Raw genomic sequence first — 144179 nt, 5'->3', positions numbered from 1 at the left:
CAAAATTCCACACTTCTGTTGAGCATTCAAAGCTGCAAAGTGGGAAGAAAAACGGATTGTCTCTGAGGGCACACATTTTCGTCTATTGCCGAATGGATGTTTCTAGCCTCCTCCTAGTCTGATTTAAAATTAATGCAGCTCTGTGCTGGTGCAGGAGGGAACCCAACCGTCTGCAGCTCACTGCAGGATGAAAAAATATTTCAGCCCATTAACTTTGGATGATGTTTCTGTTGAAAAAGATATTGGTGCTGTGTTATTGCCTGGGCTCAGGGAGAGAGGCTCTGAAAGTGTTGATATCATGCACTGAAAAAAGAATTATGCTCTTGGTTTTTAAAAGACGAATGCCATTCTTTTGGGCGCCATCTGACAACTGGCACTATCCTAGATCCCACGAGCAGATGTTCTTTTAATTCTTTTTTGCTATCTGTCTTTGAAAGCTTTATAGAACCTCATCAAAAGATCCACAGGGAGGCAAGGAAGGAGAGCAAACAACAATAGGCATGTTTTTCAGGTTTAGAAGAGAAACCCTTTCATACAAACACATCAGGTAAGTTGTAGTTGTTTGTAGAGGTGCAGGGTTCATTATTTATATTGTTTTAGAGGAATTTATTGATTTGAAATAGATTAGACCTTAAATACTACTGCAGTAAATGTTCCACATTGTCCAAAAAGATAAACACTGAGGATGCAGAATGACTCCTGATTACTTGGATTTCATGGTGAGAAGAACGGAAGAGATCATTTGAAGGGTGCAGTCACTTTATGGCAGGAAGGAAAAACCAACACCAAGTGGTAAATTCTCCTTATTGTTCTTGCACAGTGGGATTTTCTTGCATATGAACCCTCACAATTTTGACTAAGAATAACACTGATTTTCAGGTGATGAATAAATTTAAATTTCCCTGTGGGAGGGAGGCAATTTATAAGAAAACTTAACAATGGAAGATAACTCTTTATTTATTAGAGTTGTGGGCAGAATTCGTTTTTCCCATTTCTTTCGTTTCCATCGGTTCTTTGGGAGCACAAGACAGGTACGAAAATCAGCTCAAAAGGAAGCAGGAGTGGATCCTGGCTCCTGGCCTGTTTTTTAGCATCACAGAGTAAGAGGCGTTCAGTTGTAGTCACTGGCAGGTGTGGGTGCTCCTGCACGCCACACACACACTCTCTCCTTGGAAAGAGAGTGCATGTATGGCATGAAGGCCCAGAGCACCCGCGCCTGCCAGTGCCTGCAGTCAAGCACCTCTTACTTTAGAAGAAATGTTCTTCACCCAACTGAACTGCATCTTTTGATTTTCACGAGAAACGCATATAGTTGTTGCACTCCAGGATAGGAAAAGCCCTCTGACTTTAAACACCACACATTGAATAAAAAGACAATCCTTTTATTGGAAATAATTAAAAAACAGCAAAGTAAAAAGTGCTTTAAAGAAATAGGTAAATCCAATTAGGTAAGAAGATAAGCAGAAACAAAATAGTCCAGGGTAAAGCTCAGCAAAGTCCATGAAAACAAAGTCCACACTTCTCTAATATAATCCAGAAAACCAGGAAACATTAATCCAAGGCAAGAGTATGCAGTCATAAAATCCAAGAATCAAAACCATGAATCAAGAAATACTTAAGCATGAACCTTCCAAGCTAGGCTTCCATGAAACAACGATAGTATGATTCCGAATGATGCTTCATCTAGCTACATTTGCCGTACTTGAGACTTTTATCCCCTCATTAAACTATCCCAAGCACTCAGAAATTGGTTTCACTTTAGTTGAGATTCCCTTATCTTTTTTCTCTTGGAGCCTGGAAGAATGCCGAAGCCACTGTTCAGCTTGTCTGTTTTGACTAATCTATCTATTTGCTCATTAACCTTTTTCCAGCTGGCCCAGGTGCCGAGTTGTTTTCAAGCCCCAAATCCTGGGAACTCTCTGGTAGCAATTCAGGGAGTACACCATCATCCCCACACCCTCAGGGACATTTTCATGGGAAACTACACTTTGAACCGGGATCTCCTGGTCATTCTCTGCATCAATATCATTGACCAAACCATTGCCATCTTGAAACTCATTGACATCACTCCCCACATCCAAAGCACCCTGATCCTGAAACACAATCACAGGCTGAGCTCCAATACTAGTATTATGAAGAACCATTGTTATTTAAACTGAAAAAGTGATGGTGATGTGGCTTGTCAGAGCAAGAGAAAGAAGTATCCAGCCTACATTTTATTATGTTGTGCATTTATTGACTTCCTCTGTGCTAGTCTATCACAGACAGCAGTAAAATTAGAAAACCTTGTTTTCAGCTCATTTACATCAACGAATGTACTTCTATATATGATGTCCGCTTCCCTTCTTTGAAAAACATTCTAATGCTGTACTCCCTAGTGTCCCTCCCATATATTACAGTATATGATAAATGAAAGAAAAAAACCAAAAGTCATTATCCTTAACAGGGATGCAGGATAATATATGAATGCAGTATGTGTTTCCTTCCTTAGTCTTAAGAGTCTATCACACAGAGCAAGCAAATCACAATTACTGCAGGACAATTGTGTCTTTGGCTGGGACCTGTCACTGCTTTCTTTCCATTCTCTCGGTGACAGACAGCTGGAAAAGTGTTTTTTTCATTAATAAAATGATTTGTTTAATTGCTATCTTTTCCAAAAGAAATGCCTTCCAACAGCCTTTCTTACCTCTAGAATTACAAGATGATGGCATGTGATGTCTCACTGTTGTCCTGCTGCAATTGCAATTTGCTTTCTTCATGTGATAAACTCCTTACAGATGTTTTATTTTACTCCATAATTAATACTGAGTGTATTTCTGAGTAGATTAACTATTGTCTATTATTGCTAAGACAAATATAAAAAGAACATACTGTTATGTCCTCCCTCTAACGTGGTTTTTAGCAGAGAAACAAAACTTAAAGTAATTTTACTGATTATGATGATCTATTCATACTTTATTTTCTTTATGGAGGACATATTGGAACTCATACTTTATTAGGCAGTAACACCAGTGATGAATTTACCATTCCAGTCTCCTTATTAATTGGGATGAATTATTTATAGACTTTCTGAAGAAAGTCTTTTTGTTACTAAAATCACAACAACAAAAGTCTCATGTGCTTTGTGAAAAGAGATTGCCTAATCAGGCATGTTCAAAAGGTATGTAATTTGGCCATAGGAAAAGGCGGAAAAAAAGAAGATAAGAAACAGAAGGAGTGGGTGGAAGAGATGTTGAAAACAAAGCACCTGCAGAAGAGAAAATGTGGCCCTCCAGGTACTGCTGAATAACCAAGTTTCATCACCCTTTAACCCTAGCTATGTTGTCTAGTGACTAATAGCTGTTTCAGTCCAACTTAAGAACAGACAAGCATCCCGAGCTCTGAGGATTACCTGGGAAGGAATCCCACTGGAGCATTGCAAAACACCCAAATACCTGGGAGTCACTTTGGACCGTGCTCTGACCTACAAGAAGCACTGCCTGAACATCAAGCAAAAAGTAGGCGCTAGAAACAATATCATATGAAAGCTGACTGGCACAACCTGGGGATCACAACCAGACACAGTGAAGACATCTGCCCTTGCGCTATGCTACTCTGCTGCTGAGTATGCATGCCCAGTGTGGAACACATCTCACCACACTAAAACAGTAGATGTGGCTCTTAATGAGACATGCCACATTATCACAGGGTGTCTGCGTCCTACACCACTGGAGAAATTACACTGTTTAGCCGGTATTGCACCACCTGACATCCGCCGGGAAGTAGCAGCCAATAGTGAAAAGAGCAAGGCAGAGACATCTCCAGCTCATCCCCTGTTTGGGTATCAACCAGCACGTCAACGACTTAAATCAAGACATAGTTTTCTTAGATCTACAGAGACACTCGCTGGAACACCCCAGCAAGTGAGAGTCCAAAAGTGGCAGGCCCAAACCCAGCACCTCAATCCATGGGTGATACCAAATGAGAGACTCCCCCCTGGGCACACAGAAGACTGGGCGACTTGGAAGGCGCTGAACAGACTGCGCTCTGGCACCACGAGATGCAGAGCCAATCTTAAGAAATGGGGCTACAGGGTGGAATCCACGACATGCGAGTGTGGAGAAGAACAAACCACTGACCACCTGCTGCACATGCACCATGGAGGACCTTCTTGCGGCAACACCAGAGGCATTCCAAGTGGCCAGATACTGGTCAAAGGACATTTAACCAACTACCAAATTTGCAAAATCTGTGTTTTTTTCTTTTTCTTTTTAAACTATGTTTTTGCTTTGCTCTGTTAGAATTGTAATATAATGGTATGGTTGCTGATGACATGATAAATAAATAGTCCAACTTCATGTTGTGGTAGCAAATGTTTGCCTATCTTATATCATGCAATATAAAGTAAAGCAAAAATAATTATTCATAAATACTCATTTGAAATCCAGACTATCCTTGGGCATAATCAAATCATCATCAACAACAAAACTTTATTTATATACCGCTCCACCTCCCCAATTTCCAAGTAACATCATCAATATATACTCCTATGAAGCAGCTAGGACATTAAGACCATCTGGGGAGACCCTGCTCTCGGTTCCAGCGGCATCACAAGCACGCCTGGCGGGGACGAGAGACAGGGCCTTCTCAGTAGTGGCCCCTCGGCTGTGGAACGCCCTTCCTACAGATATCAGATCGGCCCCCTCCTTATTGGCATTTCAGAGGAAAGTGAAGACCTGGCTGTTCGAACAGGCATTCGATTAGGCAGTGTAACTGATTATAGGAACACGGAATAACGGATGATGAGACTGGATTCTGATTCTATGGATGAGACGTGAAGGATTTGTCATATTGATGTTTAATTGTTGTTATGCTATTGATTTTAAATGTTCTAATGATTTTGTAATGTGTGTATTGTAACTGTTGTTAACTGCTTTGAGTCGCCTAAGGGCTGAGAAAAGCGGTATATAAATGAAGTAAATAAATAAATAATAAATAAATACTAAGTAAACAATATAAAATAAAAGTAACAAGACAATATAAGCATAAAAAATCTCAATAGCACATATATATTTACAATAATCCTGCCTGTCCAAGGCAATTTAAAAGGCTGGGCCAAGGCTAGTGCAATTTGTAGAAGGTCCGGGAAATTAGGTGCAATGCTATAACAGGAAACAACAATAATAGGTAACGTCTATGGCTGTTCATTTCCGGGACCTAATAGGAGCAAGTAGCCTGGGTAATTGGTAGAAAAAGATATGGCCATATTCAACAGTATCGGGCTGAGCTAGAACTAGTCGTTCTCAAAGGCTTGTTTAATAGACTGAAACAAGTGACTGTTTCGGTCCATGGCAGTCAGTCTACACAGCTCTCCAGCCACATCAGCTGGTGGTAGAAAACCTGAGACTCCCCTTAGACATTGTGTTGAGGGGAAAACATTTTAAGAGTCACGTTTATCTCGTGCACCACAAAGGTGCATCTTCCTATTTCCCTGATCAGCTGTAATATATGTTCCCAGTTAGTAATATATTTTAATGAATGTTTACTCACTGTCCTATTAAAATATATGAAGGATATGATGCCAAGCTGTCAGACTGTTTCCATTAAACTTATTGGAAATGGTGGGACACAATAGCATTGGATAAAATTTTCATTCTTAGTACATGGCCAGACATCAAATAACATTTTGGCTTGTTATTCTCAGTGTTGATATAGGCTGAGTGAGTAAACTTTGCTCCTGATGAAGAACCAAATTACACTCATATTGCAGGGAAAATCTTCCATTAAATCATATTCTTAAAAACTAGATATTCCTCTCTCAGACCTCAGTTCATTTGATATTACAAAGAATGTTTGTTTCCTTTTTAAAAAATCTGCTGCCTTTCAATTATATCTGCTAGTATGGAAATGGTGATAATTTGGTTTGGTTTTCTTAGAACTTTCTCACAGTTTGCAAATTTCTAAGTGTATAGATACAAAAGGTCTCAGAAATCTTTCATCTTTTGTTATATAGTTTGAATAAAATGTATATATTATTTATTATTGGAAAAGAACATATTCTACACAGTTTACAATTTTTCTGGAAAGAAAATGGCTCCCCCCCCCCCCCCCCAGCAAACTGTGGTGCAACTGGCTGGGAGTCAGCTGCATTAAGATCACTACTGACCGAAAGATCATGAGTTCGAAGCCAGCCCAAATCAGAGTGAGCTTCCAACCAATTTGTGAGGCTTTTTGTTGACCTTGGCAACCTGAAAAACAGTTGCATCTGTCAAGTAGGAAATTTAGGTACCGCTTACGTGGGAAGGCTAATTTAACTAAATTTGCAACGCCATAAAAATCTCCAGAAAGCATGTAAAGAATGAGGAAGTACTCCATCAGTGTCTCAAATGGACGGTGAAGCGACAGCTCCCCTGGTGGCCAGAATGTCCTCATGAAAAGCTGGAATGTTAAATAGCCTCTGCGTGTTTGTCTATATATGTTGCGTGTCTATGGCATTGAATGTTTGCCATGTATATGTAGATTGTAATCTGCCCTGAGTCCCCTACGGGGTGAGAAGGGCGGAATATAAATATTGTAAATAAGTAAATAAATAAATAGCCGCTCCGAGTCCCCATCGGGGAGATGGAAGCGGGGTATAAATAAAGCTTATTATTATACCTGAACTAGAGTCTCGAGCAAATTCACCACCAGCCCTGGCATGGAAGTCACAAACCACTACCATTCAAATCAGATGTTATCTTGATATGTAGCCTAAAATGACATGGTTTGCAAGTAAAATGCTTAGAAGTTCACTTTCAAGTCAAAAGTTCACATTACGTGGAGCACATGTGTTTCTCAACCTCATATTAACCCGTGCCCTTAAGGTAGTGGTGGAAGATGTTCTTAGGGAGTCAAAGGCTTCCTGTTCCTACAACATGTTCCCTCCGAATGCTTTCTGTGGCATCAATATACATACTGTATATTCTGGGGTACAAAACGACTGGGGCTATAAGACGACCCCCCAATTTTAGCCACCAAAATAGAGAGTTGTGGATATACTCTCCGTTTAAGATGATGCCCCAAACCAGGCACTTCTCAGGCCACTCTCCTTCCTGCCCAGGCCTCGCGCTAAGTGCCTCTTCTCCTGTGAGACAACATTGTCTCGCAGGAGAAGAGGCACTTCTCACGCGGCCTGGACAGGAAGAAGGAGAGCGTTCTGATCAGAAGGGTCTCTGGCGCTGCTCAGGCTGCTCTCCTTTTTCCTGTCCAGGCCTCGCAAGAAGTGCCTCTTCTCCCGAGAGACAACATTGTTTCACAAGAGAAGAGGTACTTCTCGCGAGGCATGCACAGGAAGAAGGAGAGCGGCCTGAGCAGTGCGGGAGGCAACCCAGGGGCCCGGCCGCCAACAAAGAAGAGGTCTAGGCCTGTGCAAGGAAGGCAGCCAGGAAGGGAGGAAGAATGGGGAACCTGCCCGGGAGGCTGCCATGAGCCAAGGCGGCGGAGGAGGAGGAGAGGAGTCCGAGGCCAAGGCAGCCATATTAAGTAATTTTATTATTATTTTAATTTTATACCCGGCATACTAGACGACCCCCAAAATTTTATAAGGTTTTACATTCCTTAAAAGTCGTCTAGTACCCCGGAATATACGGTATTTATTCCTGGACTGCAAGCACTTTGTTTCAGGAAAAAATTATTCATGGGGAGCATTGCTGAAAAGTATTAACAGGTGCAGGAAGAGTGGTGGAATTTATTTATTTGTCTACCTAGTAAATTATAGCAACAAGATACGCATTTGCAATGCAGTTTACTGTTAGAATGTGTTGTTGTCAGAATATATCTACAGTCAGCCTTGTAGATGGTAGGCTCCGACTGCCAGAACCCACACAGCGGTCTTTACAATGTGTTTATTAATATCCCAGCGTGCATACCCTCATGTGGCAGCATGAAAGTACTACATCTATAACAAAAGTTGGTTGTTTTAAAGTGTGCACTATTTTGGAGAAGTTTTGGAGAAGTGAGGAGCCTCAACACTTATCTGGATTTGCAATTTGTGCTGATTTATACCAGATCATTTCACCCATCTTCTTGTCCCTTCGTCCTGCTTTGTACTTCTGCATCCAAAACCTCCTTTGGAGCAGTGGTGGCAGGACAGACTTTGGAATAGGAAGGAAATAAAAATTTGATGGCAGCAATGAATTCTTTCTTATACCATTCTATTCCAACATCACCACTCCTCTCAAATTCAATTTTAATTAATATACTCTCTCTAACCTTACCGCTAACCTGGTGGACTCTAATAAAGCTATTGCTGTGATTGGAAAGATCAAAGCTTTCTCCTCCACTGCTTGGTTTCCATATGTGATTATGACATCTTCCTCTCTGTAATATCATCAAGCCCAAGTCCATGAAGAGATCAAAACCACCTTCACCGCTAAATTCTCTATCTGAGTAGTTCTTAAAAATTCATTGTAGCTTGCACTCTTATAGAAGTGCAAACAGATAGAGCTGGAAATACACAGTGCATAAAACCTGAAATATAAATAAACAATTAAAGGTATTAAAAGCATGCTCTTTAAAAAGACAAAAGAACATATATACACTTATTATTAGAAGTCCTTTCCCCTTAGTAATCAGACCTGAAAGGCTCAATGAAGTTAAAAAAAAAGCCTATGGGGACATTTATATTGTAGACTAGCCATCCCCTGCCATGCGTTGTTGTGGCCCAGTCTGGTGATCGGAAAATAAAGTAATGAGAAAGTTGGTTTCTAATATATGTAATTTCTTTATGCTTGTGGTTAAACAGTATTTCTTGCTGTTTCTTTGTCAGTGTTGATGTGGAGATTGTCTGGTTTGCTTACTCTGGAACATGCAACATAGAATTGTCCTTCTTTAGGGGTCCCTTTCAAATCTATGGCACTATCTCTCTCTGTGTGTGAATCATATATATCTAATCTATATCTGTGACTGGATGGCTCTTTGTCAGGAGGGCTTGGATTACATTTTCTTGCCCTGGTGAAGGGAGTTGGACTGGATGGCCTTAAATATTTTCTGTTGGTCATGGGGGTTCTGTGTGGGAAGTTTGCCCCAATTCTGTCATTGGTGGGGTTCAGAATGCTCTTTGATTGTAGGTGAACTATAAATCCCAGTAACCACAACTCCTAAATATCAAGGTCTATTTCCCCCAAATTCCATCTGTGTTCATATTTGGGCATATGGAATTTTTGTGCCAAGTTTGGTCATTGTTTGAATCCACAGTGCTCTCTGGTTATAGGTGAACTACAACTCCCAAACTCAAGGTCAATGCCCACTAAACCCTTCTAGTGTTTTCTGTTGGTCATGGGAGTCCTGTGTGCTGTGTTTGGTTGATTCCATCATTGGTGGAGTTCAGAATGCTCTTTGATTGTAGGTGAACTATTAATCTCAGCAACTACAACTCCCAAATGACAAAATCAATTTTTTGAGTGATGGTCACTCCTTGGGTTAGTAGGTGTCTTGTGCCCAATTTGGCGGCAATTCGTCCAGTGGTTTTTCAGTTATGTTAATCCCACAAACCAACATTACATTTTTAGGTTGTTGTAGGTTTTTTCGGACTATATGACCATGTTCTAGAGGCATTCTCTCCTGAAAAAACCTACAACAACCCAGTGCTTCCGGCCATGAAAGCCTTCGACAATACATTACATTTTTATTTATATAGATTTAATGGAGCGACATACAGCTCCATGCTATGCAATCATAGGAGTTGTAGTTTTACAAAGTCTGCAGCTTTCTCTGCTCATCTTGCACCAAATTATAGCTCCCACTACTACACAGCACTGAGTCAAGTCAGTTAAAGTTGTGTCAAACTGCATTAATTCTACAGTGTGGACTGACCCTTTACTTGCCTATAGAAGGATAATAAGGCGAACACCCAGTCTATCTTCTCTGTGAGAGGAACTGCACCATCTGGGAGTGGCCACAGAGAAGGCCCTTTCATGTGTAGATAATGGACAACGGGGAAGGCTCTCCAGAAAATCTCAAAGCACAGACAAACTAATATGTGAAATACAGTGAGTCAGATAGCCTGGATCAAAGTCACACAGGCTTTGATCCAGGCCATAACAAGAACTTTGAATTATACCAGCAGCCATTCTGTATTCCTCTTTCATCTGAGGTTAAGTGCCTTCCACCTCATCAAACATTTGTGTCTTTTCCTATGAATCATGTCATATCATGTCCAAAATGCAATAACCTTAGTTTAGCCATGTTGGCTTTCAGGGAGACTTGCTCTTAGGCCCCTTCTACACAGCTTTGATGTCCACTGAAGCATCTTCCAGCACCACATTTCACCTAGTAGTAAAACTAATTGCAGTCAGTAGGGCTTCTTTTTGAGTAGGAATATACAGGATTGTGCAAGAAGAATAAGTTTTGCCTGTTCAACTCACACCTCCATGCATGTCTTGAAGAGGAAGGAGCCAAGTTCAGGGCAGAGGCCAGTCATAATATATTTGCATACATGCAAAAGGTAACTTCCTTTAGGAGCTAGTCATTTTGCTATGATTCTATTTTGGGAGAAGTTGAGTATGTCCCCAAACCTGATTTCAGAAAAAGAACATAAGAGTTGGATTGTGTAATTTGTCCACACAAAAGTTTGATGTCTGCCAGTTTATGTTACATATTATAAAATTTCCAAGCAAATATTTGCATGGCTTTCTGTGCCAGACGCATCTCAGTTTTCATCTGAGGCTTGCAAAGCAGCTGATGATTTAATAATTGTCTCGTGCATGCAATTTCAAAAGCACAAAAGTTTATTTCTCATTCTATTACTATGTGGAGCACTTGGATTGTTGATGATGAGGTTCATAGGGATACCACAATAGGTAATAGACAGGTTAGTCAATACCTCAAAGAATCACACAGGCTGTTTAATCTCTGAGTAAACATCATGAATTGCCCTTGCCACACCTGTGTTTACATAGCACAGCAAACAAAGATAACATTGTGCATAGGCAAATACTTTTTGGGCTGCTATCAGTTTGCCTTTTTTTCAGATATATTTATGTTTTGGACTATGCACTGACAAGTCTTCAGAGTGTGCTCCATCCACCAGAGATTTTTTTTTGTCGTGTCAGGAGTGACTTGAGAAACTGCAAGTCGCTTCTGGTGTGAGAGAATTGGTCGTCTGCAAGGACGTTCCCCAGGGATGCCCGGATGTTTTGATGTTTTATCACCCTTGTAGAAGGCTTCTCTCATGTCTCCCCATGAGGAGCTGGAGCTGATAGAGGGAGCTCATCCGCGCTCTCCCCAGAGATGTGGAGAGTAGTTGTACTCAGCAGCAGCTATACAAAGATATTGCTGGAATGCAAAGGAACATTTCACCCATCTCTGTAGCCATTTGCACTGCAGAGCTGACCAATGACATCTGTGTGCACTGTGGATGTACAAAGGAACCATGGCCATTGTGCTGGTACGACTGTACCAGGAGCTCCAACTTCCTTTTCTTTCTTTGAGTGTTTGCATGTATTCCAAAGTTCTATGCATTTTGCAATTATATGGCCAATGACCCATCAATCATTGTTAAGTTTTTGGTTCCGCCCCATTCCCCAGGGCTCTGGGAGGGAAAAGAAAGACTTCAGGCAGTCTTACAGTTTTGGAAGCCCAATTGGAATCTCCTTTTCTGTATTTTGAACCCACTAGAAACTAACCCCCTTATTACACTAGGACTTAAACGCGGGCAGCCCCGTTTTTCTGGTATATGCAAAATTCTGGAAAATGTAGTTTGGGAAGGCGAGGACTTCTGTAGCAAAGTATTCAAAAGGCCCTGCCCTAAACTACATTTCCCAGAATTCTGCACATGCCAGAAGAACGAGGCAGCCCGCATTAAAGCCCCAGTGTGATGATGATGATGATGATGATGATGATGATGATAATAATAATAATAATAATAACTTTATTTATATTCCATTCTATCTTCTCAAAGGGACTCAGGGCAGATTCCAAACATAAAAGGCAAACATCCAATGCCTGAATAGAACAACAATACATCCATACTAACAAAATTTATACAACCCAACATATAAATACGAATTATAATATATACTTAGTATACTTTGTAATTGCATATATGCTGTAAACCGATCTGAGTCCCTCGGTTGAGGTGAGAAGGCCGGTATAGAAATCTTCCAAATAAATAAATAAATAAAATATAACTTAACAAACTAAAATTAAATACACAGCCTGTTATAACAGACATAAGACAAAACATCTAACATCAAATGGAAATGATAATTTACCATTTCTTTGGAGCAAATCGATTAATCATTGCTCAAGATATCTATTGAGCTAGTGGGGTGAGCAGGACATGGATACGGATGGTAACTATTAATCAAAAGTATAATGGTAGTATTACCAAATACTATTCCTCCTCCTCATAAGCCAGTGAGTAAAGGTATGTTTTCAGTTATTTTTGAAAGCGGGGAGGGAGGGGGTCATCTTTAACTCCTTAGGAAGGGAGTTCCAGAGGTGGAGGTAGCCACGGAGAAGGCCATTTCTCTCGTTCCCACCAGCCGTGCTTGGGATGGGGGTGGAACTGAGAGGGGGACCTCCTCTGATGACCGCAGTGTCCGTGTTGGTCTGTAGAGGAGGATGCGATTTGTCAAATAGTCTGGACCTAAGGTCCTACTTTCTGAATCCAGATTATCTGCTTTAAATTGGATTATATAGCAGTGTTGACTCAGACCCAATTTGGGGTGTGTGTGTGTGTGTGTTCCAGATTGGAACCTTGGGATGTGGGTGACCATAGCCATGCCCACCTATCATTCCAAACCATAGAAGGCAAGCAGGCTGGACGAGTTGGTTTCCATACCCAGCAGGTGGGCTGAAGGATGCTTAGATCTGGATGCATGCGGGACCCTGGCCTCCACAGCCACAACCAATACAAATACGATTAGTGTCATTATTGTTAAGCAAAGCTTCTTCTACCACACAACTTACAATAGGGATTGTGCTCTTAACAGATTGCAAGAGCTATGAAAATTACTCTAGGCTGCAGAGTGTATACCTCCACCCCATTATTGACTAGAGTCAGCATCTATAATATCAGGCCTTCCTATTGTCTGTATTTTGGAGTGTGTATTATTGCTTGGAATCAGCCTATTAAGGAGCCCCCGGTGGCACAGTGGGTTAAAGCACTGTGCCAGCAGGACAGGTCGCAGGTTCGAATCCGGGGAGAGGCGGATGAGTTCCCTCTATTAGCTCCAGCTCCTCATGCGGGGAAATGAGAGAAGCCTCCCACAAGGATGATAAAACATCAAAAATCATCCAGGCGTCCCCTGGGCAATGTCCTTGCAGACGGACAGTTCTCTCACAACAGGAGCGGTTGCTCATGACACGACCAAAAATCAGCCTATTTCGAGCCATCTTATTAACATAACAAATAATTCTTTGGTGGCATGGAAAGGGGTATCTGGGCTAGTTTAAAATATTTTTCTTTGTTGTACCAATCAGAAAAACTGAGAAGCCAGCTAAAATTGTAGCTCGTAGTAACTCTCACAAAGTTTGCTCACATAAAAGGAGCACAGATGATTGAGAATTATGTAACCTGAAGTCCCTCGGCAAGACATTAAAATGCAGATTGGATGGCAACCTCTGTCCACAGCAATTCATTACCTGGTCAGGATTTCAGATCCCTGTGGTGAGAGCAGTTATCCTGCTACTAAATGTGCTCATTAGATTCCTGGCCCTCATATATCTTTTCCTTTGGAAATGTTGCACTGCCAGCTATCAAATAGTTCAGTTCTCAGCCTGGATGAAACTGTCCGCAGGGACTGGTGAAAGACACAGAGTTTGCCGCTTCAAAGAACAGGAAAGCTAAAAAAAGGACACCATTATGGAAGAATTATAAAGCCTGAGTCAGAAATCTAATTTGAATATGCATTTGCATAGGAATAAACTTAACATTGATAGTGACAGGTTGATGCCTGTCAAAATTTGGCAGGCATATTTCCAGTTCCACACTCAGCTCATGTTGGAAGTGGGTTGACAGATGGTCCCACTGCTAAAAGACATGGCAAAATCCTACCTCAAATTCCCACAGAGTATTTTGTTAGAGCTGCTAACAAGATCACTACTGGATTCACTGTCACTAGGAACTTTATTGCTTGAACCTGCTATTCCACTACAGTTATGCACATTCAGTTATATCACACCTATCTTCATTTGTGCAATTGTGGTGATTCAGAAATTTGTGGTTCTATGACCATTCTTCTGCATACTCTTGTAATTCCCACCTGTCCATACTACTATGGTTCCATAATTATTTAATTTTAATTTCAGAATAATTTTGAAGTTCCAATTTTGAAAAATGAAAAAATGCAAATATAACTACAAAATCTATACACATAATAAAAGTGAAAAATGTGTATGTGGCGGAGGTGGCCACTTACACAGACACCCTCCGACTTCTACAAACAGACTATAGTTCCAAGTGCTAAGAAGCCTCCAAAGGCACTCCCTCCACTGACATTGCAGGTTAGAGTGAGCACCATGAACATGTAGCCCAAACGCTGCCAGTGTCCTCCCCAAACACAAACCACCCAAGGCAGGCCCGTAGCCAGGATTTCGTTTCAGGGGTGGGGGCTGAATTTTTTTCAGGGGGACTTTCGGGGGGGGGGCTGAGTTTGGTTCGGGGGGGCTGAGTCTGAGTGAAAGAGGGTCTAGCCTAGCAAACCTTTTGTATTATTACCCCAATACCCCCATGCATATGGGATATATTGAGTATGGTGATCAGATCATGATATGAATAAACATGACAGTTTAAATAATGCACCAGTAAGGCCTTTTTGTGAACCACCATGAGAATTTGGGGGGGGGGGGGTGAAGCCCCTCAAGCCCCCCCCCCCCGGCTACATGCCTGACCCAAGGAATGCTTTCATTCGGGGAGAATTTCATCCTAGATTTGACATATTTTCTCCATCACAGGCAGGCATCCCAGGGTTCCTTGTGTGGAATTTGCATGATCCCACCCACTGCCTTTCCCTTAAACCTTTCCTACCCTTTCCTATGGCACACAGAAAACACTGAGAAATTAATCAGCAACTAAACAGACAGGAGAGTTTTGGGGGACTGACTTAACAGGATGGAAATTGAAGTTCACCCTGCATCAAGACAGAGCACTGTGACCTGGACCACATTTGGCACGCAGAACCCCCATAACCAAGCCAACAACGTATCTGGACCAAACTTGGCACACAAACCCAACATGGACAGCTGTGCATACTGTCAGGGTTTGTGGGTGATTGCCTTGGGAATCTGTGAGTTGTAATTCACTCTTAAGATGTACATCTGCCTTTTCATTCCTTCCTCTCCAGCAAAGACCTTTCCATTTTTCTTTTAATAAACAATGCTCTGAAAATATAACACAGTTTTATCTCCTCAAGGAATTCAGCTCCCCTGTCCTCTTCAGAATCATAATTCTATGTTGTTCACATGTTTTGTTCAAGAAAGATGTAACCTGTATATAGCAGGTTCTTCATCCTGGATGCAGTTATTCATTCATAATGGAGCACACATGCTTATGCAAAAGCTTTTAGGTTTATGTCAATGTGTTTAAAAAAAATATTTTTATTCAATTTTTTAGGGGGGAAAGAAAAAAGTGTGGGAAGGCTTGGGTTGCGGGAAGAATAAAGGGATTTGGGGGTGAGAAAGATAAATCACTAGTGGGGAGGGGTAAAGAGGTTTCCCTACGGGTAGAATGGTATAGGGATGGGAGGGAAGGGGGGGGGGGAAGGAGGGAGGAGAAATAAAAATATTTTTTAAAAAAATTGGGTGTAAAAATGGAAACTGGAAAAAAATGTAGAGTAAGAAATAAAAATAAAAATAAAATTTTGTTGTGGATTGACGTCCGAATCTTTTCCTGTCCAGGGTATTAGTTTCTTAGATATTAATTATAGTTAATCTCTCCGTCATCTCGTACTTGCATCATTTCCTTCTGTTTTCAAAAAAGCATTTAATAAAGTCCAATCTGTTAGGCATTTGGGTTTGCCTTGATGTCCTTTCAAAAAGTAAGTTAATCCATCCATGTTCCTTATATCCATTATTTTTAATTTCCACTCTTCTTTGGATGGATATACATCAAGTCCCACGAATATATTTGTATTCATGTTACCCGGTTTAGACGTGTATTCATGGATTCTGTTTCCATAGATTACACCATTTAAAATCCAACCCCCTCCACCCAGAAACAAAAAAACCCCTTGACTTTGCAATTTTATATAAGAGACACCATTTTACTATGCCATGCCTTATAATTGGACTTGAGAATTTCATGGAAGGTCCTGGAAGCAAACCCCAGCAGATTTCTTCTCTGGCTGCCTGGTAGTGGAAAGGTCAGCCAAGTGAACCATTCGAAGGACCATGGTGGCTACTCTCTAACCTGGAATATTTTGGTATACACATGTTCAGAGGGAGAACATTCACTGGCAGGAGAGAGAAAGTTTCTCAATACTTTTATGCACATGATTAACAAAAAAAGAAACAAAATATTATAGCAAAATTTTCTGGCTTCCACCTTTTTCAGCTGCTTCAGTACGTTGTAACCAAGATCTCATTTTTAGACACTCACATTATCCATCTTACTCAATTTATGATTCAATAAGCCAAACTCAGTGTCAGTTTTGATGCAAAAAGGACAGTGCTGACTTTATAATTAAAGCAGCAGCAACAACAGAATTCCTAATCTGGACCTACTTTTTTTAGCAAGATATCCTATTCTTTGAGTTCTTATTCAGATCATTTCCTTCTCTGCAGCCATCTGCACCTAGCAGATCTAACTGAGTGAATACAGAACATTCATATTGTTAGACCTTTTTGGTTGTTATTTGGGGCGTGGAACTCTTCCAGGCTCATGAATCTTTATCTGCATATCTCTTAAGAAGGAAAGAAATATTTTCCCTTTATTATAAATTAATCATTAAGCAGGTATCCTACAAAAATGTTTTACAAGTTTCAACAAAATACAAAACCAGGCAAATCAGTGCAAAAGGTATTGGTTCTCAAAACCGAGGTTTCATTTAGAAATGCTGTCAGCTTTGTGAGACCATCAGAAAAAGTGGTTTTATAGTAGGATAGGCAAGTAGAAAAGATGTCTCCAGCTTTGGGTTCCAAACTCTCTCTCTCTCTCTCCCTCTCCCCAATTCTTTTTAAAGGAATGGCACAATGACCTTAAATTGACTTAGCAGTAAAGGTAGAAAGAAGACTTGCCATTATTCATTTATTGACAGAAAATTGTTTTTCCCAACAAACCTAGTACCCAGTTAGGAAGAATAATACATTGGCAAAATGTTTGTGAGGTTTTCACCCAATCTTTCAAGATCCCCAAATATGCAAACTTCCCCCAGCAATTTTTCACAAACAAACTATATATTTAGAAATAATATTTTTGTTTTCTAACATATGTCTCTTACACAAACTGCATGATTTTAATGCAAAACCTATTTCTGCACAGAATAATTTCACTATATATGAATTTCACAGAAGACCGGCAGAGAAATATTCGTTTTTCAGAGTGGAAGGAAAATTACGGAAATTACTTACTTTCACTTGTGAAACAGTTGAATATTTACATTTGTACTTACCAGTGATGCAGTGTCAGTTCCAGCTGCCATTTTGATTCCTTTTCAGCCATTCTTTCTGTGCCGTCACACTCAGACGCCTTAAAAATAAGACTGCGATGTGCTACTCTCTTTGTCTGGGTGGACCGCTGGGATCTTTCTTTAAAAGCTCAAACTTTCTGAGTAACTGAGTCCACTTCAAGTATGGAACAACAAATGGAACATTTATTTCCAAAGTCTTTGTAGACTTGGCACAGCTTATCAAAGTTACAAACAGTCAGTTGGTAAAGCATAGAGATGAGCTTTCTTTCATTCAGTTATTGAGGTACCCTTTTCCAAAAGGTAGAAGGAATTCTGGAATCCCTTTACCCTAACCTTGAGCTCCTATGGTCAGAAAAAAAGCAGGTTTTTCCCCTATCTATTGCTCAAAGTTAGCTTTGGAGGCAAATGCTCAATACTATCTATATTAACTCAATAGCTCAATAGTTCTTTCTATATCTCAATAACTATCTTTATCTTTCTATCTATTTCTCAATATCTCAATAGTACTTGCAATGGTTTCTCATAGCTATCCTGATCTGGCCACCAGCACATCTGAATTCTTCCTTTAGACTGAAAAGGCAGGGGAGATTCTAAAATGGAGATCCCTTCCCTGGGAGAAAGGGCAGGCTCTAAACCCAAAGAGCTGCTCACTAGGCCAATAGTTGCAAAGAGGCGTGCAGGCTGGCTTTGCAGACTCTGATACTGCTAACCTTTTAGGGCTTTGCAAAGCTGCAGCAGCCTTGAGAGAAATGCAAGGGGAAGACACTTTAAGCAACTAAAAAGGTGATGTAAAACAGACTCCTGGGAGACGGAACACTTTCTTTTTTTTGTTTGGGGAGGTTGGTGAAGCTTGGTGGAGAATTAGAAAAGCAAACTACTGCGTCTTCAAATGGTTTTGGCAGATTTGAAGCAAGAAAATTACCTCCAAATCACCCAAATAATATTTTGTGGACTCTGTGGGATTTGCGAGTTTCTTTGGGGATTCGAAAGCTGTACTTATGGAATCTCAAGGGCTGCACATGTCTTATAGCACATGCTTTACAACATTGGGATTAGGTCTGGCAAATGTCCAGTAGGGAATCAGCCAAGATTGTGGGGCTGCACACAAAGTACCCATTTCAGAGCAACAACAACAACAACAACAACAACAACAACAAAACAATACACTTCAGTATTGTGAGACTTTTTGATCACCCCCAATGTGACCTCTAACCAATGTGACCTCTAACCACATGTCAAAAAAAAAACTCATCAGAAATTTTGGATCATGCCAAAAATGTGCTGAAATCTATTGCTGTATAAAAAGTGCAGTGTGCTGCAAAGTGGAAGATATATTTAGAGAGCTTGTTAGGACAGGATTAAAGCTGCAGGAGTCACAGACGGAAACCAGATAAGCAACAGAGAAAAGGTAAACCAAGATTTTTTATGGAAAAACTAAATTGCCCTTTATTATCTGGCTCTCTTGCACACAAACGCTATTGTTGAACAACACTTTTGTCCGAGGAGTTAAAAAATACTCCTGGGTTTGGATAGATTCAGATCATTGGAGGTTTTCAGACTTGCCGCTAGTTCATATGGTGTCTGTGTAAGCACTCTGGAGTAAACCGGCCCTTTTTGAGGTACATTCTGAATTGGTGTAAGTGCCTGTGTGAAAGGGCCCTCAGTGATATTGGCTGAGTCAAGCTTCCTTTTTGTAAGAAGGGGCTCTACATGTGTACATCAGTGTTTATGGAGACTGCTTTCCAAACATACAAATGTCAAAGAGGATTTTCACTTTGGCTGTTGTCAGCAGATCTCATAGTCATGGCACATGACGGGTGCAGAGACATAGTTAGCTCTTGCGGCCTTACAACACCTCCCCTCCTTTTTGTGTGGATTACACTTTCATATTTCATCCTGTCTTTTTCAATTGCAGGTGCAGTTATGATGCGGCAGTGACAGCATTAGATTATAAGGCAGGGATTGCAGAGCTGACACTGATGATTTCTGTGAAGACACATAGATTTATTGAGCTCAGTGATCTGTTTAATGGCCCTCTAAATTGAATTAGCTGGACCTGAATGTTCACAATCCAAGGTAGATGTGAGGGGGGAAATAATCAGAAAATACACCAGGGGAACAAAATAAAAAGACAGAGGTAATGACTGAACTGTGGCTTATGCTTTGTTCTATTTGTTTATTATATTTGTGTACCATCTTTCTTCCAAGGAGTCAATATGTACATTTAATTTTCATAACAACCATATGAGTCAGGATAGAATGAGAGAGTAGCCCACTGTTTCATAGCCAAGTGGGAATTTAAATTGGGCTCAATTGGACACCATGTCCATTATGATACACAGATTCCTCATTTAATACTGAAGCAAAAATATAAAAGAAAAGAAAAATGCTACATTGTAAACCTTGTAGAAACTGATTTGGTTCTCTTGATTGTGAATGCTCCCTTTTTAGTATCGATAATGTGCCATTTTACTTGTAATTAATGAAGCCATTCATATTTTTACTTGAAAAAAATTCCTAATTCCTACAAGTATTTTGATTATTTTGCTTCACTCAAAGTGGGAGTTGTTAGTGGTAAGAATTATCTTGTGTACTGATTTTGAGGGTGTGACATTGCCAGGTCCGTAGCCAGGATTTTGTTTCGGGGGCACTGAGTTTGGTTCGGGGGGGGGGCTGAGTCTGAGTGAAAGAGGGTCTACCCTAGCAAACCTTTTGTATCATTACCTCAATACACCCATGCACATGGGATATATTGAGTATAGTGATCAGATCATGATATGAATAAACATAGCAGTTTAAATAATGCACCAGTAAGGCCTTCTCGCGGACCACCATCAGATTTTTTTTGGGGGGGGGGCTGAAGCCCCCCAAGCCCCCCCTGGCTACATGCCTGGACATTGCTAATGCTGCCCACCCTTCCTCCTAAATCATCACAATGTCTGATTTGTATGATGGCCTACTAGCATGATGGAACTTTGCTCTGTTTCACTTTTAAGTGCATTTTCCTCAATAACTCCATCAATTTGTCTAAACAGGGCTTCTTAAATATTTCCCCCTCATGACCCTTTTTGTCTGAAGAATTTTTATTTGACCCTGGATATATAGGCGGTATAACACAGGTATAAAAACCAAACATTTACTGATAATAAATCAGCATTTGCAGTGCTTGCTAAACAGGCTGGTTTTCTCTTTTGTGGAGTACAGCTGAAGCATTTTCTGCAGAGTCCACTGTAAGCACTGCACATTGTTGCTAACAGATTTTTGGAAATGGGTGGCATTAAGTAACCTTTTACTGTTGCTAATTTTTCCAGGACTCTAACATTGAGCTAAGAAGACCTAATTTGGGGTTGGGACCCACAGTTTAAGAAGTAGTGGCCTACACCAGCTGAACTCCGCCCCTCAAATGGACCAGAAGTTGCTCCTGGAAGGACACATTTGACCTCAACAGATGAGGGCGAAATTGGCATCCCGTGTTGCCTTAGATTAATAGGAAGAAGCCAGGCAGCGGAAACTTCCCCCTGTGGGATGGGGACCCGGGTGAGCCGGGCGATGTGGGGTGTTGGGTGACAGGTTCCCCACACCCCTAAATGGGCAGGAGAGTGGAAGGCAGGAAAAAGAAATTCTGTTGTCCTGAACCACCAAAAGAATTCTTGCTTTGGGACAGAAAATAAAGTTTTTTCTTTCCACCATTTCATTTCTGAATGTTTCTAGAGACATAATCTAATACATGCTTACTCAGAAGTTAATCCCATTGCCTACAAAAGAACTTACTCCTTATTTTACTTCAACAGTATCCCTTATGTCTTTCTCCTGGTTGGACAGTAAGAGAAAAACTGAGAAGGAACTTGTGCATATACACACTGATTTCAACACCAAACTTATATGTGGGATCATGGGCATACTATGAGACATAGTTACTTTATTTATTTATTTATTTATTTGACTTGTATACCACTACTCCCAATTTGGCTTGGAGCGGTTTACAGCAGTAGATTTAAACAATACAATTAACTTTAAAATATAGTAAAACAAGAACAGACATAGTCTCGAGTTATTCACCCATCGAAAGCTTGTCGGAAGAGAAAGGTTTTACAGGCTTTCCGAAAAGCAAGTAGGTCTCGGATAGTTCGGGTTTCAACTGGCAAGGCATTCCATAAATAAGGGGCTACAATTGAGAAGGCCCTCTGCCTAGTAGAGATGATAAGTCCGGATGGGGTTGGTAGGGGGATAAGCGGGCCCTCAGGTACACCGCCTCCAGACCATATAAGGCCTTAAAGGTTAGTACCGGCACCTTGAAAGTAATCTGTTACTCAATCAGCAGCCAGTGCAGCTGTTGTAGAATTGGTGTGAAAGGACACCTTGCCGGCACCCTGGCGAGAAGACAAGCCGCCGCATTTTGCACCAGCTTCAGTTTCCAGATCACTGACAAAGGAAGGCCAATGTAGAGAGCCTTACAGTAGTCAAGCCTCGAGATGACCGTCGCCTGGATCACCGTAGCCAGGTCGTTCCTAGATAGGTAGGGAGCCAGTCGCCTAGCCTGACTTTAACTTTAACTTGAATTCATTGATGCAATAAAAATGAATTTCAACATATTAGTTAGAATAGAGGGAGCTGACCAACTTGGGATTGAAATGCAAACTCATCAATTCCGAAAGCAGCATTCTATTATGAACCAAATCCAGATCCATCCAAATTGGAATCTGGCCTGTTAAAAAAAGAACCACAGGGTTTAGTCTGCAAAGAAGTCTTTACTGCTGAACATGAATGATAGTGTTGCTAATTTGGCCTATTTGCTTCATAATTAACAGATAAGGAGAAATATTACACAATGATTCTATAGAAACCATTCGCTGTCACTTTGTTTTAATTAATGTTCATGTCAGGCATGTTTTGTGGGAATTTTATAAATTTTTGCTCTGCCTTACATAGAACTTCCATTCCTGCATTTCTGGGAATGCCCTAACTATAACTGAGCACTATAGTATCCCAGTGATGATAATAGGATAGATACAAATGCATGTTTGGAGGCCAGAGGAGGAAATGTTGTTTCTAATTCCCATAGCATCATTATAATACCTGAGAAAAATCCTCTGTCCATGCAATCATACCTAAGGGAGCATTGTACATTAAACAGACATTTCAAATCCAACAAAGCATATAGGTTGAAATGAAAACACTGAATATTAGCAGCTGTGCTTTCTTTCTAATGGTTGCCAGCTGGTAGATAAAACCTAAAACAATTAATTAGATTCCTACTGAATGGTTAGATGTACCTTGGACAACATTCTAGACCATGTATTGCCATAATTTCCTATGGCTCAAACAAAAAACAGTGAAGTATGGTAGGTGGGGAGGCGATATAGCCATAGTACATTGTCAATTATGCAGTTAAAGAACAGCTGTTGACAATGTGTTCTACAGACACCATGGTGTGCATGTAAACTGCAGACTTAATGCAGTTTGACATCACTTTATCTGCCATGACTCCATGCTATGGAATCATGGGAGTTGCAGTTTTACAAGATTTTTAGCCTTCTTCGCTGATGAGTGCTGATGCCTCACCAAACTATAACTCCCAGGATTTCATAACATTAAACTATAGCAGCAAAAGTAGTGTCAAATTGTATTAATCCTTCATTATACATGTACCTGGGGATTGCTTAAAAGACAAATCAACGGGTCTTAATGTAAATCAAGCCTGAGCTGTACCTGGAAGCCAAGGTGACTAAACTGAGACTGTCATATTTTGGACATAGCATGAAATGCCAAGACTCCCTAGAAAGGACATATTATGTTTGGTAAAGTAGAAGGCATTAGTAGTCTGACTTAGCCACGGTAGTCCACACTCTGGTTACATCCCATGTAGACTACTGCAATACGCTCTACGTGGGGTTGTCTTTGAAGACTGTCCAGAAGCTTCAAATGGTCCAACGAATGGCAGCCAGATTGTTAACAGCAGCAACGCTCTGGGAGAACACAACTCTCCTGCTGCACCAGCTTCACTGGCCCCCAGTCTGCTACCGGGAACAATTCAAAATGCTGGCTTTAGCCTATAAAGCCCTAAACCAGTGGTTCTCAGAAGGCCAGATGTTTTTGGCCTTCAACTCCCAGAAATCCTAACAGCTGGTAAACTGGCTGGGATTTCTGGGAGTTGTAGGCCAAAAACATCTGGGGACCCCAGGTTGAGAACCACTGCCCTAAACGGTTCTGGCCCAACTTACCTGTCCGAATGCATCTCCTCTTATGAACCCACCAGGACTTTAAGATCGTCTGGGGAGACCCTGCTCTCAATCCTGTTTTCGCCACAAGTACGTTTGGCAGAGATGAGAGACAGGGCCTTCCCAGTGGTGGCCCCTCGGCTATGGAATGCCCTCCCTAGGGATATTAGATCGGCCCCTTCTCTTTTAACATTCTGAAAAAAAAGTCAAGACTTGGCTTTTTGAGAAAGCGTTTGCAGATCAGTCATAGAGGAAAAAAACGGAACGACTGGACTATGTTATTGGATAATGTTTTTAACAAGGAGACGCAAACTGATACATGTTTTTACTGATTGATTGTTTTATCTAGTTTTATATTTAATTAACTGTTTTTTAATCGTATTTTATGTTTTTGATGTTGACTCTACACCGCCCTGAGTTGTCTGTGGGCTGAGAGGGGCAATATATAAATATAGTAAGTAAATAAATAGATAGATAGATAGATAGATAGATAGATAGATAAATAGTAAAAGAGGATTCCCGATGGATAGACTCAATCAAATCACAAGACCTGACTAAGACAGTTGAGGATGGGTTGACTTGGAGGATTCTCATTCATAGAGTTGCCATAAGTTGAAATCAATTTGATAGCAGTTAACATAAATCGACAGTGCAAAATGTGAGAGTATATGGGAGCATCATATCATGAAAATTGGGTTTGTTAAATACATGAAGGAGAAAGCAATGACTGTAATGCAGAGAAGTACATTAAAGGAGGGAGTGCCAATTATGAATGCCTCTATAGAGATATCAATTTTTGAGAGCAGTGGAGAGCGATGTATGGCCCTCTAGATACTGCAACTCCTAGCAGCTTCAGAGATTATATTCAAAGATGAAGAATGGTTGAAGCCATTTTGCCTATTCTTCTAGCAATATGTGAACACAGGCGCACGCACACACATACCAACCACATGTTGCGGCCAAAGCCCTCTGCCACCTTGGAGAACCTTGTATAAGTTGGTGCTAAGCCTGAAAAGAGTTGAAGACAGCATTACGTGTTAACTGGAATGTGAAGGGGAATGGTTGCTCTATAATATTCAATAAAGATGGTTTGGAATTTTTTCATTGCTTGGTGCAGTTCATAATGCCTGCCAAATGCAAGAACGCAATGATATAAAAATATATGAACTTGTGAAGATTTCTTTTTCATCTTGCCCTCTTTTTTCTTTTAACACTGCATCTATTCCACAGTCTATATTTCCTTTCCCACCTCTATTCTAAAAGAAACTGTTTGGGCAGGTTTCTGCCACCTCTTAGCAATTAGGCTCTTGTAAAGTGCATTTTAATAACACTTTCAAAATAGTGGTTTGGATTTCTTCAGTAGAGACAGTAAACATTAAACGATATTCTCACTCCCATGTGTAGCCCTGGTCTAAACTTTGTTATTATTTGTGGGAGTTTTATAAGGCCATGTATCTTCAATTATTCTGAAATCCATGTCTCTCACACCAGAAATGTGTTCACATGGTCTAAGATCTGTTCCTGGTAAACCAAAATCCCTATGCTAACTTTAGGAGCAATTTAATTTTTTAAAAAATATAACAAATGTGTATATACTCAGATAATAGTATAATGGCCACCCCCGGTGGTGCAGTGGGTTAAAGCACTGAGCTGCTGAACTTGTTGACTGAAAAGTTGCAGGTTCGAATCCGGGGAGTGGTATGAGCTCCTGCTATCAGCCCCAGATTGTGCCAACCTAGCAGTTCGAAAACATGCAAATGTGAGTAGATCAATAGGTACTGCTGCAGGGAGAAGGTAATGGCACTCCATGCAGTCATGCCGGCCACATGACCTTGGAGGTGTCTACAGACAATGCCAGCTCTTCGGCTTAGAAATGGATATGAGCACCAACCCCCAGAGTCTGACATGACTGGACTTAATGTCAGGGGGAAACCTTTACCTTACTTATGCAACGTGCAGTCATTGAATTCTTGACAGCAGAAGGTGTCATCCCAAAGGAGATTCATCAGAGAATGCAAGCTGTTTATGGTGATTGTGTTGATGTGAGTACTGTGCGTCATTGGGCGACTAAGTTTAAAGATGTTGAGGTGACACCTTCTGCTGTCAAGAATTCAATGACTGCATGTTGCTTAAGTCCCATTGACCAACCATCTGCACAGGGTTCCATACTTCGCACTTTAACAACACAACCATTCAATGCTAAGGCTTCCCACCAAAATGGATCTGTAGAGGAGAGTCTACTGAACAAGCCAGTACCTGCCACATACTGGTACTGCCATCTGTTGAGGAGTTACAAAGGTGGAGGCATTGCTTTTTATTCAACCCTTGTACATAGTCAAGTCTTTTCATTACTGGTATATTCCAAATTAGATGAACTGGACATGACATGGGGATTTATGCCTAGTATCTTCTTTGGTCATCATCATAACCATCATCATCATCATCATCATCATCATCATCTCACAGCTTTAGTGTTCTGGTACGGCTGTACCAGGAGCTCCAATTTTATTTGCTTTGTATTAAATGTTTGCTTGCAGTCCAAGATGTCAGGGTTCTGCAGATAGGTGGCTTCCTTTGGTTGCAGTCATAGGGCAAGTCACCTGTCCATCATCGTTAAGTTTTGGTTCCGCCCCTTGCTCAGGGCAATTGGGAAGGGAAGGGAGCCATTTTTAGTTAGTCTCAGCAAGGAAAGCTAATGTACAGGACGTGTGCAAGCTTCCCCTGTACAAAAGCTTCAACCCTTAAGACTTTCCGGGGGAAAACAGTCTTAAGAGCATTCAAGACCTTCCGGGGGGAAACAGTCTTAAGAGTCTCCAAGGATTTCCAGGGAAACAGCCCTAAAGACCAAAGAACCCCAGCTGGAGAATATCTAAGCCTTTACTGGTAGGTCCACTCGGTGCTTCGAGATGCAGTTCGACCCGGTAGTGGAGCCCACTTCAGTAAGGGTTAGATTACAGTCAGCCTGGGAGAAGTTAAAAAGGGGATTTTCCTTTAAAGTAAAGAAGAAGTTATTGAAGACAGTTGCCTGTCCTTCGTGGGCAAGTTTAGGAAGCCACCAGCTGCATAAAGCCTGGAATCATTTGTTTAACTTTACTGAAGACGAGAGAAGTTTCTGTTTGATTGTTCATTAATAAAGAACTTTGTTATACTTCACAAGCCATCTAAAGATCATTTGTGGTGGAAAACCTCTGAGAACTTCTCTTTGGGCCCCCTGGCTTCCCGCTGGGCAAAGGTTGCATGTCCTGTTTCAAAGGAAATTCTTTACAGGCCCAGTGCGCAACAGAACATTTAGAGTTAATCAGATGGAGACTTTGGCATTGTGGTATTTCTTTCACAACATTTTTTCCAACTAAAATCACCCCTTCTAGTTGTTGGTTAGGACTCATTCCCATCTCATCTTTGCTGCTCTCTGCGGGACATGGAGCTCCCTGTTAGCACCTGGCTGCTTTGGCCATGCTATGACCAGTCTGGCCCACAAATGCTCCAGGCTGGCCCTTACATTAGTAACCAGTGTAGACTCACCTACATCTACTCTGGTACACTATTACACATCATAATAATATTATTCATAACATTAGGATGCCTTATTTGATCAACATCCAACCTGAAATATGCATCCTCTGCCCTCAATGCCTCTCTGCATTCTACATAGTTCAAATGGAACAGACCTTAAGTAAGGGAATAAATGGATGCAATCTTGCATTACAAATGGCAATACCTTAAAACCAATATCAGAATGTTACAGTCTTCCAAGGCATTCAGTGATTGATTTCAAAGTAGCTGTAGAACAAAGGAATTTAAAGTGAAGATTTATGATAGCTGAATTGGGATATATCAACAAATTTCAGTCTATTTGCAGAGGTCTGAATAGGGGTAATGGCTGCTCAGCAAACTACATTGATTAATATATTGGTTTTTGTTACAGTAGCATATATATCAAAATAATCTTCAGTATAGAATTGACTTCAAAGAACAAACTTCCCTGATAGTATAATGCCTTGTTTTCACACTTTAGACAATTGCTGGTTTCACAGCTAGCAAATCTCTGCATTAGCCTGAAGGTTTAGGGTAAGTTCTTTAAAGATTTATAGCCAACATGATAATTGTACTTTTCTGTATCCGATTTCATCCATAGCCATGTAACTGAATTTATACCTGAAGTCTGAATGTTGTGCTTCATCAGTGTATCTGAGCCGGCACATTATAAATCCATAGGGTTCATATTAAAAACAGTTTCTTGGCTTCAGGCTGTGCAAGAGAAGTCCCAGACATTTGCCTCCTGAACAAAATGTTGGTACTTCTTGTGCTCAGCCATTAATGTTATAAAATCATTATAGCATATATATAGCTTTCTTCGATTTCCATGAGTAAGGACTAATATCTATCAGTCAAATAAATATAATTGCTGATTTCTCATGCAACTTATTCAATACACTAAACTCTGTGTATTCTAATTTTAACATACACTGATGTATTGTCTTAGGTATTATAATTTTTTTTCCAAATTCAGCCATTAATCTGAAAGAGGAAGAAGCTTATACGCAGTTAAAAGAATAGTTAGAGATAAACACTGACCCCCCTTCAAATGATGAAATATCATGCGTTCTCACTGCTGTCATTTATTATTTTTAGCTCATTTCTTCTGTGTAAACAGCAGCTGATAAAGAAACAAATCATCTTTTTTTTCAGGAGAAAAACAAGTCTTGGAACAAGATACAAAAGTTCTTATTAATCATATCCCGAGCTCTTCGGATTACCTGGGAAGGAATCCCACTGGAGCATTGCAGCACACCCAAATACCTGGGAGTTACTCTGGACCGTGCTCTGACGTACAAGAAGCACTGCCTGAATATCAAGCAAAAAATGGGCACTAGAAACAATATAATATGAAAGCTGACTGGCACAACCTGGGGATCACAAACAGACACAGTGAAGACATCTGCCCTTGCGCTATGCTACTCTGCTGCTGAGTACGCATGCCCAGTGTGGAACATATCTCACCACGCTAATAAAAGTAGATGTGGCTCTTAATGAGACATGCCGCATTATCACGGGGTGTCTGTGCCCTACACCACTGAAGAAATTACACTGTTTAGCCAGTATTTCACCACCTGACATCCGCCAGGAAGTAGCAGCCAATAGTGAAAGGACCAGTGACATCTCCAGCTCATCCCCTGTTTGGGTATCAGCCAGCACGTCAACGCCTTAAATCAAGAAATAGTTTTCTAAGATCTACAGAGACACTCGCTGGAACACCTCAGCAAGCGAGAGTCCAAAAGTGGCAGGCTCAAACCCGGAACCTCAATCAATGGCTGATACCAAATGAGAGACTCCCCCCTGGGCACACAGAAAACTGGGCGACTTGGAAGGCGCTGAACAGACTGCGCTCTGGTACCACGAGATGCAGAGCCAACCTTAAGAAATGGGGCTACAAAGTGGAATCCAAGACATGCGAGGGTGGAGAAGAGCAAACTACAGACCACCTGCTGCAATGCAACCTGAGCCCTGCTACATGCAAAATGGAGGACCTTCTTATAGTAACACCAGAGGCACTCCAAGTGGCTAGCTACTGGTCAAAGGACATTTAATCAACTACCAAGCTTGCAAACTTTGTGTTTTGTTTGTTTGTTTGTTTGTTTAAAATGCAATACAACTGTTTGGTTTGCTCCTGACATGATAAATAAACAAATCTCCCCAATGGGGACTCAGAGTGGCTAACATGAGGCCGAGCCCTTCTAAAAATACAATACAGCACAGTAGATATGTCTACAAAGTGGGATTTTAGGACCACCTTGACAGTGAAACAGATACGTAATTATAGCTACAACTGAGCAGGTGGGAGATGTATAGATGTGCTTCAGATTATTCTGAAAAGCCCTGCCGGAGGAAGCAATAGCAACTTGCATATAGGTTCAAACAATGAAGTTGCCTCAACTGCAAGTCCAAGTTGTTATTTGAGAAATTTCAAAAGACTCGGCTTAGAAGGTGTAACAGGTGGCCCGGTCTAAGATTGCTCCAGCGTATGTCATCCGAGGACATCAACTTTCAGATAGATCTAATCAGCTCCTCGGGGATCTACCACTAGTTCTCTGGAAACTGGAGCTCAGGAGGATTTTGTGTGTGGTCTTTACTTCTGTGTCCTTGTTAGCCCTTGCAAACTGACACATATCTTAGACATAGTATCAGGTTTGTTTATTTGGTTTTTTAAATTGTAGAATCTTTCTTTTCCCCCACCCCTTCTGAAAAAGTGCACAATGGATCATTAATATTTCATTGCCGATCTCATTTTTCAGGTTTTAGTTTAAAGGTAACCATAGCACACATGGGCATTCATTATTAATGACTGAACAGCACAGTAGCTTCTTGGGACTCTCTTCTTTCCTTTAGATGTTAGCCTCATATGAGCGGTGCTGCTGTCAGTGGAAAACAACTTTGATATTGTTTTAAGTGTGAGAAACTGGCTAATGTGATGACAACCTAGACCAGGACGATGTAAGCAGCTCCTAATGACGGATGGGACCATGTTTAAGAGTGACACCAAGGGTGAGGGTGAGAGGCAGCCAAGGAAAGTCCGATTTCGAATTGCATCTTCTCACAGTGGGAGAGTGCTAAAGGAAGTGTATGCGGATGGAGAAATATATGATTCCCTGGACTCTGAGTGCACCAGCAGTTCAGAAACGGACCCAAACAGCCGGCTGAGCGAAACTGAGGGACAGCACAATGGAAACCTAGGTTCTGAATGTGATGAAAATGAGAATGAGAATAACATGCTCATTTTCATGAGAGCTGCCAAAGAGAAGGGATTTGGCATGAAAAGAGTCAACATCCTTAGCAAAAATGGTACAGTTAGAGGAGTCAAGCATAAAGTCAGTGCTGGTCAAGTCCTCTTTGACAATTTGACAAAAGTGTTCGAGGTAAGTGCAGTAGTTTTGCTCCTAGGCTACAACAATATTCCATCTCCTGTTTTGGATATCTTAAAATACATGTTTTGCTTTGTTTGCATGCTCAAAACAACATCTTTCTGAACTTATTTATTAATAATGCCCAGACATGAATTTTGAGACATTTTCTTTTCGCAATTTTTGATCCAGAACTCCTCACCAAACATTGATGTTTTGTATTTTGTATTTAAAGCAAACAAAATAAAGTAAATAATTGAGACCCCACTTAATGTATATTTGAGGCCAGTTATTTACATGAGCAATGCTCAACTAGTTGAAAACAGGCTTAATTTTACTCAAAAGGGAATATTTCAGTGGCCCCTAAAAAGACCATCAACATCGAATTGTTTTCAAGCAATTGAGCTTTTAAAAAATCTTTGTTGGATGTGGGTCTTATTTGATCATGACACATGTTTTAGGCTCGCCAATGAAGTCTGTGCTTCAACTATTATCCCCAGAAATATTGTCTCATTTGCCAACGTAAGGGCAACAGCATCACAGTCTAAGATGGAGTCAAAAACATTGAGGCAAGCTGGAAGGCAAGTTTATGCTATACAAATCCAAATGGTCCTGTGTATGGTAAAGACAGCAGTAACAGTCTTCAGAGTACAACTTGGTTATAAATGTTTACACTTTTTAGTAGATAATACATATATTTAACATTTGTGATCCTTAGGAATGTGGTAGAAATGATGGGGAAATCACAGGTAAATGGCATGTCCCTGTAAATCCTATGATCAGGATCAAAAAGTCCACCTTAGGGTCTGATAGCAGCCCAGTCAAAGCAATAGGGATTTTTGTTTTTCAGTGGTAGCTCACGCTGTGTTACAATACGTCTTTCAACCTTCCCCCCCCCCCCCCCCCCCCCCGGGCCATCTTTCAAAAGCGATATGCCAGGTGGCATTGGAGCTGGTCTCCAAGAACACAGACCGAGTGACTCCTTTGGTATAAGAAATTGGTATGATGTTTCATGGATCCTGGCCATTTTATGAATAGCGGGCAAAATACCCAGTCATTATCCACCATGCACATCATTTGTCAATGGAGCTGAGACCAAAGATATGCAAACCAGAGGATTACAATTGGCACATCTGTCATTGGAGGTGGGCTGTTTCACTCTATGTTAAACAGGGTCATATACAGATTTATTAAGGTCCATAGACACATCATATTGAAAATGTTTCCTTTTAATCTTAGACGCAGTGCTCAGAGAGTTTACTTTCAGGGGGTACAACGTCCAAAAACCTCTAGGTAATAGCCATGCTGAGATCTGTAGTCTAAAAACTAACATTTTCACACTCTGCCCAGATGTGTTGTAGTTACTTCCCAAGTGTCTTGTTGTTCCTCAGGACTTCCTCAGACAAGACCCATTTCCAAAAAATGAGGAAGCAAGTTATAGGTTGTGTCTCCCCAGAAGAATATTGTTGTTGCTGTTATTTATTCAGTTCATATCTAGTCTGTTTTCATAAGAGCTCAAGACAAAGAATGTTCCGTGTAAATGTCCTTGTTGTTGTTATTACAGACAGAAATAATTATCTGAATTTTTTTTACATACATTATCTTACGAATCCTTGTAATTTTTCCAAGAAAGATCATTATTGTTATCCTCAGCTGGAACTGATGGTTTGTTGCAAGGTTAGAATAGAAATACATTTTGGACTTCAGCCAGTGAATCAACTACTCCCTAAAGTTGGAAGCAGCTCTAGGGACACTTACATTGGACATATCCCACTGAAATAGGGTTTTGTGACCCTAGTGTGTTTTGTAGCACTGTGTGGCAGAAAGGCTAAAGAAACTGTAAAATTACAGCTCCTATGGGTTGTTGTAGGTTTTTTTGGGCTATATGGCCATGGTCTAGAGGCCTCTAGACCATGGCTATATAGCCCGAAAAAACCTACAACAACCCAGTGATTCCGGCCATGAAAGCCTTCGACAATACAGCTCCTATGACTTTATAGCATTGGTCATGGCAGTTAAAGTGGTGTCAAACTGTATTAACTCTACAATGTATATGCACTCTCAGGGAGTGGAGCATCTGAACTGATATGAAGGGTAATTTTCTGCAACTAAAATCCATGGGGCACAATCGTGCTAGCTGGATTGTGTCCATTTTTTACATGTAGAAGATAGTAATTTCTCTTAAGACATAACAAGCTTACACATTAAATCAATCTAAATTTAAAGTATACTTTCTTTCTTATCATGCTTTCCTTTCAGTAAACAATGAATGCTATGCGCACATCATGTCAAGCTCTAATATCACGGAATATATGAAATCCTGGTTTCAGTTTCTGAAAATGGATTAAGAATGGAAATATGCATATCACATTTCCAGTTTTTTATTACACATTTTCGCAAGGTTAATCAGATTATTTAATTTAAAAATATATGTGTATGCTTGCTGAGATGAAATGTTAACAGCACAATTCCGTGTCTCCCTTTTTACTTTATTGAATTGTTTTACTCCTAGGCAAGTGTGTATAATAGCAGTGGGGAACCTATGGTCCACTCAAAATTAATTGAGCTATTATTCCTATGATCCTTCATCCCTGAAAAGTCTGCCAATGGCTGTTGGGAAATGGAATCCAAGTACATTTGCCATGAGTGCCTGCCTCCCACTGTCAAAATCTGATTCAGAAAAATGCCAGTGGCTGTTTTGATAGAAAAGCATTATAATAAAGTTTCTCACCAGAGAACTACATCAATGATAAAAATCATACAGCGCGGAGAAGGAGATTTGGGAGTCAACAACAAACCCCACCCCCACCCCCTCCATCCCTAACCTTAGTTTCTCCAACTATACTCAAAGTTTTTCCTATGACCACACCTCCCCCAACTAAATCACTCACCCTCCCCAAGTTTTTATTTATGTAAACACAGAAATGCATTCAATAAAACGATTTTTTAAAAAAAGGTTCTCACCTGTTATAGAAAAGCATAATCGAATATCAGCTTATTCTGTATGCTTAGATTGCAATCTGAGAGTAAATTATATTTATTTATTTATTTATTTATTTATTTATATCCTGCTTTTATTAAATGCTAATGTTTAATAGAAAAATAAAACAGAAATCTTAAATCACTATCTGGACTATATGAGGAAAGGTTTAAGGAATCGAACATTTTTAGCATGGTAAGCAGAAGACTGAAGAATAAACTTTTTACAGAATGAAGAGTGAAAAATTGTTCTCTGCTGCTCTTACAGAATGAAGAGTGAAAAATTGTTCTCTGCTGCTCTAGAGCAGTGGTTCCTAACCCTTTTTTGACCAGGGACCACTCAACCAGGGACCACTTTGACCAGGGACCACTCTCCAACATTAGTACCAAAAGAGTTAGGAATCAGGTTTTGATCAACTTTGGATTCGGTTTGGTTATTTGGGGTGCTGATTCAGTAAATTGCATTGGGTAGACCATATCAGCTCTAGTTTCTGATACAGAATATATGTCAACCAGTAGTCGCCATCTACTCACCCACAGAAAACCATATTTAATAATGTAGAGCTGATGTGGTAGTAGTAAATTTTAGTGGGTAGTCAGCCTCTCCCCTCCCAACATCCCTGTTGTCTTGGCACTATAAGAGGGTTTCACAAGACCAGTTGCTCTCGTTACCACGTGGTTTCGTGGCAACGGTGTAGTAATAGTGAGGCCGTGGACCATATTTTTTGTTCTTGCAGACCATTGTTGGTCCACGGACCACAGGCTGGGAACCACTGCTCTAGAGGGAAGAACTTGGTCTAATGGTTTCAAGTTATAGGAAGATAGATTATGTTGGAACATCAGAAATAATTTCTTGACATTAAGAGGAACAAGTTACCTGGAAAGGTGGTGGGTTCTGCCTTTGGAGATCTTGGAGTCTGGGCAGCTACCTTTTTGAGATGGTGTAGCTGGAGAATCTGCATTGTCTAGGGCAGGGGTCTGCAAACTTTTTAAACAGAGGGCCAGGTCACAGTCCATCAAACTGTTGGAGGGCCGGATTATAATTTGAAAAAAATATATGAATGAATTCCTATGCCCACTGCACATGTCTTATTTGTAGTGCAAATAACACTTAAAAACAATACAATAATTAAAATGAAGAACCATTTTAACAAATATTATATATATATGTAATTATTATATATATAATTATATAATATATATAATTATTATATATTATTATATAATATTAGTATTAGTATTATATATAATATATATATAATACTTATTATAATAATAAGTATTATTATAATACTTATTAGTATTTCAATGGGAAGTGTAGACCTGCTTTTGGCTGATGAGATAGGATTGTTGTTGTTGTTGTTATTGTTGTTGTTGTGTGCTTTCAAGTCATTTCAGACTAAGGTTGACCCTAAGCGAGGGCTGGGTAAATGACCTTGAAAGGCCGTATCTGGCCCGCGGGCCTTAGTTTGAGGACCCCTGGTCTAGGGGTTGGACTATGGGACTCCTTCCAACTTCATGATTCTGTGATTAAATGTGTAGATGTGGATAAAGCTATACTAAAAATAAACAACATCCTCACCTATCCCTGAGGGTTGTATAGAATGAACTGGGGATGCACAAGCACAGAGTTGTTATAATGAGTGCAGCCAGCTCGTAAGAAGAACCGTTTCAGATCTCAGTGTAATTGATGTCCAACTACCATTATTTGTAAAGAATATTTATCTAGAGGATTTTTGTCTGCACAGTGTTCTGTAGAGTCCATCCACTCCTGAGTATTTTAAATATATCCCATCTGGTAGTTTAGGGCCATTGAGAAAAGCAAGGTGATCCTGCTGTCACATTGTATCCAGAGAGGTCTGTGATGCTGCAGGATGACAAAGCAAAGACCTGCTGTGTTATTCTATTGCTGCCTAAACCATAGGGACACTTGTGGTACTTTCAAAGGCCAGAGAGAAGGGTGAAACGAAAAGTGGAGCTAAATAGCAACAAGTACAGCTTGTACCAATGCAGTTAGGACTTAAATATATGCAAAATGATTCTTCACAGCAGCAGGAACTGGCGATAATACACTCATCTGAACATCACTGAGTAAATTATCACCTGGATTGGGACAGAACAGCATTGTTTCTGTTAAAACGACAATGAATTCCCAACTTTCTGGGCACAGTGGACTGCGGTGATGTAAAAAAATGAGCCTGACCTTTCTTGTCACATCAAAGGCAATACTTTTCGGTGAAGAAAGTTAACACATCATGCTGAGAGCTATGGCATGTGCAAATGAGGAATATACATGTAGAAATCAACCTGATTATGCTGTGTAATTCCTTCTAAACCCTACTGGCATCTGCCCCAATGAAAGCTTTCTGTTTGAAGATTTTTTTGCTTTTTAACAAGCTCCACAAATCTTATTAAATGCCAAGTGAGCCCATCTACATTTCACCCTTGGAGAATATTTATAGAAGGAAGCAGGCATCTGATTTCAGAACCCTACCAATAACAAGTACACTGAATATCTGAACCAGCCAGAGGTATATTGATTTCGGCCGTTCTTCCACAAGGGCTGCTAATGCCAATATCCTAGATTTTACTGTAAATGAGTTTCTGCAAGGACCCATATGCCTAATGCTGCCTTTTAATTCCCTCTAAATGACTTTGGGCACATATTTCTGTTTCCAAGAACAACAATCTCTCAGGAAATTATTGAAGGCAGGAAAAAATGCTGCAAATACAGTCTGCAGTGGCAGGAGCTAGCTGTTTTTCTGATTAGCTGATGTTATCTGGAAAGACAACAGAAGGAATGCAACAAAGAAAAGAACAATTGCTGTTTTACTTGGAAGAAAACATGTAACAGTTTCCCCTCTTTGGTGATTTTAGATATGAACATATTGGGGGATAAAGTGCATTTTTTAAAAGTCAGTGTACAGAAATTCATAGTTTTTAAAATGTTGTTTCTCATATGATTCAGTGTGAAGTTTTTTGAACTTCCTCCTTTAAAAGGGAGGGAAAGACATTGGATAGTGCAGATTAGATTGCCCTTATTGATGCAACCAAATTGAATACATTGGTCTTTGACCAATATATTATTATTATTATTATTATTATTATTATTATTAACACGATATGAGGATTTAAAAATCGAACTGCAAAGACTCTGGCACAAACCAGTAAAGGTGGTCCCAGTGATGATCAGCATACTGAGTACAGTGCCTAAAGACCTGGGCATGCACTTAAACACAATCGGAACTGACAAAATTACTATCTGCCTTATGACTGACCAGGAGTGCCTCTGTCTTGTCTGGATTTAGTTTCAGCTTGTTGGCTCTCATCCAGTCCATTACTGATGACAAGCACCAGTTCAGGACCAGAACGGCATCCTTGGCATTTGGTGGAAAGGAGTAATAGAGTTGGGTGTCATCTGCATAAATTTGGCCCCGAACTCTAAAACTTCAGATAATCTCTCTCAGAGGTTTCATGTAAATGTTAAACTGCATGGGGAACAGAATTGAACCCTGAGGGATCCCACAGGCCATCAGCCAGGGAGTCGGACAGGAGTCCCCCAGCTCCACCATTTCGGTCCACTCCTCCAGGAAGGACTGGAGCCATTGCAGAACAGTGCCCCCAAGCCCCATTCCAGAGAGACGGCCCAGAAAGATACCATGGTTGATGGTACTGAAAGCCGCTGAGAGGTCCAGGAGAACCAGCAGGGACAGACTCCCCCTGTCTAGCTCTCTTCATAGATCATCCACCCAGGTGACCAATGCCGTTTCAGTTCTGTAACTAGGCCTGAAATCAGTTTGAAATGGATCAAGAAAATCAGTGCCTTCCAAGAAACTCTGGAGTTGCGAGCCCACCATCTTCTCTAGAACTTTGCCCAGAAAGGGAAGATTTGATACTGGCCTGTAGTTGTTCAACTGAGTGGGATCCAATGCTAGTTTCTTTAAGAGAGGTCTCACTACGGCGTTCTTGAATCTAATTGGCATTATGCTTTGGGTCAAGGAGGTGTTCACCAGCACCTTCACCCACTCGGCCAGTCCCCCCCGGCTGATTTTGTGATGGCAGATCGGTTAGGATCTGGCACTAAACACACTTCTAAATAAAAATCAAAATATGGTACAGAAATTCAGGGTAAAGGAATTCAAAGTTTATGCTGTCGCACGCTGGGCCTGTGCATCAGACTGTAGACAGGACATAAATTCTGTGTGCCCAACGGGACACCGGGGCTGCCTCAGATTAAAGGCCTTTGGATTTCCTTAAAACAGAGTCTTTAAATTGCTCAAAGGTTCAACAAAGTTTTTATTAATGAAAACAAACAGGCACTTCAAGGCTTTCTTAACAGTCTATTGGCTCTCTCTCTCAATCTTGTCCACAGGGAACAGGCACTATCTTCATAAATGGTATTTTAACAAACGGGGAAATCCTTAATTTCTAATCTGGGCAGTCTGTCTAATCTGGGAGCCCCTACACCTGGTACCAACTGCTTCTGGCTTCCACGAGTGACCCTTACCAAGCAGAGCTTTGTAGACCTCCAGGGGAAAAGGAGTTCAGGTTTCAGTGATGGCTGACTGAAGTCCCTCCGCAAAGGAGCTGTAAGGCTGTATGATCCTCGGCCAAGCTGTGGGCTGTATAACCCCGGCCAAGCTGTAGGCTGTATATCTCCCTGGCCAAGCCATAGAAGACGAAGCTTTCTACAAGAGCTCTTGGTATTATGTCCTGCATGAAAGGCTTCTCTGTGTGGACTGAACCCAAACTGGCTCCTATTCCCTCCAAAACCCAAAAAGGGGGCGGGACCAGGGAACCTAACTATAATTGACAGGCGACTTGCCCTATGATTGCAGCCAAAAGAAGCCACCTATCTGCAGAGTCCCTGAAACTTAGGACTACAAACAAACATTCAATGCAAAGCAAACAAAATTGGAGCTCCTGGTACTGCTGTACCTGCACAAAGTTTTTTAAATGTTGATTCTCATATTATTCAGAGTAAAGCTTTTTGAGCTTCTTCCTTTAAAAAGGGAGGGGGGAGACATCAGGTAATGCAGATTTGATAGGAGCCCCTGGTGGCGCAATGGGTTAAACCTTTGTGCCGGCAGGCCTGCTGATCAAAAGGTCGGCAGTTCAAACCCGGGGAGTGGGGTGAGCTCCCATTTGTTAGCTCCAGTTTCTCATGTGGGGACATGAGAGAAGCCTCCCACAGGATGGTAAAACATCCGGGCATCCCGTCCTTGCAGATGGCCAATTCTTTCACACCAGAAGCGACTTGCAGTTTCTCAACCAAGTTGGCTCCATTGGTCTTTGATGCCATTGTATTCATCATGTGATGGTGGGTTGGTTGGAATCTGGTACTAAACACACCTCTAAATTTTAAAAAAAAATCAAAATATGGTATCACATCAGTGCACTGAAAGAATGTCTGATATGTATCATGACCAAAGAGAGGAAATTAGGTTTGGCTGCTCCCCCTAAGATTCTGTCAGATCCATTGAAGTGACTTGTTTTCCTTCAGAAATCAAATATCACAGAGATTTGGCATGCCAGTCCTTTTCACCTTCTTTTTCATAACGTCTGTGTCCCAAAACGGGAGTGTTCAATCTTTTGAGCAAGTCATTCTAGTGATGCACGGATGGGAGTGCAATTTCCCCCCTTCAGACTTCCCTTGTGATTACTGATGGTGTCTGGACTGGGAAAGGTTGCTATAGCAACCGTTCCCCCCTCATCCCCTTTTGCTTGCTTCAACAAGGAGGGGAATGCAGTTTCCATGACAACATCTTTCCACATCCTCTCGGTGTGAACTGAAGCACTACAAAGAAAAAGGTGATGTAACGGTCCCTAGGTAGTGCGCTTTTCGTTTGAGGGGCTTCAGAATGAGGTTCTGTCACTATTGCGCATCCTGCTTTCGCAGATCAACAGGATACTTGGCTCCTCTCAAAAAATGATTGCTTTTCCTTTCTAAAGTCAGGAGAAGCATTCTTCTTTAGTGGATGTGAATGTGATACTTGGAGCTCAGAAATGCCGTTTCAAACTCCAGTTTGTGTTGGAAAATCCACATTAGGCCTTTAGCAGACCAACCAAAAGGATGTTCAAGTGTGTGAGGTCCCTTCTACACTATTATCTGATTAGAACTGGATTATATGGCAGTGTAGACACATATAATCCAGTTCAAATCAGATAATATGAATTATCTGCTTTGATAATCTGGATTATATGGCAGTGTAGAAAGGATCTGACAGCTTCAGATCTCCTCATCATATAAGGCTTTATTATTTATTTATTTTTTTTTTACAAAAGTTGCATCTACTCTACCATATAATTCAGTGTGGTATCGCATTAGTTTGGTGTGTTCCCAAAATACACACAGGTTAATGCGATTTAACTGTTGCACTCCAGGACAGGATTAATCCTCTGACTTTAAACACCACATGTTGAATAGGAAAAAAAACATCCTTTTATGTAAAAGGATGGATAAGTAAAAAAAACCCAGTAAAGCAAAAAGCACTTTAAAGAAATGAATAAATCCAATTAGGTAAAAAGATAAGCAGGAGCAAATTAGTCCAAGGCAGAGTTCACCAAAGTCCATAAAAGCAAAGTCCATACAACTCTAACACAATCCAAGAAATCGGGAATACATTGATCCAAGGCTTGGGTAAGCAATCATGAAATCCAGGAATCAAAACCATGAACAAGAAATATCTTAGCACGAATCTTTAAAGCATGGCTTCCATGAACAAGGACAAGAACTTGGCGTGATACTAAATGATGCTCCATGTGACTGTACATCCCAAACTTGAGACTTTTATCCCCTCGGTTGTTTTTGAATTTTTTATTATTTTTTCCATGCAGATAACAAAACAATACAATACGAACCTTAGCCATCTAAAAGATAATATCGAAAACTGATTACAATTTTTATGGCTAGGATACTGGTTCCAATTGTGCTTCCCTTTACCGTATATCTTGATTAATTACCCCTTTAAACCACCCACACACCCACCCTTACCACCCACTCACCCACCCTTACCACCCACTCCCCACCTCCCTCTCACCCCCCATCTGGGTTGCTTGAATCAGTACATTGTTTTAATTGTCTGGAAGGCCTGATTTAAAGTCCTATCTTTTCCTTCCATTTTGTCGATTAAACAAGACAATTTCCTAAACCAATTTTGTCTTGACTGAATATTCAAATATTTATTTTTCTTTTCATAGATGAAATCATTAATTAAATATTCAGAGAGATAAGACTACCAGGTTTTCAGGTCCCACCTTGTTTTATCTTTCCAACCTCTGGCGATTATGGCATGTATAGCGGCTATCATAAATTTCTATATATCTGACCATTCGTTGTTTCCCTCCTTTACCTCTATGGTGAGGGACAGAAACTGAGCTTTATTTCAATGTAGTTTTTGCCCTATTATTTCCTCTATTACTTCTCTAACAGTATTATAATATTTTTGGATTTCAGAGCAGTCCCACCACATGTGTGAAAAAGTACCAGTCTCCCCGCATTTATGCCAGCATTTGTTAAAAGTGTTTTTCATAATGTGAGCCAATTTCTTTTGTGTTTCTTTGATTCTTAGATGTTTAATTTTTTGAGTTTTATTGATCCAGGAGTTTACTAAGTTTTCATTAAAGTTTATATCCTGTTTCCAGGCCTCTACTAAAGTTTGTTTTGTATTATAGGATAAGGCTATTAGTTCCTTATATATTTCCCCTATAATGCCTTTCTCTTTTTCTATTTTCCAGCCTATTATTCTATCCAATGCGGCATCTGATGTTTCTTTCTTTTTCTTGTGCTCTCTGCGACAAGCCTAACCAAGCTATCCAATACTTTGAGCCACATTTGTCCTTTATCTTATCCCATTTTTTAATATCTTCATTGGATTCCAAGAGGTCTCCTACCTTCTTTACTCCATTCTCTTTCAGGGACCTGATTAAATTCCTAAATGTTTTATCTTTATTTTCCAGGGTTTCTAGCAGAAAGGGATCTATTTTATTTATTTGTAATTTATTTTATCCCCTCGTTAGCTAGGTCACTTTAGGTCAGAAATTGGTTTCTCTTTAATTGAGGCTTTGTTATTGTTTTCTGTCAAAGCCTGGCAGAGCGCTGAAGCCATTGCTCGGCTCTCCTGTTTTGACTAATCTCTTCTCGTCTATCTCTGGGCTCGTTATCTACTTGCTCGTTAACTTTTGCAGCTGGTTCAGGTGTGGAGTTATTTTCATGTTCTCTCTCATGAGAATTTTCTGGTAACAATTCAGAAAGCACACCATCATCCCCACACCCCTCAGGGACAGTCTCACGGGAAACTACAGGGATCTCCTGGTCATTCTCTTCATCAACATCACTGAACAAACCATTGCCATCTTGAAACTCATCTTGAACCTCATTAACATCATTCCCCACATCCAAAGCACCCTGATCCTGAAAGACAATCACAGGCTGAACTCTAACATTAACTCAGGCTAAACTACTCAATGTAGTTGCATTTTGGATTTTTTAAAAGACATCAGGGAGAGTCAGGATTTTGACCTTCTTCCATGTTGGGGAAGTGGGAAAAGCTATCCCACATCGCACACTCTCTGGACTCAAGCAGCCTAGGGAGGTGAGATGGCAATCACTAACTGTCTTCTCCACTTATATTTTTCTCCAGGAGAAGATGGTAAAAGTAGAAACTTCCTCTTCCTGAGGAAAAGTAGAAACTTCCTCTTCCTGATTCTGAGCCATGAGGCTGGCAAAGGAATCTGGGAAGAGCAGGAGGGATGCTGCTGATCTTTCCAGGTTTCTTTGCCAGCAATATGGCATGGAACCAGAGAAGGAGGTAGGTGGTTTTTTCTTTATTCTCTGGGGGGGGGGGGGGAATCGCTGGTGTGGGGAGATAGAAATCAAGCCCACGTTTAACCGCCTTCAGCACGACTGGGCTTTCAGGCTGGTGTCCCACTGCCAGGCAGTTCAGGACATCCTTGTGTGGCCCCAGTGTGATTAAGAACCAGCATTTTTAATGCCTGTTGAGCAGCATTATGTACCTATATAGAGGGCCAAAAGGAGGGAAGGGACTGAAATACGAAAATCATAAAGTCTACATGGTGTCCTTCTGAGATGGATTATGGAGGAAGGGACTGCAGGCATTTCAAATGAGTTTCTCAGGTGATGTGATGGGTTTAGATTTCCTTTGTGGTAACCTGGAGGTATATAAAAAGGAAGGGGAGGGAGCTGAAAGGTCTGATTTATATTTTTGAAAACACAATTCAATTGTGAACCAAGCTTTCAGACATTAAATCATTTGGCCCACTCACATTACAAAATGATATCACATTATCCCACTTGAATTGCTATGCTTTAATTCCATGGAATCCTAGGGTTTGCATTTCATGGAGGGACATCCAGAATTTATTCCTAGAGCTCTCCTATGTCTATGACTAAACAACAACATCCAGGACTCCATGAGATAGAACCATGACCATTGAAGTAGGATAGTATTGCTTTAATTGTGGAGAGTGAATGACCTTTGGTCATGCAGAAAGGATTCACACAGTGTCAGATTATGATGGAAAGGCAACCAGCACAGCTTGAGAATACTAGTTGTTATGGTCATCTTTTGCATTTATACTATAAATGAAGGAAGTGAAAGCAATATTTTAATGCAGAGAAAGAGGGAATTGTGCAGCTAGCACATAGGCCCATATTTGTTGCTTATTATAACTATTGCTACTCTATAGAACCAGTGAAATGGCTGGGTGACAATCAATCTGTCATCTCTGGCCACTTACTGACACACAAACAGAGGGGAGAGAGAAAGCCCAGACAACTCCTTCTCAAAGTCCCCCATAAAGACCATCCTTGGTTCTTATAATTTGACGTAATAATGAGGACCAGAGGGGTTGCAGTGATGCAGTGGGTGAAATCACTGTGGCTGCAGAATTTGTTGACCGAAAGGTTGTCGGTTCGAATCCGCAGAGTATCTATTGTTAACCCCAGCTTCTGCCAACCTAGTAGTTCAAAACATGCAAATGTGAGTAGATCAATTGGTACTGGCAGGAAGGTAACAGTGCTCCATGTATTCATGCTGGCCACATAACCTAGCAGGCATCTACGGACAATGCCAGCTCTTCGGCTTACAACTAGAGATGAGCACCATCCCTCAGAATCGGACTAACTAGACTTAATGTCAAGGAGAAACTGTTACCTTTTACTGAGGACTAACAATTTTATGCAGAAAACTATGTTGTCATCCTAGGCATAGCCATACACACCCACTGAACTTGTTGTAATTGAGTAAGCAGATATACAGTTTGGCTGGAATTCTGTTTCTCCCTTGGATATGATACCAAAAGCTTTTTGTGGATCTTCCGGTGACCCTTGAAGGACCCTTGCTGGCATCCTCTCTCAGAGCTCATGACTCAGGCTTCCTGATATCAGATATTCTGTTAGCTTGGCATATCTAAGGTGAGATGACTTTTAGCAAGTGAAACTGAATCAATTGGCCTGTGCAACTTCTTCAGCTATCAGCCAAGGTGCAGGAATTTTACCCCAGATATAAATGCTCATAAAAATCTAAAGATCTAATGGCATGTGACAATTCTATGAAAAGACTGGTGAATTTTGTAACTTTGTGATGAAATAACAACATATTTGCTTATACATTGTCCCCTTGAGGATGTTGCTCTCCTTCCTTCCTGTCTTTTCATTTCCTTTACCTTTGCTAGCCATTTTTCCAGATAGTTAATCTTGCATGCTAGTCTATTAGATTTTGTTGTATATTTTACTGTGACATTGCCCTACATTTTGTAATCCTTTGTTGTTATTTTATTCATGTGTTTGTTTAGTACATTTTTGTACATGGAAGCCGCAATATTTTACATGGAGTTTCCACATTGGGAGATTATTCTAGTATAACTAGTACACTAGTATAACTAGAAGTTATCCAATATTGTGTAAGGAAGTATCAAATGCTTGTTTTAATCACCATGGAGGCTGGAATCCTATACCAACCATGAGATGATCAGTGTTTGACCTCAAAACTCATATTTGCTCCACTGCAGTTGTTGGGTGCCTTCAAGTTGTTTCTGATTTATGGCAAGCCTATTACAGGGCTTTTTCTTGGCAAAATTTATATTTTTGGGTATCATTGCCTTCCTCTGGAATTGAGAGATTGGCCCTATTCCAACTGAAAGATAGAAAAGCATGGTCCTTGAAATTACCCATCAACAATCCATTAATCACAATAGGGAAACTTGACCATATTTAATTTATTTCTTTGGTAGTGGACTGAACAAGCTCAAGGACCTGGTTTCAGTTTTCTTCACAATGGGGGTGGGGGTGCATTGACTTCCTGCTTACATTATAGTATTATAGATCCAAATGCAATTATAACAGGTGTAATTATGATACAATTTGTTGTTCTTTTTGGAGTGGGATGAGGGTAATGATTTTCTTGTTTTTAATAAATTCTGGAGAGTATGAACCATTCAGTTTTGCTGGAAGATGTAAAGATTCTTAGGGATGTGTTTTTTTTAATGTATTTTCCACTTTTGTGGGAGTCCTGTGTCCCTAGCTGCAGCAAATGTGGAAGGCTGACGGTATTACCCATCTTCCAGAATCTTTGTACAATCCCTTCTATTTGGTAATGGAGTCAGATACACCTATTACTCCTTGAAATGGATCTTTCCCAATGGGGGAAAAAGTGGGGAGGCAATAATGAACCACTTTAAAAATATGGAATAATTGAGGGGGAGAATATCACAGTTGCCATGAAGAATGCAAATTCCCCTCCATAAAGGAAGGCTATTCCCACCACACTTAACTGGTAAAAAACAGAAACCAGGGTGGGTGAAAGCTGCAGTAAGTGAAGGGCCAAATCACCAAGACCATAAAGCTGACACACCTATCTTCTTCTACAGAGGATCAGATAGGAAACTAGAGACCCTCCACTATAAAATCATAGCACTGACATTTGTTGTTGCTCATCCATAGCAATGCATCGGCTGCTAAAAATTTAGTACAGTGCTTAGCCATGGAAACCTACTGGGTGCCCTTGGCAAAGTCACAATCTCAAGTTTAAGAGGAAGACAGAAGCACATCTCCTTTGCAGAAATGTTACCATGAAAATCCCATGACAAAGTTACGGTATGGTGACAAGAACATGGGAGCTTATGTAAAGGAACAAAACACATTTTTGGATTAGAGTGAGGTATTCAGGATTCTTAGCCAGAGAATTCCAGTACTTCTGAGTAAATTGCAAATCCAGGATTCCATAAAATGTAGGAATGGCAGTTAAGTGACAACACAATATTATCATTATGTTGTGTGAAAGCATTCTAGGTTCCCATGGTCCTCTTAGGTGGGATGTCCTACCTTTTAGGGCAAACTGGGGCTTACAATTACTCAGGCTGGATCTACACTGTCATAAAATCCAGTTTCTGAATTCAGATTATCTGCTTAAGTTTAAATCAGATAATCTGGATTCAGAAACTGGATTATATGGCAATGTAGATGGGGGCTCAGACAAATGACTAAGGAAGTGCAAAGGGGGGGGGGGGGGACTGGATCAGGTGACACCATCAGAAGGAGTTACACCAAAATGGCTATCCAGAAAATGTTTATACTATGTTTCAGCAAAAAATATTGTTTTATAGAAATATCCTTGTAGTTAGATATAAACACAAAAAAAGATTTTTTATAAACCCATCTTAGACATACTGTATCAAATCACAGTGTTGTGCTGTTTTACTTTTTCAACCTTCTAATGTGCCTGCATGCCCGTCAGAAATGTCATTATTACAAGAAACGTCAGGAGAAAAATTGCCTCCAGAACATGGTCATATAGCCCGGAAAAACCTACAACAACCCAGTGATCCCGGCCATGAAAGCCTTCGACAGTACATTATTACAAGAGTTGTGCGCAGATCCATTTTCTATCGTTACATCTGTTTTTTCGTTACTTTCACTACATTCAGGAGCTGCCCTGAGTCCCCCTTTGGGCATTGAGAAGGACGGGGTAGAAATGCTGGAAATAAATAAATAAAATCAATGTAATGGAAAGCCACCTCCCAGTATGAAAATCAGCTTGACACGAAAGCAAGTGGGAGCCAATCCCGGCTCCTTGCCTGCTTTTTGTGAGCAGCCTCCTTGCCTTGGAAAGTGTGTGTGTGTGTGGTGTGCAGGCCCAGAAAGTGCATGTACCTGCTTGCAGCTGAGTGCCTCCTCTAGAGTAGGAATGAAACAAAACTTGCCTTCTTGTCTTGAAGAGTGCATGTGTGGTGTGCAGGCCCAGAAAGCATGTGCACTTGCCTGCAGCCGAGTGCCTCTCCTCTAGAGTAGGGAAACAGGTAAAAAGCCTGTCTAAAGTGTGAACCTGCCTACAACTGAGCACCTCTACTCTAGAGTAGAAACAGCTTAAATGCCTATGATGGGAAGGGGAGACTGAGAAGCCCCTCCTCATAATGGGCAACAGAAAACGAATCTTTCGGCACCCCAGAGCGAAAACAGTTATCTGCCGTTCCAGTTTTGAGAGGGTCCCAAAAATGGATGGGCCCCCCACCGAAAGCCGGAGCATAATACCCATATTGCTCAAGTCTAATTACTACTAATTAAAGTAATGCTTTGAATAATGTAGTTTTGATTGCATTTGCTACAAATATGTGTTGTTGTGTTTTTTTTTTTTTTGCTGCTTTTAAAAATAGTTAGTGATGTTATAAATGTTTCTGGTATTTTAGCTGCAGTATTGTGGTCTGGTCTGGTCTGGTCTGGAAGGGAGGTAGGGCCATGGGAGTAACACCATGCATTATCATATTGGGTCACACCAAATCTAGTGACACTGCTGCTTAGACAATTTATGATAGATAAATTGTGGCTTCACTCCAGGTAAGTTTCCCATCCTCTCAACCTCTTCTAGTATAAAGACATAAATAGGATTCTAGAATAATAAACACTAGAGTTTACACTATTAAAAATGCTATAAATTTAAAATATTTTTTTCTAAGCTGCCCAGAGTGTTAGAAAATGGCAGGACATCAATGATATAAAATAAGCTAAAATATAAAAAAGATGTACCATATGCTAGTATTATGATTAAGTTGTCATTAAACTAACCTGAGGTGAAAAAACCCATCTCAAGATAGTTTGTTCCTTTGTAATGTTTCTGAATGCATTTTTGAGGCTAGATGTGAATATTATGTTTTCTGCAGTATGTCTCTCAACATGACAAAAAGGCGAGAAAAAACATTATTCTCGTAATGAAAACCTATTTATTTGTGAGTCATAACCAGGAGAGTCAAGGGCAGGAGCCGCAAAACCCTTTGCAATTTCTTCTCTCCAAAATGAACCAAACAAGTGATTGCAAGTGTAGTGAGAGAGATACTCATTTCACACCTGACAGGAAAGCCGACAAAGCCATCTGGATAGCTAGCCTACACCATCAAAAGCATTTTAACATATTTTTTTCCTGGAAACAAAAGAGAAATAGCCACTCAGTATTCTCAAAAAATATGTCTACCAAACCACAAAAGTAAACAACAGATAAGCATGCAGACAATTCACTTTTGTCTGTTCAGATAGACAGCTCATAAACAAAATAGAGCTATGTTGTTTACTGGTACCTTATATAATAGGTCTACAAAGGAATCTTTAACAACCATCACTTCTTCATCCCTACCAAAGCTTTAAACCTTTTAAATTAAGGGGAAAAGTACACTCACAACTCCGAGCTTTCATGGAAATTGTGGGAAATGTGAAAGAACACATTAATGGCCATTTCACACCATACAGTTATAGCACTGTCATTCCTCTTCAACCACACAGCCCCACTTTGTTTTCTTGGTGTCTTGGGCCAGATCCAGACAGGACTTGATCCCGGAAGCATCCATGTTAAAATAATGTCGATGTTTCTGGGAGCCTGTCCATACCCACCCCAGAAAGCGTGCACTTTCTTGGGTGGGTTGTCCAGACGTTCTCTTAGGACTAGCCTGAGAGAATGTCCGGAGGCCCTACCGGCCCTTGCCCCAAGCCTACAGACCTCTTAGAAAAGTAAAAAAAACCCCAAAACTTACCAGGCCTGCAGTATACCCTCAGAGCTGCTCTTCTGGCGCGTACAAGTGACACATCAGGAGAACGGGAGGGGGAGGGGATTTTCCTCCTCCTCCCTCTCTCCTGGCGTGTCATTTGTATGCACCGAGAGAGCTGCACCGAGGGTATACTACAGGCCTGGTAAGTTTTCTTTACTTTTCTAAGAGGTCTGGGGGCTTGGGGCAAAGGGGGGTAGGCCCTCTGGACGTTCTCTCAGGTTAGTCCCAAGAGGACGTCTGGACAACCCACCCCCAAAAGTATCCCAGAAGCATCCACGTTAAAATAATGCGGATGTTTCTGGGGGTATACTGTAGGCCTGGTAAGTTTTTTTACTTTTCAAAAGAGTCTGGGGGCTTGGGGGGGGGGGAGGGTGGGTATTCCCACAGTTATATTTAGCCCAGTAAATTGTGAGAATGGTGTCAGGACTGTATTCCAGACACTGGAAATAATGGATTTATCCCGAGCCTTCCAAGAAGGTGCAGAATAAATCTACTATCAAATTAATTCACTACAAACCGAATTAATCCAGGACTGTCCAGAATGCTGTCTGGACAGCCCCTCCAAATAAAGTTCCAAATAAAGGTTTTGTCTGGACAGGCCCTTGGTTTCTAGACCTGTTTCTGGGGTTATTTGGAGTGCTGATTCAGACAATTGCATTAGATACGGTTATCATGATTTTCTATGGGTGAACAGATAGTGACTGGTAGATGGCATATGATCTCTATCTCAGAAACTAGGGTTGATAGGGGAATACTGGTGCCATTTTGGAATAAGCAGGTCAAATATACCCAGAAATAAGCCTGACACACCAAAATGTGTGTTGGTCAGTATTATCATGCCAATAGCCTATGTGAGATCCTGGGATTTGTATTTTGGCAAAGCACAAGAGAAATATAGCTAAGAGTTCTGAATAGCCCTTTCAAAACTAAACTATAGTTAACAGGATTTCATAGGATGTTATAATGGCTGCCTGCTGAAATTGAATTATAGCATTATGACTGATAGTGTGAAAGAGCCCTTAAGCAATGGCAAAAGAGAAATTGGCCCTTTTCACATTGCATGTTTTTCTTGGAATGCAGTGTATTGGGGAAGGAATGTATAATGCTCGACTGCAACTCGAATGCCTGTGGTAAGGAATACTGGAAATTGGAGCTCAAGAACACCTGGAGGTCCACATCACCAACAGTAATGGAATATCTGTCCTTAAAGGCAAGAAACATATACAGTCAGTGATGTCAATTAGTAGAAGTGGAGCAATAATAAGCAGAATTTAGAAAAATTATTTTACTGGGCCCCTTCCACACAGCTGAATAAAATCCCAAATTTTCTGTTTTGAACTGGAATATATGGCAGGGTAGATTCAGATAATTTATTATTTTATTTATTTCCAATAATTCTATCGCGTTCCTTCTCAAGCCCCGAAGGGGAATTCAGGATGGCTTATTTTTGGCAGCAATTTGATATTCAAAGCCAATATTGTGGGTTTTTCCGGCTTTGATATTGTGGGTTATGTGGCTGTGTGGAAGGACCCTGGATTACAGACCCCTGAGGTGACCATTCAGCCAGCATAATCAATGGCCATTTCAGATGGGGGATTTTGGGAGTTGTAGTCCAAAATTCAATTATTCCAAATTTTGTTTAACCATGTTAATCTCTCATCGTGTATGATTACTGAAATCAACATGTGTTTTAGGCTGCCATTACTTTGGTATTTAATGTGGAGTGTTAATTTTGGTGTCTAATAAAAGTGGGTGAAAACTGAATCCTTAAAATACGGTATTTTTTCATAATAATAATAATAATAATAACAACTTTATTTTGTACCCCACTTCTATCTCCCCGAAGGGACTCAGGCGGCTTACATGGGTACAAGCCCAACAACATAATTAAAATAGCACATTAAAATTCAATAACATATTGTTAAATAAAACTCTTGCAATAAAACTCTACCTCTTGCAATTTCTTGCAGGAGTTTCCAAACAGAACCCTTGGGAATATGAATAAGGCAACACTAGCCATTTGAATTTTAGGCTCGTATTTCAAGTGTCAGCCTCTCAGGGCCTGAACTTAATTCTTTTACTAAGGCTATTCTGTTAAACACTACCTAGAACGTGAAGCCACATAAATAAATCAGTGAATAAAATGCAGAACAATTTCTTCCCATTTGACACAACAAATAATTTAAAATCCTAGCACTACTATACAATTTATTTTAAAAAGTACTTTATTTTAAGTACTTTTTTTTTAAAAAAAGTACGTGCCTGTGTCAGAGGCATGAAGGGCACCTTCTGCCTCCAAAGGCCACCTAGAGCTACTTCTACTCATTCATTTCCTTGCTCCTACTGCCTATGAGTCACCTGCCCTCTTTGAGCAAATAAACAGTGACAAGAATTAGGAAAGTGTACAGTATTCTCATATTGTACTCTTTCCTTGTTGCATATATTGGACCCAGAGGATGGAGGGCAAAGGAATGGGTAGTGAGAGCAGAAGTGAGTAGAAGATAGATGGTGCCCGTTATGGGTAACTTGCCCAAACTTCAATATGAAAAATGATATTTGTTGTCATCTTTGCTCCAAACACTGTTGGTATAAGTAGGTTGTTTTGTAGTCAAGAGCATTTATTTTCAGAAGATTTTCAAGAACTCGCTATTTAACAATTGATCTAAAAGTACCAGATCCTAGAGGTTAAAAATGGTCAATGTATTGTCGAAGTTAAACACCATCTTAAACATGGTCACTTGTTCTGGTTAATAATTGGAAAGGAGATTGCTAGAAAATACCAGATGCTGTAGACTGCATTTGAGGCTGGATCAACACTGTTATGTAACACTGTTTCATAATATTGATTAACTGCATTGAACTGGATTATATGAGTCTACACTGCCATATAATCCAGTTCAATGCAGTTAATCTGCATTCTGAAATTGAATTATATGTCAGTGTAGATCCAGCCTCAGGTTGCGTTCAGACATCACCAAAATCTGTGTTTTAAATCTAAGACAAAAAATATCCCTGTGCCTGACAAGTTTACACACAGACCTATCAGTTTCAGGATATGGTCCTCTGCTGTTCTCACACCCTCTGTAGTAGATCAAGATGAAGGGCAGACAGGAAGCGTTTTTTGGGGAAAAAAATCCTCCATTATGCACTTGACTGTATAGGTGCACATGCAAATATCTTAATTTAAACACAAGTAGATTAGCATGTGCGCATATGAGGTCCAGCACATAACAGAGGAAATTTTTTAAAAAACCAAACTTCCATTGGATCTCTCTCTTCCCCCAATTCTTAATTCAACTTTTGTTTAATATTATAAAGTTTCAAAGAAAGAGTTTTGGAGAATTCTAATTACTCTTCATTTAAATTTCCTTGTGTGCCTGTTTGACAGTCCGATCAGCTGTTTCCGGCTTTTTAAAAGTTCATGTGTGCTGGAGCAGTCTATATGGAAGGAGGGAAGGAAAGCATGTGTTTTGCATGACTGCAGGGATATACAACTCATGGAGTTACACTCCCGCTGAGGACACAGGTCCACAGTTTGGGGGTCCTCTTGGACTGATGCTTGATGCCCAGGTGTCGGCGGTGGCTAGGAGGGGCTTCACACAGTTAAAACTTGTGCACCAGCTACAACCGTACCTCAAGAAACCTGACTTGGTCATGGTGGTCCGCATCTTAGTTACATCTAGACTAGATTACTGCTACACACTCTACATGGGGCTGGCTTTGAAGACGACCTGGAAACTACAACTGGTGCAAAGGTCGGTAGCCAGGTTGCTAACTGGAGCTAATTATAGGGAGCTCCACTGGCGGCCAATAAGTTTCCAAACCCAATTCAAAATGCAGGTTATCATCTACAAAGCCCTAAACGGTTTGGGTCCTGCCTATCTTTGTGACCGCATTTTCCCTATGAACTGGTGCGGGCCCTGAGATCTGCTAGAGAGGCCTTCCTCTTGGTTCCACCACCATCACAAACATAGTTGGTAGGGATGAGAGAGAGGGTCTTCTCAGTGGTAGACCCCCGGCTCTGGAACTTGCTCCTGAGGGAGATTAGGCTAGCCCCCACGCTGTCCGCTTTCTGCAGGGACCTGCAAATCTGGATGTTCCAGTGTGCATTTGGTGATAGTTAGGTCCCTGTTCATGAACGCCTAGACCTGGCCCTATAGTCTGCTTTTTGCACGAGCCCATGCCCTAATAATGATAATTCGGATCATGCCCATCATATTCCTGGTTACTGGTTTAGGATGTTTTCTTTTGATCTATTTAAATGATGTTATTCTTAATTGTTTAATTAGATTGTGACATGTTATGATGTTTTAAACTGTGTTTTAGTTGGTAAACTCTGTTATTTGCTCTGGGTTTGGCCCCGCATGTAATTCACCCTGAGTCCCTTTGGGGAGATGGTGGTGGGTTATAAAAATAAAGTTATTAAAGGAAGTTATTAAAGGTGCGTTTTTTCGGGATGAATTGGGTTATAAGCACACCTTTTAAACACATACTTTTTAGCTCTTAACATTGTTTAGCTACCTCACCCCCCCCCCCCCCCTTTTAACCCGGTTACTTCTGGGTTTTACAGCATGTATAAAAGGGCCCTCAGTCAATAGCAAACCAACTCTCAGAATTCTTGGCCTCAGAAAATGAAATATATTGGGTTGCCAAAACTTGATAGGCACATGTTTTACTTGATAGGCACATGTTTTACTTAAAAACCAGTGGTGCCCCACATAGCCCAACAATGTGAACCTTTAAAACTCTTAGAGTACAATTTGGGCACCAATTCCTGTTATCACATATTCCGTCTTTATGGTTTCACTAGAAGCAGGTAACTGCATCTGTAAACAGTAGCTTGTCCACATACACAGTGGACAAAACACATTTATTGATTCTAGATGCGAACCCTAACCCTAACCCTAACTCTTTCCCTGATACTGCAAGGACGCACCTCCCCCAGTTGATAAATGATTACATCTTTTTGTTAATTACAACTAGAGCAAACTCCATTGAACCAATGAAATTTTCCTTTGAGTTGACTCATCGTTCAACAATTGAATCAATGCGTCTACTTTAGTCTCTTCTATTCAATAGTATTCAGTCTCCATATGCTTATAAACCTTTTATGCAAGGCTCTTGGAACTGTTTCAAGTTTTTAAGTACCTTTTTTTCTTCGAAAATCTTTCTTCGGCTTTCTTGGCAAAAGCTTTGCTCTAGCTCAGTTTTTTTCCCCCTTTTCATGCTCCCCCCCTCCCCACTTCTACTTAATGCATACTCATCCTTATAACTTCGTTTTTATGGTCTATGCTTTATTGTTCCTGTCAGGGGAAAAAATAACATTTGCAGGGCCAAGCTTTCCTTTGTCAGTGGTTTGCTTTTAATGAAAGAAATGGCATTTTCAAGTACGTAGCGGTACATACTTTCAAGTACATACTATTAGTGGTATAAAATGAAGTTGGTCCATGTTCTTCAATATATTAATGCTTGTAAAGCAATTTGAGGATGAAAAGGCCTATCTGTGTTCTAGATATGATTAAATAATGAGGAACAGTTGGGAAGTACGCTTCCAATTATGTTAATTAGATTGCCAAGAGAGCCTTGTGATAGTTAATTCTGATGCAGCCCTAGGCATTAAAACAGGATGGGAGCCTATATAGCAAGAGTACAGTTATGGGGTAGGGGGTAAGGCACTCTCCCTCCAAATAATAATTCTTTGTTATTCATTCGTTCAGTCACTTCCGACTCTTCGTGACCTCATGGACCAGCCCACGCCAGAACTCCCTGTTGGCTGTCACCACCCCCAGCTCCTTCAAGGTCAAGTCAGTCACTTCAAGGATGCCATCCATCCATCCATCTTGCCCTTGGTCGGCCCATTTTCCTTTTTCCTTCCTTTTTTCTCCAGCATCATTGTCTTCTCTAAGCTTCCCTGTCTTCTCATTATGTGGCCAAAATACTCCATCTTTGCTTCTAATATCCTTTTCTCCAATGAGCAGTTGTGCTTTATTTCCTGAAGTATGGACTGGTTGGATCTTCTCGCTGTCCAAGGCACTCTCAGAACTTTCATCCAGTGCCACAGTTCAAAAGCATCTATCTTCCTTTGCTCAGCCTTCCCTATGGAAGCTCTCACATCCGTAGGTGACTATGGGGAATACCATTGCTTTTACTATGCAGATCTTCATTGCCAATGTGATGTCTCTACTCTTCACTATTTTATCGAGATTGGTCATTGCTCTCCTCCCAAAAAGTAAGTGTCTTCTGATTTCCTGGCTGCAGTCTGCGTCTGCAGTAATCTTTGCACCTAGAAATACAAAGTCTGTCACTGCCTAGACATTTTCTCCCTCTATTTGCCAGTTATCAATCAGTCTGGTTGCCATAATCTTGGTTTTTTATGTTTAAGTGCAACCCAGCTTTTGCACTTTCTTATTTCACCTTGATTAGAAGGCTCCTCAGCTCCTCCTCGCTTTTGGCCATCAAAGTGGTATCATTTGCATATCTAAGGTTGTTAATGTTTCTTCTGGAAATGTTAACCCCAGCCTTCTAATAATTCTGCCCTTCAATTAATCTTTTTTCAGCTCCCAAATTCTGCCATTGCAGAGAGTGGCACAGAGAAAATAATTCATACCTGGAACACTTAAACTTATAGCTTTTTCATTCCTTTGATTACTTTACTCTTTTACTTCGGATGCCTAAACTGTATTCCTGAATGTTCACAGCTGAAGTATTAAACTACTGCAATGCTAAAAATTTTCAGCATTGATGAAAATTTCAGTTGCTGGGGTAGGTGTGAATCCTTAATGCTCTTATTTTGTCTTCTTCAGATAACTATACCCTTGGACTATAATATAATTGGTCCTTTCTGTTGTGGTTGGTTGGGTTTGCTCAGAGACACGACAGCAGTATTACAGTCTTAGGAATGAATCAACACTTCATCAGCACTTTGTTCATCTAAAGATAGAGCAAAGACAGAATTCTCTTTTGCCTTATTAAGGTCACAGCGTGAAAGTCACGAATCTGACATCTGCTTAGGGTGCCAGAAAATCTTGCAATGCAAATTAGGTTGCAATGGAAAACTTTAGATTTTACTTCTTTTGAGCAAAGCTAGTTGTTTTTCCTTCATTTGACGCCATAGCATTCCAGCATAGCCTAACTGAGGCAGAACTATATTTTGTATCCAGAACTGCAAGAGCTAATTTAGATATTCTCTAGACCACTGCTTCTTAAACTGTGGGTCTCAACCTCAAATAGGCTATGAAAAAGTTGGGGTCATGAAAAATTTGACCACAGTAAAAGGTTTCTAAATGCAACCTAGACATTTATATGAAAGTATTAGCAACAACATGCAATGCTTACTATGGACTCTGCAGAAAATGCTTCAGCTGTACTTCATGAAAAGAAAAATCATTCTGTTTATTAATAGCAAATGTTTAATTGTGCTGTCACGCGCTGGGCCTATAGCAATTGGCTTTTGAACAGGACATGCTCTTTGTGCCCAGTGGGAAGCCGGGTGCCTCAGCTGAGAGGCTGTAAGGATTTTCCTATACACAAGTCTTTAGAAGCTTGAAAAGTTTAACAAAGTCCTTTGTTATTGCTTAGGTCTTCAACATAACAATCAACAGGTCAAGCAAATACTTTTAATCAACTGGTGGCTTTCTTAATCATGTCCACAAGGGACAAGCAACTGGCTTTGTGAACTGTTTCTTTAACTGTTTCTTTTCTTTAAGAGGAAAACCCTTTTTAACCCCTCCTTGGGCAATCTGTATTTAGGCTTTGCTGGCATGGGGCCCCTACACCCAGTTCCAATTTGCATTATGGCTGCCGCGAGAGGTCCTTACCAGGCCAACGTCTCTGTGTAGATTTTCCAGCTGGAGTCCTTTGGAACTGTTTTACCCCAGAATTTCTGGTGAAACGAAGCTTCTCTACAGGTGGAGCTGATTCACGTCCTGTAGCTAAGCTTTTAACTGTAAGACTGAGCTAAAATGGCTACCTTTCCTTCCTGAACCCTGGGGAAAGGGGCAGAACTAAAGAACATAATGATGATAGGCAGGTGGCAGACCCCATAACTGCAGCCTAAAAGAAACCACCCAGCTGCAAAAGGCATGGCCAAATCAAACACAAGCAATTAACCATGCAAAGAAAGGAAATTTGAGCTTCTGGTACATCAGTACCAGCACATTAATACTTATACCTATTTTTATATCAATAAACCAAGGATTGCATGAACATTTCTCAAATGGAAAGGGGTCACAAAAAAAAATTCTCAGGTGAGAAGGAGCTTCTATGGAAAAAGTTTAAGGTGTCCTACTCTAGATGAAAGAAATCACAAAAAAAGAAGAATAAAGGAAAAGAAATAAAGAGAATCAAGGCATATGTTGGCCCATGGGGAAAAGAAACACCCAGTTAGTCAGTATCAAACCACAACTAAAGTATGTGAGCCTTAGACTTTCACAGAACTCATATTCAGACAAGGTGGTTAAAAAAAAAAGGAGATGGGGAAGAAAGGGGAAAGTCCATAAACTATGTGAGACGAATTTTGCCTTGTTCCCAAGGTGGTATTGACCACCATTTTCAGCCACTCTGCTATTCCCTCTTGGGCCTGCTTGATCAGCCAGGAAGGGCAAGGGTCTAGAATACATGTGGTAGCTCTTACTTCTCCAAAGATCCTATCCGCATCCTCAGGCTGGACATATTGAAAGGTATCTGTCAGCACTGGACAAAGAGGAGCCAGAGTTACATCCATTGTAACTGTATCAATAACAGCATCCAAGTCAGAATGGATCTGAGCAACTTTATCTGCAAAGTGCCATGCAAATTCTTCACAGCAAACTGTTGGATGGTCAGAATTTTCTCCTTGAGGACCAGTTTGCAATGGTCCTTTGACCACTCGAAACAGCTCAGTTGGACGGTTCCTTGGAGATGCAGTGGTAGCACTACAACAAACACTCCCATCCAACCACAGCAGTATCTATTCCTGACCATTCCTGACATGACCAGTCCTTTATCCTTTTGGTCACAAAAACAAAAAATTAAGTTTTAAGGCACCTATTGTTTTGTTTATATGTTTTGCACCATACTGTAAAAGTGCATTATTTTTTCTACACTCATCACAGTAATATGGGTATCAATTCATTTGCAAAACTCTTCATTTACCTCTGTCCCTGCCACCCAGTTGACTTTCGGCATTTAGCTTGCTGGCTTTTGGTCATCTTGCTGAAAGAGACAACAGTTAAGGCCCTTATAAAACCATGATTGGTTATCATTCCAGTCCTTGTAACTGGTAGAGCAGTGTGTGCACCAAACAACTAATACAGTAGATCATTTCATGAAGCAAAACACACACTTCTTTGTTTTTCTATAAGAATCGTGATGGGACTCATTAATACACTGTACAACTTTAAATAAATGGAGGCCATGTCCTATCTATAACAAGTGAGAAATCATGCAGAAAGCCTGGGCAAGTTGGATGGGAGGTGGGGCTGTAGTTATTGTACACCATGGAATACCTGATCTAGGAGAAAAATTCATATTCTGCCACATTCAACAGAGCAACCGGGAAGGTGGGGCTTTATCTGGTGGTGACAAGCTGCCATTGCTCCAGGTTTGCATGGTATTTTGACATCATGTAATGATAAAAGTGGTGTGGATTAAAAAGGAAGGTTCCAGTGTGGTTTAGTGTTTTAGGTATTGGATGGGGTCTTCAAAGACCTGGGTTAGAATTCCCATTCAGCTAGGGCCACACACTCTGTGACCTTGGGCAAGTCATATTCTTTTAGCATCAGATGAAGGCAAATTCACACATGCAACCTGTGAATAAATCTTGCCAAGAAAACCTGGTGATAGGCTTGCCCTATTATTAGCATATATCGGAGACATCTTGGCACACAGCCATAACAAAAGTGAAAGCAAGGTCAGACCACCCCCAAACCTTATAGATTGCTCCTAATTATCCAACTATGAAAATAAAACATGGAAGTAAAAAAATTGTCTTGTGTCTAATAAGAAAATGTCACAGAATGCAAGAGTTAATAGTGAGAATGACTTAATACAGATTGAAAAGAAAATGATTTTAATACGGTGAAGATTACAGCAAGAACACTCAAGAATACATAGCATGTATGTAATGCTGTGTGAATCAACCCTCGCCAGTGTTAGCTTCTTATATTTAAAATCTATATGGCAGGCACAGGCATATAGCCAGGGGAGGGGGGCTTGGGGGGCTTCAGCCCCCCCCCCCCCCCAATTCTCATGGTGGTCTGGAAAAGGCCTTACTGGTACATTATTTAAACTGTTATGTTTATTCATATCATGATCTGATCACCATGCTCAATATATCTCATATGCATGGGGGTATTGGGGTAACGATACAAAAGCTTTGCTAAGGTAGACCCTCTTTCACTCAGACTCAGCCCCCCCTAATCAAACTCAGCCCCCCCCCCCCAAATCAAAATCCTGGCTACGGGCCTGGGCAGGCATGTTCAATGTTGTCTTCTATGCCTGAAACTGCCTGCGTGTTGAATTTGGGCATGTAGATGGAGCACAATGTTGAACTTCATCACACTGAAGTTTTCCTCTGTTTTAGCATGTGGCAACACCGAGGCCATACCATAATGCATGGCCACTTCTGGTGGCCATCTGTGGGAATCCGTCTTGCCAGCGTGCTAAAATGAAGAGAAGATTCCATCTTCAGCAGTTGGGCAGTACCCTACTCCTGATTCAAGAAGTGGGACAAAGAGGGAAGAAGGCAGGGAAAGAATGTGGGATGGCTGGCCATCCCCAAAGATGGAACTTGTCGGGAGAAAATGGGGTATGACAAGTCCACTCTTCCCAATGCTTTCTCCCACTTCTTTCCCACTCGTCTGATGAGATCCTTTGTTTCATTTTTCAAAATTGACATATTTGGAATGGTTTAAAAGTTTTCAAAAGTGGAAGAAAATGAAACAATTTTCCTGGGATTGGTTCACTTTCTCGGTAACTATTCAACTTTTGTTTCCAAGTCACTCCAGTAGCAAGTGAGTAGAAATTATTTTTCAAATAGTATGGCTGTGCTGGTACGGCCGTACCAGGAGCTCCAAATTTATTTGCTTTGTATTTAAATGTTTGCTTGCAGTCCAAGTTTTCAGGGACTCTGCAGATAGGTGGCTTCCTTTGGCTGCAGTCATAGGGCAAGTCACCTGTCCATCATCGTTAAGTTTTGATTCCGGCCCTTGCTCAGGGCAATTGGGAAGGGAGCAATTTTTAGTTAGTCTCAGTAAGGAAAGCTAATGTACAGGACGTGTGCAAGCTTCCCCTGCACAAAAGCTTCAACCCTTAAGACTTTCCAGGTGAAAACAGTCCTAAAAGTCTCCAAAGATTTCCAGGAAAACAGCCCTAAAGACCAGAGAACCCCAGCTGGAGAATATCTAAGCCTTTACTGGTAGGTCCACTCAGTGCTTCGAGATGCAGTTCGACCCGGTAGCAGAGCCCACATCAGTAAGGGTTAGATTACAGTCAGCCTGGGAGAAGTTAAAAAGGGGACTTTCCTTTAAAGTAAAGAAGAAGTTATTGAAGACAGTTGCCTGTCCTTCGTGGGCAAGTTTTGGAAGCTACCAGTTGCATAAAAGCCTGGAATCATTTGTTTAACTTTCTGAAGACAAGAGAAGTTTCTGTTTGATTATTCATTAATAAAAGACTTTGTTATACTTTACAAGCCATCTAAAGATTATTTGTGATGGAAAACCTCTTAGAACTTCTCTTTGGGCCTCCTGGCTTCCCGCTGGTTGCACGTCCTGTTCTAAAGGAAATTCTTTACAGGCCCAGCGCGTGACAGAACAATGGCCATTATCAATAGTAGAAAATCAAGATCAACCAATGAGCTATATCCCACTATTATTTTTGCAATGTTTTAAAAATGCTGTTTCTATTTTCATAACTATTTTTCAAGACAAGTAGAAAGAAATCCCATTTCAAATATGGTAGTACCAGAACATGTTTTTGTACTGGATGAGAAAAAGTTGTTTGGTGCCAGACAGACTGGATGTGGAGCATAATTAATCTAAGATGAAAGGTTAGATCAACTGTCAAGAAAAGAAATGAAAAATTTCAGCACGGCTCACTATCTGATAGCAGCTTTATTAGCAACTGCTAGATGCTCATTCAATGCAGTTTATAAAACTAAGAAGCTTTCTATTAGAAGTAGTGACATTTATTTTAATTAATATAAGCTTTCTCAGGTTGGTGATAAACCAGATAAGGAGACCGAGAACACTGCACAGAGATGAGCATCCTGTATTTCTGTGTAAAGAAATGGACTGAATCAGTGTAAGGATATAAAAGCAAAACAATAAGGTAAAAAATTGATCTGCATTTTTCTCTTGGTAGCAACAAAGTGTGTCATGGTATTTATTTATTATTTATTTAGCAATTTTGTATACCGGTCTTCTCCCCTCCATTGGGGGACTCGGGCCAGTTTCCAACAATAAAATCACAAAACAATCATTAAAAACATCATATAACATATTCAATTAAAACGTTATAACAGCAAAATGCAATCACATAATAATAATGGTCAGTCGTCATAGTGAATTCGTTGTCCATCATTCATCGTCATCTATCCAATCACAGAAATATTGATTCACTCGTCGAAAGCCAAACCCCATAGCCAGGTTTTCACCCGTTTTCTGAATGACAGAATGGAGGGGGCAGTTCTGATCTTCAGTGGGAGAGAGTTCCAGAGTCGAGGGGCCACCACCGAGAAGGCCCTGTCCTTCGTCCCCACCAGACGCGCCTGAGAGGCTGGTGGGACTGAGAGCAGGGCCCCTCCAGACGTTCTTAACAACCTAGATGGTTCATAGGGAGAATATGTTCGGACAGGTAAACTGGGCCGGAGTTGTTTAGGGCTTTATAGGTTAACACCAGCACTTTGAATTGTGCTCGGAAGCTAATTGGCAGCCAGTGGAGCTGGTGCAACAGAGGAGTAGTATGCTCCCTGTACCCTGCTCATGTTAGCATTCTGGCTTCCGCACGTTGGACTAGTTGGAGCTTCCGGGCAGTCTTCATAGGCAACCCCACGTAGAGAGCGTTGCAGTAATCTAAACAGGATGTAACCAAAGCGTGGACCACCGTGGCCAAGTCAGACTTCCCAAAGTATGGGCGCAGCTGGCGCACAAGTTTTAATTGTGCAAAAGCTCCCCTGACCACCTGGTAGAAGGCATTAGGCTTGCCAAGATGGTGCTTGCCATTCCAAACCAAGGGATGATCTCTTGGACAGATCCCTAGTGATGTAATTAGCATGATTCATTAAGTGTTATCTGCTAACTTCAACAGCACAGAGAAAAAAGTGCTAAGTCTAACAATGAGAAAATAAATATAACAGACTACTCAAGCCTGAAATTCCTTGTCCTCAGAGCTGGAAAAGATCTCGGTTTTAAGACTAAGGGAATGCTACTAGGCATTGCTGCAAGGTGAACTCAATATTCACCCCACAATGATGCCCTTTAATTAAAAAGAATGCACTTGGTGTTCTAAGATCAGTAAAAAGATTACTGATTTTGTAATCCTTTTTTATGTGCACAGTGCCAAGCTATTGCTTTCATTTCAGATTCAGGGTCTTTTACAAGCCAGCATAGCATATCATTGGGTTGGATGACATGTGATGAATATTCAAGTTAGAATACATGTCTAGGCAGGAAAGTACACAGAATTCTGGCTACTATCCGACTTTCCATTGGCAGAGATTATTGCTGTGCCAATCCCTTACCAGTGAATTATGCCATCACATGGCTATCTGGTCTTTGTTCCACTTTCTGCTTCTCTCTCTGGAGCATCCATTCTAGACCTCAGGTGGTGGAAGGAATAACTAGGGTTAAGTGGCAGTAAAAAAATCCATGTCCAGTGGATTTTGCGATGTCTGTTTCATAAGAGAAAGAGTGGAGTCTGTGGCCTCTTGTATGCTGCCATATAATCTAGATCAGGGGTCCTCAAACTAAAACCTGAGCTTATTTACCTTGCCCTTTCTCAGGGTCAACCTAAGTCGGAAATAGCTTGAAAGCACACAACAACAACAACAACAATCCTAGCTCATCTACCAAAAGCAGGCCCAAACTTCCCATTGAAATACTTATTAAAAACAAATATATTTGTGAAAATTGTTCTAAATTTTAATTATTCTATTGTTTTTAAGTGTTTTTTGCACTACAAATAAAATATGTGCAGTGTGCATAGGAATTCATTCATTTTTTTTCCAAATTATAATCCTGTCCTCCAACAGCCTTAGGGATTGTGACTTGGCCCTCTGCTTAAAAGGTTTGAGGACCCCTGATCTAGATTATCAAAGCAGGCAATCCACATTATTGGCTTTGAACTGGATTATATGAGTCTATACTACCATATAATCCAATTCAAAGCAGATAATCTGGATTTTATATGGCAATGTAGAAGGGCCCCGTGAAGCTGGAATCTTGGTAAACTAGCTATAACTGAGGAGGGTAACATAAACTGGGTCAGCCCCTTCTTCCTTCTGTTTAGTTGGAGCATGATATATTTTGAGATACTGGAGGTATCATGATAGTTCTCGTTTTATATGGCAGTGTAGAAGGAGTCGTAGCCATGCTCCTAACTCCCTGCTCATCTTGCCACCATATCACTGAATCAATTAAAACCAAACAGACTGCGTATTTTCCAGAAACTGGTGTTTTAGAAATCTAGTACTTCTTTTTTGCCTGTACAATATCAAAAGTCACTCCAGAAGACTTTGTGTCATACGTGGAGTAGCTCACAGTGGCTAAAATTGTGTTGTTAGTTATGGCTGAATCAACACATGCAAAACAATACTCTTTACTTTAATTCCGATTCTGGTTGAGCACACAATGTTCCGCCAGTTTTGAAGTGAAAGCATTTCCTTTAGGTGCCTGAGGGATTTAATGCACTTAAATAAAATCCTTTTACTCATAGTTTCCAGGAAAACCTGACTTTTTAACATGTGTATATACTGCACCCTGAATTGGGTTGGAATCAGGGGATGGGATAGTTGGAGGTTGGGATGTTGGTGGGTGGTTACTTTGGCATTATCATCCTGCAAGCATGTTGGTGACATTTTTAAATGTTCAGTGTATGTCCGTGTAGTAATGAGGATGATGATGATGATGATGATGATTATTATTATTATTATTTTACTGCCACAAAAATACAGTTGTCACAGCAAATAAGATCTATATGCTGGATTTCTTATCACAAAATCACAAGTTGAACACTTCCCAAGTGTCTAGGACTGTGTGATGTATTTTCGAATGATGCGTGCAGATCCAAGTAAGGCGGCCTTTTGCAGTTGACCAATTGTGATTTTGTCAATGTTTATTGTTTCCAAATGCTGGCTGAAATCTTTTGGCATGGTACCCAGTGTGTCAATGACCACTGGAACCACCTGTACTGGTTTATGCCAGAGCCTTTGCAATTCGATTTTGAGGTCCTGATAACAGCTGAATTTTTCCTGTTGTTTTTCTTTAATATGACTGTCACCTGATATGGCAACATCAATAATCAATACTTCTTTCTTTTCCACATTCATGATGTCTGGTGTATTGTGTTTCAAAACTGTCAGTCTGGATTCGAAAGTCTCACAGTACTTTTGCGTGTTCATTTTCCACTAACTTGGCAGGTTTATGATCCCACCAATTCCTTACTGCTGGTAGGTGGTACTTGAGACATAAGTTCAAGCTAATCATTTGGGCCACAGAGTTGTGCCTTTGTCTGTAGTCCGTCTGTGCGATTTTCTGGCAACAGCTGAGTATAATCGCACAGACGGACTACAAACAAAGGCACAACTCAATAATAATAATAATAATAATAATAATAATAATAATAATTTGTTACAACCTCTCCTTAAGATGAGGTACAACATAATTAAAACACACCCATATAAAATGCAATACCATAAAATACATATAATATACATATACCCATTCCCTGATTGCTAGGATGGGTATTACTTTTTACTTAATGGGAATTCAATCCCAGGTTCTAATAAAGATGCCTTGGATCAGTTCACACTACTTAGAGGAAAGTGAAATGCATTGTCATGGGCATTTATGCCCTGCTAGCGACTCAAGTGAAATCAGTGTGATTTTATGCATTTGTATGCAGAAGTGCAATTGAACCCAGTGAGGTTTATTCCCAGGTAAGAGAGCACAGGATTGCAATCTTACTGGAGAATTCCTTTGAGCCTAGCAAGAAATATATTCAAAGAAACATGGAGAGGATATGTTTGTCATTTTTGCTGGTCTACAAACTAGTTGTTCCATTTTGTAGATTTTTTTTAAAAAAGAATCTTCTTAATCTGAAGAAAGATCATGTCATGGCTTAAACTGGCCACGGTAGTCCACGCTCTGGTTACATCCTGTATAGACTACTGCAACACGCTCTATGTGGGGTTGCCTTTGAAGACTGTCCGGAAGCTTCAAATGGTGCAATTGATGGCAGCCAGGTTACTAACAGCCAGCTCCACTGCCTGTCGGTGTGCTATTGGGCACAATTCAAAGTGCTGGCTTTAGCCTATACAGCCCTCAACGGTTCTCGCCCAACTTACCTGTCTGAATGCATTTCCCCTTATGAACCAGCTAGGACTTTAAGATCATCTGGGGAGGCTTTTCTCTTGTTCCCGCTGATGTCACAAACACGTCTGGCGGGGACGAGAGACAGGGCCTTCTCTGTGGTGGCCCCTCAGCTATGGAACGTCCTTCCTTGGGACATTAGATCAGCCCCCTCCCTTTTGGCATTGCAGAGGAAAGTTAAGACTTGGTTGTTTGAGTAAGTGTTTGACAATGCAGTGTAACAGACTTAGGAATATGGAATGATTGGATGATGATTTTGGACAATGTTTTTAATTAAGAGATACTTACGATTTATGTTATTAATTGATCTTGTTAAGGTATTACATTATATGTTAATGTTTTTAAATGTTTTATGCTGTTGTTGGCATTAAATTGTTGCCTCTGTTAACTGTCCTGAGTCACCTGCGGGCTGAGAGGGGTGGTATATAAATATAGTAAATGAATAAATAAATAAATAAATAAATAAATAAATAGAATGAGGAGGCATTTAATTCTCCAAACAGACACAAATACATACATTTATATACACACACAGGCACACATGGGATCAAGAGGTAATGAGTTTTTGGAGGGAAAAGCAAAGTAAAGTTTTAAGCCCAGCAATGGAACTATACACAACCCAGGTAATAGAGTGCAGGATGATGGGAAGAGAAGAAAACAAGAAAGGCAATTGGTTTACATACATATATGTATATCCGCATGCATGCCAGGAAGAAAAAACCCGGTGCCCACTTCAGTTGTGACCTAAAGTAATGTGATATACTGAACAGGACAGAAACACTTTTTGTACCAATGTGACATGGGAGTGGTGGGATAATGACAATGACTTGTGGCTTTCAAGACTAAATTGTATGTGGATTAAAATGGGTGAGTGTGATGTTAATGGGGTCAGTCAGGGCAGGATACTGGAGCCCATGTGTGGATTCAGCATTGAATAAGTGCAGCCTTTGAATCAATAGGATCTACCTATGTGCTGCCTTATCATTCAATAATTGAGTGAATGCCCTAGTTGTGGCTAACCAACAGAATGTCAGTTAATAATATATTTATTATTTTATTTATTTCTCTACCTCCGAAGGGGGACTCAGAGCGGCTTACAGCTGTCAACAATTCGATGCCTCCAGTATACACACAGACAAAACAGCAATTACAAAAGAGATAAAATATTAATATAAATTAAAACCATGTAAAATAGTGCACATTCAATTAGTTGGCCAAATCTAAATCTGAATTCTACAATTAACAACTTGGTTCGAAGCCTGTCCGTAGTCCATTTACCATAGCATTGTCATCATTTATCAGCCTACTATCCAAATGCCTAATCCCATAGCCACATTTTCAACTTTTTCCTGAAGGATAGGAGGGAAGCAGTTGACCTAATTTAGCTGGGGAGTGACTTCCACAGGCGGGGGGCAGGGGGCACTGCTGAGAAGGTCCTGTCTCTCATCCCCGCAAAGCGCATTTGCGAGAGAGGTGGGATCAACAGCAGGGCCTCCATGGAAGATCATAAGCTTTGAGGTGGGACGTAGGGGGAGATGCGTTCGGACAGGTAAACTGGGCTGGAACTGTATAGGGCTTTATAGGTCAAGACCAGCACTTTGAGTTGTGCTTGGAACTGGCCTGGCATCCAGTGGAGCTGTCATAACAGGGGGGTGGTATGTTAGCTGTATACCACTCCAGTAAGTAATCTTACTGGAGGTGGTATATAAATACTGTTAGGCTTTATATAAATACTGTAAATAAATAAATAATCTAGCTGCCGCCTGTCGGACTAGTTGAAGTTTCCGAAAAGTTTTCAAAGGCAACCCCATGTAGAGCACGTTGCAGTAATCTATTCAGGATGCAACAAGAGCATGGACCACCGTGGCCAGATGCAGACTTCCCAAGGTACAGGCACAGCTGGTGCACAAGTTTGAGTTGTGCAAAAGCTCTCCCAGCCACCGCCGAAACCTGGGGTTCCAGTTCTCAGCGATGAATCCAGGATCACTTGCAAGGGAATTTCCTCCCTTCTTCCTGTCCATCCTCTGCCCAGTTACTGGGATGACATCAGCTAAGCTCAGAAGAAAGTTTGAGGAGTGGTAGCAACATTAACTTCAGTCAAAAACTGTATTGTATCAGCTTAGGTCAAAAAAGTGCTCTGAACAGACAAGCCCTGGCTCCACTACACTCTCTTTCTGCCTGTCACTCAAAGGCTGGAAAGGCGAGTGCAATGAAGCTTCGCTTATGAGTTTGGAATGATAGATGATTTTCAGAGAGAATCATATATACCCAGTCTCTGTGCCTTCTTCAATGCAGAAGGGACTGCTATTTGAGTAGGGAATCTGTCACTTTTCCAAGAGCCAAGGAAAAATGCTTTCAGTCATCTGAGCTGGTGGACTGAAGATGACAAACTGGTTATTCAAGGAAGTATGCAAGAAACATGCATGACTTAATTACTTTTAATTGTATTTACATTCCTAAAACCTCAGGGCAAGCACCCATCATACCACAGTGATCCCAGATTAGGTACAATAGTATTTGTCTAGTGTTACGGGCGAGGAACTGAAATGAAGAGACAGATGCTCATAGAGTCTCAAGGTGAGCTGAAATTTAAACCCAGCTCTGTGAAGTTGAAGTCTAACGGTCAGTTTACCCAGAGTCACCTGACAAAAGTTTCCTAGACTGTACCACTTCATGCTGCAGGTGGAGGAACTCATACTCTATAATAATCATAGATGAAAACTGAGACATTTTGTAGATAGGTAGGTTTGTAAGGGAGAGTATGATCCTTCAAATGACCTGAACCTGAGCTATATAGGCTTTATAGGTCAAAACCAGCACTTTGAATTGTGCCCAGAAATAACAGAGACATTGCAACAATAAAGTTTTGTGTTCTCTTTATTAAAACCCATTTGCAGCTCTTTGGACCAGTTGAAGTTTCTGAACACACATGAAAAGCAGCCCCATATAGAGCACAAATGTTACTAAGAGCTGACTTTTCAAGGAATTAGTGCAGTAGGCCCCAAGCAAATGCCCTCCACAGCACTGCCGAAACCGGACTTTTCAGTCTCAGAGTTGAATCCATGATCACACACAAACTGTCTTCAGAGAGAGTGTAACCCAGGCATGAGGAAACTTCAGCTCTCCAGGTGTTTTGGACTTCAACTCCTACAATTCCTAACAGCCTTCCAGGTGTTAGGAATAGTGGGAGTTGGAGTCCAAAACACTTGGAGGGCTGAAGTTTGCCTATACTTGGTGTAACCCCATCCAGCATAGGCTGAATCCTATACCCTGATTTGCCTCCCAACCAACAAGGAACACATTTATCTTGTCTGAATTAAGTTTCACTTTGTTCAGCTTCCAACAGTCTATTACTGATGACAGGCAATTTTTGGGACTAAAGATCTCATCATAAAGGCTGCCAAAATTGCTATGAAACATGGTGAATCTGGCGGTGCCTATTGGGGGGTATGGGGAACCTGTCACCCTACGCCCTGCATCACCAAGCTTAACATCAAGACGATCCCAGAAGATTTTAAGATTTTTTACTCTAACGCAACCACAAGCTTTTTATGCCAGTATTTTACTGAAACCATTAAGCATTTGTACCTGAATAATTCAAGCCTGTTCAATATATGTTCTTGTTATTTTATTCAACTTATACCAGCCTCAGTGTGGTCAAAGTATTACTAAAGCCAGCTTCACAGCAGCCTCTAACAAACTATAGTGGCACAGTGTGTGTTACAGAACAACCTCCCAATATTACCTCAACCTGATTATTAGTGAAATGGTGGCAGCGGAATTCTTTTGAAGAAGCATTTTAAGTCTCTCAGTTGCAGTGGTTCCCAGTTCCTAACTTTTAAACATACAGTTGGTTCAGCAACCATACTCCCTCATCATTTTGATGTCTTTACAATTTTGGCTGAGCAGCGTTGGGATTTATTTTATATATATGTTTCCCTGTCCATATTTTATTTTTAAAAAATCTTCCCTACTCCTCGCTGCGTTATTATACCCTGCTAGACTTTGGAATAACTTAGGCCCCTTCCACACAACTGAATAAAATCCCCCATTATCTGCTTTGAATTGGAATATATATCAGTGTGGACTCAAACCCAGTTCAAAGCAGATATTGTGGGATTTTCTGCCTTGATATTATGGGTTATAGGGCTGTGTGGCAGGGCCCTTAGTTTTCGTGCTCTGAAACTACTGGATATGTCATCTAACATGAAGACAGAGAAAAATTGAGAGAGACTGAAGTGCCAGTTTTCATAGGGAAATCTTTACAACATGAAGCAGTGGTGGATATGTATACTGGCATTTCCAGTTCACCCACTAGGCCATATTAGCACACACAGTACTTGCTCCAGCATTTTGATAATTGCTGTTTGCTGCTTGTGACCCAGATTGCTGCTTCTTGCCTGCAGTCTTCATTATCAGAAAGAATTCTCTAGCGAGTCACACTTACAGTGTGAAATGTTCCAGTATACAAGAACACAGTTTCTTCAGGGGGAAGATGCAGCTGGCAGAATGATTCCAGCCTGGCATTTGGAGCTAATTTTATGTTCATGGATGAAATGAGAAAGCAGAGGGCACGAAAGCACGCGAGCTGGGCTATATTCCTAGCAGAGTCACAAAGCAGTCGTGGTTGTGAATTTCTTCATTACACTTTGAAAAGGGCATTGAAAAATTCACAGATGGAGGTGTTACATAAGAGAACGATTACTACTGTCACCGGAGTGAAAAGCAATCTGAAATGGGTCCATGCCTGAAGAACAAGACTAAAACTTAAAATTTACATTGTATGTTGAAAATTACCCGTATATTCCGGCATATAAGATGGCTGGGCGTATAAGATGACCCCCAACTTTTCCAGTTAAAATATAGAGTTTGAGATATACTCGCCGTATAAGACTACCCCTCTTCCAATGCACACCAAATAAAATTTTTAAAAGCATCAGATTTGATTTCAATATGGTAATTTTCCTATTACTGTCCCTCCTTCTCTGCCTCTCAGATCTTGCACATGCGCACCCGCACCGCTTCACTGCAGTCTTCAGGAGTGGGATCTGAGAGGCAGAGGAGGAGGTACAGTAATAGGATACAAGGGCGGGCCAGACAGGTAAAAGAGTTGTGTTTTTCTGGGCCCAGAGCCACTCTATCTCTTTTTTTCATTCCCCGGGCACCTCGCATGCCTGCATTTTGCTCCGCCCTTCACTTACACTTTCCCGGTGAGGGACCCCTTCACCTCACCATCGGAACCACGAATCCTGATGAATGGATTTTCTTCTACCGTACTTCTACCGTACTTCTACCATACAGCGTCTTCTACCGTACTTCTACCATACAGCATCACCGTTAATGCTTTCATACAGTTGCTGCATATGGCAGGGACGCGGCCACTGCCATTTTTGAGCTCCCCCCACAATATGCGGCAACCACAGATTCTCCAATCCGGATTGGAAGTTTCAGCATCCGTTCTATAAGATGACTCCCGATGTATAAGACTACTCCTACATATAAGGTGATTCCCATGCATAAGGCTACTCCCGCGTATAAGACGACTCCCGCGTATAAGACGACCACTGACTTTTGAGAAGATTTTCTTGGATTAAAAAGTAGTTTTATACACCAGAATATACGGTAGAAGCAATCTGATTTGACTCTCCAGATATACTAGAAATAGAAACAATGCAATCTATTTGCAGTAGATCAACCACATATGGTTTTTATAGCTCAGTCAATTCTAGTATTATTTTGAAAAATTCACTTTTGGACTACAATTTCCATAATTCTCCAGTCAGAGGCTGTTATATATCACATACATTGTTGGTTGCAATTCAAAAAGGAACTTTCCCAAACTCTGGGATATAAAGATATGTCTAGCAGCAGGTGGCCTCCATGTCAGTATGTGTAACTGTACATAACTTTTTGTTTAATACCATGGGCCACCATAGAAACAAAACATGAACAATCATCAATGGAAACTATATACCCAGCTTAATATGTAATTTATATTTACTAAACAACAGTCATCCATGGGATTGGTGAATCCAGTCTGTGTTCTAGTCAACCAGGGAGGCCCTGCTTTCAGTCCCACCAGCTTTGCAAACGCGTCTGGTGGGGACGAGGGACAGGGCCTTCTTGGTAGTGACCCTCTGCCTGTGGAATATGCTCCCTAGCGAAATCAGGTTGGCTTCTTCCCTCCTTTCCTTTAGGAAAAAACTGAAATCATGGTTTTGGAACCAGGCCTTTGGCCAGCAGGCATGATAGCACTTTGGACATCGAACTGGACTATATGACCATGATAATAATGGAAATGACTATATGACTGTGATAATAATGTTTAATTGTTTTTAATCTATTGTTCTATTTATTGTTTTATATTGCTGTTATTTGTTATATTTGTGGTATAAAATTGTTGCCAGTGTAAGAGTCCCACCCCCAGGGGTTGAGAAAAGCTGGATAGAAATGTTGTAAATAAATATGTAATAGTCCAAAATTTAAAGGAATTATCCAAAGTGCTGAATGTATTTTGGGTGTAGGGCTCTGTTCCTTAGACCATGAATTAAATAAGAACTGGGACCAGATTCACTGCTCTACTGATAAGGAAGCTATCAGTTGCCGTTGGATATAGCCTGCTTCAAACTCACTAATGGTTCATCATGTCTTCTCACATTTTTACTCCACTTTCAAGTCCTCTCAAGCTTCCAGCCAAGAGCTATTTTTGCTTCAGGTCACTGCTTCTATAGCTCCCTCCAGTGGCCCTGTTTCTCACAGTTGCTGCCTTCTTCTGCTACTCCCAGGATCCATTTCCAAATTGGCTGTATATCACTTCTGGCCAACCTGCTCACCTTACTTATTACAATATGTTCCCTATAGTTAGGCCATGCAGTTCTCATTTTCATTCGTGCAGAGTCCACGAAGAACAGCCATTCTTCTATGTTGTGGTCAATTTCCATCAGGAGCTTGGAAGAAGAAATGAGTCACAAGTATGAGCTAGTTTGCATCAACATGTTCCAACCCCACTCCCCACCCCCATGTCCTATTCACCACATAGGAAATGTTTACTAGAAATACTGCTGTAAACAATGATGCAATGATGGAGCCCCCCCTCCCCCCCGGTGGCACAGTGGGTTAAACTTGCTAACCCAAAGATTGCAGGTTCGAATCTGGAGAGCGGAATGAGCTCCTGCTGTTAGCTCCAGTTTCTGCTAACCTAGCAGTTCGAAAACATGCAAATGTGAGTAGATAAATAGGTACCACTTCAGCAGGAAGGTACATGCAGTCTTGCTGGCCCCATGATCTTGGCGTTGTCTACAGACAACCCCGGCTCTAGAAATGGAGATGAGCACCAACCCGCAGAGTTGGACATGACTGGACTTAATGTCAAGGGAAAACCTTTACTTTTACCAAAACAATGATGAGAAAAGAAATTTAGGTTTGTGTGTGTATAATGAATTTAGGTTTCAGTACACTCAGTGATTACCCACAACAAAGAAAACATCTTTGCCTCTCTAATTGGATTTGAATTACTTAGCCGAGAAGCCATTTGTTATAGAGTGGGTAATTAAACAATACTAGAATTAATTCCCTTCCTCTCATCAGATCAGCAGCTTTTGTTCAAGCAGCGTTTAAGCTACATATAAGGAAAGCCACAATGATGTACCCACAAGTTATCAGAACAAAAGCAAAGAAAACATTACATAATGGAAAACAGAAAATTTGTGAGGTCCTGAGAACAGAACATCCAGTAAAGGACGTTTGAATGCAGAGAGCTGGATCCTCCCCCCAATGAAATGAAAGCCATGTGAAGACAGAAAAAGCACTCTCCCCACTGTGTTTGTCACTTGAATATGGAGGGAGGGAGGGAGGGAAAGCACATGTGATAAGTACTAGGCTTGCACAAATTTTTGGATTAGATCGGAACTCATAACCGATTTGTTAAATTTGAACATACGAAGGTAAGTTCTCAGACACACAGAAAAGGTGTGGGGATTTAGTATTTGAATCTCTTACCCATTTTTTTTTTTTTGCAAATGTTCTGTAAAATTCAGATGCCTCCCAAGGTCAATTTAATTTTCAATTACAATCATTTTTTGTCATGTCAGGAGCGACTTGAGAAACTACAAATTGCTTCTGGTAAGAGAGAATTGGCCGTCTGCAAGGACGTTGCCCAAGGGATGCCCGGATGTTTTGATGTTTTACCATCCTTGTCAGAGGCTTCTCCCATGTCCCCGCATGAGGAGCTGGAGCTGATGGAGGGAGCTCATCTGTGCTCTCCCCGGATTCGAACCCGTGACCTGTTGGTCTTCAGCCCTATCAGCACATGGGTTTAACCCACTGCACCATCAGGGCCTCCTAATTATAACCATTAAGCAACTTTGGTAAAGATGCTTTTAAAATCTCATTCCTTTGGCCCCATCTTCACCAGCGCTACCATAAGGGAGGCACAGTGAGTGTGGCTAATCACTGCCATCTTAACTGTAGTTTGGGAAAGCAATTGTAGGGATTGCAGAAGGCCCTGCCTTAAACTACATTCTCCAGTATGCTTTGGGAGAGAATGCACCAATCAGGAGAGATAAAATTATCCCTCCCCTTAAACAGTTAGTTTTTCTGAAAACTTTTTTAAAAATCCCTTAAATCAGTCGATGGATTAGTATTTCTGAATGTTGGGGGGGAATGATCCCTTGTTATCGCATGTCTTTGGATAGAAAAATCAAGGAGCTAGCTCTTGTAGTTTTTTAAATGTTTTTAAAAATTTTAAAAAATTGCCAAAAATCCATGGATAAGTCAAATGTTCTGATATTTGGTGGGCTAACAGTGGTAAATGTGTTCTACTATTCTAACAAGTTTCACCAGGATATCACAAAAATGAGGGAGAGAGAAGCCCTTGAAGTTTCCCCACTGCCAGTGATGTTTTCCCTGTTGCGCATGCGTGATTGCTATTAATGAAGTACTTACAAAGATTCAGAAGTTTTGTACATTTTCAAAATTTTTACCCCAAAATTCGGAAAGAACTTTAGAAGTGAAGCAGCAGTGCCCCCTACTTTGAACACCGTTTAGAACCATTTTTTGGATCACATATGCCTAATAACTACTCAGTAGATACATAAATTTTATTATGGCCCAGAGACCCTTATTACACTGTAGCATACAAGTTATACAGGTAATGAGATTAAGAACATCCAGTGGATAAAATTAGCAAACAGTAAAAGCTGCTTAAAATACATGTTGGCTAAAAACAAGGGCAAAAAGCTACAAAAAAGTACTTAAATCTCTAGTCAAAAACTCATGATGCAGAGTTACAATTGTGATTACCCTATATACTTGTGTATAAGGTATAAGTTCAGGGCAGGCTATGGGGCTAAAATCATTGATTTTGATATGAATAATGGATAAACAGAGGGCCATTCCACAGAGAGGGAAAATCATCAGTAGCACCTCAGGGGGGACAATCTGCTGTCGTTTTTTCTGACCAGGCATTCAAAAAGGCCAGAAGCGGTGCCATAGTGAAGATAACATAGGGATTAGTGCTTCTTCTAGATTCTCCAAGGGTGAACTAATCTCTCTTTCTTGCTGTTCTGATCAGAGTATTTTACAGAGTACAGCACTTACATTGACCCAAGGATAAATCCAACCAGTCAATTTTTAAACTAATCTTTCTAGACTTATACATGAGTATAATAACCAACACTCGCAATTACATTGCAAAAAGAAAAAGGTTAGGGTACATCTTCAAGACCATTGTTTCAGATTATTTTTCTTATATTTCATAAGCATTATGAACAAAGGCCAAATAGTCATGCCTTCTTCTGAAGCATAAAGGTTCATGCCTTATGGGATCAACACAAGGGCTATGTTTAGCCCATAGGCAAAAGTCTTTCTGCTTCAAAATAAGCTGTGACTCTTTGGCCTTTGCCCAGTAATACAATGATATTTTATTCTGAGGTCCAGGAAAAATCAATGCAACAAAAAGCCTTTAAGACAATTTTTTTTCCTAATGTATGGTCTTTTAAAATGATATTATCTTCCAAGTCCAAACTCAGGGTAAAACTAGGCATCAAAAGGACTGTGTCTAACTCAGCAGTTCTCAACCTGGGGGTCGCGATCCCCAGGGGGGTCACCTGGCCATTTCGGAGGGGTCGCAAGTCCGCCTCTGTTGGCCCTGCCCCAAGGGCGTGGGCCAAGCGAGGGCTCCTTTGTGTGAGGCCTGGCCTGGCACGAAGCCTGCCTCGCTCTCTTGCCATTCGGTGAGGCCATGGAGCAGGCTCTCTCACCAGATGTGGGACTGAAAGCAGCCCAGTAGCACCAGGAGGAGGAGGAGCAGCAGAAGCAGCTTAGATAATTCATCACACTATTTATTAGAAAAGGTCAGTCTTTCCTTTTGTTTTGTTTTCAGTATTTTCTGTTGGTCATATGAGTTCTGTGTGACAAGTTTGGTTCAATCCCATCGTTGGTGGAGGCAGAATGCTCTTTGATTGTAGGTAAACTATAAATCCCAGCAACTGCAACTCCTAAATGACAAAATCAATCCCCCGCAACCCCACCAGAATGCAATTTTGGACGTATCAGATATTAGTGCCAAATTTGGTCCCGTGAATGAAAATACATCCTGCATATCAGATATTTATTCATAATAGTAGCAAAATAACAGTTATCACAGTTAGCAACAAAAATAATTTTATGGTTGGGGGTCACAACAACATGAGGAACTGTATTAAGGGGTCGCGGCATTAGGAAGGTTGAGAACCACTGGTCTAACTTGTCATTAATCATTCCTACAATGGGATTTCCCCTGAAATACATAATTTAACTGGTAAGAATTGGGATATTAGGTTCTTGTGGGTTTTTTCGGGCTGTAGAGACATGTTCTAGAGGCATTTCTCCTGACGTTTCGCCTGCATCTATGGCAAGCATCCTCAGACCTCACTATCTCTGAGGATGCTTGCCATAGATGCAGGCGAAACGTCAGGAGAAATGCCTCTAGAACATGGCTCTATAGCCCGAAAAAATCCACAAGAACCTAGTGATTCCAGCCATGAAAGCCTTCGACAATAAATTGGGATATTGATTTACCCATAGTTGCTTGATACTGGTAGTGACTTTAAACACCCAATGCTCCTCCTAATTAATCCCTCTGCTCAAGAACTATGAATTGTATTGTATGAATCTGCTATTCCACTTCAGGATGCTTCCAGACAGGGCTTAAACCCATGCTTTAAGTGCCCACGCCCTTCCCAAAAACCCAAGCTTTCCTAGTGGGGATGTCCCCATGCTCTTTTGGTAACTCCCAGTAACTACCAGGAGGACATGTGCCTCCCTCCAAGCCCTTAAAATAAAAAAAATATATCAGGCTGCCATTATACCTCTCCCACAGGCTTCCTGGCATGTAGAAATGATGCACCAGGATGCAGGGGTGGGGTGGGGGCGGGGAAGCAATTATCCCCTGCCTCCTGGTGCATAATTTCTATGCAACAGGAGGCCTGTCGGAGAGGCGTAATGGTGACCCAGTAAGTTTTATTTTAAGGACTTAGGGGGCGGGTGGGGAGGGGCAGGGTGCTCCTCACTCCTCTGGGCTCGTGGAGCTCCACAAGCAAGATGGGCATGGGGACTGACACCCAGAGAATACTCGGTAGTCAGTCCCACAGGCCCCATAACCTGTTAGACACGAGCCTAATGGAATAAAAGTAAAAGTCTGATAGGACCCGCATTTTGGGTCCTGTCTAGAAGGGCCCTCTGTCAAACTATGATTGATAGTGGATACATACTGTGTTGAGAAACTTCAATATTGCAACTCTCTTCAATTGCGCTAATTTGTCAATTCATGGTCCTAAGATTGTACCTCCACATACACTTTTAACCCTGCCTTCCCATTGAACCAAGATGGCTACAGGAAAATTGCAGTATTGACCACTATTGATGGGTTTTACCTGTTAATAGCTAGATAAGGGAGAATCATGGGAGGGAGGCAGATTAACAGTGTGATGCACATGCTGTCATGCAGTAGGGACCACATTCGTGCCTCATGTGATAACATCCTCAGTCTAAATCACAAATGTAATAACGAAATGCCTTTAAACCGATATATATTCTCAGAAGAACTATTGCTGGCTTTTTTGCTTCTTTGCTATGTGAATGGTGAGATGTATGATATCAACAATTGAGAACTACTGAGCTAAATCACTAGTAATAACTGAGTAATAATACACTGCAGGTTTGCAGATTTAAATTACCCCTTTGTAGTTTATGTGTAAACATTTCAATCTGCCAGTGGAACAAGCTGCCTGCAGAGCTAGTTTGGCTGATGATATCATCAGCATAATTACCATCTCAAGAACTCACATGCCAAGGGATTTTTTTCCATTTATTAAATTGTATATGCTTGGAAGTGCAGAAGGGTGGAATTTGAGGTCCTGGCACAAACAGGGATTTAAGAAAATGGGTTAAAATGGAATTATTTTAAAAGTAGAAAAGAAGCTTATAGACTACCATTATATTTACCAAGAGCTGCAACTGCCTGATTGTATTAAGCTGTTTACTGTGGAGAAGCCATGTACATTTCAGTCATTTCAGAATGAACGATTGCGCAGGTATGATAAAGGTTAAGAAAAGGAGGAGGAGAAGGAACAAGGAAAGATGGCTAAAGATAAAGACGGTGCCAGTGTCAACAGGCACCTTTGTTCCTGGAATAAGTGGGAGGCAGCCAGGGAGTGCATGGCAACTCCCAGCAGTCCTTTGCAGATGGGATAAAGTGGAGGCTTCTGGCATCAGGATTGGTCCAATAGCGCACTAGGAAGGGTTAGGGTTTAAATAGCTGGCTCACACAAAAGAGGCAGCCAGTCCAAGGGGAACTTCAGCCCACCCTTCTCTGCCTGTACTTAGAATATTGATGCATTGTCATAACTGGGGGGTTTGGTGATGGGCACTGGTTAGGAATTCAATTATTGACCAGTAAAATTCTGCACTGCTAAAGGATATGGGTTCCCAAAGGGGAAAGGACCCTGGCTGACAAATTAATAATAAGAATAACAATAATACCCCATTTTACCACCACCCCCCAGGGGACAAAAAATGGCTTAACATAAAAGCATCAATGTGGTGTGGCCAGATATGAGGGTTGAATAAAAAGTAATGCCTCCACCTTCGTAACTCCTCAACAGATGGGCATACTGGTATGCAGTAGGTACTGGCTTGTTCAGTAGACTCTTCTCTATAGTTCTATTTCAGCGGGAAGCCTTAGTATTGAATGATTGTGTTGTTAAAGTGTGAAGTATGGAACCCTGCACAGACGGTCGGTCAATGCGACTTAAGCAACGTGCAGTCATTGAATTCTTGACAACAGAAGGTATCACCCCAAAGGAGATTCATCAGAGAATGCAATCTGTTTATGGTGATTGTGTTGATGTGAGTTCTGTGTGTCTTTGGGCGAGTAAGTTTAAAGAAGTTGAGGTGGGGACATCTGACTTGCATGACAAACAAAGAGTTGGATGTCCTGTGACAGCAACCACTGAGTTTCACAAGCAAAAGGTTGACAGATTGATTCAGGATTATCGTCGTATCATTCAGAGGGAAATTTCAAGCATAATTGGCATTTCACAAGAACGCGGGGGTCACATTATTGCTTTGCTTGGCTATCGGAAGATCTGTGCATGATGGGTCCCCAGGATGCTGACACCTGAAATGAAAACGCACAAACTTGAAACTTCAAAGACTGGATCTCACCACCATATGACATCCGCCATACAGTCCAGATTTAGCACCATCTGACTTCCATCTGTTCCCGATAATGAAAGAAGATCTGTAGGGACATCATTATGCTTCTGATGAAGATGTTGAGAGAACGGTGGGACACTGGTCCCAGACTTCTTCCATGACAGCTTCAGAAAACTTGCTCATTGTTGGCAGAAATGTATCCAACTGTCTGGTGATTATATGGAAAAGTGAATAGTGGTAATTAAAGAGCACATTCTAAGGATTATTTTTGCATTTGATTTATTAAAATATTCCCAAGTAACAAAGGTGGAGGCATTACTTTTCATTCAACCTTCGTACAACCATACAGAGTAGTCACACTATTCCAGCAGCTCTCTCAAGAGCAGAACATTATCCTAATGGCTAAACAGGTTGTTGGGTGGAGGATCCTTAATCCATTTGGGTGTCTACCCCAATAAGCTGTAACCAAATAAAGTTGTGTCCATTTTATTAACTCAACACAGTGTCTGTTGTTATCACATGAGGATGTCAAGCGGGAGGCTGGCAGCATTTACAACTACCTGGGAATTTCCTTAATCATAGACCTTATGTGGCTATTCAGGATTTGCTTAGATGATGATGGTGATGATGGCAATGACAACAACAGTTAGTTATAATGCTCTTTCCACCATCAAACATATACAATCAGGGACACTAATAACGTAAATAATAATGTAAATGTAGATGTGGTTTCTTCTATCACATCTTTAATATAATAAGCAGTGTACTTATTTTTATTTATTTAAAGCAATTTTGCATAGCTCTTCGTCTGGAAAGCAATTCCAGAACAGCTTGCATACAAAGAATAAAAAAAGAAACAATGTCTGTCTGCAGGCTTACAATTTAAAATATATCAGACAAAAGGAAAATTAGATAGGGAGGGAAAAGTGAAAAAACAGTCTCAAGAACCAACTCTTACATTTAAAATAGCATGATTTTGTTTATTTAGTGTATTTTTGCATTACCTTTCAGCCCACAGATAAAAACCAATTAAAACAATAGAAAGAGAAAAACATTTTAGCAACACATGAAGATATTCTTTAAAAACTCCAAAAACAACCTGGAAACATTGCCCTATGTTTAACTGGATCAGCTCCATGAATAGTTTGGCGACCATAGAGGTAATTCATGTGCCCTCTTCTCTAAATGGTTAGCATAGATGTGCCCCCAATAGATTTTTATGATCAAGTGGGGATTCTAATCTTGGTTTCCTACTGTCCTCACCCAACATCTAAACCACAGCATCATGTTGTCTGTCTGCAGGGTAATAATGTCCTTTATAAAACAAATGGTGCAATTCTTCACTTACAACATTGGAAGTTATAATAGACAAACGTTTATATGAAGAGTGATAAAAAAAATTAAAGGTCCTGAAACCGGTGTGGTCAGGTGAAGACTCCAAGTGCAACCAACAGTAAAAAGAACCCAATTTGTCATCAAAGGCTGGATCTAGAGATCCATGGAGAGTCTGCAATTATATGAGATTATTCATATGAACAATATTTTAAAGGGATGCCTGAAAAACAGAATTTAATTAAAGAAGCATATACAAAATATCAGGAAGATATGTGGCACATCGCCCAACTATGCAAGTCATTTAAATTTCAAAAGGTTTATTTTTACCTTTTTATTAAATAAAAGGGAGCCAGGGGGACATGTCTTAGATTTCAAGAAGTTTGCCTTGGCATTTTTTTGAAATGTCAGGGAAGCATATGGGTCATCTATCTCAGACTGTATCAGCTTGGATGACAAAACATTTTAGCAATGTAATTTGAGTAGCAGTACTGGAGGAGAGTTGTTTCTGAAATGTATATTTTCTAAATGGAAAATATACATGTGTAGATTTTCCAAATGGAAAGAAATACTCTGATGAAACATTGCATGATGCAGAGATCGTGCTCCATATCCTAAGCAGCCTTGCAAGAGAACTTGGAATGAGACTGAACAATATTTCATTTATACTCCTAAGAAGGATATGTCCGTCTTGTGCAATTGCAATTGCTTTTGCAAACATAATAGAATTTGATGCTGACTGCTTATCTTGTTTCTCAAACCGATTTAAAGCTACTGCTATGAAAATTAATAATGTATTATTATTTACTATCTTTAAAGGTGCTGTGCTGTGTTTTGTTATTTTTTTTCTAACCAAGAAGGGTAATTAAAAATGTGAAAAGTAATGTTTTCCTTTTTTAATGCAGGTATCTACGGTTCTAGAATATGGCCGCATAATAATTTACACAACAAGTCTTCGTGTGGTCAGAACAACTTTTGAAAGATGCGAGTTGGTTCGAAAGATTTTCCAAAACCACAGAGTGAAATTTGAAGAGAAAAACATTGCACTGAACAGTGAATATGGAAAGGAGTTGGATGAGAGATGCAAAAGAGTTTGCGAAACCCCATCGCTACCAGTTGTGTTTATTGAAGGCCAGTATCTGGGGGTAAGTATTACAGCATATGTCTCTGTGACACTCCTATAATCGAAACATAAAGCTATAAGTGTGAGCAATAAAGAGAGTATTTATATGGAAGAGCACATTTATGAACTTCACAAGTCACTTCATAATTTTTTTCCAGCGTTTATGGCACTCCTCTTAAATACAACATCAATGATGAAGGAGCATAAAACCCGCATGTCAGCACATAGCAGCTATATTCAGATCTAGCCAAGTGTCTTACACTATATAGTCAAAATTGTATGTATAAATAAAAACATACTATTATACAAATAGTCTAGTTGAAGACTACTAGCATACTTTTAATTTAGAAGCTATCTTGAATCCTGGTTTAGGGGGGAAAGTGAAATATAAAGATGGGGTATAAATAAAGATAAAGTGCCCATCCAAGTTAGTTGTATAGATCATAAGTTTATGATTTGCACTCTTGTAATTGCCACTTCTTTTTCTGGAACCCAGAAAATGCTTGGTTAATTCCTGATTATTTCATGTCGTCCCCCCCCCCCCTTTTTTTATCTGTCTTTTTGTTTCTGCCAGCAGAGTGCTTTATTTTTCTTCAAAAAAATGCCTTCTAGTTTTGTACTCTTGTCCTTTTTTGTTCCCTGACACCCACTTCTGTATCTTTTATGTTCGATCTGTAGTTCTTTTGTGTGCCTGCCTGTATACACCCACGTACACATGCCCACACAAGTGGAAGGGAATGGAAGATAGAAGACATCGACCATTTCTCTCATTTATTTTGCAAAACCAGGCATGTAGCCGGGGGGGGGGGGCTTGCGGGGCTTGAGCCCCCCCCCCCGAAATTCTCATGGTTGTTCGTGAAAAGGCCTTACTGGTGCATTATTTAAACTGTTATGTTTATTCATATCATGATCTGATCACCATACTCAATATATCCCATATGCATGGGGGTATTGGGGTAATGATACAAAACATTTGCTAGGCTAGACTCTCTTTCACTCAGACTCAGCCCCCCCCCCCCCCCGAAACCCTCCCTAAAAAAAAATTAGCCCCCCCCCCCCGAAACGAAATCCTGGCTACGGGCCTGTGCAAAACTATTCTATTTAGGGGAGGGGAGAGCAATGGTGGGAAAAGGCACTTTAAGACCATCAGATGACCTTGTGACACAAGGCTAAAATCGGTGGCATGTGTCGATCTAGCCCCAGTCACACATGGAACTGGCTGGGGTTGTGCTTTGTAGGTGAAGGAGGGTGGAACTGGTGCACCGCTACCATGGTGGCAACACAGGAGGTTAATTTAATGGGGGAAGCCGTGTGCTCCACATGTGCACTATGCTTCTCTCCATGGGATCAACAGCTGCAAGAGCTAGATTATGCAAGGCGAGGGGTGGTGGCTTCCCTATACCCCACAGCAAAGTGAAGCGAGGTGAGCCTTTTTTGGCAGCCATATTATAAGGCCATTATATGATCGAATTCCTCAAAATCATTAATAAGGAAGAGTGGATTATGCATTTTTAAAGGCACGTGGATGTGGGAATGGGGAAATAGTTGCCCAAAGTGTCACAAAATGCATTTGATTGAATTGGCACTAGTTGTAGGTCTGGATGAGCATAAAGGTGATTGTGACAATGATGACAATGATAACCAATTGTGATTAACAATAGTTGAGATCCGGTACCATCCGGTACCATCAGATATAACCATTGTGACAACTGAATGTGTCCCCCCAAGTCTACCTAACCAAATGGTTTCTCAGGTGCTGCAGGGCATTGGAAAATGGCATCTGTAGTGCTCTGCTGTTCGGGGAGTGCATTGAGAGAAGGTAGCTGGAAAGACCTCTTGACCTTCTGCAATGGCTTTTCTCAATGCATCTTTTGATCGATAGAGTTCTGTAAATAACATTTTCCGTGTGTTGCTCTGCTGTGTCTTGGGAATCCTTTGGTTGCACCAACTGGCTGAAAAGATACATTTGGTTACAAGATTGTAAATACAAATTAGGATCTCATTAAGTGCTAAGCAGAGGCCCATACAGACTACACAATTATAGTTACCTAGTCCATTTTAATCAGCATGGAACATCCTATGGAATACTGGTGTTGTAGTCTGGTGGAATATTTATTTATTTATTTATTTCAAAGTTTTATATACCGAGCTTCTCACCTCATAAGAGGGACTCAGCCCGGTCTCCAACCATAAAAACACATACAATCGGTAAAATATCAAAATACACATTACAATAAACATTAAAAAAGCACATATATTTAAAACTACAGTGGTCAGTCGTCATTCTAAAATCGAATATACACTGTCTTCCTTCCAGATCATTGTCTCATTCTTCGACAGCCTGTCTCCATAACCACGACTTCACCTGTTTCCTGAATGTCAGGATTGTTGGGGCGGTTCTAACCTCTGGCGGGAGAGAGTTCCAGAGTCGCGGGGCCACCACCGAGAAGGCCCTGTCCCTCGTCCCCACCAGCCGCGCTTCTGAGGCTGGCGGGACCGAGAGCAGGGCCCCTCCAGACGATCTTAGTAATCTTGATGGTTTGTAGGGGAGAATACGTTAGGAGGGGTAAACCGAGCCGGAGTGCTTGGGTTAAGAATTCAAAATGTTCCTTTTTGCGCTATGAACCTATGAATGAGAGACTGTCAAGTCACCATATTATCAAAATTCTTGCTCATTTCTTGTAGACTCATGGCTGTACTGTTCCTTCCTTGATTTAGCCTATCCATCTAGAATGGACTTCTCAGTTTACCTCTACTTTATAAAACATTATAATATTTTCCAGTGAGTCGTGTCACCCCATGATTTTTCCAAAGCCTCGGCTTAGTCATCTTGGTTTCTTGGAAAAATTCAGAGATAATATGCCCTAGGATTCATTTATTTGTCTTTAACAGTCCTGAGAATCCTTAGAACTCTTCTCCAGTACCACATTTCAAATGAGTTTATATTCTTTTTATAAGATTTTTTTTACTGTCTGGCTATCATGGCCATAGATAGAGATTGGAAATATGATGGCATAGAAATAAGGAAACATAGAAGTTGGAAATATGGTGATATGGACAATTCTAACTTTAATATTCAATTATCCTTCAGAATGCTGTCTAGTTCCTTCTCAGCTGCCCATCCAAGACACATGCCAGAAACAAATATACGTACTGTACATTATTGTGGGGCATGGGGAATTCTAATAATGTTTGTCTCATAAATAAAGAAAGAAACAAAAATCTAGCCTATCATATAGTAATCCGAGGCATATACAGAATGTTCTACTATGAAAGTTTCCCATTCATATACTTAAAGTAGCCTGAGGTTAGGGGAAGATTAATTTGTAGTGACAGCCATAGAAGTGAGACTGAAAATGGGTCAAGTTATACATATGAAAGATTTCCTTGGGCACCCAGGCATACATTTATTCTTGCTTCATTCACTGGTATAAATGTTTAGGTCTCAAACCTAGCCCTAAATAGCAGGGATAGATGTAGGGGTGTATATGTGTGTGTGTGTGTGTAGACAGAGGCGGCTCTTCCATTACTTGAAGTAAGCGGTCGCAGAACACTTTTTTTTGCCAGGGGCGCAGAGGCGACTCTGTAAATGCCCCTCGACCGCCACTTAAGGAGTGCCCCCTCAGCTCACAACAGCCCTAGCAGTCTGAGGGGAGCCTCATCTTTCTTGCCTCGCTGCTGGGCGATCCTCTTCCCAAAGGGGCCGGGCCCTTGAACCTCGCCTAGCCCCTCTTGTTCCTGCTCCACCTGGCCACCGGGCGCGCAAGCAGAGCCGGCGCTCAATCGTTCTCCGCATTCAATCCCTTCCCCATGACCAGCTCTCTTTCCTGATCCCCTGGCGCTCCACCCGCCTCCTCTCCTCTCCCCAATCCGCGGGTGGGCAAAGGGGGTCCGGAGTCGTGTCTGAAGACCCCAGCATGCGCACCAAAAGTCGCCTCTTCTCCTGACTTTCTCTTCAGCCATTGGGACCAAGAGAGAGAGAGTGTGTGTGAGAGAGAGCCCCTCCAGCTGGAGGTATCTCCCACTTCCGCTGCCCCCTTTGTTTTTGCGTCTACCTTCAAGAAAGGTGGGAATCTCCACCTCTCTCTCTCTCTCTGTCTGTCTCTCTCTTGGTCCCAATGGCTGAGGAGAAAGTCAGGAGAAGAGATGACTTTTGGTGCACACGCCAGGGTCTTCAGGCATGCCTCCGGACCCAAAGCGGGCCAGGCAAGGGAGCAAGTGCGGCAAGTGTAGTTACTGGGATGTATAGTTCACCTACAATCAAAGAGCATTCTGAACTCCACCAATGATGGAATTGAACCAAATATGGCACACAGAACTCCCACAATGAACAGAAAATATATATCAGTGATTGGTTGGGGGGGGGGGGGCTAAAATATTTTTTGCTTACCGTTGAAAATTACCTAGGGCCGCCTCTGTGTGTAGAATATGTCCATTGACCCACAAATAAGAACTCCAGTCCCTACTGAAATTTTCCTTCAGTCCCTAAATTCCTTGCATTGCAGAAAGCAAAACACTGAAAACCGTACACAGCTTCTATTTGTCATATTTGCATTCCATTGGTAATCCTGCTGCTCCTTTTTTGAAGTATAAACTGTATTTCTAATGTTGGTTCTATGTTAGAAAAGGGGTAATTTTATTCCATGGGGGCAGAATTCTCAATGCCCTAATTTTGACCTTCCCACGTAGCACCTATTTAAGTTATATAACAGTTGACTTAAATTAAATTTGGCTGCCTAGAGACCTGTTTATAGGCTACAACCCCTGAAGTGGGCATCCGCTTGGCATCTAGTGCCTTCTAGCCACTAATGTGGAGTAAAGCCAGTTAACATGCTTTTGCCTCGCTTTAGGAAATGTTGGGGAATGCCCTAGAACTGCCCTGCAACACTGAAGGAGCTTCATATTTTGGAGCAGTGTGAACAGCTAGACTTATTCTAATTTGGACAAGCCCAGCTGTTTACATGGGTCGGTGTCACCATTCTGTTTTCTTTGTGCTTTGTGACCTGAGGAAAATGAGATGACACTTTCTGTGTGTTTCCTCATGGCAGATGATGATTACAATAAGAATATTTATGTGAGAATAATATTTAATGTCATTAAAACTCTCTGGAGCTCTGGAGTTGCTGGTGCTGCAGTGAAATTAAATGTCACAGGTAACAGTTGGTTTGGCCTGACTGGTTGGTTGGGACTCCATTCTTCTTCTGCTGCTGCAGGACAAATACGAGCAGTTTCGATGCCCCTGAGGGCAGTGCCAGATTTACTCTTGTGCTTAGGTGTGCTTAAGCACAGGGCCCCATTGCCAAAAATACTTTTGCTTATGTATTGCCATTCTAAATTTGAAGGCATTCTGTTTCGGAGCAATTTTAGACATAATGATAGGGTTGATATTTTATGATAGGGATTCTCAAACTTTTTCAACTTTGGAGCCTTTTTTGAAGCAAAGGTTTCTCGTGGTGCCCCAAGAAATGTTTATATACTGTATTATATTATATACTATATGTATATATATAAAGCACGGGCAAACTTTTTGATGCATTGTGTTTTAAAATTTGACAGATGGGCCATGCCAATTGCAGATGGATACAGAGATGGCCATCCTGCCTTTGTAACCATCATCGTCATCACCACCATCATCATAGTAATAGTAATAGGAGCAAACCCAGAGGCCATCCAATCCAACCCCCTCCTGCCATAGCACACCCTGAGAGAAAAAGTCTTTTGAAAGCAAGCAAGCAGTGGGTGGGGGATTATTTGGGTGGCAAGGAAGGTGAGGAGAAAGGCTTTTGGTGGTGAAGGAGGTGGAGGAGGAGGTTGAACAGGAAAGAGGTGGGAAAGCTTAGAGGAGGAGGGAGAAGGAGAGGGGAACTGAGGAGCCCCAAAGGCTCTGGGAAGCACCCCTTGAAAATTGCTGGTCTATGAGAGTGTGCCATAAAGCAGAAAATGTAGACCTACATCCTTCAGGGTCCAAGTAACTTAACTAGCACAGGGCCTCATTTGTCCTAAATGAGGAGCAATCCTGAGTATTCTCAGTTTGGACCACCTCCCCTTCGCATCAAATGGCCCATGTAGATGAACCCCAGGTCTCTTCTCATTGAGAAGAAATGTAATTTAAGCCATACATTCTGTTGGTCTGAAAAACAATATCAGACCAATAGAATGTATGGTAGTTCCCACATTGTGTTTGTAGGTACTGAAAGCCAGGATGGTGTAGTGTAGTGGTTTGAATGTTGGACTAGGACTTTGGGAGACCAGAGTTCAAATCCTTGTTCTGCCCTGGAAATCCATTGGGTGAACTTGGGCAAGTCACCTTTAGCATAAGAGGAAAGCAATCACTAACTACCTCTGAAGAAAATGTGAGAAAAGAGTCCTATGAGTCCATTTGTTGGAAATTACTTGAAGACATATAAAAACATCAAAATTTCAGACTATATCTAGGACCTTATCACATAAGCTGCTGAAATCATCACGCATCATGGTGAATACAGCAGTGCCCAGCAGGGTGTGTGGGGGAACCCATCACTCAATGCCCCACAATGCCTGGTTTACCAGAAACTCCATCGCATGGGAGGGAAGTGTATGCTGCCTGGTTTCCTCCCATTGATCCCTATGCAACAAGGGAAGCCTCCCATGTTGCTGCAGCAGTGGCATATGCCAATTCCTGTCCATTTTGTCATGGAACCCTGCCAGAAGTAGATGTATGTCGTGGCATGGGAACAAGGTGGGCTCTGTGGCATAAATGGAGAAGAAAAACCCTGCATATGCCACTGAATTTAGCCCATCTGATGATGTTGTAAGAAGGGAATACAATGCAGCTTTCAGTTATGCAGTTGGTTGGGTATGCAGTTGCACATCTAGTAACAGAAGTAACAATGTTCCTAGAGATAAGAAAGAAGAAATGACCTACTACTTGCATAACAAGAAAAACCTGCTAGATCACTGTTTTCTTTTCCTAACACTGCTTCTGGTGTAGATGCAAGAAATTGCTGCAGATAGTCCAATACTACTACTACTACTACTACTACTACTACTACTAATACAAATAAATAAACATAGGCCCTAGTGTATACTGATGACTGGGCCCTATGTGTATTTACATGTTTCATTATTATTATTATTATTATTATTATTATTATTATTATTATTATTTGAAACACAACAAAATGAGTCCCCAGCAGACACTCTGCAGGCTGTTGAATTGGATCACATGTCAAACACTTCCCAAGTGTCTAGGACTGTGTGATGTATCGGCGAATAATGTGTGCACATCCCAAGAAGGTGGCCTTTTACAGCTGGCAGATGGTAATTTTGTTAGCGCTGATTGTGTTTAAGTGCAGGCCAAAGTCTTTAGGCACTGCACCCAGTGTGCCAATCACCACTGGGACCACCTTTACTGGCTTGTGCCAGAGTCTTTGCAGTTCGATTTTTAAATCCTCACATCGTGTCAGCTTTTCCAGTTGTTTCTCTGCAATCCTGCTGTCACCTGGGATTGCGACATCGATGATGATGATGATTATTATTATTATTATTATTACTATTATTGGACTATTGACAACAACCAGCAAAATCCAAGGAGTTGTATTATGACAACTTCTTTAGAGCCTGTTTTCCTCAAAAACATTAAAAGGTTAAAATAATTTCAATTTTTTTTCCTTCTCTGCTTGAAACCATGTAAGCTGAATACAATGTTCTTTGAATCCATTTGCTGGGCAAACAGAGCAATGAGGGGAAACAGGTTGTTATAAACAAGAATGTCATAAAATAAATAGCATTACCTATCCACAGGACTCTAAAGGGGCTTTTATAAGACAACATTTTCCTTTAGATCCGGGAATATTTTAGCAATCTTATGGTGCTCTCAATGTAAGAATAATGTATATGTTGACGCATGTTGTTGTTTTTTTTACAAAATTGTGGGTCTTCTGTTTTTGTTGTATTGGGGCGACTTTTGCTTTGTAGTTTTCACTAAACAGGTTAAAGAACTTTGAGAAAATTTGTTGAAAAATGATGCATACATTTACAGATAAATTATTATTTTCAGCAGAGAAAATGCAAAACAGAAACGGAAAACTCTTGTGCCATTTCTCTCTAACAGCTGATCAATAATTTCTGTGAACTCAGTGCATGCCCTTTACCAGCAAAGGAGGTGGAGAAAGGAAATAATTTCAGCAGCAGGAAATGAAGCTGGTCCTGACCTGACAACATTGATTTATTGTTGGGAAGATCATTTTGTGAAAACAAACAAAAGGCCAACAACCAAGCCCTGAAGTGGAACAAGAACTGCTATCATGAAGGCCTTTTCAAGAATCAGTGATAACACTTAAAAGAAACACAGTATTTTTAGACTGCAGTTACCAAGCTACATGCTCCTCACATAGGATCCTTGTGGGAGGCTTCTCTCATGTCTCCGCATGAGGAGCTGGAGCTGGTAGAGGGAGCTCATCCGCCTCTCCCCAGATTCGAACCTGCGACCTGTTGGTCTTCAGTCCTGCTGGCACAGGGGTTTAACCCACTGCGCCATAGGGGGCTCCATGCCACAAGGATGATAAAACATCAAAACATCTGGGAGTCCTTTGGGCAAGGTCCTTGCAGACAGCCAATTCTCTCACACCAAAAGTAACCTGCAGTTTCTCAAGTCACTCCTGACACGACAAAAAACAACAACAACAACAAAAAAACAGCTGTCAGTAGAAATTAGCTGCAAGTATCTACTCTCTCCTATTGTATGCATTCATTTTGAGGTTACATTTCTATTTGATTGATCTTTCCATCTAAGAACATATTGCAGCTTTTATTACATTGTAAAGCTTTCAATTCTTCCTAAATATCCCAAGGAGATACCGATGCTGTGGTTTTGTTTTGCCATCAATATAGTCCAACAATATATAAACTGAAACACATAAGATTGATCAACTAGTGTTTTTCTTTTCTTTAAGGGACTGGCAATGCTGTTCAGTCCACAGCCAAATAGAGATAAACAGTATCATGGCACGAGCCTGCCTCTATCTATATTTACTAATGTAACATTCATAGTAGTTGGAGCTGCTTATCTGAAAATGAATTATGCCCTCTGCTGGGGCAATGATGAAACATATTACATTTAAATATTCCAGCTTGGATAGTTGTTATAAAAAGCAGACTTTAGCAAGCTTACTTTTTGGATAAAAGTTCCCAGAATTCACCAGCCAAAATGCCCACAGATTAGATTTTGGGAACTGTAATAAAGAAGACCGCAACTTTTCAAAGCATAGAAAAAAAGGAACTCGGGGATTTAGGTAAAGGTAAAGGTTGACGCCTGACACAGTCAAGTTATTGAAATATATTATAGAAAGGGGGGAAAAACAATAACAAATGATCAAAACAACTCAAAATGTATTTGGTTTTACACTTAGGTATTGGAGCCCCCAGTGGCGCAGTGGTTTAAAGCACTGCGCTGCTGAGCTTGTTGATCGAAAGGTCGCAGGTTCGATTCCGGGGAGCGACGTGAGCTTCCGCTGTCAGCCCTAGCTTCTGCCAACCTAGCAGTTCGAAAACATGCAAATGTGATTAGATCAATAGGTACTGCTCCGGCGGGAAGGTAACGGCGCTCCATGCAGTCATGCCGGCCACATGACCTTGGAGGTGTCTACGGACAACGCTGGCTCTTCGGCTTAGAAATGGAGATGAGCACCACACCCCAGAGTCAGACATGACTGGACTTAATGTCAGGGGACTACCTTTACCTTTACCTATATTATTTTAAAGCCAACAAGACATACTAAACTGCTTCTCTAGGCATACCTATGATGTCCCAGGCCCAGCCAAGCACAATAATAATAATAATAATAATAATAATAATAATAATAATAATAATCTTTATTTATACCCTGCCACCATCTCCCCAATGGGGACTCAGGACGCTTACATGAAGCCAAGCCCAAACAACAAATTGCAGTAAAATAAGATACAAGTTACAATAAAATAAACAATATAGCAGTAAGACACTGAAAATATGACTACAATAAGCAAAATAAAAAAAAGAGAGGAATAAACCAAACATAATGACAGCGAGCGGGCCGCATGTACATAAAACTCAGGGTGAGATAAAGGAGCAGAATTCTTTGTGAGTGAGAACTCATAGAGAGACAGGGTGATAGACTGACCTTCATACAAGCGGGTTGGGGTTGGGGTGTACTCCTAGGACAAAAATGTTCAGGGGAGCAATAGGTTAAGAATATGTAACTACTTTCCAAAAGTGCAATGGAAGAGCCAGGTCTTGAGATTCTTTTTAAAGGTTTCTAAGGTAGGGGCTTTCCTAATCTCTCCGGGCAATAAGTTCCAGAGTCAGGGGGCCACAGAGGAGAAGGCTTCTCTCTCAATAGTTCACAATGGATCTTGTAAGCAAGCCAGCTAATTTTTATTTCCTTTGAAATCCCTGAAGTAATTGATCAAAGAACAGAATAAATCAGAGTGGAAAGCTGATTGCACATTTACATATAACAGCAAAAGAAGAGATGCTAAATCATGGAGCAGAACACCATTCTCAACTTTCCACCAAATGCTGATGTAGGAAGAGGAAGTAGACATCACTGGGGACAAAGTCACGTACTCATTGCATACAAGTATCCAGTTTCTCAGTTTCTTTAGTCATACACCAATTATAAAATGGGATCTAGAAACTAAAAGACCTGAAGGTCTTTTGAATTTCACAGATAACCACCTAGCTCAGCAATGGAGCTGATGTAAGGAAGAGTTCAAGCTAAAGGCCCTTCCAGACAGGTCCTAAATCCCAGGATCTGATCCCAGGTTTTCTGCTTTAAACTGGATGATATGAGTCTGCACTGCCAGATAAACTGAACACCTGGGATCAGATCCTGGAATATAGGGTCTGTCTGGAAGAGCCCTAAGTAGAGTGAGCTATTGGGACATCATCACACTAGAACACCAATTCATGTTAAATCTGTTTTCTGTGCCATGCAGAATTCTGGGGTTTGTAGTTTGGTGAGACCCAGGACCTCTCTGGCTGAGCAGATTAAAAGCCCCTTGCTAAACTATAAACCCTAGAATTCTGCAGAAGGCAGCAACTGGATTTAGGACCATACCATATGGACTTGTGGCTCCATTCTAGGATGCTTCCAGGATGGATCCCACTGGAGCCCTTCAAACTTCTGGTGGGGCACCATCCTGGGTTGTCCTGGAAGCATCCTACGATTTAGCCCCAAGAACACAGGTGGCTTCCTGTGTTCTCATTACATAGAATGGGACCAACATAAATATATGTTGTCCTTAAATTCCTATAAAGTAACAGGCAAACAAGTAAGTACAAAGTGTAGGCACAGACAAAGTTACTAAATCTAACAGATTAGAAAGCTCACTTTTATGTGTGAACTATGCAGATGTATGAATAATATAATAGGTTAATTATTTGTTCTGAAAACCCTGAAAAATAGTTCAGTTGTTATTATATATATATTTAAAAAATGCTGTTGAGCATAGGTGTTTACCCAGTTGCTGCTTTCCTTCCCATTCCAGTATTTTTTCTATTTAGAGTGCATGAATAAAAAGGCATCACAGTGTTACTTACTAGTTAATTTGATGTGATTATGTGATGACAACAGGTTAGCTCTGACTAGTGGATATGAATAAATGAACTTTTTCACATAGCGTGCTAAAAAAGGCCTATTCTGGCAGAATCATTTACACAATACATGATATACAAATCCTCAGTAGTGTTGCTCAGGGTGCTTCCAGACAGCATCAAAATGTGGATTTAAAAATTGAGGCAAAAAATCCTGAGATCTGACAGCAAGTCCACACAGACCTGGGAAATGGTCTCCCATGGTTCGCATGTCTTCCTTTGAAGCAGATCAAGATGGAGGGGGGACATCTGGAAGAAGTTTTTTTTAAAAAATCCTCTCCGAGATGCATCAGACCTCATATGCACATATAGTAAAGGTAAAGGTAGTCCCCTGACATTAAGTCCAGTCATGTCTGACTCTGGGGTGTGGTGCTCATCTCCATTTCTAAGCCGAAGAGCCAGCGTTGTCCATAGACACCTCCAAGGTCATGTGGCCGGCATGACTGCATGGAGCGCCGTTACCTTCCCGCCGGAGCGGTACCTATTGATCTACTCACATTTGCATGTTTTTGAACTGCTAGGTTGGCAGAAGCTAGGGCTGACAGCGGAAGCTCACGTCGCTCCCCGGAATCAAACCTGCGACCTTTCGATCAACAAGCTCAGTAACTCAGTGCTTTAACCACTGCGCACATATATGGAGATCCAAATGTTCACACAAGTAGAGTTCTTATTCTCTCTCTTCATCCAACCCTAAATTCCAGCTCTGTTTGATATAATAAAAGAAAGGAATAGTTGCAGAGAGTTCTAATTGCTTTCCTATTCTGCTTCCCTTGAGCCACCTGTGTTTCCATGCCTCCATTTTTTGACAGCCCGATCAGCTGCTTTGGGCTTTTAAAATGTACACATGTGCTGCAAAAGTCCACACTAGGGTTATAGGAAGGAAGTCATGTGTTTTGCATGACTGCCGAGATATACAATCATGCAAAGGTGTACATTTTTACTAGTCAATCTGATGTGATTGTCTGATGACAACAGGTTACTTCTAACTAGTGGGTTTTAAGCGCACTTTGTAAACATGTGCTTTTCAGCTGTTAACCTGATTCCATCAGCACTTTCCCAAACATTGAGTCGCCTCCTGTTTTATTATGGTTACTTCCAGGTTTTACTCCATGTGTAGAAGCACCCTCAGTTATTCAACAGGTCCTCTCATTAGTGAAAAGAGCCAAAGGAAAGTTTTATATCTTCACTGACAGTTTCATTTCCTTTGCAGTAACCTTTTGTACTTCCAAGAAGAAAAATGAAAAGCCTCTTCATTACTGCCTTGCTTCATAGCTCAGATATTCCCCATGGTACAATGTACGCAGTCTAATTTATTTTTATTATTCACTGAAGAATTTTGATTTTCACATCATTATGATATTTTTCACCCCATGTCTTCCCATGGTGTTATATATTCTGCTCCTCTGTGTGATTTGAAGGCTAGAAATGCTTCAATGGTAGCGATACTGTTTTTCTCATATGCACTGAGACACATTCTCTGATGCACTATATATTTAAGATACTGCCTTTCTAAAATATTAACACGATGCTTCTTTGTCTCTTTTTATATCACAGTAATAATTTACCACAAGGTGTGTGTGTATTTATGCATGCATACATATACACACACATATGAGAGATTAATGATCATAGGTAAAGGTAAAGGTTTCCCCTTGACATTAACTCTAGTTGTGTCCAACTCTGGGGTGGAGTGGTGCTAATCTCAATTTCTAAACAGAAGAGCCGGCGTTGTCCGTAGACACCTTCAAGGTCATGTGGCCAGCATGACTTCATGGAACACTGTTAATTAATGATCCTAGGTTCAATAAAAATATGATTAGATACATTCTTTTATAGGAAGGAAACAGGCATTTCTATTTCATAGAATCATAGAATCATAGAATCAAAGAGTTGGAAGAGACCTCATGGGCCATCCAGTCCAACCCGCTGCCAAGAAGCAGGAATATTGCATTCAAATCACCCCTGACAAATGGCCATCCAGCCTCTGTTTAAAAGCTTCCAAAGAAGGAGCCTCCACCACACTCCGGGGCAGAGAGTTCCACTGCTGAACGGCTCTCACAGTCAGGAAGTTCTTCCTAATGTTCAGATGGAATCTCCTCTCTTGTAGTTTGAAGCCATTGTTCCGCGTCCTAGTCTCCAAGGAAGCAGAAAACAAGCTTGCTCCCTCCTCCCTGCGGCTTCCTCTCACATATTTATATATGGCTATCATATCTCCTCTCAGCCTTCTCTTCTTCAGGCTAAACATGCCCAGTTCCCTAAGCCGCTCCTCATAGGGCTTGTTCTCCAGACCCTTGATCATTTTAGTCGCCCTCCTCTGGACACATTCCAGCTTGTCAATATCTCTCTTGAATTGTGGTGCCCAGAATTGGACACAATATTCCAGATGTGGTCTAACCAAAGCAGAATAGAGGGGTAGCATTACTTCCTTAGATCTAGACACTATGCTCCTATTGATGCAGGCCAAAATCCCATTGGCTTTTTTTGCCGCCACATCACATTGTTGGCTCATGTTTAACTTGTTGTCCACGGGGACTCCAAGATCTTTTTCACACATACTGCTCTCGAGCCAGGCGTCACCCATTCTGTATCTTTGCATTTCATTTTTTTCTGCCAAAGTGGAGTATCTTACATTTGTCACTGTTTCTCCAAATAACCTTTTATACATTTTGGTTATTAACTTAACATATTTTACCTGTTTCCTTACAGGGTGCTGAGAAAATTTTGTCAATGAATGAATCAGGGGAGCTTCAAGACCTTTTAACCAAAATTGAGGTAACTAACCAATTTATAACAATATATATTTGATATACTTACATTTCTTTGGCTGGATTCAGGCCTCAATGAAGTTCCTTCATTCCTTTGAGGCTCCCTTTGTGGGGAAGAGACATCTTTACTCCTACCTATATCCACTACCCTCCCCGCTGGATACCTGTGTCCAACTCACATGTGAACTGCACTCCAGTGCTACATTATATGCCTTCAGCAACCGATCCTGAACAGCCAAGAGATCTTTGGCAGGTTGTCTCAGGGTGCTTCCAGACAGGTGTAAAACTACAAGGACCCCCAAACCCAGCTTTCCCAGGCAGGATGTCTAGATGCCATTCTGGTAACTGCCGAGATGGCACCCAGACACCCAGAGCCTCCCCCCCCCCCCCAGATAAGTCTTTGAAATTTAAAACAACGTACCCGACCACCATTAAGGTATTCCTGGAGTCTTCCTGGTGCATAGAAATGACATGCCAGGAAATGGAGGTGGGGGAGGGGGGGGGGGAAGGGATGAGAAGGAAAATCGGTCCTTGCCTCTCCCCATCTCCTGGTTTCTCATTATTATGCACCAGGAAGACTCCAGGAATACCTTAATGGTGGCCGAGTCAGTTGTTTTAAATTTTAAGGGCTTATTTGGGGGTTTTGGGGAGTGCCCTCTTGGTTTTCCGGGAGTGCCCTCTCAGTTTTCTGGGCTCCTGGAGCCCGGAAAAAACAGATATGGCTTGGATTGGGACCGGGGATTGCATAACACATTCCCCAAGGCCAATCCACACAGGGCCCACACCTGATAAGGTCCAGATCTTACCTAAGATCTGGATCTTACCAGGTGTCTAATTTATTTATTTGTCGTGTCAGGGCAACCAGTCAATTATATTACATTTCTAACGGAACAAAGCAAACAAACAGACAAAATACAAAATTTGTGAGTTTGGTAGTTGATTAAATGTCCTTTGACCAGTATCTGGCCACTTGGAGTGCTTCTGGTGTTGCTACAAGAAGGTCCTCCATTGTGCGTGTGGGCTCAGGTTGCATTACAGCAGGTGGTCAGTGGTTTGCTCTTCTCCACACTCGCATGTCGAGGATTCTACTTTGTAGCCCCATTTCTGAAGGTTGGCTCTGCATCTCGTGGTGCTAGAGCACAGTCTGTTCAGCGCCTCCCAAGTGTGCCCAGGAGGGAGTCTCTCATTTGGTATCAGCCATTGGTTGAGGTGCTGGGTTTGAGCCTGCCACTTTTGGACTCTCGCTTGCTGAGGTGTTCCAGCGAGTGTCTCTGTAGATCTTAGAAAACTATGTCTAGATTTAAGTCGTTGGCGTGCTGGCTGATACCCAAACAGGGGATGAGCTGGAGATGTCTCTGTCTTGGTCCTTTCACTATTGGCTGCTACTTCCCGGCGGATGTCAGGTGGTGCAATACCGGCTAAGCAGTGTAATTTCTCCAGTGGTGTAGGGCGCAGACACCCCGTGATAATGCAGCATGTCTCATTAAGAGCCACATCCACTGTTTTAGTGTGGTGAGATGTGTTCCACACTGGGCATGCATACTCAGCAGCAGAGTAGCACAGTGCAAGGGCAGATGTCTTCACTGTATCTGGTTGTGATCCCCAGGTTGTGCCAGTCAGCTTTCGTATGATATTGTTTCTAGCACCCACTTTTTGCTTGATTTATTTATTTATTTATTTGCTTTATTTCTATACCACATTTTTTCAGCCCTTGACAGGCGACTCAATGCGGTTCAGGCAGTGCTTCTTGTAGGTCAGAGCACGGTCCAGAGTGACTCCCAGGTATTTGCGTGTGTTGCAATGCTCCAGTGGGATTCCTTCCCAGGTGATCTTCAGAGCTCGGGATGCTTCTCTGTTCTTGAGATGAAAGGCACATGTCTGTGTTTTAGATGGGTTAGGGATCAGCTGGTTTTCCCTGTAGTACTACAGCCTTGCTACTACTACTGCTATTATTTTACTATTATAAAGATATCAATTGCATGCCAACAAGTTGATTTTTCCAGACATGCGATTACTCAGATCTTCTTAGCAATTCTCGTCATTTGAGCAATTATGCTTTTTAACAATGCAGGCTTATAAGCTGAGTGTTGTCTTTCTTCTCCTTTCTTTGAGGGAAATATGAGCTCATAATTGAGTACTCTCAGGTATAATTGTCTCGGTGTGAATTTACATGCATAGGAAGATTTTAATACCAAAGCTTTCAAGGGTTTACCTTCCTATGAGACAGAACAGATGTTAGGCTGTTCTTACAGTTATTAAATTATGATTTTTAAAGTAAAAATCAGAGGCAGAGTATCTCAGAAGAAAGTTGGAATGGAAGAAACCAGTGGGAATTTCCTTCCTAATGCAAATATCAGCTGGGCTGGAATAAATTATTGGAGACAGTGACAAGTACAGAATTAAAGCCACAATCAGAATATCCTATCACACTATATAGGTAAAGGTTGTCCCCTGACATTAAGTCCAGTCATTTCTACTCTGGGGTGTGGTGCTCATCTCCATTTCTAAGCCGAAGAGCCGTAGACACCTCCAAGGTCATGTGGCCAGCATGACTACATGGAGCGCTGTTTCCTTCCCACCTGAGCGGTACCTATTGATCTACTCACATTTGCATGTTTTCCAACTGCTAGGTTGGCAGAAGCTAGGGCTGACAGCGGAAGCTCACGCCGCTCCCCGGAATCGAACCTGCGACCTTTCGATCAACAAGCTCAGGAGCTCAGTGCTTTAACCCACTGCGCCACTGGGGGCTCCCTATCACACTATATATACAACTTAAAACAACAACAACAATGATGATGTGAATGCTTTACCTATGCTGGAAACCAACCTGAGTCCCCTCGGGGAGATAGAGCAGTATACAAATATTATTTATTATTACTAATATTTTATTTCTAACCCGCTGTCTCTCCCCGAAGGGACTCAGGACAGCTTCCAAAGACAAAAATGGCAAACATTAAATCTTGAATGCAATGACAAATTGGAATAAAACAGAAACAAGCAAATATTTAGAACAACAGTTAAAAAATAAGCCAATAAAACAACCTAGGCTAACAACAACAACAATATTCATGCAGTTAATTTTCCCATGAATAACATTGCATCTGTATTCACCATATTGCAACTATATATGAAAATCTGAACAAGAGGAAGCCAACTCTCAATCAAATCAAATCATTTATTTCAGTCATTGACCAGCACAACTCTGTATTTTCCCCATTAGGTGAGAGGAAGGTTATTTACAAAGGTAACAAGGGGATGCCAACTCTTCCTTGGTATTAATTTTTTCTTGCAAAATTAATCAAGATTGTTGTGTTCCTTCAAGTTGTACCCCGCTAACATCTCCTGAAGGACGCGGTGCAGCTTACAAAGGCCAAGGCCCTCAATAAGACCACAGCATAACAAATACAACAATAAAACTCATAAAGCAAACCAATAAACATTAAAAGCAATAACAATAAAAACATTAAAAACAATACATCATAACACATTTAAAGCTAGGGCCAGGCCAAATGTAATGACTAAAATTAAAAGTGCTGGACATGACAGGTGAAATGTAAGGATTTTAGGGTAGGTGCGATGTGCAGGCAATCTTAAATCTCTAGTAAAGTGCGTTTGGGACATGATGCTGGGAGTTTCCTATTCTGGGAAGGCACATTGGAACAGCCAGGTCTTCAAGCTCTTCCTAAAGACTGCCAACATTGGGGCTTGTCTGATGTCCTTGGGGAGAGAGTTCCAGAGTCAGGGACTACCACAGAGAAGGCCCTGTCCCTCGTCCCACCAAACGCGCTTGCAACGCAGGTGGAATCGTGAGCAGGGCCTCACCAAATGAACGGAGGGATCGTGTGGGTTCATATACGGAGATGCAGTCACGCAGGTAGGCAGGTCCCAAACCGTTTAGGGCTTTGTAAATGTCTAAAGTTTAGGGTGGAGACAAGGGAAATGGCCTTGGAGGGTCTCTCCTGGTCTGCAGGCCTTAGTTTGACCCCTGCTTTAAATGTTTTCCATAAATAAGGGTCTCCAAATTCACTTCGGATCCCATTGTGAGTTGCTGTGATATCAAACCGAGTAATATTTTTGTTAGATCAGCTACTGCAACCATAATGTACTTAGGTGGCCATGGGATGATGCTATTAATGGCCAAATGGCAAATATAGTTACTGCAGAAAGGCAGTAGATACATACATATGTACAGTACAAAGATGAAAAGAGACAGCGTTGATATTTGAGGTCTCATTCAGGGCATAGATATGACGCTAATTGTATGAACATCATGATGTTTTTCCAATCAATGTCAAGAAAATTTATTGAACATAGTTTTTGGTAACTGTGACGGCATCTGAGCAGCTTTGGGCTATGGAGAGCTGGTGGGGAAATTTAACCTTTTCTCTCTTTGCTACAGCCTTGACAAAAACAATTTCCCTTGCACTGCGAGGGAATCTCATATTCAATGCCAATGGAGTTTTACTTTGAAATTCAAATTCTCTCTGAGGGGAAATTTGGTCAGAACCATGGCAGGGAGAGGATGTGAACTTTCCCCTCGCAGTTTCTATGTTCACAGATGTATTAATAATACTCTTGTGGTTGCAATTTTAATATACATGCAAACAAGGCAATTGTAGTAACACAATTAATGTCACATCTAGTTCACTCCTCAAAATGCAGAACACAATATCAATAATAGAGACTAGTATCTTCTTTCCCCTTTCTCTTTGCAGAAAGTTCAACACCCCCATGAATGCCTCTCATGCGGGGGCTTTGGTTTTATTCCGTGCTCAGCGTGCCATGGGAGCAAGATGTCAGTGTTTCGGAACTGTTTTACGGACTCATTCAAAGCCCTAAAGTGCATCGCTTGCAATGAGAATGGGTTGCAACGCTGCAAGACCTGCCTGAGCTAAGGGATGGCGCCTTGATACACACAACCACCTCATTTTATTATGTCAACACAGCAGTTTGTTATATTCTTTTATATCAAGGGAAAAACCCCACCATATTTCTCTAATTCAATCAATAAAGTTCATTTATAATAAAAATGTATGTATACATATTTCATGGAGTCCTTTATTTAAAGAAATGGAACCATTGCTCATCAGCATATAATAAGCTAATGTGGTACCCGGACTGAAGAAGGTCCAGCCAGCCCTCTGTATATATGGATTCTGCATTCATGGATTCGGCCACTGCTAACTTAAAATGTTTCAAAGAAACCTCAAAACAAACAGATATTACCCTTATATATATACTAGCTCAGGGGTCTCCAAACTACGGCCCGCGGGCCGTATGCGGCCCGCCGAGGGCATTTCTCCGGCCCGCGTGGCATGGCCTGGCCTGGCCACGCCCACCCGGATCCGTTCCGCTAATCGCGGGAACCCTCTGCTCCGGCCGCTCTGCTCTCTGCGGCCACAGGGCACCTCCCACTCCACTCCTAGCCGCGCTAGGAATGGAAGCCAGGAAGCCAGGGGAAACCAGGCTCGGCCCGGGGAAGGGACAGGCAGCGCTGCACCGAAGCCGCGCTGCCTGCCTCTTCCCCCCCGCATTCCCCAAGCTTCAGGAAGCCAGGGGAAGGCAGTCTCGGCCCGGGGAGGGGACAGGCGGCGCTGCTCCGAAGCCGCGCTGCCTGCCTCTTCCCCCCGCCTTCCCCTGGTTTCCTGAAGGCTCGGCCCGGGGAAGGGACAGGCAGTGCTGCTCCGAAGCTGCGCCGCCTGTCCCTTCCCCCCGCCTTCCCCTGGCTTCAGGAAGGCAGGCTCGGCCGGGGGACAGGCGGCGCTGCCCCGAAGCCGCGCTGCCTGACCCTTCCCCCGCCTTCCCCAAGCTTCAGGAAGCCAGGGGAAGGCAGGCTCGGCCCGGGAAAAGGACAGGCGGCGCGGCCCCGAAGCCGTGCTGCCTGCCCCTTCCCCCTGCCTTCCCCTTGCTTCAGGAAGCCAGGGGAAGGCAGTATCGGCCCGGGGAAGGGACAGGCGGCGCTGCCCCGAAGCTGCGCCGCCTGCCCCTTCCCCCGCCTTCCCCCGCTTTCCCCCTTACCTATATTGCGCAGCCCCTTGTGCGAGCCAGACGCTCACACTAGCCATCCCCTGCCATGCGTTGCTGTGGCTCACATGGCTGTTCTGTGTGGGAGGTTTGGCCCAATTCTATCGTTGGTGGGGTTCAGAATGCTCTGTGATTGTAGGTGAACTATAAATCCCAGCATCTACAACTCCCAAATGTCAAGATTCTATTTTCCCCAAACTCCACCAGTGTTCACATTTTGACATATTGAGTATTCTTAAAGTTTGGTCCAAATCCATCATTATTTGAGTCCACAGTGATCTTTGGATGTAGGTGAACTACAACTCCAAAACCAAAGGACACTGCCCACCAAACCCTTCTAGTATTTTCTGTTGGTCATGGGAGAACTGTGTGCCAAATTTGGTTCAATTCCATCCTTGGTGGGGTTCAGAATGCTCTTTGATTATAGGTGAAATATAAATCTCAGCAACTACAACTCCCAAATGACAAAATCATGTTTTGAGTGAAGGACATACATTGGGTTGTTAGGTGTCCAGTGGATTTTGAGTTCTGTTAATCCCACAAACAAATGTTACATTTTTTTATATAGATTTATTTCCTATATTTATGTTTTTGTGATTAATCACTATGCTTTATGTTCAGATTGTAACAAAAAAATACATCATGCATATCAGATATTTACATTACGATTCATAACAGTAGCAAAATAAGACATGTGCAGTGTGCATAGGAATTTGGTCACTTTTAAAAAAAAATATAGTCCGGCCCTCCAATGGTCTGAGGGACAGTAATCTGGCCCCCTGTTTAAAAAGTTTGGGGACACCTGTACTAGCTGTCCCCTGCCACGTGTTGCTGTGGCCCAGTCTGGTGATCTGGAAAATAAATTAATGAGAAAGTGTTGGTTTCTAATATATTTAATGTCTTTATGCTTGTGGGTAAACAGTAGGCCTAGGTAACAACGGAAAAATTTGTTTCTAAAATCGATTTGTATTTGGGGGGTTTTTTTTGTTTCGATATTTAAAATAATTACAAAATTTTCCTTTTAAAAAGTTCGATATTTACGAAATTTCGTAAATGGTAAAAAAATTAACGAATCGATTTCCGAAACAATAACGAATCGATTCGTTAATGGCGGACGCGACCGCGAAATACGCTAAAAAACCTCCAAAACCTTCTGAAGCTTCCCTCTCCCTCTGTTGTTGACTGTTGGTGTGATATTATAATTTTTTTTCACTAATTAAACCATAAAACTGGCCCAGACATGCGGAAATAATAACGAAACGACCTCAAAACAATAACGAAACGAATACAATATTGAAATACAAAGCATTTACAAAACGTTTTTGAAAATTCGTTTTTTTAAATAATTGCTCCAGAATGGTTCGTTATCGTTTTGTAATTGAAAAAATTAACGAATTATTAACGAATTACGAATTAACGAAACGAAACCGCCCAGCCCTAGTAAACAGTATTTCTTGCTGTTTCTTTGTCAGTGATGATGTGGAGATTGTCTGGTTTGCCTACTCTGGAACAAGCAACATATCATTGCCCTACTTTAGGGGTCCCTTTCAAATCTTTGATACTGCATCTGTCATAGACATATGTGTGTGTCTGTGTGTGAATGGCTGGATGACCCTTTGTCAAGAGGGCTTTGATTATGTTTTCTTGCCCTGGTGAAGGGAGTTGGGCTGGATGGCCTTAAGGCAGCGTTTCTCAACCTGGGAAGTTAAGACCCGGGGGTGTGTGTCAGAATGGTCACCAAAGACCACCAGAAAACACAGAGTTTTATGTTGGTCATGGGGGATCTGTGTGGTATGTTTGGCCCAATTCCATCATTGGTGGGGTTCAGAATGCTCTTTGATTGTAGCTGAACTATACATCCTAGTAACTACAACTCCCAAATGTCAAGGTCTATTTCCCCCAAACTCCATCTGTGTTCACATTTGGGCATATTGAGTATTCCTGTAAAGTTTGGTCCAGATCCATCATTGTTTGAGTCCACAGTGTTCTCTGAATGGAGGTGAACTACAATTCCAAAATTCAAGGTCAATGCCCACCAAACCCTTTAAGTATTTTCTGTTGGTCATGGGAGTCCTGTGTGCCAAGTTTGGTTCAATTCCATTGTTGGTGGAGTTCAGAATTCTTTTTGATTATAGGTGAACTATAAATCCCAGCAACTACAACTCCCAAATGACAAAATCATAATTTTTGAGTGATGGTCACTCCTTGTGTAGTGAGACATTTCGTTGCCAAATTTGGTTTGATTTTGTTCATTGGTTCTTTTGTTTTTAAGGTACTCATTATGCACAGAGCATTTTTTTAATAAATAGATATATTACTGTGCCATTGTATATAATGGGACTTGAGCTTACACATATTTTGGTACCCACGAGAGACTGGGGGGAGTCCTGGAATCAGACCTCAGAGAATACCAAGAGCCCACGGTACGAGTACCTTAAAAACAAAAGAACCAATGAACAAAATCAAACCAAATTTGGCAACAAAATGTCTCACTACACAAGGAGTGACCATCACTCAAAAATTATGGTTTTGTCATTTGGGAGTTGTAGTTGCTGGGATTTATAGTTCACCTACAATCAAAGAGCATTCTGAACCCCACCAATGATGGAATTGAACCAAACTTGGCACACAGTTCTCCCATGACCAACACAAAATACTGGAAGGGTTTGGTGGGCAGTGTCCTTTGGTTTTGGAGTTGTAGTTTACCTACATCCTGAGATCACTGTGGACTCAAACAATGATGGGTCTGGACTAAACTCTACACAAAGACTCAATATGCCCAAAATGTGAACACTGGTGGAGTTTGGGGAAAATAGAATCTTGACATGTGGGAGTTGTAGTTGCTGGGATTTATAGTTCACCTACAATCACAGAGCATTCTGAACACCAACAACGATAGAATTGGGCCAAGCCTCCCACACAGAACCCCCATGTGGGCCACAGCAATGCATGGCAGGGGACGGCTAGTCTATATAAATAAAAATGCAATGTTCGTTTGTGGGATTAACATAACTCAAAAACCACTGGGGGAATTGACACCAATTTTGGACACAAGACACCTATCAGGCCAAAGAGTGACCATCACTCATAAAAACACTGAAAAACACAGCGGAAGGGACTTAAAAAGCCAAAAAATAAAATACATTACAACGCATGTGCAAAACCACATATATATATGCAAACACACATATATGCACATATAAACAAATATATACACACACATATACTCACAAAACACTTATACACAGAATGGGCCACAGCAATGCATGGCAGGGGATGGCTAGTAGGTAATAAAAAGTGACCAGATCAGATGGAGAAAACTATTTTTTCTATTTCATTTTTTGTTTCAATTCTACATGATCCATATTTTCTCCCAATGCAAGATGGTCCTACATTTATTTTTGAAAAGCCCATCATTTCTGTCTTCTCACTAGTAAAAACAGGCCCATTTTTCACAGACTCTAGATTTTTATTGAAGCACAATAATGAATGGATTTTCTTGATGAACACTTCATCATCATTGTGGTTCAAGAGATAATGGGAGCAGCTCTGTGTATTATTTCTAGCCCTGGTTTCCTGTAACTGCACGAAAGCTAACTTTATTCACTTAGGAGTTGGATGCATAATATGACCACAAAAGCATTCAGCACGAAACTTTTATGGCCTAAATAATTTAGGCGGTGGGAGAATTTCAATTGCTCGGCTTACAGTAAATAATTCAGGGATAATAAGAAGGAGCATTGTAATCCAGAGGCAATCTTCAGAGTGAAAATTAGGAGAAATAATTCTGGCTTATCCTAGATTCTTTCTCCCACTATCTTTTTCCTCATACGAGTGTTGCATCTGGGAAATTATGATATTTCAAAGTCAAGGGTCACAAAATCTGGTATAAATTGCTTTTGGCTTTCCCCATGTTACTGTGGAGGGAAAAAGGCTTTCAACAGAGTTAAAAGATTTATGAAACCCAGTCAAGTTCTTGCTAAAGTAATGGCACTTTGCAATGATTTACACATAAGACTTACACAGAGTTTTCATTTCAGTGTTCAGACTCCACACGTAGTCTTTTGAAGGAGACAACATGTCTCTTGGCAAAGGAACTTACTTTAATAAATTAACAGCTACCAAGTGTACATTAAAATGCTTATATTGGTCAATTAGGTGGGCTGGAGAGATATAAGCATTGTATAAATTTTTACTAGGCAGTCTTCTTGGGTGATCTGGAAACTAACAATATTTTGCTTGAAGAGACAAAACCTCACTGAGGAGGCACTGAGGTTGGAGTAAAGCCAATAAGAAAAATAACTACCATATGATTTTTAAAGTGTACCTATGACTTAAGTTCCCTGGCCAAATGTGTCGGGACACAGACGTCTTAAAGGACCAGACTCGGAATTCCAAAATAGAGTTTATTAAACAAAGAAAAAGGACCCAGAGACACTTAACTCAGTGTCTCTGGTCAAAACATAAAGGCAAACACCAGTCCTGGTTCAAAAATGGTAACTGAAGCAATAATCTGGATTATATGGAGAAAAGAACTGGATTATACCAAAGCACTCCAAGAGTCACACAAAATAATGCAGCAATTCAACAGTTAACAAACAAAAGAGCCACAGGGAAGAAAGCGTAGTCAAACAAAGTCTGAGGTTGTAGTAAGCCGAATCCAAAGCAGCGAAGTTCCAAAGTCCACATAGGCAGTGTCATAGTCAAACCGGTCCAAAGTCAAGGAAAGGGGAAGTCAGCACTCATGAGAATCCAAGCCGAGTCGGAAGCAGCAACCTGTAGATCCAGGACCCAATGCCAACACGAAACGGGCAGAGACAAGAACCCAATGCACAAACATAAACCAACACCTTGCCTTCTGCGAAGAGTCCCCATTTCAGAACCTACTTTTATCTTACACATCATCATCTGAAGATGAGCTGACTTCCGCTCTGTCATTATCCCTTGCAGCTGTTCTTGATCCCACACATGAACTCCTACTTCCATCCCTCCAACTTCTCCACCTTCTGTCAAGACTTAGATCTCCCCACGTCTCAGCCATATTCCCCGATTGCCAGCCCTCATTACCAGAGAACCCCACAAATGTATCATTGGACGTTGGCTCTGTACATACAGCTTGTACCTCTTTTACCTTAGTCCAGTCCAGTATATCATCTCCGTCTTCATCACTCTCTAACCCATCACTTCCAGAAAAACCCAAGAATGATTCCTTGTCTGTGGGCGCATTAAGTATATCCCGGATCCTTTTCCTCTGTTGCTCCTCATCAGACTCCTGTTCTCGAGTAACCCTTTTCCTTCCCTTAGACCAATCTATGATGTTTTCTTCCTCCTCTTCACTTGTTGACCCATCATCCCCAGAGGAACCCAAGAATGATTCCTCATCTGTAGGAGCATTAATTATATCCCGGATCCTCTTTCTTTGTTGCTCCTCATCAGACTCTTGCTCCCAAGTAACCCGTTTACCCCTTCTAGTGGCCAAACTACTGTTAGCATCGATACTCACAGGCTCTACTACATCAAAATGTGTCATTTTATTGTTTGCTCTATGTCTTGGATTAAGAGCAGATGACATCTATATAAATAAAAATGTGATGTTCGTTTGTGGGATTAACATAACTCAAAAACCACTGGACGAATTGCCACCAAATTTGAACACAATACACCTATCAGGCCAACGAGTGACCATCACTCATAAAAATACAGCAGAAGAGACTTAAAAAGCCAAAAACCAAAAAATACATGACATATATACACAAACACAAATATATATACACACACACATCTATATATATATACACACATAAAACACATATACACAGACTGGACCACAGCAATGCATGGCAGGGGACAGCTAGTATCTGTATAAATTTTGTTTTTGAAATGATGTCTTATGAGGGGCAATACCCAAAAGTCTAACAGTCTCATCACACTAGATCATGGATCCACTTTAAATCTGATTCTGCCTCCTGCAGAATTCTGGGGATTGCAGTTTAGTGAGGCCCAGAACCTGCCTGGCTTAGAGCCCCCTCCCCTAAACTACAAGCCCCAGAATACTGCAGGAGGAAGAAAGCAGATTTAAAGTAGACACATGCTCTAGTGTGATGAGGTCCTTAGAGTCTCTCTGTGGTACTTATCTCCACACCCTCCAATACTTATCATTAGATTAAGGCATGAGAAAGATGTCCAGCCAGAATATTTATTTATTATTTACGGCATTTCTATGCCACCTTTCTCAGCTCGGAGGTGACTCAAGGCAGCTTACAACTGGCACAATTTGATGCCACAATAGTCATAAAACACAATTAAAAACATTTAGCGCACATTATAAAAACCAAGAAAAAAAAATATAAAGCTATGAAGAAGACCTGTCTGAACCAGAAACTCAGGCAGCCTACCTAGCTCAGCATTTTGTGGCCAACCAATTGTTTAAAGGAAGACCAAACACAGAAAATGGGTGTCATGTCAACTTATTTGACTGTTTTCTCCAGAATACTGGTTGGGTTTATTGATCGCCAGTAGCTACTGTTAGCCTAAACATTCCTGAATTTGTCTTCACAGTTTCCTATGCACAATATGAAGTGCATGTATTTCTTATTCCTGAAAATACCCATTCAATTTCAGGAGAAAGAACTGCTTCTTCTTGTCCACTTCTGCCACACCCTCCAAAACTTTATACAAAATATAAAGTTGATTTTTAAATCTTTGCCATTCCACCCCTAACAAAAACTCCAAAAAACAAATCTTGATTTTGACAATTTATATAATGACCTTATCCGCTGGGGGAATTTAGCATCCTAGGATGCTTTCATCCCAACTAATGAACATAGCCCGCGCCAGCCATCACACAACATTGTGTGACCAACTGGGGTGAAACCATCACTGGATACTTTCCCCACAACACAGGAGGCTTCCAATAGAGCCAGAATGTTGTGCTGGCTCCAATAGAGCCAGAATGAGGCTTCACCAGGAACGTGATGCTTCTCCAATGTGATGGGGAAAGCGTTGTTGAGAGGAAGTTGCATGCGGGATGATGGATTCACCCCGCTGCCCCTCTCCTTTCTTGGCAAAGCCAAGCAAAGTGGGATACTTAGTCTGGCCTTTGAGATGAGACCCCAAGACATACCATTTTACTAGCCATTGTATATAGTGGGACTTGAATATCCATGGTTTCTGCTGGTCTTAGAACCAAACCTCAGTGGATATCAAGTTCCCACTGTACATTTCCCATCATAATCTTTCTTTTTTTCAAAACCCAAAACAGTCCCTTCATCATTTTTTTCTCAATGGGAGAGCTGCACTATACTCAGGGTGGCTCAACCCATTACGCAAAGTAAGCATTTGCAGTATAGTTGATTTTGCCCAGGGGCGCTCTTGAGTGCTCTTGGGGGAAAATAGACCTTGACATATGTGAGTAGTAGTTACTGGGATGTATAGTTCACCTACAATCAAAGAGCATTCTGAACTCCACCAATGATGGAATTGAACCAAATATGGCACACAGAACTCCCACAACGAACAGAAAATATATATCAGTGATTGGTTGGGGGCTCCAAAAGTCGGTTTGCTTACCGTTGAAAATTACCTAGGGCTGCCTCTGACTATACTTTTACTCATTTCAGTTCAGTGTACATTCTTCCTTTGAGATCATTGCAGATGCTGAGGCATCAAATTAAACAATGATTTAAAATGGCTTTCATACATATGGAACCTGACTTTGAAAGGAAAATGCATTCCAGTGGTATTCAGTACACCTGTTACTAATTCATTTTTTGCATTTCAGTGTATATATAGACTAAAATATGAAAAGGAATGATTGAGTGAATTGCAGGTGGGTGTTTATACAGTGCCATCAAGGCTCCTGGCTTTATAAACTCTCATTCTTTGATTTCTAAGCCTTAAATAGTTGATGCGGGGATAATCCCTGGTGCTTATTCAAAGGAGTGCTGCCTTATTGTGGCCTAGAAGGGACATTGCATTCCCATGAGTCTTAAGTACCATTTTTCACTGCATAATAGTCACCCCCTTTTTGTGGAAAAAAGGGGTTTGTGACTATTATGTGATGATTTTTTTTTGCAGCTATGGGGCTTCTCTTGGTAGCCAATTGAGGGAAACCTTCTAGCTGCAAAACCACCTGTGTGCCTGCTGGCAAGAGCTATGAGGCCTTCCGCAGCTGCCATCAGGCGACCCTGTAGCTCTCTCAGGCAGGTGTGTGGGTGGGTGAAGACTCACTTGCCCATGCATCTCTTTCCTCTGAGCTCTGGAGGGTTGCTTTGGGCAAGGCAACCCTCCTGGGCTCAGAAAAAAAGAGGTATGCAAGGAAGTGAAGGTTTGGCTTCACTCCCCCCAATGTGCCTCTCTTTTCTGAGCTCCAGAGGGCTTCTGGGGATGTGAAATATGCCAAACCAAGACCCCCAAAAGAGTGTCTGACTGTTATGTGGTGGCGACTATTATGTGATGAAATACAGTAGATTTCAATGAAGTGGCTGTAATAGGACCTCACCCCATGGATTTAGGTCTCCATTTCCCTGCACTCCAGAAGTATGGTCCCACAGAAATCCCATAGAGACCATCAAATGACATAAGGGCACTTCCGTTGAGATTATGTGGGACTCTGTTTCTGCAGCACATGGAAATGGATCCCTAAATCCTTCTTCAGGAGTCAGGTGTTACCTGACTTGAAACAGGAGAAATCAGGACAATGTGGGGGAAGGACAGACCTTGGTGGTGAAAGGGCATGGGATTTTACTGGTGAAGATGAGATTTTATTGACCGCAATATGGACTGATTTGGATGATGTTTTAACCTAGAAAACTGTTTTAATGTATATTTATAACAATTTTAATGGATTTTTGCTGTATTTTATCTGTGTTTTATATTGTGTCGACATCGAATTGTTGCCTGTTGGAAGCCGTCCTGAGTCCCTCCTCGCAGGTGAAGAAGGATGGGGTATAAATGTTCTAAATAAATAAATAAATAAATACATACATACATACATACATACATACATACACAAATGGTTGGCCATTCCAGAAGAGGAACTTGAATGGATGGTAACGGGATAAGATGGGTTCTCCACTTTTCCCTCACTCATGGTATGGAGTCCTTAGTCTCTTGCAGCATAAAACGAAAGAACAAAGAGGGGAAAAGAAATGTAACAACACCTTTAAGACTATTTCATACAGTGGTTTCATGTATAGAATGGGAGACAGAATTGAGCCCTGAGGGACCCCATAGTCTAATGGACAAAGGGCCAAAAAGCTTCCCCTAACATCACCTTCTGCATTTGTTCTCTAGGAAGGAGCCAAGCCACTGTAAAACAGTTCCACCAAGTCTCACCTCAGAGAGGCAGCCCAGAAGGGTATCATGGTGAAGGGCATTGAAAGTCCTTGAGTGATCCAGCAGAACCAAAAGGAACACTACCCCGTTTAACTTTCTTAATACATTTCGACCTCTGTGTGGCTCCTGTGGGGTTCCATTTCCACAACAAATGGAAACAGAACCAGAAGTCCATCTGATGAGGTCCTTTATGTTGGACCTCATACTAATATTCTAGTTTGAATCCCAACTCAGCCATGAAAACCCACTGGATGATCTTGGCAAATCACACTCTTGGTCTCAAAAAACCCTGTGATATGTTCACCTTAGGCTTGCCATAAGTAGGAAACCACTTGAAGGCGCACATCAGCCACTTAGAAGATTGCCAGCCCAATTTTTCTGCACTTATGTAAAAAAATAGTAAAATAATTCTGCTTAATTCCAGGGCAAGAAGCTGCTGCAGGTGAGAAGGTATATACAGAAGTCCAATTATGGGACCACTATTGCCATATTGATTCCAGTGCACAAATAAAGAGAGATGTGGTATTGATAACTATTTATCTGATAACTATGATAGCATGATTGTAGTAGAAAAGTGAGTTCATGAGATAAACTTCTAGGACATATCTTAGATCAGGCCACTTAATGGGACAGCTTGGAAAGTTACTTTATTGGACCCTACTACTCAAATTCATGCTGACTAAAAGCTTCTTGGAGATGTATTAGTTACATCTCAAAATACTCTTAGCAGCTTTGGTAGAATTAAACCCTGCAAACATTGCTTTTTGCCATGGGCTTTTGAATTACAACTTAGAATGGCAAATCTTTAATTGATTTTGGGGTCCTTAAGTGAAAACAATAAATCAGACAGAAGGCTAAATGTTTTCGATCTTTGAAGGTGAAGGTTTCAAGGGAAACAAATTCCCTTCCTAAGTGGAAATGATTTAGGCTTAACAGTATGCAGAAAGCCAAAGATCTCTTTCCATTAATTCTGGGCAAAATCACAAATCGGAATACATTTGAGCATTATTAAATAGAAAGAATCAAAACATTTCTGTATAGTCCAATAGTATGTTTTGGGTTGGACAAACTAATGGGGCACAAAATATGGTATGCCCAAAATATATGCCACAGCTGTTTTTGTGACTTGCAGGCTGTCCTGGAAGCCTCTCATGCTCCCCTGTTCTCCCCAAGGGAAGAGAAGACTGGGGGAGAAGGATTTTCCTCCTCACCCCTCTTGTCTCCTCAGGTGTCCTTTTCTGATGGCAGGAAGGCATGAGGATAACCTTTATGGAGGTGAGGGACCTTGTAAGGATGGTTTTGGGGCTAAATTTGGGGCTTGGGGTGGCTTCACGCCTTGATTTGTCTTGGGATGGCATGTAGCCACTCCCTCCCCCCAGGAAACTCCAGGATTTGGGTGGGTATGTGGGAACAGAAATGCGTGCCAAAGTGGGTTATTTAAACTCGCTTTGGTGCGGGTTTTGGTGCTGTCTAGAAGCGCCCTTAGCATAGGGTTCTTTTGTATACCATTATTAACTTTCCCACTGTATCTCCAAACCTTTATCAAAGAACCAATTAATGATGGATTCATACAATGTACAGCATTAGTACTACTTTGTGTTGTTTCAAATCCTAAAATGAGAACCGAATAATCTGACTCCTACTGTTTTCCAGCCTTTGGAAGAAGCCCAATGTCCTATTTCATCAAAGAACTGTATTACATCGCAACAGCCAAAGATCAAAATTGACTACAGGAAGAAAACTGTGTTTGATGAGACTGGAGATATTTGATCTGGAAGTTGTCAAGTCACTGTGCTATTTTTATTGTCCTCCGAAAAGGTCACAGAACCCTAAGAGATACTGTGACAAATGGCAAACTGCCACCTCTAAGGATGTAGGAAAGGTGACATAGAAAGAGCTGTTCACCAAAGGAGGAAATTGATAGAAATTAGAAAAGCAGAGGAGATAGCAAGAAAGTCTTTTGGAGTTGTCGACAGAAAACTACCAAACTACCTTCTTGGTACAAAATAAATACTAATTCAGGCAATTCCCTCTAAAGTTACGAAATGCTCCACATATTCAGTCAATGCAATTAGGGTGCTGTTAGGGCTAACAGACAAACCTGTTTCAAATCTTTTTCATCCCCAGGACTTCTGCAAAATAAAATTGCCATGAGGTGGACAAGAGGTCTTTCTAGTTTGCTTGGAGAAATCCACAACAATTGTTTTCTTTCTTGTTTTGTCCTTCTTTTTGGTACAAAATCAGCCCTGTTTTAAAGTAAAATAGTAGAAGAATGTGTGGACAAATATTAATAACAACAAATTGAGAAACATAACGCAATATAATTGTCCCACGGTATTTTTAAATTATAGAGGTGGAGGTTATGGGGATGGAAGACTTGAGGAATGTTTTAGTATTGTTTTGGTTATTTTATTTTAGTCTGTTTTATTTTGTTTTTAATTGGGAGGTTAAGTCATATCTTTTTGAAGACTCAATAAAAATGGAGAGAGATCAAAGAAATCGTTTACAGGAAAGTATCTGTTAGCAGTGCACTTACAAGGTTACTGTTTGATATAGTACAATTGATTTCAGTATCTTGGCAGATCTGTTACCAATTTCTCAATGAAAGGAATTACAAAGATTTATATATCATTTTTTGACTTCAGACAATGACAGCAGATTATTATTTCTGAAAGGAATACAGGGATGTGTTCTTCAAAATGAACTAGACTGCTACTTAAAATGGGTTTCCCACTTTAGATAAACATTTAGCTAAACATTGTCAAAGTAGCCTTTAGCTTCAGCATAATAGTATTTGCATAGAGTGAGGCAGCATAACTTCCTTTTTTCAAAACTTAATAAAACCCATTGTATGAATCAGATTTTTTTATATAATGTAGGTGCATACCTAAAGTTTTGTTTTATGTAGTTTTGAAGATCAAATTAGGTAGGTTACATCCCCCATTCTCCATACACTGAGTAAACCGATTTCTGGCGTTTGTTATGACTCTTGCCAGCATAGCAGGCGGTATGTTGGCAATTTCTTCCCGGATGTTGGTCTTCAAATCTTGTAGGTCCTTGGACGGTTCACACAAACATGGGATTTCAAAAAACCCCATAGAAAAAAATCACAAGGGGCCAAATCTGGAGAGCGGGCTGGCCAATCCAAATCTGCTCGAAAAGTAGGCCTCAACGGCAAAAGCACGCTTCTCACTGTCCCAACGCATGATGGTGACTGAACGGTGTCAGGACAAAACTTTATACTCCCGCCACTTGAACAAGACCAGTAGTGCTCTGCTACGTCTTCAACCGACTGAATGGCGTGCATTTTTAAAAAGGAAGTTATGCTGCAGACTTGGTTTATATGCCATACCAAACCACAGCTTGGTATGATGAGAAGAAACCATAGTGAAACCTGGGCTCACACACTTGTTTCCTCACCCCCCCCCCCCCAATAGATTCATAGAATAATAGAATTGGAAAAGACCACATAGGTCAGCTAGTCCAACCCTCTCCATGCAGGAAAAGCACAATCAAGCACCCCTGACAGATGGCCATCTAGCCTCTGTTTAAAAGTCTCCAAGGAAGGACCTTTCACCACACTTTGAGGCAGAGAGTTTCACTGTTGAACATCTCTTACGATCAGAAAGTTCTTCCTAATGTTCAAGTGGAATCTCCTTTCCTGGAATTTGAATCCACTTCTCTGAGTCCTGGTCTCCAGGATAGCAGAAAACAAGCCTGCTTCCTCCATCATATAACAATTTTTCAAATATTTATACATGACGATCATGTCTTCTCTCATTCTTCTACTCTCCAGCTCTTCAGGCCGCTCCTCAAAGGGTATAGTCTCCAGATCTTTGATCATTTTAGTTGTCTCCCTCTGGATGTTGTGGCTCAGTCTGAGCTTTCTGAGCCTGAGTTTCCTCAGGACGAGGAGGATGATGGGTTACAGATTTCTGAACATGTCCCTGTTGTTGATGCAGACAGTGTTGATACTGAAGACGAGGCAGCGTTTCAGTTTCCCAGGGAAAGGAATGTTGTTTTAGAAGATGGTCACGATTTGAGTGAAACTTCACAGCTGCAGGTGGAGGAGTCGACCGCTCCATCTGTGAGCTCAATGCCTGTTGATTCCCAGGCTGGCCAGTCCCAGGATAATGAGTTATTCGGCCTTGAAGGTGCTGGGGATTTAGTTAGGGAGGACCATTTGCAATTAAGGGTACGCCGAAGTGCTCGGCTTGCTAACAAACGGGAAGTTTGAGGTCAACGCAATGCTTTCATGCTAGGAAAGCATATTTAATGATTTGATTGAAGTCAATCCTTTGTCAGTGCAACTTTGCTTACACCCTGTTAACTTCTCTGGAATTGCCTCAGCTTTTGGGGAAAGCTTTCGGCTCTTTGGGACTTTGGCTTTGATCTTGGTTTCTGGGGACTTTGTCATGCTGCCATGGATTCTTGTTTGACCAATGCTAGTGGATTATACTTCATGTTATTTGCCTTTGGACCTTGGAAACTCTGCCTTTGCATTTAAGACTCTGTTTTGGCTATTGAACTTTTGCAACCTTATTTCTAAGTTTATGATTTTGCTTTTTCTTCAATAAACTACAAAACCTGCAGCCTTGGTGTGTGGTGGTGTTTTGAGCAAGGTGAATCTATCCTGAGTTGCGACAGTGGACACATTTCAGCTTGTCAATATCTTTCTTGAATTGTGATGCCTAGAATTGGGTGCAGTATACCAGGTAAGGCCTGACCAAAGCAGAATAGAGGGGCACCATTACTGCCCTTGATCTAGATAATATACTCATTTTGATATTGCTCTGCTGCCCCAACTGATATCACTCTTGGAAAAAGAACAGGGGCTGAGGGAATGGGAAGGGTGGCTGTCCAGTGGAGCTGAACTATTTCTGCAGTGGCTGCAGGTGTTGGTTGTCTAAACCATCCTGGGGCGGATCTGGCATTTGCCACTATGGGTCAACCCTATGATAAGTGGTCAGTGTAGATCCACCCATGGCAGCTGAGAAAACTCAGACTAACTGACTGAGAAAGAGAGGGTTTGGCTAAAACCAGCCAACAAGAAATGATATGAATACAATCTGTGCTTACATTCTCAGGGAAACGTGCAAACTAGCTACTAATGGCAAGCTTGATGCTTGCCATTAGTAGAAATGGCAAGCTTGGTGCTTCTATCTTTGCTGACTAGGATTTCAAACAAGTTTTGGAAAGTCCCACAAACCCCTCTCCATTTCGCATAGCTAAAAGCCACAGTCCCGAGCTTTCAGTATCCTCTTAATAAAACTAAGGATATGAACAATGAATCTTGGGCAATCTTGAGATGTGATGGAGTTTTAGCACATTTAAAATATTTAAAGAAATTATATTTTCAATTTTTTTGCCTTTCTTTCACCCAACATTGTCTGTCCAGGACATTTTAAAGCAGCGAGTAAAGAACTGAAAAATGAAAACCTCTACTGTTGTAATCCCTATTGAAATCATAATAAGGAAAGTATTCCCATCAAGTATGAAATATACTGGTCTTTAGGGATGTCTTGGGGGGCATTTTACTTTTAATGGCTTCTTGCTTGCTAGACCAAAATTCACTTACTTTTCTCTGTCAGCTGAGTATTTCATCAAAATATGGACATGACTTCCATGTAAATGATTGTGTTCTTCTGTTCTTTACTCACTGTAAAGAACAGAACAACTAGGGTAAAGTATTTCCACGAAAAAGAACATTAGAATGAAAAATACCACCGCTGTAGCCTCTGTTTTGGAATCCAGGCTCACATCCAGAATTTCATTAGCTCCTGCATCCCAGTTGTTCAGAAGTGGAAATAGGTTTACAATGAATGGTTTCATCAACAGGAAAACTTGGCGAAATTATTGTTAGGACTGCAGTTAATACAGTTATCTCCACTGGCTATGCTAACTGAAGGATTTTGAGATTTACAGTCAAAAAAGTCAATATTACGAAGTTGCTTTACCTTGTTTCTGTTGCTTTCCTTTAGTAATGGGGCCGTTACAGGAAAAGTTTGAATTTAAAAAGTTTCCAAATATATCAATCAGCTTTTAAATTTAGCATTCTGCAGAATGAAGGGGGGTGGGAAAGCCTTGAAAAATTTCCTAGGATGCCATTTTTTCTAAAGCACAGTGATATGAACAGGAATGTATAATTTTCTATATTGACTATGAAAAATAACATCACCATCACCACCACCGTCATCATCACAAAACAACTCTCTATGCATATTTATAAGAAATAATTTCTAACCAAGACCTTTTACCTATATATCTGTCTATTCCTAATTGGTTTTACACTAGGTAGAGAAGAAAAGAATGAGGACCTCATCACATTACTGATTCTTAGTGACCTAGGACACTTGCAGCACACGTGGAGGACGGAGCCTGCCAGATGCCATCAGATGATACATAGCAACTTCCAGATATCAAGCCAAATATAATCTAATCTATGTTTCTGCATTTCATATTTTCTGCCTAAATGTAAAATTATTCCTATCGAAATTCATTTTTTCTTAGTCTTGGTCCAGCTCCTTAAGCTGTTAAGATAATTTTGAATACCATTTCTTTTCTTGGGGTATTAGTTACCAGCTCCTAATCTGATATCATCTGCAAATATGATAAGCCCTCCTATTCCATTATTCAAGCCATTTATAAATAGGTTGGGCAACACTAGGCCCGGGACAAAACATAGCCGCAACTCTAGATACTTGCCTCCAGAGTGAAGAGGAACCATTGTTGAGCTCTCTTTGATTTTAACCAGTCTAACTCATATTTACCTAGCTTGCCTGCAGATATAGATTGATCCTCGTCCAGAATTTAAAAATCCAAAATTTGAAATTCTACACATGGGTGGCCCCAAAAGTGACATGTTTGCTTTCAGATTGGTTAATTTTTAAAAACGTTGTTTTCTGCACAAAATATTGTACAAAATTACCTACTGAATAGGTCTATAGGGCGGTTATACAACATACAGAAATGTTGTGTTTAGACTTGGTTCCCATCTCCAAGATATCTCATGTACATATATAAGCAGCCCCCAAGTTATGGACAAGATAGGTTCTGTAGGTTTGTTCTTAAGATGAATTTGTATGTAAGTTAGAACAGGTACACTTTTAAAGTGTAACTCCAGTCATATATGTGTGTATATATATCTCCAAAGTATGTATGAGTATATGTATGTGTGTGTGTGTGTGTGTGATATATATACATTCTTTGGGGACACACACCTGCTTTGGATAGCATAGGAAAGAGTTAACACCTATCTATGCCCCTGTTTAGAAGATTTCACCTCACTTTCTGTCTCTGTGAGAATTAGATTTTGAAAAATTTGGCTTATTGGGGGAACAAGGATTGGTGAGAAAGCTTCGGTGGAGACAAATTCACTCTTTCAGGAGTGAATTTCCCTCCCGAGGGGTAGATTTCTCTCACTTTCTATTGTCTCACCCCCATTCTTAACTATGAATAATTTCTAAGTTGTATGTTTGTAACTCAGGGACTGCCTGTATACAAATAAACATATTCCAAAATCTGGAGGGGAAAAAAAATCCTCAGATCGCAAACACTTCTGTTTCCAAGCTTTTCAGATAAGGGAGACTCATCCTGTACCCCATTCTTTACTATCAACATCCCTCCTCTCCTTCAGAAGAAAGCTGAAGACATGGACATGGGACCAGGCATTTGGGTAATCTGGCAGAGTAACAAGGTGATGATGACTAGAGTTGAACAGGACTATGGCAATGCTAAATGGATTGACGGTTTTTAGAACTCGATGAATGCGGGCTATAGAGCGGTTTTAGTGGATATTGTATTGTGTTGTATTGTACTGTATTAATTGTTTGTTTTTAATCTATTGTGTTATTGCTACTGCATTTTATTGTAACTGTTGGCATCGAATTGTACCGGATGTAAGCCGCCTTGAGTCCCCCCTAGGGGGTGAGAAAGGCGGGGTAGAAATGACCGAAATAAATAAATATGGCAAGATTAAATACAGAAGATCTCACTAAAGTGGGAAAGAGAATGGCTAGTTGATCTGTGAACCTACTCAGTTCCCTCTCTGCATCTTGTTGATGAGCAACATGGTGGTTCCTGTTATCTCTTTGTATGCTTTTAAAATAGTTCAGCTAGACCAGGACCAAGTAACTCTTCTTTATTTGAAAGTGTTCTTTATCTAGAATTGTAAAATTGTACAACACTCCAAAAACTATTTATTGAACTATAACTCCTAGTATTCCTCACCATTGAATATGTAGGCTTGTTCTGTTGGGAACTGCATCCAACAGCCACAGCTTTCCCATTCCTACTTTCTCTGAATTTCTCTCTTCTCCCCATTCATTTTAAAGGCAAAGAATTGTGAGGAGTGAAAGTACTAGCTTTAAAGTTAACATATTATGAAATACGGCACCAACATTTTGAATCCAACTTTTAATTGAGTTTTGTTGTGCTCTTAATCATCCCTCTCCCTATTGCCCATTCTATATACTCGTGAATATGTTAAAGAATTAAGAAGAGTAGTTTCCTCTGGATTCCTTGCGGGTAAGGCAACATTTGTCTCTTGTGATATGTTAGCACAATGTACATATGCAGGCATTAATTAAATCACAGTATAGAAGGAAGGAAGGAATAAGTGATTTCAGTGTGACAGTGCAATCTCATCAGTGTATCACAAATAAAATTAAACAAGTAAGTAATCTTAAGGAACAGACTTCAAGCAGGAAGCAAAGAAAGATTAGTTTTAATCTCCACCCTGTCCATGCAGAGGAGGCATTCGCTGTGCTGCTCCCTTGCCAATATGTAGCCACAGTGAGACCATCTGGTTGTGCAGAAATTAATCTGAGTCTGCAAGATTTCAGAGGAAAATAGGACTCCAGGACAACTGGTTATATTCCAGCACTGTTCATTGTCCTGGTATTATTCCTGCTGGAGTTTTCTACATATTTGAAATCTTCATGAAATGCAAGAGAAACAAAACTGCTGATGTCCTTGACGGAAGGAAGTGACATGCTTTCCTGGATAAAGGCCCAGAAATTTTTACTGTCCTGAGTTCTGCATTAAATACTTAATTTTAAATTAGCTTAATACACTAGTGGCTTGTGGTCTTGGAAGTGTGACCTTGCTAATTTGGGGTTTAAGTTCAAATTCACATTATTATGGAATGTGGGTTGTTTCCTCCTGTGGAACATGGGTGGGAAGAGCCCTCTCTTTAAACATAGAACTTCATCATACTTGCCTTTAGCAACATCATAGGACACTTTCAGCCCAGTTGATCCATGGAGCTCCACACTGCCCATCACACGATGCATGCTGATTTCTGACAGGGTTCCATGAATAACCTGGGGTGAAAGTGTCCTACGACAATACACCCAGAATACGGGAGGCTTCCCATGTTCATTTGGAAACAATGGAGCAAGTGCAGGGGGAAGCCGTGTGTCCATGCTTCCCCATGTATGATGGGGAAGTGTCACTGTGGGTATGCTGGTGTGCAGGGCACTAGGATTGCCTGGCTGCCCTGCCGATTCATTACCGAGGCTGGCAAATTGCCCTGTGAAACCTCATTAATGTGATGAGATCCAAAATGAGTCCAGTGAAAAAGTTTCCTTGGAGGTGGGGTAAAAGTGTTCAAAATAAATAAACAACTAAATAAATATGTGGATATGGTCTCTATGCTTATAGGAGTCTTAATGTAATTGGTAGCCTCTCAATTTACATTAGCTTTGTGACATTCATTGAATATTGTTGCATGCAGAGCTTTAAAAATAAAAAGATGCATCTAGTGCCTCGCCAAACTATAAATCCCAGGATCTTATAGCATGCAGCCATAGCAGTTAACACAGTGTAAAAGTCCAATAATTCTGAGATGTGAAAGTGATGCATTACTTGAGACAATAAGATAAAATACATGGGAACAGACCATTAGCCTCACCAAAATTACTGAACTGGAAATACTTTCTATGTCACACTTCTCACCTATGCAGAAAATGGGATGCCTGTTTTGGACTGTGCCAGGTTCCTAGTCTCCTCAACTCAAGCTTGGATAAGATATATAACTGGTTGAGATGCAATGGATTAATCTCCAGTGAGATATACAAGCAGGGTAAAAGTCTAACTAGTAGTGAGGAGATGCAGGTAACAAATAAAATTTTTTCTTCTCCTTCTTCCCATTGTTTGTTTATTTATTTATTTACAGTATTTATATTTCGCCCTTCACACCCCGCAGGGGACTCAGGGCGGATTACAATGTACACATATATGGCAAGCATTCAATGCCAAAGACACACAACAGATATAGACAAACAGTCAGAGGCTATTTAACTTTTTCTGGCCGCCAGGGGAGCTGTCGCTTTCACCGTCCACCTGCAACTTCCGCATTCCCCGCATGTTTTGCTGGAGTGCTTTGCTGGATAGGGCTGGGCAATTCGTTTCGTTAATTCGTAATTCATTAAAAAATTCGTTAATTTTTGAATTACAAAACGATTACAAAACTTATTTTTAAACCTGGAAGTGTTTTTAAATATCGAAACGGCAGGCGCCAAAAAATTTTGTATTTCCGTCCATTTCGGAAATACGTAAGATGGCCGCTTGGCTTGCTGGGAGCTCTCCTCTCTCGGCGCCGGCTGAGCAAGCGAGCGAGAGGGCGAGCGAGAGGGCGAGCGGCGAGCGAGAGGGCGAGCGAGAGGGCGAGCGAGAGGGCGAGAGGGAGGTCTCCTTCTCTTTCTTTCCTTTTCTCTTCTTTCTCTCTCTCTCACCTTTCGCAGGGGGGTTCTGAGCTCTCTTCCAAAGAAGGCTCACTTGCTTCCTCTTCTCTCTCTCTCTCTCTCTCTCTCTCTCTCAATTCGAGGCAGGAAACCCCTCCATCCTGCAGCCATCTACACTGCAGCCTGGATGAGGTTTGGCACCACATTGGCTCAATGCTGTAGCATCCTGGGAGTTGTAGTTTGGCAGCCTGGGAAAAAGAGCCCCTCCTGGAAGGAACCCATCCTAGCGAGAGGGCGAGAGGGTGAGCGAGAGGGCGAGTGGCGAGCGAGCGGCGAGCGAGAGGGCCCGCCAGAGTGAGTGCCTGCCTTCCCTCAATAATAATTTCTCCTCCCTATTCTACTAAATTAATAATTAAATTTAAAAAATATTGAAAAAATATTGAAAAAAAAAGGGCGCCATCTTTACAAAATGTTTTGTAAATATTTACGAAATTTCGTAAATACCGAACTTTTTTTTTGGAAAATTTTGTAATTATTTTAAATATCGAAACAAAAAAACACCCCAATTACAAATCGATTTTAGAAACAAATTTTTGCGTTGTTACCCAGGCCTATTGCTGGAGTCTTTTTTATGGCCTTGTAAATTAGCTTCCCCACACATAGATGGTATCCAATTTTCCTACTTGACAGATGCAACTGTCTTTCGGGTTGCAAAGGTTGACAACAAGCTACACAATTGGTCGGAAGCTCACTCCGAGCCGGGCTGGCTTCGAACTCATGACTTTTTGGTCAGAAGTAATCTTAATGCAGCTGACACTCAGACAGCTGCACCACAGTCCCGGTTATTGTTGTTGTTTTGTTTCTACTACTACTACATTTGTCATGTCAATCATGCATTTCCCCCACATATTATAATATTTGAAATTATCTCCATTCTCAGCCCTTGATCTCATAATCGCTCTATCTAGAAGAAGATAACAATGGTGACAATAATGCTGGTGACTTGAGTGACTTGGCTCAAAGTCACTCAAAGTTTGTTAGAACAAAGAAGGAACAAATTCTCATATAAGTGGGATTCTAAATCAGAATGAGATGGAAGAACATACGAATTCAGGAATAACTGAAAATAGTTCAGCATGGAACAAAAGGAAGTGTTATGAAATATTTTATTTCTTTCTTCAAAGATGTACCAGAATTTTTTTAAAAAATGAAGATAATAACATGCTTTAAAAAATCTCCAAGGAGTTTGAGTCTCTCCTGAGTAGAGGAATTCCAGTGGGAAGGTGACAGTCTCATTCTTTTGTAGAATAGGAATCTGCAACTAATTCCCAGGAGAAAATCCTATCTCACAGGAAAGGCCATGGAGGAATAAAGTGTCCCTCGAATATTCTGCCCAGAGGCAATAAGTAGCAAAGTTATTTTGAGACTATATCTCTCAGAATACTGTTGTTCTGGTACGGCTGTACCAGGAGCTTCAACTTCTTTTTCTTTCTTTGAGTGTTTACATGTATTCCAAGGTTCCATGCATTTTGCAATAAGGTGGCTTCCCTTGGCTTGCAATTATAGGGCCAATGACCCATCAATCATCATTAGGTTCTTTAGTTCCGCCCCTTTTTCTGGGTTTAGGAGGGGAAAAGGGGTTCAGTTCACACAGAGAAGCCTTTCGTACAGGACGTGAATCAGTTCCACCTGTAGAAAGCTTCGTCTTTTACAGCTTTTGCTGGGGGGATCCAGTCCCACAGCTCTACAGAGAAGCATAGCTTTTGCTGGAGAAATACAGCTCCACAACTTTACAGCCAGCCTTCGCTGGGAATTGAAGACCTTCTTTCCTCTTGGAAATCTACAAAAGGACTCTGTTTGGTAAGGACCACTCGCGGCAGCCATAACGCAATTTGGACCGGGTGTAGGGGCCCACGTCAGCAGAGCCTAAGACAGATTGCCCAGATAGAGGTCAAGAATTTTCCTGATAGTGAAGAAACAGTTCATGAAGATAGTTGCCTGTCCCTTGTGGACAAGATTAAGAAAGCCACCAGTTGATTCAAAGCCTTGAAGTATTTGCTTGATTTATTGAAGACCTAAGAAATAATAAAGAACTTTGTTAAACTTTCCAAGTTTCTAAAGACTTTGTTTAGGGAAATCCAAAGGGCCTCTAATCCGAGGCACCCCCGGTGTCCTGTTGGGCATACAGGACAAGTCCTGTCTACAGACCTTTTCACAGGCCCAGCGCGTGACAGCACAACTGTTCTTGCTGTTTTAGGGATTCTGATATTTGTAGTGCTAAAAAGTAACATTTTCAAACTGTACAGCACTCTGTTAATGTATTTGGGAGCACTAGGTTGAGTTGACATTTTTAAACTGACCTAAGATTTGTAAATGGTTATACCAAAAGCTCTAAGAAATTCCTGTTTCATTTGACCATCTAATGCAGGCATGGGCAAACTTGGGCCCTCTGGGTGTTTTGGACTTCAACTCCCACAATTCCTCACAGCCTACCAGCTGTTAGGAATTGTGGGAGTTAAAGTCCAAAATATCCGGAGGGCCGAAAATTGCCCATGCCCAATCTAATTTCATGATGATGATAAATGCACTCATGTTCTTTTCAGACTATATAGGTTTTCTTTCAAAAAATTACTACTATGGAACTAGGGAATTGTTCGATATTTGCATAACCAATAAAATCACAAATAAATTCATAATATTTTCATAGCAAACTTTGGTTGGTTTATATTACGGGTATGCAAGACAGTTATATTTTGAAATAAAATCTCAATTTAAATGTTTATTTATTTATGAAAGTACAGCAGATTCTCATATAAATGGCATCAATGGAATTGTGGATGCTGGATAAATGCAGTTTTTGGTTGTTTGAGTTACTATAAAAATAGGCCTAACTAATACTAATACTCCATAATACCATGCCATACCCTACTATATTAATATTGATTAAAAGAAAATAAAGAAAAATCGAGACAAACAACATAGTGTAACACAGTTTTGATGTTTAACTGTACTATTCAAAAGCTTTTATTATTGTTAAAAAAAATTTCAATTTTTTGCCAGTTGCTTGAGAGGTTCAGTTGCTTGAGTTCCAGTTAGCTAAGAGTAGAGTTGACTGTACTTCATTTAGTTTAATGATCTCTATATACATGGTTTGGAAAAGATTGAGAAATCCTTACCCAAATGCCACCAGCAGATGGAGTTAGTGTGCTTCTAATATTTGGTAGATGACTGTCCGTGAAAAAAAAGCTACTACCATGCATGCTGTAGACTAGAGAAGGATACTGGTATATTATCTTGCAAACAGTAAGCCTCCAGAAAAATGAGTACTTTATGTTAAGCAGTAATGGATAAGAGGACTCCAATATCTATATCACAAGTGTATTAATTTTTAAACCATAGAAATCAGATCCTAGGAATGGAAGGCAATGGTTTTCATGGCCAGAGAACAAGACTTTGGGGAGGCAGTAGGGATGAAAAGGCAATCTAATTTTTTAAAAAAATAGTTCAAAAGCTTCTTTCTCAAGTGATGAGGTTCCAGAAAATTTCTAGATTGAAAGGAATTTGACACTAACAAAACCTTTTGATGTGCAGGGCTTGCTCTGCATAAAATATTGTTTTCTTTACAGAAAATTCTATTCCTTCTGTAGAACATGTTGTATTCTGTATGTGTGTGTGGGGTGTGTGTGTGTGTAAATTTTGTATAGATTAATCCTTGGATTGAAGTTTTGAAGACTATCTCACAACAGGGCGAAAATTGCTAAAATGACTCACTGCTTCCTTTGAGAATGAAATAAGAAAATAATAATTATAATTATTTTTGTATTGATGTTGCAAATGTGCATCTCTACTAGACAGACTTAGCAATAACATTATGGGGAACTGAGGCTTGAATCTTTTATGTGCTTGAGGCCTTTAAGGCCACAATGTAAGAAGGAATGTAGTGCCTACTTGCACAATGTCTTTGGCCGGTCATTGGTTGGGGATGGGTCTGAGTTGTATGCAAGGTGGGGGGGGGGGGGGCAACAGGGAATAACCATCACATTCAAAGGTAGTACAGGGTAAGGTAGCATAACTTCCTTTTTTCAAAACTTAAAAAAACCCCATTGTATGAATCAGATTTTTTTTATAATGTAGGCGCATACATAAAGTTTTGTTTTACGTAGTTTTGAAGATCAAATTAGGTAGGTGATTTCCCCTATTTTCCATTCTCCATACACTGAGTAACCCGATTTCTGGCGTTTGTCATGACTCTTGCCAGCATAGCAGGCGTTATGTTGGCAATTTCTTCCTGGATGTTGGTCTTCAAATCTTGTAGGGTCCTTGGATGGTTCACATAAATACGGGATTTCAAAAAACCCCATAGAAAAAAATCACAAGGGGACAAATCTGGAGAGTGGGCCAGTCACTCCAAATCCGCTCAAAAAGTAGGTCTCAATGGCAAAAGCACGCTCCTCACTGTTCAAAGCATGATGGCAACTGAACTGTGTCAGGACAAAACTTTATACCCCTGCCTCTCGAACGAGACCACTAGCACTCCGCTACGTCTTCAACCGACTGAATGGCATGCATTTTTAAAAAAGGAAGTTATGCTGCCTCACCCTGTACTACTACTACTAGTAATAATAATAGAAAAAGAAGAGAAACATGTATTGGCTGATTATGTGAAAGACAGTCAAGAACCAACATTGATGGACGTCAATAGTAGAAAATTGTTGCAAAAGAAAATGAGTGAATACTATAAAAATACAATGCAAAGCAGAAGAAAAAACTGACAAAAGAAGGCTCTCCATGGACATTTCCTGGAAAAAAACTGAGAGCATAATTGACAAGAAAAAAACACGGATGTGGCTCACAAATGGAACTTTGAAAAAGGAGACAGAAGGCCCGATTCTAGCAGCCCAAGAACAAGCAATTAGAACAAATGCCATCAAAGCCAGAATTGAAAAGTCTATGACAGATTTCAAGTGTAGACTCTGCAAAGAAGCAGACAAAATGATGGATCACATGCTCAGTTGCAGCAAGAAGATCGCACAGATGGACTACAAGCAGAGGCATAATATCATTGCTCGGATGATCCATTAGAATTTGTGCCACAAATACTATCTTCCTGTGAAAAATAACTGGTGGGATCACAAGCCGGAAAAAGTTACAGAAAATTAACACGTCAAACTACTCTGGGACTTCCAAATTCAGACTGACAGAGTTTTGGAGCAATATACTCCTAACCTCACGATTGTGGAAAAAAACAAAATATGGATCATGAGCGCCAAAATTTCCTTCCATCCATCCTTTGCTAACTGTTCCCCTGCTGAGGGAAGGATGTGGGGCCAGAGGAGGGAGCCCAAGGGGCTGTATCCAGCCCACGGGCCTTCGTTTGCCCATGTCTGCACTTGAGTATCTGTCCACTTTAAATGCAATTGCTGTCTCCTTAGAATTCTGGGGTTTATAGTTTAGGGAGAGGCCTTAAATTGCTCAGCCAGAGAGGTCCTGGGCCTCACTAAACTAGAAGAACCAGAATTCTGCAGTAGGCAGCAACTGGATTTAAAGTGGATCGTTGCTCTAGTTTCTGGAATCAGCAACTTTAGGACACTATTTGATTCAAGCAAAGTGCTCAATTGAGGTGGCAAAGTCCTTATTGGAAGAGGACTGTCCCCCTAGTTTACACACCCTATATATTCATATATAGGTCTAGAAATTTTAGTCAAAATATTGCCTCTCAAAAGTTGTTGTTGTTTTTCATTCATTCAGTCGTTTTCGATTCTTTGTGACCTCATGGACCAGCCCATGCCAGAGCTGTCTGTCGACCATCTCCACCCTTAGCCCCTTCAAGGTCAATCTAGTCATTTCAAGGATCCATCCATCTTGCCCTTGATTGACCCTTTTTCCTTCCATTTCCCCCAGTATAATTGTCTTCTCTAAGCTTTCCTTTCTTCTCATTTCGTGGACAAAGTACTTCATCTTTGCCTCTGCTATCCTTCCCTCCAATGAGCAGTCGGGCTTTATTTCCTGAAGTATGGACTGGTTGGATCTTCTTGTGGTCCAAGGCACTCTCAGAACTTTCCTCCAGCACCACAGTTCAAAAGTATCTATCTTCCTTTGCTCAGCCTTCCCTATGGTAGGTGACATCCGTAGGTGACTCTCACATCCGTAGGTGACTACGGGGAGTAGCATTGCTTTAACTATGTGGATCTTTGTTGCCAGTGTGATGTCTCTGCTCTTCACTATTTTATTGAGATTGGACATTGCTCCAGCAAAGGATCACCACCTTGTCATGGCGCTGGAGCTTGAGCATCTCAATGATGTCACGAGCAAAACCGCGAAGGGCCACCCAAGACGGGACGGTTGTGGCAGAGAGGTCAGACCAAGCACGATCCCTGGGGAAGGCAATGGCAAACCACCCCAGTATTCTTGCCAAGAAAACTAAATGGACCTCTCAAAAGTGGGGTTGACTTTTCTACAGGTCAATATAAATCCCGTAATTTAACAATTATCAAAAAAGGAACTACCCTCTTCTCTGAGTATAGTGGCAAAAGGCAAGAGCTTAGTCAGTTCTGGGAGGACTTAAAAGAAGCACCAACCTCCTCTACTCTCTCTGGCATGGCGCTACTTCTGGCTTTTTAAATTGTCTGGATGAGGAAATGATGGTGACATCAAAGGGAAACTCACCCCTATGGTTGTATCTGTGCTTTCCCCTCTCTGTGGAATGAACCTTGATTTATTCAGGGATTATATAAAAATCCATAGTTTGGGCCCTGAAATCTGCTCTCAATATATACATGAAGTCACATTATGCATAACTCCATATTTACAGCTGAAACCTTTCTGAGAATCATCTCTATGCTTTCAAGGTCTGGTGTGCTAAGTTTCCCATTGAAAAGGCCATCCAACAGTTGTTGCTTTTGGAGTACATTTCCTCTATTAAATGCACTTCAGTTGGCCCTCAATTTTCCCATCTAGGAATCAGCTACTCCACCTACAATAGCCTCTTTTTTTTTAAAGGGCTATTTCAGGCACTTATGAAATACCTGAAGCTTCTCTGCAGCCTTATTGAAAGCAAGCAATTTCAGATAATCTTGAGAAGTGTATCTTCTGTCTGATAGTGAGAATGAATTTATGAGGGAGTATTAGGAAAGGGCTTTTAGTTTTAATAACCATATTTTAAACATCCACACAGACAATACAAATCCCTTACTTACTAGATGCATTTGCATTAATATTTATGGATGAATGTCTGAAATCCAGAAGCTATTGAAGTCAAAGGACATTTGCAGGGATTTAAATGGACTCCCCAGTGTCACTGAATATGCAGAACTCTGGTCCCATTAACATCACTATTGGAGGGGGAATGCTATCAAAGGAGAGGCTGACACTGCATTTGCAGGTTCAGGCTTAGGCTTAGATAAACCATGTGGGAATTCTGGAGGAAGGTAAAACAATTTCAATTAGATCAGTGAGATATCTACTCTTCAAGGGAGTTTCTTGGCCTATATTTTGCTTTCATGAAATGAAATCTGAGGTGGATTTAGATAGCTCTGCCTAATCATGATGTGAAGAGAGGAATTGAAGATTTCAGGAGCAACTTGAGAAACTGCAAGTTACTTTAGGTGTGAAGGAATTTGCCATCTGCAAGGACGTTGCCCATTGGACGCCCAGATGTTTGATGTTTTTACCATCCTTGTGGGTGGCTTCTCTTATGTCCCCACATGGGGAGCTGAAGCTGACAGAGGGAGCTCAACTCACTCTCCCCGAATTCAAACCATTGACCTGTTGGTAAGCAGTCCTACCAGCACAAGGGTTTAATGAATCAACATGATTTGTAGAATTTGAAAAATAAAAAGCTACTTAAGTTTAAAATAGAGTTGGAAATAATATTTTGTGCAGAGTTGGAAATATTGTAAGAAATATTTTTCAAAAAAATAGTTTCTCATAAGTGTTAAGAGACCCTCATGAGGATAATTCTGGACTAAGAAGAACCACAGTTCACTGCTGTTTTTGTGCAAATTTACACAGTGTTGTTTTATGCAAGAAACATCATTTTCTGCCCAGACACTGCATTTTCTGCATGGAAAATAATATCTATATGAAGAATTATGAACCACAGTTCACAGCTGATTTTGTGCAAATTTACACAGTGTTATTTCATGCAAGAAACATAATTTTCTGCCCCAGAAACTGCATTTTTTGCATGGAAAATAATATCTATATGAAGAATGATGTTTTGTTTCCAGAAAGCGTTGCAGTTGGGCATTTCATCTGCACAAAATTTACATGTAGCTTTTGTGTACATAAAATAGCATGTTAAGCAGAAGAAACAAGTATTTTCAGCACACAAAATTATCTTTCTTTTGTCAAAAATATTGTTTCTGCACACAAATTTGTAAATTTTGCAAAGAACAAATCCTGAATTGTGGGTAGTCTTTGAAAATGTCACCGTTGATGAGGTCTTTCATGTAGCCATCATAGTCTTATTAGAATTCAAGTTAGCTACTTGCCTCTGATGAAATTACTTGTTCCTTTCTTTAGCACTGAAATTACAATTCACCCTCCACATTAACTTCTGCAGATTTGATTATTTGGAGAATTGATTTGATCTCTCTAGTAATCCCCAGATCATCCAGTGTAGATTTTCCAGTGAATCTCTGTGGTCAACATCTGGCAGGAATTGACCATACAATTATGCTAGAGCAGTGCTTCTCAACCTGTGGATCCCCAGATGTTTTGGCCTTCAACTCCCAGAAATCCTAACAGCTGGTAAACTGACTGGGATTTCTGGGAGTTGTAGGCCAAAACACCTGTTGCAACCCAGAGCAGGAAACTGGACCCTAAGACAATAATCCACCACACTTGACTTCAGGAAAAAACAATCCTTTTTATTGATGAAAGATGAGTACAAAAATAGAGGAAAATATGCAAGGTAAAAAGCCACAGCAAAATTCAGCAACAAGAAATGTCCATGAACAAGATCAAAAACCCACAGTAACACTGCTAAATCCTGGAACCTGTTAGCAATCCACTAACCATACTTGAAGCTCTAGAAAAACTCCTTGGAACAAAGCCACTAGAAGCAGGAGAACTGCAAGAGTCTGCACATGAATCTGAAACGATGCCTAGACTGAATGGGCATCCAGGCCAAGCGTTTTTAAAGCATAGAAATCTATTTCGTGATGTGCCTGAAGGCCGTGTTTGCATTTCTCTTAATCTAGCTGACCTCCGTAAACTCTGTGCTTTGCCTCTGCTTTGCCAAATCTGCCCCTGTCTATCCTCATTAGAGGGACCAGGTGTCAGATTATCTGGAGAGCTAAGAGGGAGAGAAAGTTCACTGCTTGGCTCTGAATCATTCTCGTGGGAATTTGGACTTTCGCTTTCCAAAGCAACAGGATTTTCACTACACAAACCGCCATCTTCTACATTGACCTCAGAATCATTGACATCTTCATTGACATCAGGGAATACAATCAGAGAGTCAGGTACAGGTTCACACACAGGCTGAACCCCAACAACCCCTGTAGGTCCAACCACTGTGTTAGAGGATCCTAGAGGCATTTTCTCAAATTAAAATATTAGCAGTTTTTTATTTATATTATTTCCATTTTTGTGAGAATACTGCATCCCTAGACCCAGCAAATGTAGAAGGCTGCCTATAGCTAAGGTTTAAAATGCAACTTGCCTGTGCAGCTGTATATCTTTGACCTCAATGGCAATTTTGAAGACATTCCTGTTGTATATACATGGATTCGTGGCATATACATATATTTCCCTTTTGTATGTGCACTGCAAGTTTTGCATTTCACGCTAAGCATCACAACAATACAAATAAATAAGCATAGTTTCACTTAGAACTTTATGTCAATAGTATTGAAATTCTCCACTGGTTTCTTGGATGTGAAATTGGGGTGAGGGGGGATTTACCACATTTCTACATGGAAGCAGAGGCGGCCCTAGGTAATTTTCAACAGTAAGCAAACAGTATTTTGGCGCCCCCCCCCCAACCAATTAGTGATATATATTTTCTGTTCAGTTAACACAAGAAGACAATGGATTCCCACCAATACAAAAAACACAAATCCACTAAAAGTTGTGGGCAAAATCAACTATACTACAAATGCTTACTTTGTGTAATGGGTTGAGCCGCCCCTGCACAGAAGGATACATTTTCCAATGGTTTCCTGGGGCTGGGGCTCACTATTAGCAGTGAGCCCCAGTCCCATGGTGTATGGTGGGTTATTTCAAAAAAGACAAATGTGTGAGAAAGCAAAAATGCCATATCTAATTTTGCCTGCTACAGCACTGTTTGGGGTGGTGCTCTATAGGTCCAGTCTTCAAATACAGTTGTTTCCTCACCAGTTCCAGCTGGATTTGCTGCTTGTTATTTGTGAGAATATGACCGAGGCAACCTAACATCGACTTTTCCTACGGCTAATGTTTAATAATGCAAAGGGCAATTTCACACCTTAGCAGTGAGAAAGTTGATGCTTTACAACTGATAGTTCAGCTGCAATTCAATATCTGCAAATGCCTTGGTCCCATATGATACTGACCCACTTAGGCACACTGTCTTGAGAAACAGCTGCCAATGGAGAGGAAAAATGAGTTTTTTTCAAGCTTTTGCTGCTACAGGGTTGGCTTAAGACATTTTGTTTACAAGTGCAAACAGAAAAGTGGCTCTTCAGGTTTTACATATAGAAGTCTATTGGGTTTTGCATTGTATCTCATCAGTATACTGACGGGAGAGTATTAACCACTGTACTTGTGGTAGGTTCGTTTTGTAGATTAGGTCAGGTTGTATTTCCAACACAGGGTACTCAAGAAGCTACCTTTGCTGCTTGAGGCACTCTCCTTTCTCTGCCTAATAGTAGGGTAGGTCTGAAATAGCATATTTAGTATGTTGATAAATTGTAAATAAATAATAGATAAAATTGCTCCATTGATAGATGTGATCACTCTTTCCTCTAAAATATATCTTTCAACACTGGGAGTGCATCTACACAAGGTATGGGCAAACCAAGGCCCATGTGTCAAATGTGGCCCCTTGGGCTCTTTTCTCAGACCCTCCTCTCTCACATCATCCCATCCTTCTCTCTTTCCTTCCTCCTTCCATGTATCCCTCCCTTCCTTACCACCCTCTTTCTTCCTCCCTCCTCCCTTCACTTCTATTCTTTCATCCTTCCTTCCTTCTTTTCTCCCTCCTTCCATCTCTCCCTCTTTTTCCTTCCTTCCTTCCTTCCTTCCTTCCTTCCTTCCTTCCTTCCTCCCTTCCTCCCTTCCGTCCTTCATTCATATTAGTCTTTCCTTCCTTCTCTCTTTCCTCCCTTCTTCCCCACCCTCCCTCCCTCCATTCCTCCCTCCCTCCATTCCTCCCTCCATTCTGTTCTACCCTACTTTCCTTTCATCCTTCTCTTCCTCCCTTTTTCCTCCCTCCCTTCTCTTTTCCTCCCTCCTTTCCTCCCGGGGGATTGTTTAACTGGGAGAAGAGAAGGTAGAGAGGGAACATAAGAACCATGTTTCAAAATTTTAAAGGATGTCCCATTCAGGAGGAGGGGAAAACTGATTTCCACTGCTCTAGAGAACAGGGCACAAGGGAGCAATGGTTTCAAATGGAAAGGAAAGAGATTCAAGTGAAATGATTAGGAAGAACTTCCTGGAGAGTGGCATAGGCTGCCTCAGAACGTTGTGGAGTCTCCTTCTCTGGAAGCTTTTCCACAGAGGCTGTCTATTGGGAGTGCTTTGATTGTGCCTCCCTGCATGGTAGGGGGTTGGACTGGTAGGGGGTTGGACTGGATTGCCCTTTGAGATCTCTTCCAACTCTAAGATTTTAGGCTTCTGTAACAGGAGTAGGCAATAAAGGGTCTAATTGATACCCTTTTCTCTCACATTCACCATCTCATCCTGACCAAGACCAACCCTTTTAGGATCTAAATGTTTGCCATCTTTCCTTCACTTTCTGCCTCTGAATGAGAAGAGGAAGGAGAGGAAAGGGAAGGGAGGAGACTTGGGGAGAACCCCCTCCCTCCTGGCCTGCCCACCCTGCTCTGGCACACCATGTGGTCCCCAAGTTAGAAAGTTTGCCCACGTCTGATCTACACTGTACTATTAATGCAGTTTGCACTACTTTAACTTCAGTGGCTCAATATTTTGGAATACTGAGATTTGTAGTTTGGTAAGGTGTCAACGATCTTTGGCAGAGATGGCTAAAAACCCTGTAAAAGTACAACTCCCATGATCCCACAGGATTGAGGCATGGCAGTTAAAATTGTGTCAAACTGCATTATTTCTACAGTTTAGATGCACCCTGGGTAACTGCAGGAAGCAAGCACTGCCCTTTCCCCTTTCCTTGGCTACTCGGTTCTTCTCTTGTCTCCCTTTCCACTTGCTGGGTAGGGTTTCCCTGGAGGGCAATGGTAAATATTCATTACTTTATCCCTCTGCTTATCTCCCATTTTAATTCCAACTTTTTAAATGTGAAAAACTTGTAGCACACCTGAGCTTTAGGCTTGCTGTTGTACACCATCTGACACTACTGTGCTCTGTCCTGGTTGCATTGACTAGGACCAACCCTATACCCCTATCACCCGACTTACAATGCGAGAGGATAATGAACAACTATGATGTCGCAATGGCTGTACTTGTAAGATGGGGAGGCATGTGATTGTTATCCTTATTCTTTTTCTCCATGTAGCTTCAGGCATTGCACCTTGCCTTTTGAAGTCTTTGAGGCTATTTTTCATCCAAGTAACAAATCCTAGATTTGATAACTGCTTGGATTTAATACTGGGATTCCTTCTTTAAACCAAGTAAAAAAAGATTGGTTCTTTGGGAGATTGAACAATTCAATTCACAGCCTTTTTGAGAGATTAAGGTAGATTAGTGGCATATCCACAAACATGAAAAACATGTCTCTCAGTATCACATTAATTAATACCTGGTTCTGTACTTTTTCTTGAAGGTCACCTAAAACTGCTTCTTTTGTTCATGTTACGAAATGAGATTGGATAACCGTGCAAACTTTATAATACAAAGCAGCTTGTGAAATACAGCAAGACTCCTGTATCCTGTATGTTCCCACACTTTGCGTGGATATGCAAAACCATGAATAATAGTGAGCACTATGGAAATGAAGGACTTCTGGCTAAAGAATACAGTAGAGTAATATTGGAGGACCTAGAAAATGCCCAGAGAGGGCATATCTTGCCATTATAACAGGAATTGATCTTCACTCACAAACACAACATATTATTTTTATGCACTCAATTGAGTATGCAAGTGGTAATGTGAAAGTTATGAAAATATATGTATGCAGGTGCACAAATGTACGTATTCATTAACCATATTTATATACCGCCTTTCTCAGCCTGAAGGTTACTCATGTACTGTTTGAGTTCAGGACAACTATGGAACTCCCTCCCTAAATATATTAGATCAGCCGCCTTCCCTCCTGACTTCCAAAAAAAGAGTAAAAACCTGGCTCTTTCAACAAGCCATTGGAAATGCAGTGTAATTAGATAAACATGGAACTAGAAAAGAATGAACATGGAATGGCTTAGACAGTGCTTCTGGAAAATGAGTTAATCAGGAAGTCACTGGTGATAATAATAATAATAATAATAATAATAATAATATAATAATAATAATAAAACTTTAGTTGTACCCCACTACCATCTCCCCAAGGGACTCAGTGCGGTTTACATGAGGCCGAGCCCACAATACAACAATAAATAGCAACAGTAATACAAAACAATAAATAAACTCATAAGCAGAAAATAAGCAATAAACATTAACACGACGTTTAAAAACCTATGGCTGAGCCAAATGTAATAATTAAATCTAAAAAAATAATGCTGGGCATGACAAGGTGACATATAACTAGGACAGAAGTTTTGGAGAGGGATGAAATGTGCAGACAAACCTAGATCACTAATAATGTGCGTTTAGGGACATATTGCTGGGAGTTTCCTTATTCTGGGAAGGCACACTGGAACAACTGCGTTTTCAGGCTCCTCCTATGTTTTTAATGATTTTTATATGGTTTTTATAATGTGTGAAAATGTTTTTAATTGTGTTTTATGACTGTTATGGCATCGAATTGCTGCCAATTTGTAAGTCACCTTCAGGCTGAGAAAGGCAGCTTAGAAATACTGTAAATAAATAAATAAATAAATAAATAAATAAATATTTATAGGGAGGGTGTGAGAAAACGTATCATGAGGTATCTAGAGTAAAGTTGATGCTTTCATGTATGATTGAAATGAAAGATAAATGTGACTACCTGTGCCTACAATCCTTGAAATTTCTTTCATACCAAGTTCCATACACAGTTGTTCCAAACCAGCATTTATTTTGAAAAGCAAGTTAAAGTTTGCCAACATTATTTATTTATTTATTTATTTACTTTATTTGTATACCACTCTTCTCAGCCCTTGGGCGACTCAGAGCGGTTTACAACAGTTTAGGTATACAGGATACAAAATCATTATGCATTTAAAATACAGAAGCATCACAAGTCATTAACATCATTAACATAAGCATCAAAACATCCATACATCACTATAACAAATCCATCCGGTCTAGTCTAGTTCAACATGTCTTGAACTTGCATGAAAACATTTCAGATATTTAAGTGTATATATGTAACAATTGTGGCAAGTTCTTGGTGGGATGGGCATTCCAAGCCACCTTGTCTCTCTCCTGAGAAATCTGTACAAGGACCAAGTAGCAACAGTAAGAACTGACCACAGAACAACAGACTGGTTCAAGATTGGGAAAGGCGTACGGCAAGGCTGCATACTCTCACCCAACCTTTTTAACTTGTATGCAGAACACATCATGCGATGTGCAGGGCTTGATGAATGCAAAGCTGGGGTAAAAATTGCTGGAAGAAACATTAACAACCTCAGATATGCAGATGACACCACTCTGATGGCCGAAAGCGAGGAGGAGCTGAGGAGCCTTCTATATCAAGGTGAAAGAAGAAAGCGCAAAAGCCGGGTTGCAGCTAAACATAAAAAAAAACCAAGATTATGGCAACAAGAATTATTGACAACTGGAAAATAGAGGGAGAAAATGTGGAGGCCATAACAGACTTTGTATTTCTAGGTGCAAAGATTACTGCAGATGCAGACTGTGGCCAGGAAATCAGAAGACGCTTACTTCTTGGGAGGAGAGCAATGTCCAGTCTCGATAAAATAGTAAAGAGTAGAGACATCAGACTGGCAACAAAGATCCGCCTAGTCAAAGCCATGGTATTCCCTGTAGTAACCTACGGATGTGAGAGCTGGACCTTAGGGAAGGCTGAGCGAAGGAAGATAGATGCTTTTGAGCTGTGGTGTTGGAGGAAAGTTCTGAGAGTGCCTTGGACTGCGAGAAGATCCAACCAGTCCATCCTCCAGGAAATAAAGCCCGACTGCTCACTGGAGGGAAGGATACTAGAGACAAAGTTGAAGTACTTCGGCCACATCATGAGGAGACAGGAAAGCCTAGAGAAGACAATTATGCTGGGGAAAGTGGAAGGTAAAAGGAAGAGGGGCCGACCAAGGGCAAGACGGATGGATGGCATCCTTGAAGTGACTGGACTGACCTTGAAGGAGCTGGGGGTGGTGACGGCCGACAGGGAGCTTTGGCATGGGCTGGTCCATGAGGCCACGAAGAGTCGGAGACGACTGAACGAATGAACAACAACATGTAACAATTGGTAAAAACTTGCTATAGTTAGTTCATACTAAAGCAAAAACAAACAAACACAAATGCAAAGTGTTTGTTAGGAAGTATCCAAAGTAGTTGATAGATTGGGTCCAAGACCTTACTATAACTTTGTTTTGGTTCTCTTGGGCGGTATACTACACCCAGTAGCTCTGTGACAAGCATAAGGATTGATACAGCCTAATAGACAGATAAAGATAAAACTTGGAAATATTGAACAGCTATTTTCCACTGAAAAGTGTATGTGAAATATATTACATCTTGTAACTATCTGCCAAATGGCTGAGCAGAATGAAAATGGGGATTCAAGCACACCCACAGGACCATTTAGTTTCAGAGCAACCACAGCAGCCTGAAATTATACATTTATTTGCCCCTTCAGATGCCAAAACATCTTTGCAAAATTGCCAGTACAAACACGGCAAGTTTCAAGACTTTTTGCATGCTTAGAATGATTGATAAGATCATTCTCACCTCTTTACAATCAGATTCAAAACTAGCTCATATATCAGCGCTGGCAACAGGGCAGTATCTATCATCATAGTTGAGGACAGTAGTTTGGCTTTGTATGAACAAGGCAGTAGAGTTGGCTCTTTCCAACTCCTTTAGAATCCACAATCTGAGGACAGTCACCTTGCTTGGTGCTTGAAGTAAATGCCCTCTGCATGCAGTAAATTGCCCATTAATGTGCTCTGAATCTCATCACCAACCAGTGACCCATTCACACTATAGAAATATAATGGTATTGTTCCATTTTAACTGTCAGAGTTCCATTCTACAGGGTTTCTAATGTGGTGAAGCACAAGTTTTCTGGCTGAGAGTTCTAAACAGTCCTCCTCAAACTGCCTATTTTAGGTTTCCATGAAATGTTGCAATTGTAGTAAAATGGAAAAAATGGTATGATAATTCTGTTGTGTGAAAGGGCCTTTGATTTTTCTGCAGAGATGGAAATCACCCAGCTCTCTGGATTTTGTTGGACTACAACGACACCACTCTTCAGCAGCACAAACATTGACATAGAATGCAGGAAATCGTAATCCAGTTGTTCGTTCAGTTGCTTCTGACTCTTCATGACCCCATGGGGCACCCCAGTCCAGAAATCCCTGTCGGCCGTCACCACCCCCAGGTCTTTCAAGGTCAAGCCAGGCACTTCAAGGATACCATCCATCCATCTTGTCCTTGGTTGGCCACTCTTTCTTTTTTCTTCCATTTTCCCCAGCATCATTGTCTTCTCTAAGCTTTTCTGTCTTCTCATGATGTGGCCAAATTAATTCATCTTTGCCTCTAATATCCTTCCCTCCAATGAGTCCAGTACCAAGCAGAAAGTCTCATGATTCAAACCCCATCATGGGGCAGATCAACACTGACCCCTTATAGCATATGCTATAAGGGGTCAGTTCCGAGCACAATTCAAAGTGCTGGTTTTGACCTACAAAACCCCTTACTGTTCCGGCCCAGCGTATCTGTCCGAACGTATCTCCCTCTACGTCCCACCTCAGAGTTTAAGATCTTCCGGGGAGGCCCTGCTCTTGGCCCCATCTTTATCAAAAGTGAGCCTGGTGGGGACGAGGGACAGGGCCTTCTCGGTGGTGGCCCCTTGCCTGTGGAATGCGCTCCCTGGGGAAATTAGGTCATCAACATCCCTCCTCTCCTTCAGGAGGAAGTTAAAAACCTGGATCTGTGACCAGGCCTTCGGGTAAGCTGGCAGATGGACAAAAGACAATGACGACCAGAGTAGGAAAGGACAATGACAATGCTGGATGGATTATGGATTTATAAATCGGCGAACATTGACCACAAAATGATTTTACTGCTGTTATTGTATTGATTTGATTGTTTTAACTTGTAATAACTGTTGATGTTAAATTGTAAATTGTATATTGTATTTTGTGAATTGTTGGGCATCGAATTGTGCCTTTTGTAAGCCGCCCTGAGTCTCCCCTAGGGGGTTGAGAAGGGCAGGGTAGAAGCACTCCAAATAAATAAATAAATAAATAAATATGCAAGATTGGCTCCAAGATGGATTAGACATCCCCACCCCCCAATGCAGTTCCTGCAGAGGTGGAAAGGAATCCCAACTTCCTTGTGGTGTCAAACACAGTTAACTATCCTTATCATCCCATTTCATACCATTCTCCCTGTTGTGGTGATCTCAATGAGAGGTAAGAGGGAAAAAGAGGAATTGCCCTCTCTTTCCCCTCCCTCCCTTTCCCAATTGCTTCATCACCCTGTCCAATGTTGTTGTAAGCATTGGCTCATCAGTAGGACTCAAGATGAAGCTGGAAATAATCATGACACAAAGAATGGGAGGGGAAGGAAAGTGCCACCCCTTGTCCCCAATCCATTCGAGCTTGGGAAACATGAGATGGGAGTGAAAATAGTTATGGCCAATTCCATCTCAGAACTGACTGAATTGTTTGCATGGGCCCAAAGTTGGGGGATACTCCTAATTCTGTGCCAGAACTCAGACTATCCTTCACCTTTGGTTAACATGGGTTATTTATTTATTACTTATTTATTTCCAGTATTTGTATCCTTTCCTTCTCAACCCCCAAAGGGGGACACAGGACAGCTTACATTTCGCAGCAATTTGATGCCACTACATATAACACAGGAATATAATAACAATTAAAATAATAAGTAAAGCATTCATTAAAACAGTAAAAAACAGTATTAATAGCCATAACATCATTCCAGTCAATTCCATATCCAGTTCCATGTCCAAAGTGCTATCTATGTCTGTTGTCCAAAAGCCTGGTCCCAGAACCACGACTTCAATTTCTTCCTACATGACAGGAGGGTCGGAGCCGATCTTACCTCAGTGCGAAGCGAATTACACAGGCAGTGGAGCCACAGCCGAGAAGGCCCTTTCTCTCGTCCCCGCCAAACGTGTTTGTGATGCTGGCGGGAGCGAGAGCAGGGCCTCCCTGGATGATCTTAAACTGCGAGGTGGGATGTAGAGGGAGATGCGTTTGGACAAGTAAGCTGGGCCAGAACCATTAGAGCTACATCAAGGTGGCTTTGCCCCAATTATACTGCCTGGATCAGCTCTTTGTAATGTTTTGCCTCCATGGAGCTGGTCTATGGCCTTTATGCATCAATTGTTGTGTAGATGTGTTCTTAATTGGAAGGTCACATTACAAACATAACATGGCTTTCAGTTCCTGCTTAAAACATTTTTCTTCATTGATGCCTATGTATAAATATGTGGTGTCTTCCAAAAGTAATGAGAACAATTTAATTTTTATTGAAAATACACGCAATTACAGCATATTCCCTTCAAAATAGGCTCCTTGTGATCGAATACAGAGATTCCAGCACTGCTGCCACTCTATATAGCCGTGAAGGAAATCTTTGTTTGATATTTTGTTCAAAGCCCTCACTGCAGTTGCCTAGATGTTTTCAACTGTCCAAAAATGATGTCCTTTGAAGAGGGTTTTGATTTTGGGGAAATACATAGTTTGGAGCAATTTAGGACTGTACAGTGGATGGGGAAATGTTCAGAATAGTCTTCACACGATGAACCATATTGTTTTCAGTTCTTGAGGAGGAAGGTTGCTACTGCAGACTCCTCTACATTTTCACCTGTGACAAGTCACAAAAATTACTAAATTGCTAAAGTACTGACTGCTACCAAGGCATGGCTGTAACTGAGGAACCTTTATGTCTGGGTTCCCCCTCCACTTGCCTCAACCCCCACTTTCTTTTCATGGCCCTTCTGCACTATGCAAAAATAGGGGAACAATTCTCATTACTTTAGGGACATGCCATGCACATCCACAGTTTTTCCTCCTCTTCTGTGGCTTTTGCTGTCCCCACCAGTACAGAGTGCCATTCCAAGCAGTAGTCACCTTTGGGAAGTGGGAGAGAGAGTTATTAAGGTGATTCTCCATGTCCTATGAGATGGAAGCCAGAGGAACCCATTATGACAGAACACAAGGGAAAGTAAATGCTATTAACGAAACTTAAGGACTCATATTCAAGTAATCCATTCATAGGATTGTAGAAAATAGTAATGGGAGAGCCAGTGTAGTGAATTGAGAAGTCAACTATGGAGGAACAGAATTAGAATCCCCACTTGTCTGCAGAAACACACTGAGTAATCTTAGGCAGGCTGACAGTCTCAGAAGAAGACAATGGCAAACAAATCTTGCCTATGATACATTTGCATTAAAGTCACAATAATTTGGAATCAGCTTGAAGGTGCACACAACAACAAATATGAAATGGGCACTATTAATACCTTGGCTAGGTTGATAAATAATTTCAACACCTTTCCCCAAATAATTTTAATAATAATACAAACTACAGCACATTCCATGCAGACTGTGGCCAGGAAATCAGAAGATGCTTACTTCTTGGGAGGAGAGCAATATCCAGTCTCGATAAAATAGTAAAGAGTAGAGACATCACACTGGCAACAAAGATCCGCATAGTCAAAGCCATGGTATTCCCTATAGTCACCTACGGATGTGAGAGCTGGACCTTAGGGAAGGCTGAGCGAAGGAAGATCGATGCTTTTGAGCTGTGGTGTTGGAGGAAAGTTCTGAGAGTGCCTTGGATTGCGAGAAGATCCAACCAGTCCATCCTCCAGGAAATAAAGCCTGACTGCTCATTGGAGGGAAGGATACTAGAGACAAAGCCAAAGTACTTTGGCCACATCATGAGGAGACAGCAAAGCCTAGAGAAGACAAATATGCTGGGGAAAGTGGAAGGTAAAAGGAAGAGGGGCCGACCAAGGGCAAGATGGATGGATGGCATCCTTGAAGTGACTGGACTGACCTTGAAGGAACTGGAGGTGGTGACGGCTGACAGGGAGCTCTGGCGAGGGCTGGTCCATGAGGTCACGAAGAGTCGGAGACGACTGAACGAATGAACAACAACACAGCACATTCCAAATTTTTCAGATGCTCAGGCTTAGCAAAGTTAACTAGTGGGCTGAAGCGGGATTTGAACAGTCACTGAAAAGTTTGTAGTTCACCTTTTCTTACACAATGCTTCATTTTATCTGTGTGCTTCAATATCTATTCTGAATATATTATAATGGTGTAAAAAAAATTAGCAAGTTGATGAACGCTGACCCAAATGACACTGCTGGTAGCGTAGTTATTGATATTCAGAAAACCAGGAACATTCCAGGAAATGAACACAATGTTTGAATATGGCCTCCACGTAATTTGTGGGCGATAGAGGAACTGTATAAATGATGAGGAAAGGTTACCTTTTAGAAATTCCTTTTAGAAGACGAAAAGTGCCAGGAGATGCAAAATTTAATCTCGGGAATGCAAATCAAAACCATCCCTAGGTGGGGATAGAGCATTGTTCTCCATTTCCTCCCTCAGGTAACTTGCCTGTCTCTCTGCTGTAGCTGACACAGTTTCACCTTGAATTAGCAAAATCTGAAGTTGGCTCTTTCTGCCTTAAGTGCAGACAAGTACTTTGTTTAGAAAGGTGATGCATTTTAAGAAAAGGTTTATTAAATTCTACTGATTAGCATTTTTTTATTTGTAAAATTCAGTATTATGTTTCAGTTTAGGGTGTCTTTATTGCACTCCAGACCAGGAAGAGCCCTCTGACTTTAAACACCACACAGTTGAGTAGAAATGTAATCCGTTTATTGAAGATAATTAAAAAGCAGTAAAAGTAAAAAAGCACTTTAAAGATATAGGTGAATCCAATTAGGTAGGAAGATAAGCCGGAACAAAATAGTCCAAGGAATTAATCCATCAAAGTCCATGAAAAACAAAGGCAGAAACTTCTATAATGAAATTCAAAACACCGGAGACATGAATCCATAGCACTTAAGCACATAATCATAAAGTCCAAGAATCAAAAACATGAATCAAAGGCACCTAGAACATGAATCTTTCCAAAGCAAAGCCTACAAGGAAGAGGGATGAGATTATTGACTTGATTCCAAACGATGCTTCATCTGACTACAAATCCTGTACTTGGGACTTTTATATCCTCGTTAAGGTATGTCCCAAGCAGCCAGAAATTGGATTCGCTTTAGCTTTGAATCTCTTATCTTTCATTCTCTGGGCCTGGCAGAACGCTGGAGCCACTGATCTGCTTGCCTGTTTTGACTAATCACAACCTGTCTGTTTGCTCATTAATTTCTGCAGCTGGGCCAGGTGCCGAGCTGTTCTCAAGCTACAAATCGTGGGAATTCTCTGGTAGCAACTCAGGGAGCACACCATCATCCCCACACCCTTCAGGGACATTCTCATGAGAAAATACACTTTGAACAGGGATCAAATTGGTTTTGCTTTAGCCTTGAATCTTTCGTTCTCTGAGCCTGGCAGAATGCTGGGCTCAGATCTTTGAACAGGGATCTCCTGATCATTCTCTACATTAATACCATTACCTTCATGAACCACATTGTCGTCACTCTCCAAATCCAAAGCAACCTGATCCTTAAACACGATCACAAGCTGAGCTCCAACAGTCTTGTACAATTGCCAAGTGTTTAACTTTCCTCTGTGGCTGAGTTTGGGCAGCAGTTTTCATCAACAAAGAGTTTCATATCATGTAGATCAGTGGTTCTCAACCTGTGGGCCATGAGTCATCAGTGGGCCACGAGAATGAAAATCTAGTATGCGAACTTCCTTC

The 144179-nt window shown here is 41.0% G+C and overlaps 1 protein-coding gene across 1 annotated transcript; it reads left to right on the top strand.

Annotated features, from left to right (window-relative positions):
* Nucleotides 1-30194: 30194 nt before the first annotated feature.
* On the top strand, nt 30195-100863 carry GRXCR1 (glutaredoxin and cysteine rich domain containing 1). The gene is made up of 4 exons (XM_060776177.2): nt 30195-30720; nt 81233-81472; nt 95771-95836; nt 100545-100863. Exons 1-4 carry the CDS (start codon nt 30313-30315, stop codon nt 100722-100724), a joined length of 894 nt encoding a protein of 297 aa, XP_060632160.1. The 5' UTR covers nt 30195-30312; the 3' UTR covers nt 100725-100863.
* Nucleotides 100864-144179: the final 43316 nt, after the last annotated feature.

The sequence above is a fragment of the Anolis sagrei genome, chromosome 5, assembly GCF_037176765.1.
Source record: "Anolis sagrei isolate rAnoSag1 chromosome 5, rAnoSag1.mat, whole genome shotgun sequence".
Taxonomy (NCBI): domain Eukaryota; kingdom Metazoa; phylum Chordata; class Lepidosauria; order Squamata; family Dactyloidae; genus Anolis; species Anolis sagrei.
This window is presented reverse-complemented; position numbering and strand designations above follow the sequence as displayed.

Bases quoted from the DNA above. Each gene is read 5' to 3' on its own strand.
- GRXCR1 (XM_060776177.2), top strand. From the start codon at position 30,313: ATGACGGATGGGACCATGTTTAAGAGTGACACCAAGGGTGAGGGTGAG. The intron at 81,473-95,770 runs GTAAGTATTACA...GTTTCCTTACAG, and splicing joins TTGAAGGCCAGTATCTGGGG to GGTGCTGAGAAAATTTTGTC. The intron at 95,837-100,544 runs GTAACTAACCAA...TTCTCTTTGCAG, and splicing joins ACCTTTTAACCAAAATTGAG to AAAGTTCAACACCCCCATGA.